The sequence below is a fragment of the Chinchilla lanigera genome, unplaced genomic scaffold, assembly GCF_000276665.1.
Source record: "Chinchilla lanigera isolate Chin_1 unplaced genomic scaffold, ChiLan1.0 scaffold00002, whole genome shotgun sequence".
NCBI classification, from domain to species: Eukaryota; Metazoa; Chordata; class Mammalia; order Rodentia; family Chinchillidae; genus Chinchilla; species Chinchilla lanigera.
The window spans coordinates 11,273,416-11,411,603 of NW_004955403.1; the positions used below are offsets into that span (position 1 = coordinate 11,273,416).

General features: G+C 36.2%; 1 long non-coding RNA gene and 1 pseudogene across 2 annotated transcripts; one reads left to right on the forward strand and one right to left on the reverse strand.

Moving 5' to 3' along the window:
- The first annotated feature begins 10,348 nt into the window (after nt 1-10,348).
- LOC102027375 lies at nt 10,349-45,285 on the forward strand (annotated as a pseudogene).
- Nucleotides 45,286-65,149: 19,864 nt separating this feature from the next.
- On the reverse strand, nt 65,150-70,932 carry LOC106148725. 2 transcript variants are annotated; one of them, XR_001234387.1, is made up of 3 exons: nt 70,848-70,932; nt 66,307-66,390; nt 65,150-66,130 (listed from the first exon to the last, which is right to left on the reverse strand). It is a non-coding gene; the product is annotated as an uncharacterized LOC106148725 (long non-coding RNA). The 2 variants fall into 2 exon arrangements; XR_001234388.1 differs by lacking the exon at nt 70,848-70,932 and adding an exon at nt 67,569-69,228.
- Between the last annotated feature and the right edge of the window lie 67,256 nt (nt 70,933-138,188).

Consider the following 138,188-nt stretch of genomic DNA (forward strand, 5'->3'; position numbering starts at 1 on the left):
ATTGTATATTGTTCTCTTCAAATTAGTTGTTCAGATTACCAGATATAGGGGCTGGGGATTTAGCTCAGTGGCACAGCACCTGCCTGGCAAGTGCAATGTCATGAGTTTGATTCCTGGTACTGGAAAAAAAAAAAAAAAAAGAACAGATTACCAGATATAAGTATGCAAAATTTGTAAAAAAAAAATTAAGCATTAACAGTTCTTTTCAATAAACAATAATCAGCAGTATAATTATCCTGGCTATCCTTGTATATACATGTATATTTTTTCCCATCTTTCTTTTGTCTTTTCTCCTTTCCCTCATGCCAGTTGTTCTTTCCCTTTGAGAAATTTCTTTCCCTTTCACAATATCTATTGTACCTTTCAAGTTTTATTTACTCTTTCAGGTTCTTACACTAGGGAGACAATATGATGTTTACACATGCAGGTCTGATTTATTTCACTTATGAGTATGGTCTCTACTTGCATCCATCTAGCTACAAAAGCCTTGAGTTTATCTTTTTTACAGGTGAGTAATACTCCATTGTATAAAAAATACCAAATCTTTCCTATCCATTCATAAGTAGATGGGCATTTGGGTTGTTTCAAAGATTAAGCTATGACAAATTGTGCTGCTATAAATATGGGTGCACACATATGGCTACTGTATGATGTTTTCAGTTTTGCCCAGAAAAATACCCAGAAGGGGAACAGCTGGGTTAAGTGAGACCTCTAATCCTAGTTTTGTGAGGAATTTCCACACTGATTTCCACAGTGGTTTCCCCACTATACACTCCAACCAGCAGTGGAGAATTGTTCCTTTTTCCCCACAGCCCCTCCAGCATTTGTTATTGTTTGATTCCTTGATGATAGACATTCTTTTGGGGGTGAAATGAAATCTCAGTGATGTTTTAATTTGCATTTCTTGAATGACCAATGATGTTGAACATTTTTTCATATATTTATTTGACATTTGTATTGTTTCATCTGAGAAGTGTGTGTTCATCTCAGATGCCCATTTTTGGATTGGCTCTTTGAATTTTAGGGGCCTGATTTTTAAAAATTCTTTATACATTCTAGAAAGAAAACTTTTGTCTGAGGGACAATTGGCTAAAATATTTTCCCAATTCATGGATTTTCTTTTTATCCTCTTGGTGATTTCTTTTCATGTGCAAAAACTTTTCAGTAAGACGAGATTCCTATTGTTGATTTTTTGAAGTATTTCCATGCAGTTTGGTTTTCATTCAAGAACTCTCTACCTACCCCTATGTCTTCAAGATTTCTACCTATTTTCTCTTCCATTAGAGTTAGTGTTTCTGTTTTAATATTCAGATCTTTGATCCATTTTGATTTTAGTGCATGGTGATAGACATGGGTTTAGTTTTAGTCTTCAGCAAAGTGGCTGAGCGTGTTTGCAGTTGTATCTCCATCTTTTAATCTGTTCCATTGATTCCCAGGTCTGTTTTTTTTTTGCCAGTACCACACTGATTTTTATCATAGTAGCTTTGTAGTATAATTTGAAGTTAGGAATTGTGATGCCTCTTGCCTAGCCTTTGTTGCCCAAGATTGCTTTCGCTATTCTAGGCATCTTCCGGTTCCAAATAAATTTTAGAAATATTTTTTCTAGATCTGTGAGGTATACTAATGGTATTTTAATTGAGATTGCATTGAATCTGTACAATAATTTGGGGAGTATGGCCATTTTCACAATGTTGGTTCTTCCTACCCGTTAGCAAGGAATATCTTTCCATTTTCTGAAATCCTCTTCGATCTCTTTTTTCAGAGTACTGTAACTTTCACTGTATAGATCTTTTACTTCCTTTGTTACATTAGTTTTTAAGTATTTCATTTTTTTAGATGCTATTATAAAAGGTGTAGTTTCCCTAATTTCTCTTTCAGTGTGTTTGTGAACAGGAATGCTATTGATTTTTGAGTCTTGACTATGCTACAGAATTTGGTTATTAAATCTAGAAGACTTTTGGTGGATTTTTTGGGGTTGCCTAGGGGTTTATCAATTTTAATTGCTCTTTCAAAAAATCAACTCTTTGATTCATTAATTTTTATATTGTTTTCTTAGTCTCCATTGTGTTACTTTCTGCTCTAATTTTTATAATTTCTTCCCATCTTTGGGCTTTTGGCTTGGCTTGCTCTTCTTTTTGTAGAAGCTGGAGATGCAACATAAGGGTATTTATTTGTGCTCATTCTGTTTTCCTGATGTGGGAATTCACTGCTCTAAATTTCCTGCTGAGAACTGTTTTCATTGCATCCCACAGGTTCCAGTACGTTGTATCTGCATTTTCATTTAATTGTAGATATTGTTTAATTTCTTCTTTAATTTCACCTGTGACCTATTGTTTGTTCAGGAGAGTGTCATTTAATTTCCATGTGTTTATGGAGTTTTTGTGATTTCTTTTGTCAATAATTTCCAATTTCATTGCACTATAATCCAATACAATGCATGGGATAATTTCAACTCCTTTGAATTTACTTAAGAATGTTCTATGGACTAGTATATGTTCTATTTTAGATAATGTCCCATGTGGCACTGAGAAGAATGTGTATTCTGATGTTATTGGGTGGAACACTCTATAAAGGTCTACTCAGTCCATTTATTCACAAATTTGGTTTATTTCTGTTATTTCTTTGCTGATTTTTGGTCTAGTTGATCTATCTCTTTGTGACAATGGGGTGTTAAAATATCCTTTATGATTATGTTACAAGTTATTTAATTTTTTGTACCTATTAAAATTTGTCTTATATAGTTGGGTGCTTCTCTATTTGGTGCACAGATGTTTATGATTGTTATTTCTTCCTCTTGCAGCTTTCCCCTAACAAGTACGTAGTGTCATTTCTTATCTCTTTTGATCATTCTTGGTTTGAAGTTCACATTGTCTCCAAACAGAATAGCTACTCCCACTTTTTTCTGGGTTCTTGTTACATGAAGTATTGTTTTCCATCCTTTGACGTTCATGCTATGAATTTCCTTTTGCATTAAATGTGTTTCTTGTATACAGGATATTGTTGGATTTTGTGTCTTGATCCACTCTTCCAGTCTGTTTCTTTTGATTGGTGAATTGAAGCCATTTACGTTAATGGTTATAACTGATATGTGTTGGTTTATCTTTGTGATGTTAGTTTCCTGCTGTTTATTCCTTACTTTTTACCTCTGTTTAATTGCTTGCTCTGCTTGGTGGTTCATTTGTATTGTTTTTCTTGAAATTGTGGTCATTTTTGTCTCTTTCTAGCATATCTTTCAGCATTATTTGTAGAGTTGGTTTGGTGCTCATTAATTTCTTCAGTTATTCTTTATTGTGGAAGTATTTTATTTCTCCATTAATTTTGAAAGATAGTTTTGCAGGGTACATCAATCTGAGCTGGGAGTTGTTTTCTTTCAGGACCTGAAGTACTTCACTCTAAGCTCTTCTCAACTTGATGGCTTGTGTTGAGAAGTCTGCCCTGATTCTGATGGGCTTTCCTTTAAAGGTGATCTGTTTCCTTTCTTTAGCAGCTTTTAATATTCTGCTCTTTTGCTGAATTTCTGGGATCTTGATCACTATATTCTGGATGTAGACTTATTTTGGTTATGGCTAATTGGAGTTCTATATGCCTCCCTTCTTTACATGTCAGATTCTTCTTCCACGCTTGGGAAATTTTCTGCAATTCTGCATATAGTCTTTTATGTCATTTGTGTTGACTCTTGCTACTTTGTTGACATTTGTCAGTCTTGTATTACTTTTCTTTGAATCATCTTGCAGCTGTTGAATTGTTATTTCCCAATTCCTGTTATGTTTGAGAGATCTTTACATTTGTTCTTTCAAAGTTTCATTACTTATGTTCTCTAAATCATTTTAAAATATCAATTTTAAAGTTAACATATAGTTATCTTTATAGTGTAATCTCATAGCCTATAAACAAGTTTATTATGCTCAATTTTTCCTTATAAAGCTATATGTGGGATTTCACTGTGATCCTTTCTGCTGCTCATCTTTTTGTTTTTTTCCAGTACCAGGAATCAAACTCACAACCTCACACTTGCCAGGCAGGCGCTGTGCCACTGAGCTAAATCCCCAGCCCTCTCTGCTGCTCATCTTAAATGAGTTTTTTCTTTTAATTAATAGTATTTATAGAGTATCCCCTTAAAGTCATATATGAATAAGAGAATTTTTATTCAAAAATCCTGTTTATTTCTTACTTTATATATTACATTTGCTAACATGGGTGTCTTTCACTTAACATAATGCTTTTTGTATCTGTCTATGTTGTAGCATGTATTTGTACATTATTCCTTTTCAGGATCCAATAACATTCTATTGTATAGATATACCATACTTGTTTATCTATTCATCTATTAAGATATATGTGCATACATGCACATCTATATGTTATAATTTCTAGCTATTATTTGTATTTTATATTTGGTATGGCATTGTTTCCAATTTTTCCCTCATTTCTTAAATTTCTTTAACACTTGAAAATATTTGAAATCCTTTATTTTAGAATAAATTTTATCTTAGTCATTTCCGCATCCCTGGGACAAAATGGCTGCCACCCACAACTTCAAGAAAGAGTGGTTTATCTTGGCTTATGGTTTCAAAGAACTCAGCCCATGATCAGTCAGCTTCAAGGCAGTAACATCATGGCAGAACACATGGCCGCAGGAAGTGCAGAATAGAAGGAGCTGGAGGAGAACACACTCTTCCAGGTCAAGCCCCTTGGCCTGTCCCTTCCAACCAGCCTGCACTGTGAACATGAGAGTCTCTGGAGGTTCACTCTAGATCTAAACTGTAGCAAAATCTAGAATACTTTCTGTAAAGTCAGTGTCCATTAACCAATTTTTTCCATGTATGTGGCATTTTTTTTTTTTTTTTTTTTTTTTTTTTTTTTTTTTGGTTTTTCTCTGGTACCGGGAACTGAACTCATGACCTTGCGCTTGCCAGGAAGGTGCTTTGCCACTGAGCTAAATCCCCAGCCCCTTTTCTTTCTTGACATATTTAAATTTTTTACATTAGCATTTCATTCAATATAGTGTAGGAATTCCTTTTGATATCAGAGTCCCATATCCCATGATTTGTCATTGTTGATTTTTCAGTGACTTTCTTGCATCAATTCTATAAAATCTATGTTCTTTTCTAAATTAGCCACTGACTTCAACTTTGAAGTCAACTAATTATTGGAGAGAGAATTCCTTCAGTGGTTTAAATCAGAAAATTTCCTTGGCTTCTGTATATGCTGTTCTGGGGTATGCTGAATGCACATAGACATCTAGATATCTTAGAATATCTAGAGCTTTGAAAACCCCCAATAAACATCAGATTCCCCACCATTTTCTTCTAAGATTTCTGGTCAGTTTGCCCAACTATTTCTACTTCATGTAGCCATGATGTAGAACCTCTGGATTGATTTTGACAAATGATGCCCCCCAAAAAGGCTAGTTGTCATGAACGTGTTCTGCAAAGTCTTGTGAGTAAAGGTTTGGAGGGAACCTCCAAATTGGTCAAATAATGACCCTTTCTTGAGAATGGTGCATTTGAAGATCTCCAAACCCATTCTACTGTAATGGTAGATAGGCTTCTACTCTTTTACCATGATTGCAAGGCCATAGGTTTTCAAGACTGCAGTGGAGCTTGGAAGAGATGGATGGAAATGCAGGAAAGTGAAATATTATAAAGCTTGTGGTTCTTACCAGGATTCAGCCATTGCTCTCAAATAGATTCTCTTGTGGTTGTTAGAAAACCTTAATTTGCAAAGTTCTGGAAAAGTTTAACTAGTTTTATAGTATTCTCATTTCTTCTATGGAGCACATTTTGGGAAGTTCTTACTTTGCCATTCCTATTGACCAAATTAATGCCTTTAGCTTAGTAAATTTCTTAGGAAATAAATGAGATTCTAAAATGTATTTCCCAATGTTAAAACTCTGAATATGGAATAAAATTTTAAAATAATACTTTTATTTCAATAGCCATTGGAAGTAATAATCACTTTTTGACAATACTCTTAATTTTAATAAGTTGACCAAGTTTATCCAACAACATTTGTGCAATTACTTATTCATGAATAGAAAAGTAAGGGTGAAGTTCACTGAGGACTGCCATTGTTTCATAACTACGTGCCCTTTACTATTTATTAAGTTTTGGCGGAGAATTACTTTTCAAATTAAGCAAGCACCCTGAGGATACAATTATACAGCTAAAAACAAAATTCAACCAATCAATTATATTTACAATTATTGAGTTTGTATTCTGCTTTTAACTTTTGGATTATCTTTCAAGTTCTGTTCAAAATCAGACCACATTAAGGTTACAAATATTTTATCAATATAAACAATATCATTAGTATTCCAGTTTTTTGCTTGACATCGTACCTTTTTGTGATTTCTTAAATGCTCAATTAATCTTCAGCTATAAAACATTCTCCTTCTGAAATGACACTTTCCTCCAATATTCCATCTTATTCCCATGGTATTTTTAACCATGTATAGAGATGTGTGAGTATATTAATTTTCTATTCTTTTATGAACTTCTACTTACTAAGAAGTGATTAAATCCCTTCATCCCTTAGCCATACTTATCAAAGTAGCATGTTAGTCATGTTCTTCTTATTTTGGGGTATTCATTTTTCATATTGAAAACCCATACATTTGTTCCTTTGGGCTCAACTGTTATTAAATTAAGTACCTATTAAACATTCAACTAAACATCACATGAAATGTTATTTCCTATAGCCTAATCACATAGTGTGAAAGGAGATATCTACTGTACAATATGCTAATTATAGTTAATAAAAGCATTACATTCTTCAAATATGCTAAAAGTGATTATAAGAGATTTCTAACCCTGAGAATGACAACTTTTTGAGGTACTTTATGTGTTAAGTATGTAAATTTGCCCGCTCCAACATGTATATACTTCAAAATATCATGCCACACTTGATAACTTCAAACAATTTTAACTATCAATTTAAAAAATGAGAAAAGTACACAAACAGGCAAATGAAAAGTGAAAATTAAGGTAAATCAAGTAGAAATGATAGAAAAGTAATTTAAAGATAGAAGCAGGGAAGATCAGATTTATACATTCATATTAAAGTATGAGGAAAGTACATCTAGAAGGATAATTGTTACAAACTGAGGAAATTAAGAAGAGGAGACTACCACAACACAGTAAAGAGCATGTTTCCCAGAGTCAGAGGAATTTGTGACTATACCCTGGCTCTGTCACTTCTGCTGAGTGAGCCTGGAAGAGATATTTTATTTCTCTTTGCTTCTGTTTAATGATCTATAAAATAAAGATAATGATAAAACATAGCAGAATTGTTGCAAGGATTAAGTTAGAGAATAAATTTCTGAGATACTTAGCAAACTACTTGCTAACACAATGAATGCATATTCTTAATAAGGGTTTTGTTAGTAAATGAGCTCATCACTATCTTCTTTCTTGACAAAATGACATTTTTTACTGAAAAAAGATCAAGACATATACGTGTGAATCGGAAGTGGCTGCCTTAAATTTTTTATAGCATTTTAAGTTCTTGGTGATATTTCCTATTCTAGTAAATCTAAGTTCATAGATTTATATATGTATGTATGTCTTTATCTATTTATTTGGGTATCAGGAATCGAACTCAGGACTAGGCACTGTGCCACTGAGCTATAGCCCTAGCTTCCTTAGATTTTTTTGCTGCATTATTTCTAAATTCCATAGTTCTGTGCCCTCCACCCAGCTTATTATTTATAATAGTAACTTCTTCCCAAAAAGATGCTAAATAAACATTTACTGATGACTAGTCAAATGTTTAAGTTGAGATTTTGAGGGAAGTGAAAAAATAGAAATGACTTTCCAAATTTGACTTCTCACCTATATCTACTATCTTGTTGGTGTCCTCTGATATTCAAAAAGTGCTAGATGCACAAGAAACATATGTTAAATGAGTTCTGTGAAAAATTTAGTTTGTAAAACAGTTTATTATGATGTGGAAGTTCTGGATATGTGTAAGCACACCTGAGAAAACTTACAACAACATAATGTGTAAGTATTTCTATTGAACCTAAACTTGCAAACATGACAGCACTCAATCATAGCGAATGTTCATTGGTGATTTTCTTCTTTTATTTTTTTTTCTTCCAAAGTAAAAACAGTGCATTTTTACTGAACTCTTGACTATTTTAAGAGAATCTTTTGACACTCACTTCCATATATGTTGGCTGGACTTGTGTTTCACTACTTCACAATGAACAGTAATTAACCAACCATTATCACTGAATTTTGCTCCATATGTTACAATGGTTAAAATATGCTACTGTGCAAAAGTTTTAAAGTTCTGATCCTTATGCATAAATTTGAACCTTGTCTAACCTTTCTGAAGTTTGCAGAGAGGGTTAGGTGCCTTCATTTTTTATAAATCTTTACTTACTTTTTAAAGAAAATGACAAATCTTTATATTTGACAGTATTAAATTTTAGATACTTAAATATCCCTAAGTAAGACATTCAGCTTTCTTCTCTATGCTTAAAGCATTAAAAATGGAAGTAGTACAAAATAAAATCTCTGAACTAAGTCTTGAAATGAAATAGATAAATATGGCATCATTTTCAAATAAGCTTATATAACGTGTGTGAATGTAAAAAAAGATTCAAAATGCTATATTTTATGAAATAGCAAACCTGCCTGCAAATATTTTTCAGTAATTTTCAAGGAATGAAACACTTTGTACACAGGATGAAGTTCATTTATATGTTTATGAGGTTAACATTTCCTAGATCAATTGATTTTGCTGATCAAGCTCATTTTATTGAAAAAAAAGATTAAATCTGCTACAGTGAGTGCTTTTGAATGACATGGATAATAAAATGGAAATCATGCTAACTCTTGCGACCAGGATTTTAACTAAATTTGGATTCTAAGTCTTGCCTTAAAGCATGATGAATTTACTGTTCAAAATAACCATGAGAAGTTAAATAAAATATGTAAAGTTCATAAAATTCAGTAAGAAAGACTATGTAGTATATACCTGGGTTTTCTGTGCAGAACAAAGTCAGATTAAGTCCAGCTTCACTGAGGTAAACCCCAGTGACTGTTCCTCAGGGATTCATTGCAATTATTATCTCAGCTGTACTAATATCTATTCAGAGGTGTCTAATCTTCTACGGATTCTAAGAGCTAAGAATTCCAAGAAGAAATGAGCATCTTTGGAGCTTATTAATTCTTTCATATAAACACCCAGCTATTGGTTTTTTTCTACAGTTGGCCAATAACTTTAAGAATTGAATCCTTGATAGACCCTGCACTGGAAGCTAAATATCTGCTCCAGTTCAGTTCTACAAACAAATAGCACTAACCCTGTTAGAGGCAAAGATGAGTAACTTGTCTAAGGTTACTTATCTTTCACCAGGAAGCTTCAGATTTATACTATTTTGCTCCCAAGTTTATGGTCTTTCCATGTGAACTTTATATGAACTTGCTAAGTGAGAATATTTTAACACCATTGGTCACATTTGTATCAGGGAAACTTATTGTTTTGTTTTCTTTTTTTTTGGTTTTTTTCCGGTACCGGGAATAGAACTCATGACCTTGTGCTCGCCAGGCAGGTGCTGTGCCACTGAGCTAAATCCCCAGCCCCAGGGAAATTTATTGTTGTATTGTTAATGTCTATGTAACTCCAAATGTTCACAATAACCAGAGCAATATTTATAGAAATATAAAGAGATTTACTATTAATGACACTTTTATTATTTATTTTAATTTTTACAAAAGAATGGTACTTTGTTTTTCAATAAAAATTTGGATAAATAAAAAGTTATAGAGATACAAATATATATTATTTATCCTGGAGACGTATAGTACTGTTACTAAATTTAACATAATGTACTATATAAGTATATAACATAGTTAATATAGATAAATATAAATATAGATATGATACAATATAATATAAATATAGATATAATATATATGTAGCCATATCCTTTATTAAGGATTATAAATTTTTAAGGGTTAAAGAGTATTATCAAAAATTCAGATACTACTAATTCCAATAAGAAAAGAGATGTTTGATAATCAACATTATGCATATTGACTTATTTTCAGCCTCTTTTCCAAGCCATTCAATTCTTAGATAATTATGAATGGGTTAAACACCCTTTCCTCTGTATTGTTATCACATCCTATCAGCAATCTTCATGAGAATTAATAATGATTTAACAAGTGATCTTTACAAATAGAGTGGAGTGTAAGGAAGAGAATATTGATCTACACCCTCTTCTAAGTTTTGGCTTCCTTTGTCTCTATTCTCTGTTTGAACCTACTGTAAATATAAAGCTTCTGTCCATTTCAAAGCATTGGATCTGTGTTGGAATTTTGCCTTCAGTCACATGATGGCCACCCAAGGTATTGGGCCCTCCTCCTTAGAGCCTGTCAATGTTACATTTGGAAAAAGTGCCTCTGCAGATGTGATTAAACGAGGATCTTAAGAAGGGAGATTATCCTGGATTATCCAGGTTGGCTCCAAATGCAACCACAGGTGTGGCCAAAGGCCAAGGAACACTGGCAGCCATCAGAGTTTAGAAGACACAAGAAATGAATTCTCTACTGGAGCCTCAGGAGAAAACATGGTCCTTGAGTCCAGACTTCCAGCTTCCAGAGCTGTGAGAAAATACATTTGTAGTTTTAAACCATGCAGCTTGCAGTGATTCATGACCCCAACCATAAGAAACTAACACATGTCCTCTTGAGCGTAGCAAGGCCATCATCTTCCTCTTGTAACTTACCTGTCTAGCACACTGCTGGTTTAGAACAGCAGTGCTAGGTCTTGATTGCAATTCAGAATGAAATTCACAACTTTTTTTCAAAAATTATTTGTGGCCAGATAAAATTCTCTCCACTACGAAATTGATTCAATGCTCTGAACACTGTTTTAACTCTTCAGATTGTTGACTGTCAAACTGAAGCTGGGAACGGCAGACATCAAGAATGATCGAGTGTAAAGAGTAGGTTAAGTGCGGCACTTAAGATCACGAACGCTAGGATCAGATTTCCAGGGATTCAGGAGTTCGGACTCAGCTCCAACATGTTCCAGCTGTGTGAATTAGGCCAAACTTCTTACCTCTCAATTTCTCCATTTGCTAAAATGGAAGAAGAGGGGCTGGGGATTTAGCTCAGTGGCAAAAGCGCCTGCCTGGCAAGCGCAAGGTCGTGAGTTCGGTTCCCGGTACCGGAGAAAAACCAAAAAAATAAAAAAATAAAAAAATAAAATAAAATAAAATGGAAGAAGACAGAATTATCATAGGATTATCATGAGGCTTAAATAAGACAAAGCAGGCTTTTCTTTTCATTATAAATTTTTCATAAATGTTAGATCTCAATGCTAGAAAAGATTTAATTTCAAATTCCCATAACCAGCTACTGTTTTGAATTGAGTGAATTGATGGGCCTAAGGGTTTTATTATAAAAAATATTTAGTACTTCCATAAAACAATTCTTACAGCATCAAGTTTTGGTTTGGTTATTTAAATTTACTGAACTTGTGAAGTCCTAAGATACAAGTTAATTCCCAGCCACCCCAAGATTTCCTGAGCATCTTTAAAATCGTGCAATTGTTTTTTTTTTCTCCTATTGATTTATGTAGCATATTCTCATTTTGTATAATTGCATTAAAACTCCATTGTTTAGGTTGCACTGCTTCAAATGGTCGAAATGGAGCAACACTTTGTATATCACAGAGTCATGCCAATCTTTTGAAAGACTTTTTTCCCCCTTTCCCAAGTCCGCATCTGTTTTGCTGATGTGCCAATATCTGGGGTCTGTTTTTCATAATGTCATTTTGTTTGTGAGGATGTCTGTCCCTGAGAGTTCACGAGCTGGCTGACGATGAAAAAGTGATCACAATAAAGCCAGGAAATATCCTGAAAAATAAAGCAAAAGCCAAGAAAGACACTGCGCCCTGCTGGCCAGCTGCTCGGACAGCCCCAGCAGAAGCCGGGGACAGCCGCTTTGGCCAGGGCTCTGGAACCTCCTTGGTGGCTCAAGAAGCTTCCAAAAAGTGACCGCTGAGCATTAGACCCACATCGCAGCTGCTCGCGTCCCCCGCCCCACCCAGAGTGCTCTAAACACAACAACGCTTTGTGGAAAAACCGCTTCATTTCACAAAGCAAGCCAAATGCAAGTGACAAAATCAAGAAAGGAGGGTGGAAAGATGGGTAAAAAACAGATTTCGAGTACTTCTATGAGGTCTTTGTTGGTTTTGTGTCCCTATTTGATTAAAAGAAGACAACCTAAGAGCTGACTAGAATATGTTTGTTCCTGCCTGATATTTTCACATAATGGGTCATTTAATCTAATTTATTCAACACTAGGGGATGAATATGTCAGAAAGGAAGATTTTTTTCTCTATCCTCAAAATGGGCATCAAAATTGAGAAAAAACTCACTAAGTACTTCAAGCTAAAGTTTTACACATAATTTCCACTGTTACACAAGGATCAGCTTCATTACTTCATGTTGTAAGGGCCAGGAACATAAACATACAACTTTAAAATTTTACTTACATCTGAAAATTGCTGATAAAAAATTATTTTTACAAGGGTAAGACTATTTATCCTTCAGGATCCCCAGTTGCTATGATAATAAATAGAAAATCTTTAATCCTATCATTTTCTGTTTTTATGCTGGAAGAAAGCATGGATGTTAAGCATTTACATTGGCATTAGATCAAGAGTTGTCCTTTATTTAAAGAGTTTTCATTCTGATAGAAAAGAGAAGTCCTTAGCCCTTCAGGAACATGATGGTGTGATTTCCTTATAGGAAACGGTGGACAGGCATTGAAAAGATTCCTACAAAGCAGATGATGAAGATTCCTGCGATAGCAGGTAATTGGACGAACTCATAGACTACAGTACTTTACTTTTAACTTGGATTTTATGAATAAAAACTGCAGAAAGACCAGGTGAGTTCACCAAGTGCCTAAGAAATGTGCGAACATGCTGTGTAACAATTCAGTTCAGATAGTGTACCGCACGCCGTGGAGCTGGACTTCCACCCAACAATAAGAAGCCAGGAGGAACAAAGGAGAATGCAATTCTCCTCAACCTCTGTCGATCATTTTCCCATACAGTAACTTAGATGCTACAACATGGAAGACAGGAGGGTAGGGTAAGAACGTTTCAAACAACATACAAAGCCTAACTTTTGAAATATTAAATTTCCAAAGTAATTCTACAGCGATGGGAAGTAAAGCATCCATTCAAGAATAAGCTGGAAGTGGCGAAAACGTTTGTAAAATTCCACTTGCAGTGAAGATGTCATGAGGTGCCGTAGCCCTGTCCCCTCCCTCTGGCCCCAGCTCGGGTGCCATACAGGAAAAGCAAGAGTGCCAGAACCCCGCCTCTTCCCAGCGAGGCCTCGCTTTTTCAGCTTGAGGGCTAACAATTGTAGGAAATGGTGAATGATGGAAACATTTTCCTAGAAGGGGAGTTTGAAACCTCGGACAGCCACTCCTCTCTGGGCTGCAGCTACTTACAGAGGCAGGAATCGGAGGAAGCTTGCCACGCTGAGAAGGCCTGAACAGACCGACCTGACAGAGGATTAGATTGTCCCTTCCTGAAAGTGATGGACTAACACATTCCCAGGATGCACCTTCCTCTGACATTTCCTGAGTTTTGCCTCATTATTTATCCACTCCCAGGATTCAGTGGAAGGCATCACAACCTACGTTTTTCAAAAGAATGCATGTAGAAAGCGGTCGCTAATTATAAATACTCTGAAGCAACAAACCGTGCTTGCACACGATTTCCCTTGGGTTAGCATTTCTTACAAAAGGCAAGTGGCAAAGGAAACATCTTAAAGATGGCCTTGAATTTTAAAATGTCAAAGGGAATTCTGTTGCAGAGAGGCTGAAAGAAAAATCTGATTTTCTGTCGTTTGAAAACAAATCATTCATTTTCCTCATACACAGAACGTCATCCAGTGTTCACATAAGAGACAACCATTCAGTATTGTCAAAATATTTTTTTTACTTAAAAAGTAAAGTGAATTGTCCTGGTTGCCCTCTTTGAACTCTTTTTCTCACAAGCTACAAGAATAACCATTATGAGAAGCAACTTATATTCAAGATAACTTAAAAATTTTTGAAGATAACAATACGCAATATAACAACCATTGTTAATTCCCTACCATCCTGTTTTGAAATTCTGTACCATTTTTAATGCTTTTTATTTTTATTCTCTTTGAAATAAAGAAATGAACGCTATGTACTAGGTAAGCATGTCATTTACAGAAGAGAGATAGACATGGTTCAAATTGTGTTTTGTTTTAAATACCAGTGTAACAAATGAAATGTCATATTTTACAACTAAGAAATAAGATAATATATATCTTTTGTAAGGTGTTTTAGCATGCAGCAATTTCTGCCAGGGACATGTATTTGGGAGTGGGGGAACATATGGATTCTAAATCACAAAGAAAGACCACTTTTACTGAGGTCTCAAGATTAATAATTAAGAATAGCTTAAGGAGGCAGTAAGTTGGATTCAACTAGGAACTCTCATTAAGCAATGATGATGGTGCGGATACAAAGCATTTCCTGAAGATCTACCTTGATTAGGTGAAGTCAAAAGCATTTGGCCTTTAATGTTAGCCAGTTCTCAATCACTAGGAAGTCTCCTCTGCCTTAACGGTGTTGCTATTTTAAGATCCATTAAAAGCTTTCCGAGAGAAAAAGATAGATGATCTGTCCTTTAAAAAAATGAGAGAGCTCACAGATATTCAGAAGTCATGAGCCATTTCCCAGCATCCTGTAGCATTATATGTAATTCGCCTGTGATATGGCTGCCTGCAGTCTTAGATTCATAGCATGATGGTGAAAGTAGGATTTTGTAGTCACAGGAAATAACTTTGAACACATTCATCCCAAAAGTACTATGAGAATTAATTTCCCTAAGTAATCATTCCTTCAATTATAGCATGGTGATAATGTCTCTCTAATTAATAATGATTAAATGAATTTTTAAAAATAATACTGTGCAAAATGCGTAGTAGCTAAGTAACTGCTTAGAGTACAGTTCAATTTCCTTGTAAATATTGCTAAGATTAGCAGAAAATGTTAAACTCTATGAAACAAAGTATATTAAAGTCTTTATCATTCCATAATTCCTCACTTCTATTTTTTCTGAAAAACTTTATGAAATGAGAGTCCATTTCCACCTTTAAACTTTCCCAAATTTTACGTTAAGAATTAATTGAAACATTTTATTAACAAAATTACATCCAGACAATTGCAGAATGTACATGAAAATAATATACAACTGCCTGTAAAAGCAATGGTGCTGTTTTCATCTCATGATGAAAGATCTCTATTTCAGGTCCAAAGTCAAAAAATCTCTGCCTGTGGAACTCCAGTTTTAACCAAGAATTTAAAATTTTGGGTTGAAATCTTATTATAGTATGCAGCCTGCCAAAGCAAAACAATAGTCTGGCAAAATAATATTTTCTCTCTTTTACTCAAAAACCTAGCTCACATTATTTCCAGAGCATTTCTTGTAGCTGTCACTCTGACACATGAAGTAGTGAACGTTAGAAAAATTAGTTACAGTTATGTCTAAGATTGTGTGGCATGAGAGCATTGCAGTGGGGAACTCCATGTCTACTTATAGGAATCAGATCAGTAGATTTAAATCAGAGAGATGGAAATATTGACAGAAGTAGCTCAGCAGGGAGAACAGGGAAGAGGGTGCTTAAGTGATTCTTATTTTTTCTATACTATACTGGTGGTGGCAAACCTATGGTACACATGCCACAGCAAGCACACAGCGCCTTCTCTCTTGGCATAAGCCAAGTCCAGCATCTCTCCAGCAGTGAGGCATTCAGGTTTAACTACAGTGTTGGCACTTTGCCACAAGTGAGTGGGTTTTGAGTTGCATTCTGGGGTCTCAGTCTCTAAAAGGTTCACCATCCCTGCTCTGCACCTGTAGCTGTGAACTTCTGTAGAAACCAAACTGCAGGGTTAGGGGAAGATACTATAAAGATGAAAAATAAATGGGACCTCTGAGCTTGAATGATTTTGGTCCTGGTAAAGAAGATAGATTAAACAAATAGCTGTACAATCTAGTACAAAAAGCATTTTAATAAAAGGAAGTAAAAAATGGGCATCTGTATTGAGGAGCAAAAAAATGACTTGTAGAGAACCAGAAAATGTACATAGTAGGAGTTATGTTTAACTTGGATCTTGAAAACTAAGCATATTCTGAAAAGCAGAAAGATTGAGAAAAAAAATTTCAAGAAAATGAGAAGACGTGCTTTCTCACAGAGTTGCAAAACAGCAAAATATGTAATAAAAATTACAAGAAACTTGAAAGAAATAGAATGTACCTAGACAGTGAGATATAGAGGATGAAGCTGATACCTAATGTAAGGTTCACAAGGGTCTTGCGAAGATTACACTTTTCCTGTATCCAGTGAGATGCTGCCGGAAAGTGCACAGAGAGAGACTAGAGAGAGAAATGCTTGTTAGGAAATTATTGCATTTGTCCAACCTGCTGCGATCTTTTTCAATAGAGTAAGAGAATAAATGGAGACCTGGGCCTCTGCCTGCCTTCTGATTCCTCCTCAAGCTCTCTCCGTCACAAGGAGTCTCAGGCAAAGAGCAGCCCACTACAGCCACCTCTCAGAAAACAAAGAACTTCCGGACAAGTCAGTCTTATAAATATCTACCCAAATCCCAGAAAGGAGGACTCAATAGGACCCTAAAGCAATAGTTAATTTTGATTGTCTGCTTGATTGAACTGAGATGCCTAGAAGATTAGTGAAGCACACTTCTGGGTATGTCTGAGTGAGTCATGGGTCATTATCTTGAGGACTATATCTGCACCCTCACCACTTCCCCTGCCCTCTGCTCCAAGGGTGTTATGAATTGAGCAGGTTTCCTCTGCCACACCTTTCTGCAGTGATATTGCTACATTGGAACAAGACAAACATGGACTGAAACCTCTGGAGCCCTGAGTCAAAATAAACTTTTTCTCCTTTAAGATGTATGTGCTCAGTATTTTGTCCCAGCAACATATACCTGCCTACTACAGAAAATTTGTACCATAGAAGTAGGGCTATTTCTATGACTATACCTGATTATGTGATTCTGAAGACTTTGGAAATGGTTTGTGGGAGAAGTTTGGAAAGGCTTAATGCTATAGGTTGGAGAAGCCCTAGACGATTGTAAGGATAGTTTGAAGGGGAATTCTGATGAAAGCTCAGAAGACCTGAATACTTTTAGAAATGTGAGCAGTAGACTGAACTCATGAAGTCTCAGTTGGTTTTGAGGACTGATATGGGTGATTCATTGTGACAGCTTGAGAAGTCTAGAAACTTAACTAAGTAACTCAGCAGTTCTACATCCTAGGATATAGACGACATCTCCTTACATCTCTAGGATGTCATTCATTGTGTCAGTTTGAGAAGTTTAGAAGATTAATTAAGAACTCATCAGGGGGCCAAGGTCTGCACTTTGTAAACATCCTGAGCCTGTGCAAGAGGAGGGCCTAGAGGTAGTGTGAGTCTTCCCAAAGGCGAGTAGCCTACTTACAATATAAGGGAGGGAAAGTGGCTTGCTCCTCCACTTTTGTTCTTGTTGCTTTTGCTGTCTGCCACCACCATGAACTGTTGCCCTCTGCCATGCTATCCTGCCTTGGAGCCAGGTGATTAGGGACTGAAACTTCCACAAACCATGAGCTAAATAAACCTTTCCTTCCTTAATTTTGGTCACTGGCTATTTTGTCTCAGCAATGAGAAAAGTAACCAAGACAAGGACTCTACTGGGAATTAGACTGAAAACAATAGGTACCTTCTGGCAAAGTGTTTACACTTTGTTCATGCTCTAAAACTTTGTGTAAGTCTATGCTTAAAGAGGACAGACTAATTGATGTGGTGGAGAAAATGTCAAAGCAGTCCAATGCTCATTCTGGGACACAGATACTATTCATTACTTTTAGATGGTTTTACAGTGAGAATTGGTAGCAAGAAGCAAAGCAGAAAGATTTGAAAAGATACTTGATAATTTAAGCCAGCAAAGAAGCCTTCAAAGCCAAGACCAAAGAAACTGTGGTTACTCAACAGAGTAATGACTGAAGAGACCAGAACATAACAATGATACCAAGTACACTGCAGTAGGACAAGAGGAAATGTGCCTTGAGTTCCTTTCAGAAATTAACAGCACCCCAACCACTGCAACATCAAGGGTACAAAAGTGTGAACTTTTCCTTAAAAAAAAAAAAAGAGCCCCTGGGCCCCCTGCTTGAGAAAAGCTACCTAGGGAACTGGTTCTCTAGAATTATTTCACTTGCTTAGCTCTCCAGGTACTCAGAGGCTGCTGCAGTCATGATCAAAGTGGGCCCCAGCTGCTGCTTGAGATGGTGGCAGACCTTAGCATCATCCATATTTTTCAGCCATGTAGAATGCAAGAGTTGAGGGGGCAAACTTCCATCCATCCAGACTTCCAAGGAGGGTCAGGGAGACCAGGCAATCTGTGAAGGTGTTAGAAATTCTGTCAGGAAGTGCTAGGAGGAGGATGTGTGACACTGTAGGAGTGAGACTGAAGATACAGTGTCGACCCTAGGAAGTTAGAAATGCCAGAAGCATGAAACATCTTCCCTGGAAAGGTGCAGGCAGTGAGCAGAGCCAGTCCAAGAGAGAACCCACGTGGGCTGTAACCAGCAAGGCTACAGGAGTGGGGCTGCCCAAACCCTTCAGAACTCACATCTCACCACCACATGTCCTGGATGCTGGATATGAGCTACAAATTTTAGTGTTTGCCATGCTGGGTTTTGGTCTTGCTTTCACCCTATTGCTTTCTATTTCCCTATTCCTCCTTAGTGGAAGGAGATCATTTACCCTGTGCAGGTGTATTTGGGGGTCTGTAACTTGTTCTTTATTTCTGCAGGGGCTCACAACTGAGTTGCCTTGAATCTCAGAGGAGACTTTGAGTTTGGACTTTTGAGCAATGCTGAGACTCGAGACTTTGGGGCAGTCATTAGTGTGATTTTCATTACTTGGGGAGTACCTGCAGCTTGTTAGGTGAAAGTATAGCCTTGTTATTTTCTGTATGTGGACATTAAACATGGTTTCATAACCTGCGTTTGAGTGTCAGGTTGAAAGAAGGTGGATGTGTGACAGTCTTGATTTTCTTGAGAGACACCAAGGAAATCAGTAAAGCACATTTCTCCATGTGTCTTGCTGGGTGATAGGGCATTATCTCAGGGACAATAACTGGTCCTTAGCCCCTGTTGCTCAGGGTTTGCCTCTGCTCTCTGCTTCCGGGATGGCATGAGTTGAGCAGCTTCCTTCCCGCTCAGCCTTCCTCTGTGATGTTTCTGCCGGCTATCTAGGGACTGAAACCTCTGAAACTGTGAGGCAAAATAAATCTTTCTTCCATTAGGTTGCTCTTCTAGAATGTTTTGTCATAGTAACAAAAACCTAACACTATGTGAAGTTCTCTCACATCCAAACTTCTTTGTGGTGATCAGTACATGGTTCCTATGTGAATGGCATACTTTATCTAGGAAATGAGTTATGTAAGGGGGGATATTGATTCATTCTATCAAACTGCACTATGGTATTCTCAAGCCCTCTCCCTCTGTTCTAATAGTATGGGTCAGATCAGCAATCTGGGGGGTGAACAGTTATTAAATCACAGAGACATCCATTGTTTTCTTGGGATTTTTCATTTGGGAGGGAAGAAGTGATTCCTATTTCCAAACATAAAGTTCTCTCAAAAGTCTACTCCCAGCCTCCTATTCTAAGATGGGAAATGCTGCTTAAGAATCATGGTGTCACCAAGAGGCGTGATAAGTCTTGTGCCTAGACATGGGTCTTCTCTGACATTAACCTTAGTGATATTAGCAACATTGTTCTCAATAGTCATCCTGGAGGCTGACACCTACCTTAAATTTTGGTGTGAGCACTTACTCAGACAAATTAATTACACAATCGCTCTGTGGATTGAACAGAGGAGAATTCTCATGGGTAAAAGAGAAATAATTAAAGTGCATACCATATAATGTGAGAAATAACCATATGAGCAAATATGCACGGTTCATGTCCTTTTTTTCACCCAAATCCACCTCTGCTTTTATCTGCCCCCCTCTGTGCCTTGGAAGGCTGATCGCTACAGACTGATGTATCAGCACCCATGGCTTCAGATGCTAATTTGGATTCAGCCAATGGGAGGCACCAACAGCAGACATTGGATATTGTTTCCTACATTGCTTCCTCTGGGCTTTGTTGCTATGGCCTAGCAGAGAAATGTTAGGTCGTTAAGAGAGATTAATGTCTTCCTCGCGGAGCTGTATTAGTTACTGACAGAACAGGCTGTTATAAAGCAAGGCCGCCCAGATGTGTTGTCACCCGGCACATGCCCAGTTTCCTTCTGCTTCCTATCAGGAGTGGGCAGAGCACAGGGCTCTTGCCGGTGCCCTGCTCTTGGACTTCCCAGACTCGAAAATTCTGAGCCAAATGGAACATCTTTATTTTATAAATTATGTAGTCTTTGGTTTTCTATTGTAGCAACAAAAAAAAAATGGTCTAAGAAACTATGGAAAGCCATTATAAAGTTCAAAGAAAGGATCCGATATGAATTCATTTAGTTAGCAGGAAGAATATGTCCTTAGCTGTGTGGAAAAGACCAGGCTCTGCTCAGTACTGAGGTCAAGTTGCAGTGCATGTGTAGGCATGGGGATGCAGATATGAATAGAATTCAAATGAAACTGTTCTGCCAACATTTCTACCTAATTGAAAACTATGTCAATAAAAACCTAATTGCATAACAAGGATACCCAATGAAAACACAGTTGTTAAATGTGTAGAGCAAAAATTAAATGGATTTTCACAACTGTAATATATGAAAGCATCATACCCCCAAGATACTTGCAGACAAAACACGGTTCTACTTGCAGATAAACTGAAGAGATTAAGGAGATGTTTGTAGCTCATATGCTTCCCTTTTGAAGCCCTTTTCAAATACTCGTATTCACTGTGAGCATTTTCAGCGAGCAGAGGCCGTGCTTCTACAAGCTCTGTGCTATTTTCAGAATATAAGGCTGGAGCGCGTACATCTGTTAAAGACTGAAATAGCCAAAAGGAATCCCCAAAGACATAGTCTGCTTTTTCAGGCAGCAACTTTTCCTTTTTGCCAAAGGTTTATAATCAGAGAAGTCGTACCCAGCCCAGGTGTGGCCTTGAATACCAAAATACAGCTGCGAAGAAGCTAATCTGACTTTTTTTACCCTTTTCCTTTCACTCCCTAATTGCCTTTTCCTCTCTTGAGGGGATTTCATGGACTGATGCTTTGAAAGACTTTCCTCTTTCTGTTGCCTAGCAAACATGGTGTTGTGGACAGAAGAAAAATAGATGCAAGGAAAACGAAGAACATTTCACATGCTCATGATGTGGTCAAACATCGGGGTAAAAAAAAAACAACACATCATACATAGTATGAACTTTTTTACTACTTATCATTCTATCATGTATTTTGTAAAAAGGTTTTGTTTATTATAGAATTATAGATTGTGCCTGAAAAAAAGGATGTTTTGTGCATTTTAAATGGGGAGAACTACACAGTTTGAAAAAAGGAATTTGGCCCTGTTCATGACCTCATGTAAGCTCACTTAATGGAATAATGATATTTTTATTATGTTCTGTTTTAACATCGTAAAACACTGGCTTGAGAAATAAAAGCACAAGCGTCGGGTGTTTCTATCAACATGTGGTGTGATTCCAGATTCTGTGTTATGTGCTTGAAATTCTGAGGCAAACACCCCCAATGAGTTCATAATCTACTAGAGTAGAAAAGATTGTAAATTAAAAACAGTCAGATATACACAAAATTCTTCAAAGACAGTAGCCATTTGATTGCAAGGATCTCCCACAGTGCATCTCCTATGGTGCTTAATAAAATGATCAACACTTGGTCTAGACTTCCAACCTACTGAACCATAATTTTGAAGATATACCTAGAAATGTGTATACATTTTGACACATTGAAGAGAAATTCATGCTTCCTGAAGACTTTACCCAAGAGTGCTGCATCTAGTTGAGTAGCAAGAATTCAAAGGCATGCACCAAAACACCACAAGTCTTCTTCAGAGTTCTATGAGTGCAGAACCAAATAGAACTTGTATTATTCCTTCAATATCTGGGTAGTAATCATTTCTTAAACATGTATTCTAATCTAAGTACTGCAATTATGTAGTAACAATGTAGTAGTTAGGAAGATAAGAGTAGGTGTCCTCACCAAATGGTAGAAAGAAGAAATCACGTCCTATCTTTCAACCAGCTCCTTTGAAGACAGTGACGGAGCAGAAGAACCATGCAGGTCTGATTCTTCTTCCCCAGTGTGCCTATCTGAGAAGTCTCTCCACTTCTCTGTAATGTTTAATTGTTTGATCATCTTGCATACCTATATCGGGTAATCTGAGCAACTACTTTGAAGATAACAATAAGTAGTACGACAACCATTGATTTCCTATCATGATGTTTTGAAATTTTGTATCATTTTTTTAGTTTCTATGTTGTTTTGTTTTTGTCTTTGTTTTTGTTATTTTGTTTTTGTTCTTTTCTCTTTAAAATAAAAAAAAGAAGATGCAAAATAAACAGAGCACATAAAAATAGAGATTTTTCCAGAAAGAATCGGCATATGTAGGAAGCATTTCCCTCGCCCATCAGTGTTACATTTAGCTGGGTCTCACAGGAAAGATAAAAGTTTTGCATGAGAAGTTGTAGCATGACCTGAGAGAACTGAAGTCTAGGATGAAAAGTGAATTCAAATTAACCTCAGACTTAGAATGTTTAGAATCTCCACAACAGACAACTTAGAGTCATCAGAGGACATTAAGTCAACGTATAGAAAGATCAGCTTTGTCTGTTTAGTATGACAACAACGGGATCAGTGTATGATGTGAAATAGAAAGGAATTATCATGGAAAGTAGCTGAGAGGATATCGCAGTGATTTAAAATGGAAATTGCAAAGACCCGCATGAACACCATAGCAAAAGAAAAAAGCAGAGAATATATTTGGTAGGTCTTTCAATACGAGAATGGATATGAATCAGTATGGAAGAGATATGGAAGAAAATAAGATCTAGAATGGGATTCTACTTTGACAAATTTAGTATAATGCCACATGATATCAAAATATATAATTTCCATGAGAGTAGATGGTGAGCTCTGTTTCAGATGTTTTTGGGCCATATAGTTAAGGCCTGTTCTGTCCTCCAGGTTGTTACACCAAAATACCATAAACTAAGCAGTTTATACACAATAGGAATTTACTCCTTATGGTTCTGGTCCATAATTCCAAGATCAAGTTGCCAGCAGATTCGGTCTCTGTTGAAAGCCCCATTCCTGGCTTGAAAACAGTGCCTTCCTACTGTTTCCTCATACAGTGGAAGGAACGAGGGTCTCCAAAACTTCTTTTATGAAGAACACCAATCTCATGAATGAGGGTACCATCCTCATGAACCGTCTCCCAAGGCCCCTACCTCCTAATTCCATCCCCTCGTGGGTTACTACTTTAATTTATCAATTCAAAGCCAATGCAGCATTTAGAACATACCAAGATCAAGACCTAAGAACCCCTCTTCAGTTCGGGCTCAGACTGGCTGGGTCCCTTCTTTTCAGAAACCAATAAGGACTCAGATTCTATTATTTTTCTTTTAGCCAGTTTCAGTCTTTCCTATCTTTTGGGAAGGGATCCAATACTGACTGAAAAGAAAGAACGGATTCTTGTCAATATTCCCTTTCTTCAGGAGTACAAGGCAAAGAACAATGAAAAAAGAAAAAGTAATAAAACCCTCATCATTTTCAGGACATTAAAATATATTGTGGAGAATCACATTGGACAATAGTGAGAAGTAACTAGCTCAGAAGAGGTTTGAGTCATGTCTTTATCCAAATGCCATCTTTTCAAAATGAACAAACTTGGCAATGTTATGCAGAGCAGTAATTCTGCCTGTCACTTTAGATAAACACTGTGGCTGTCTTTCCTTTTAATTTGCTTTGTTCTTTTCCTTTTATCACCACCAGTTTAATAGCATTTAGCACCTTTATTTTTCATGTTTTATAGTTACCTCCATAAGAATATAATCTCCCTTAGAGCAGGCAGTTCCATACTATAACCTTATACTGGAGACTAATCCTTGGCACATAGTCATTCAGTGGTTTATAAAAATATGTGAATGAATGCACATCAAAATCATTCTATAAATTCCTAATTTGCAAAGTTGCTATATTGAAAACTTTGAAGATGAAACAGGTGTGTTCCCTGCTCCTGAGCTTCAGAGCTCGGTTTGAAACACTTTTCTGAGTACACTGGAGTCTCCTCTCAATGTAATTTTATCTCATGATCTGACTTCAACATCCACCGCTGATGGGACCTGACGACATCTAGATTAAAGACAAGGATACATTCATAACATGTTCAGATGCCAAAAAGCAATGGGGCCTACCAAGTCTCTTCTGGAAATTTGAAACAAAAACCTACAGAGAATAAAGCACGAGCAGCTGGAGCTAAAGCTGGGGGAAGATGTGAAGTAGAATTAAGACCATAACCACTGAGGTATGCTACAAGCTGTAGAAATCATGAAAACCCCATGTTCTTAAAGACTAAAAGCCCTGAATGAGCAGAAGATACAAGTATAGAGAATTTAAATTGATTATCAGGAAAAAGTCAGGAATCAACCAGTCAACAGTAATTGATTATTGCCATGAGACGAAGCTACCACTGCTGACTTCCACATCTGACCCAGCTTGTGGACGTTGTGGAGGTCCAGTTGTGTGAGTTGTTTTCTAAAACAGCTTTATTAAACTAAAACTTTGCAAAACACAATTTACTAGCTCAAAATGTAAAATTCCATAGATGTTAGCACATTGACAGAGTGCTACAATTATAACCACAATCACACTTAGATCATTTTTTGTTAACCCAAATCAAAACTCTGCCTACTAGAGGACAGCTCTAGTTGTCCTCTCCCCACCCCTCCCCACTAAGTCGAGGTAACCACTCAGCTACTCTCTATCTTCATAGATTTTCCTATTCGGGGAATTTTTTTTCAATAGACCATGCTCATAACAATAAAGACCTTAGCATATCCAAAAAACTGTAAATCCTTCAAAGTACACCCTCCCAGCTCTCCCACCATATTAGACAGACACCAGAGACCAACAACAGAAACGTACTTAGAATATAATTGTTTTAATAAATCTTTATTTAATGTAGTTTGACTCTACAAAAAATATAGTTGCAGTCACATGGTTATAATATTCAAAATTAATTTACCCTAGCTATAAATAAATTTCAATGCTTATATACCTTTTAAAATACCATGAGACATTTAATTTTCTGCAGAATGTAACGCAACACACATAGGATTTTCTCAAATTGAGCTAGAATGAATACAAAGCATTCCATACACTGAGTGACAGAGAAGAAGTGTCCAACAAGCTGGGGCACACTCTTCTAGTGAGAGATTTCTGAGATTAATTTTTCTGTACTCCCTAGTCCTCACCCTACCATCACTCTTCCCCTCTCTTCACAAAATAATTCAAAAAATACTGCCTTTTCTTATTATTCAAAGCAGGGTTCAGAGAGAGAAAAAGACAAGAAAAACTAAAGAACTTAAATTCATACTCCTTCTGGTTTGTCTGAGAACAGCTCTTTTCTGAGAATCACCCCCTCAGACCTTCATTGCAAATGGAAACCAAAGCCAGTCAGTGCCCCGGATCAAAATTTAAGATTTAAGCTCAGAGCTTTGTGGAAAAGCTTCCCATTTTACAATTTCTCTAAGATCATCAAAATTTGATCAGTTACTACATAGGTGAGTTATTGCAATGATTTTTTTCCTTTAACTTCTTAGGAAACAAAATTTTATCTCTCCAATAAGTTCTGTAATCATTTGTTCCTAAAAACTTTAAAACTCTTTAACATCAGAATAACATGAGAGCAAACAAATGTGTTCTGGCCCATGATTTTTTTTTTTCCTGCACACTGAGCAACATTCCTGAACTGTATTACTATTATTATTATTTGAATTTTGGAATGGAGTTTCCTCTGCGTCTCTAAATTGCTTAGGCTGGGCTAGAATTTAAAATCCTCCTGCCTCAGTCTCCCAGAATTCTGTGATTATAGGTGTGCACCACCAGGCCCAGCTTTGATTTCAAGTTCACTGAGTCAAAATAAGAAATGAAACCATGCTTAGTATTGAATAGTAAGTCTCTTATTTACAGGACAAAATCCATCAGTTAAAAACAAAGTATAGCTAGAATGGATAAGCAAAAATAAAACATGATTTTTGTATTTATCTGTGGAAAGTGATGATTTCCAAGGTCTTAAAATCTCCTTGCTCTCTGTTCTTTTGCCCCTTTCCTCTCTTTTGATCATGTGAACCTGAAAGACTTCCATCCAGAAAGACAAATTCACAGTAAGAAAGCACTGAAAAGAACTGCAGAGAAAAATACAGGCTGTTTCCTGAAGCCGAAATTCCTCATATGAGTTTTTAATTAAAAATATCTGATGTCCAAGCATTAAAAATACAAACTCAGCAATCCGTCCCTCGAAAGAGAGAACCTTTTACAAATGAATATGGAGACCATGTATTTTTCAGCTAAAGGTGAAAATTAATAATAATAATCATAATAAAAAGAATCATTAACTTTCTTTCATGAAAAGAGTAACTGAAAGAACAATATCCCAAAGTAGATGTGTGTATGGTATACGTATGTCACATCATTATTATAAAATTAGAATGTAAAAGTCGGATGCTCTGATAAGAGTAAGGAGCTGGTCCATTATAAACTTGTGTCTGGATTTTCTGTCTCCTTCCTGGCTTAATCATGATCAAATTTCAGTTTCACTGAGGCCATTTAGGATTTGTTGTAGTAACACAGATCATGCTAACTGATGAGAGTTTGTGTTTAGCTAAAATGCCTACCCTGCTCCTGAGCCCTCCTGCCCCTAGGCCAATCCTTCCACCGGGAAGTGAACTGTAATAAACTCACTGATGTCAGAGCACAGCCTGGCTGATGTCACCGGGTGGGACCAAAGAAATCTTAGTTTGTAAATTTTAAATGCCATTCTTTTATGAATAATGCGTGGACACAAAGTCATTTTCATTGTGCTGTTTTCATTCTCTAGATGAAAGTTTTAGAGGAAAAGTACAAGATATACTCACAGAAGGTAGGCAAGATCAGATTAGCTAGAGCAGGGAGATAACTCCCAGTGAGCAAATGTACTTTGCTTCTATTCGTATGAATTTCTTCACTCAAAACATCACTCATCTTTTCTTTATGAAAAATATTTTGTGAGCAGAAGTTATGGACCTGGAGCATTAAGAATAAAGGGATAAGGACAAAAGTGTGCTGGGTCATTTAGTAGTAAAGAAAGGAAGTGAAACTCCTTTGCAACTGACCAGATTGTATTTGGGAAAACAGAGGTTACTAGTAGTTACTCAAAATTAAAATACAGAAAAAAGCTTAGGATGGTGCACTCAGGAAAAGTTAAAGGGACAGGAAGATGTAGGAGGATGGTGGAAATGGTGCCAAAGAGGTAGACAGAGCTGAGCCATTAAATTCCATCTTTACTAAGCTAAGGAAATTGTATTTAATTCTAAAATTGATGGACTTCACAAAACCTACAGTCCTGAAGCCTGCAGCCATTCATAGTATCTTCTGGCATAGAATGCACTTGACGTTGTTTAGAAATACCATTTTCCTTATTTGTAACAATGATAATATAAAAATTCCAAGCTCCACCATTGGCTGTATCATTCCTAGAGCATTTTACACTGCAGCTGCCATTTGTGTGTCCTCCTCCATAACGATGTCTCACTTTCTTTGAAGATTTAAATTTCGTTGGATAGTTAAAGAGCTCTAAGACGTCCTAGAGTGATCCTCATTGTAATCTTTTTTTCTTTCTTCTTTCTTAAAGAAGTTGGTGTTGGCTTTCAAAGGATCCAAGGAAAAAATATATTGATTTCAGAGGGTTGTGCGAAAAAAACTGAAAACAAATGGACGTACCTAGAGACCACAATATTACGTGAAATAAATCAGACAGAAGAGCTTCCATATCACATGGTTTCTTTCATATTGGAGACCGCAAAAGAGCAAAATAAAAGGTAGATAATAGGCAACACGGAGATCTTTTTCAGATATGAAAGTGAAGAAGAGATGGAGGGTACAGGAGGGAGAGGAAGAGAAGGAGAAGAAAAAAGAATTGAAGGAAAAATGGAATTAAGGGGTTTCACAAATGGGAAAGGAAGCGAGAGTTGAAAAAAATTGGGGTGGGGACAGGTGGGATATGAAAAGCAAGTTAAGATGCATCATGTGCGTGTACCAACACCCAGCAAGAAAAGTAATCATGTGCTGCAAATATGTACTAATAAAATTTTAATTTAAAAACAACTGAAAAGAGAAGCAATATCAACTGACAACCTTCCATCACCTCAATCTTGTTTTCTATATTTCGATATGTCTTACATGAGATGGGACTGACTCAATTTTAAGTCATTTTACAATCTTTTTGTTAGGAAAAAATGTTTATAAAAAGCTAAGTACCAGAGGGTAGAAAAAGAAAAATAAAAACACAACTGAGAAGTGTGGATCCACTTAAAAGAGCTTATTAATTCACTTAATGAGGAGAATCAGATTATGATTATTTTACCTTTCCATTTGTAGCCAATATGTACAGTGCTATTAGGTCAGAATAAAATGTAATATAATCTGATGGTGTATCAAAAATTTCACTCTAAATTTGAAACACATACAAAACATTTTATGTACATGGTAACCATATATGAGAAGTTATCAACCATAATATGTGATAAATATATCTCCAGTAGAATATGGTGTCTCTCAATACTAGTTATAAACCTAGCACTGAAATGAAAATAAAGATCTGTATTTTGACTAATTCTAGTATTTTCAAGTCAATATTAGCTTAAACTGAACATTAGAAATGTTTTTTATTTTCTTCATAGGCAAAATGTATCTACATTACTATAGTTTTATTGTAATATAATAACATATTAAAACTGTATTTTGTGTTCACATAAAGTTAGACATTATTTAAAAAATAAATTTAGTGACAAAATTTTCATTATAAAATATCAGTGACTCAGAACATGTATATTAAAAGGAAATTTTTCTTCTCAATATACTGCTTCAAATGACATCTCTGATGTAAATTTTTATCTCTAATTAGTGTAATCCAAAATTAAGTTCACATAAACATAAATAATCCCCCAAAAACATTTTTCCAAAACAAAATGCACTAAAAAGATTTAGACTCATTTTAAATTCTCTTAGTATCATTTTGTTTCTCATTTAAAAGCAAAAGAAATCTATACAGAGACTACATATGAAAAAAGTCAGAGAATTGAGGGTCATCAAACATATGTCATGGTAGTCTTATTTTACAGGATATTTGGGTAAGAGTTTTTGTATTAAAACCAGTTAATACAGCCAGATTTCGGAGGCAGCGTGGGTGAAGACTGCATAACGCTTCAAGGGCCCTTGGAGCAAGATCTACCAAGAAGAAACAGGGCACTGGGAAGGAAGATGAAAGGGAGATACAGCCTCCAATAGCTGCAGAACTGGTGATGACAGAGAGAACATAAAAGTGCAAGAAGCAAGAGAAGATAACGCCTAACAGCTGGACAATTCATGAACACGGTTAAGCAATTTGTTTTGATTTATATTTCCATTGTAAATCCAGTTCCTCTGTTTAATATATAATCAGTTTACTAAAGAGTTTGAAGTCATCGTGGAAACAAGCGCAAAACAAGTTGAATTCCCACAGTAACTACCTTTCAACTTTGCTATGTCGTTCTGCTTAATGGTGTTCCGGCTAAACGGCCAGGCTTTCTTGTGACATTTGGCAACTGCGACTGTCTTTTCCTCGTTTGAAGTCTCAGTTGTCCGCAGCTCGCCCCAGATTTGCTTCCATCCTTGTGTGCTTGTGCCCTCCCATCCTGTAGCTCCCATTTTGGAATGGGGAACTGAGTCCTGAGTCCTAAAGAACAACAAGGTGCAGGGTCGGTTTGAAGACACCTCTCTTTCCTAGTCGCCTGTTCCCTGCTGTGGTAAGCCAAAGAATAGAAAATGCAAAAATGCAAGGAATGGCGGCAAGCAATTTCTTTTCCCTGCCTTACATTGTAAACAGGCTACCCCCACCTAAGGGGCATGTAGCTCTCACATAATCTCCATGCCCTCCTCCTCCACAGACTCAGGATGTATACAAAGTAAGCACCCTGGCTTCCTGCTGAGTCACTTAGCCAAACCTCTAGACTCCCCAAGTTGACACAATGTATCAACCATAACACCAGGAGTATGCAGCCCTTTCCTTTTCAATTCCTTTCCACTATTGTGAGCAGAAAGGGGGTTATTTGACCTGTGTTCTCTGAAGTTGGTTGGAATGTATCTTGCATTTTGCCTTTTGTGGTTTTATTAGGTAAAAACACCTTACCCTTTCATAACAGGGAACAAATTCTTGGTAAAATACAGTTCAAACCACAATGCCAGTGACCTCTACCTTTCTCTCTTCTAATTGAGTGAGCAGTAACGCGGTGGGATCCTTTGGGAGTTTGGGCACTATTTTCTGAGTGTCATAGCTGGGAGCTTTCTCCAGCTGCAGAATGACTGATGTTTCTTTTAGAATGAGAAGCACCTTCTAATCTCAGGTTTGGCCCTTAGCCAATTCATAACTAATAGTATAAATTTTATTTGGTTCCACATGGTTGCCTTAACTGCTACAAACTCTTGTAATTAAACCATATTCTTAGCTTCTAAGCTTTCCAGCTCATCGAAATACAAGCTTTTTTTTTTAAAAAAAAAAAGAAAGCTAAGTTATCTTTGACACAAAACTCTTAATTCTCCCACAGTATATGTAGAGTAAAATTCAAATTCAAAAACAAGAATAAATCTTTGTCTTCCAGTAATTCTGCATCCATTTTTTCCAAAACCAAACTTTCTGAAAATTGCACTCTAGACCTGTCTAGTCCATTATCTGTTCCACCCAGCTCTGCAGTGATGGTAATGTAAGGTCACTGATGGGGATTTCTCATGATAGGAGGATGAATCACATCCTAAATCGCTCCAGGAAAAGAAGCACACCTGTGTTGTAACTGAAGGGGAAAAAAAAAAAAAAAAAAGCCACGCTCAAGGCCAGAAAAGCAAACCAAGAGGGAAACTGAGAGATGAGAGTGAATGGGAAGTGATTGGATAAAACAGAAAGGCAAAGATAAAGGAGCTCAGGTGAGGCTAAAGAAGAAAGGACAGAAGCAGTCAGGAAGCGACAGAAGGAAAAAGGTTGTGTTTCAAATGTGCAGTTGCTCATGCCTCCTACAAGTGTCATCCTGGTAACTTAGAGGGAAAAGTTGTGTAGGACTGGAAAACAAGGAACATAAAATATATTCCTAACATCTGTTTCATTTATCTCTTTCAGGAACTAAAATTCTTATAAGCTCCTCAACTAAAATAAAAATTATGTAACAACTCAAGCAAAAATGGTTAAAAAAAAAACTAGTGTTTATTTCATCATGGTCCCCAAATACGAAATTTTTATCACAAAGTTACATTCTATTGACACGCCAGGTCTTCAAAACAATAACTTTCACTCCTCCTCCTAGGAATGAGATGTTAAAATGGATCAAGCACAAGGACAGTTTGGGTGTCCTAGATCCAAGAGCTGGAGTTTTCATAGGTAATTTCACCCCATCTCCAAGTCCAAGTGTACAGCTTAGGCAGTCTCTTGGCCTTGAGAAGTGTTCCTTTGCCTTTCTTCCCTTGGATTAACAGTCCTTACCATCACAATAATACATTTTAATATAACAGTCATATGGTGGGGCTCTGGAAGGCAGAATGGCCCAAAAGAAGAAATGTCTTGGGAAAGGCAATTGCCATTCTAGGAAGGCGGTCTCTGAACAAAACCACAAAAAGAGCATTTGGGCCAGCACCATGCACACACCTGTCATTTCAGCTATTCCAGTAGCTGAAGCAGGAAGATGGCAAATTCATGTCTAGCCTGGGCAGCTCAGCAGGAATATGTATGAAGATGAGAAATAAAAAGGGCTGGAGACATTGTTCAGGGCAAAGTCTCTAGGTTTAATCTCTGGTACTTCACCACACGCACAAAATAGCAGTATAAAAACATTGGGAACCCCAACTACTTTCGAATTCATGTTCCAAGCCCTTTCTAAGTGAAATTATGGAATAAATTATGACTTCCACTAGTCACAACTCTGCCCAGTTTTTTTATCTTCTTAGGGACTCATTTAAATTTTTCTTGGATTTATTTAGTACCTCAGTGTCCTCTTAATAATTTCCTTTAAGTTTAGGATAAGGCACTTAAGTTTGGGGAAAGTGAAACACCTGTGTTATTTTCTATTGCTTGTAATCAAGTTTAGATAATCTATAAAAGTATTTTGCAAATGTGATTATTGTAAAGTCATTTACCTGTGAGTTAAAGCCTCTTTTTTATTAATTGTAATAACTATTCAATTTGAGCTCTTTTCTTGATTCTGAGCAAAAAAAAATGATACATTAATAAAATGAGTATGGCTTTAGCCATCTCAGTAATAGCCCAGATCAATGAATAAAGAACACTAAGTTTAGTACGGTAAGAAAGGTGCTCTGAAGAGCTTGTTAAAAGAAGCAGCAAATGAACAGGAGCTGGGAAGAAATGTACTCTCAATGCTCTGAATTTCCCTGAATTTCTTTGTTTAAAAATTCCTGCTAAATCAGCATATCCCTCAGAAAGAGAATATATAAATAAAAGAATTTGTAGAGAGCATGTTTCAAACAAAAGCATTTACTTGGAACTGTAAGGTCTCCTTTACATGCTATGTAAAAAAGGCATTGACTTGGAATTTAAGATCTTAAAGGTTTCTGCTTTTCTTCCCTTTGCTATCCGATACAGCAGCTGGTATGCAGCAGAACTACTGTATAAACTCCTCAAATAGGAGGGAACTGCTCATTTTTGAGTGTAGGTGGCAAAAGTTTGATTTGACAGCACCGAAAGAACATCCATTGATTTCATTGCATTTTTTGTTCTTCGAATACAGATTGATCTGCTTTTTCAGTCGTTTCTAAGATCCTTCCCACATGGCTGCTTAAATAGACACATGAGAAGAACTTTGTGTGGCAGTTCTGTTAAGCTCTCATTTAGACAACAGAATATCAACACAAATGCATTAATAGCTGCAATCTATTATACTCTGTGAATTTAACTTTCTACCGACCTATACCTGAAATACTTGCACTTCAAATGTGTAGACTTCCTAGAGTGCAGAGCATTAATTTTATTAATGTAAAAATATTACCATTGTCTTGAGAAATACCATGATTTTGTTATTTCCCACATTTCTTTGTATCGCTCTTGTTTTCATGTCTCTTGCTTTACTCTGCGCTTGGACTCCCTAGCACGTAGCAAATACTCAGTAAATACTTGCTGACTGATTAAAAACTATCATCTGAGAATTTATTTAGTCTGTCATACCTTACACAGAAAGACTGAAACGAAGTAAAACAAAATGCACACAAAAATGATTTGTAATTACTTTGGTTTTACACCCAGTTCAAGTTTTACTTCATGTTGTACTATCTTTAAATTCCCTCAACGAAACATACTATGTTAAGAGTAAAGCATCATTTTAGAGGTCTGGTCATTTGCCTAAGATCTTAAACATTATTTTATCTTACCAATAGTTAAATTCTAATGTTAAGGATGTTTCTAGAAAAGCAAAGTGATAAATCTAAATTGTAAAAATATTTTAACTGTTCTTTGATATTAAATCTTGCTCCTCTTGTGCTTTTGCACCTTTTTATTTATTTATTTCCTTATTTATTGGCTTGTGAGCTTCAATAAATAATCTTCATTGTTACCCAAGAGACACACTTTCATTGACCAGTGAAGTGCATTGTTTATTTTGAGTCCAAAAGAGGCATGTATTATTTCTTCTTTGTTCAGTTCATTATGAAATTCTGCTAAGGAATAAAATATAATCCTTAGTAGGCATGCTGAAATTAGATCAAAATTTGCTAATACAATTCATATTTTGACTGTTGAATAACATGCACCACAATTTTCCAACTGTCCAGGTCTACTAGGCATTGGAAGGAATAATTCTGAGGAAGGTAACAAGGGTAGAATTTTAGATTTGGCAATTAAAGTTGAGATAAAAAGTCATGAAACCAAATTCTAAAAAAGAAAAACAGCACTTACAAGTTAGTTAAAAGTTTCAAAATACATTTTTACAAAATTATGGCGGTACTTCTGTAATACAGGATGGCTAAAAGCATTTCAGAACAAAATGTCAAGAGGTCAGAAGGATATGAAAAGCTGCTATGCAAATAAACATTATATTCTTAAGCTGCAACTGCATTATTTTACAAATTATATTTGCATAGTTGGAGAAAGGTGGACAAAAAATGATAAATTCAAGTTAAAAGATACTTAAGAATTTGATCACTATTTGCTAGAAGTAATAGTTGACAGTATTCAGAATTTTAATATTAATGCTCACTTTTTTAACTTAAAATCCACTGTAACAAAAATTTTATGAGTATAGGAGACAAATATATAAAAAATAGTATTGTTATACACAAGGAATAATATTTAGATCATAGGTGTTCTATAAATTCTCATAAATATCTCTTTTATTGTCAATTGTTGCTTGTTTATACAGTTAATGTTGATTTTAAAGTTAATTAGTAGAAATCAGTCGATTTCAAAATCTTCCTATGTTCCAAGACTGCCACAGAGTAACACAGACCCTTTTGTTATAATAATTCATCTGGACTTCTTTATGCTCTCAGTTCCATAAAATGTAACAGTACCAACCATCTTTAATTGGAAAAAAATAATTAAACTTTGTTCTTCAAGTTTAAAACACAAGGAACTAAGAAAGCAAATGCATTTAGTTAGAAATAAACAATTGTGCATTATGTTTGGCTTCCATTCCCATGTTAGATTTATTGACTACTTGGAAAGAGAAATGAAAGTTTCTGTCTTAGTCCAATGCTGGGAAAATAGAAGTCCAGTTACATTCTGTGCTATTACTTTTAAAAAGTAATAAGTGAAATACCCCACACCAAAGTACTAGCTGTACCTCTGTCTGTTCTCGTTCTCTGGCATAGGAAGGAAATAAGAGAAAGTAATTATATTCTCTCCGGCATAGGAAAGATTATATCTCTTTATAAATTTGTTAGAACTTAATTGAATTTAGCTGATTCAAACTGTGCTTTGGAATCTACCACCATTACAATAACCTCTTGATAAAGATGTCAACAATCTTTTCAATGGAAAAGTCATTAGATTTATTTCAATCTTTATGGCCCTACTTCTGAATGGAGCATCTCATATTGACTAGCTCTCAGCCTTGGGTAACTCTGATGCATGGCTTCCATGACGTTACTTTTCTACTTTTTCCTATTATCTTCACGATTCCTTCTCAGTGACATTTTAATGTTACTCATGGTGCTAACCTGGCATGTTTTCTTTTCTAAATATGCATCTCAACTGTCCCTTATCCTTCAGTGATTTGCACAGTTCTATCTAAGAATCATATGCATAACTCTTCCAGACAAATCTGCCTGATTGTCTCACAAACGCCTCAAGTTCAATCTGTAAAAATTTGTTGGTTTTTTGTTTTTGTTCTTTTATTTTAAAGAGAGGGACAAAAACAATAAAAATGGTACAGAATTTCAAAACAAGATGATAGGAAAGTAACAATGGTTACATTGCAAATTGTTATCTTCAAAGTAGTTGCTCAGAGTACCACATATAGACACGCAAAATTGATCAAACAATGTGAACACTAACTTCTCCTGTCAATGAACCAACAGAAATTTTTTTTTTTTTTGGTTTTTTTCTCCGGTACCAGGAACCGAACTCACGACCTTGCGCTTGCCAGGCAGGCGCTTTTGCGCTGAGCTAAATCCCCAGCCCGAACCAACAGAAATTAATAGCACAATTATCTTGGCTGTCTTGCATGTGTGTGTGTGTGTGTGTGTGTGTGTGTGTGTGTGTGTATAGGTGTGTGTGTGTGTATATATATGTGTGTGTGTGTATATATATATATATATATATATATGTTCTTTTCTCCCTTCCCCATCCCAGTTGTTCTTTCCTTTTCTGCAGTTTCTTTCCCTTCAATCTCTTTCTCTTCCAAATCCTTTTCTCTTTTTGCTGCCTATTGAATTTTAGTAATTTAGCATGCCCATTTGCCCATACCACAAAAGTAACACTTGCTTTTCAAAAGTGCCCTTATTTCTTGTTTCTGAGTGTGTGCCATCCACATCCTAAGCACCTTTCACATCCAGCACTCTCCCAATCACGTTCTTATTTCCAGTACTACCGTACAGATGTTCATTAACTTGTCCTATGACTGCTCATCGGTCTTCCAACCTCAGTGTGATGCCACTTCAACTCAGGCACGTTGAAACCAGCGCAACCCTTCTAAAAGAGCAAATTCAGTCGTATATCTCATTGACAAAGTGTGGCGGTGTTCGTCCCCCAGCAGTTCTCAAGCTCCTAAGTAGCTCGGCTCAGGGCTTGAATGATTTTATTATTTCCATTCACCTTTACAGTTTCATTTCTCCCCGCTCCACACACACACAGTTGGACCAGACTTGGAACTACTTGGAGCTTTCAGAAAGACTCACATTCTTTTGAATTCCATCTTTTGTACACACTTGCACACATTTACACTTTCCTCCTACATTTTTCACCCACCAAACACATATGCATTTTAGAATGTTAAGTATATTACACTCCAGATAATTAAATGCACTCTGTTTTCTGGGCCCATTACAGACCTAGATGACAAAGCTTTCACTTTTATGTAATTATGTGTTTAACTCCTTTCTCCAAACTGTGTTACAGAGGAGGAGATATCCACATTGTCTTTTATCATGGTACTGAGAGCCTTTTTTAGCACTGTTATATCTTATTCAAAAGACTAATAACTAATTAAAGAATAGAAACTTTTAAGACTACAAAAGAATCTGATTTGCATAAATTTTACCTTTCTTTCAAAAATAACATCATTTAAGAATTTTTCATGTCAAGAAATATCTAAGCCCTGATTACCAGATGAAGGAATGCAATCTGAGCAACTTCATTATAACAACCACTGTTAATTCCTGTAACTTTGTTCTGAAACCCAGTATCATTTTTATTGTTTTTGCTTTATTTTGTTTTTGTCTATGTTGTTGGTACTTTGCTATTGTTCTCTTTTATTGTTCTCTTTAAAATAAAAAAGAGAGATCTAAGCATTTGTGATTAGACAAAACAGCAAGATTCACTAAATCTGGGAAAGTGAGAACAAATAAACAAAAAATTGTATTCTTCTTAAAACCTTTAAGAATCACCAATAGTCAAACACTCACAGCTTTTCATTATTTACATTTTTAAAATATTTACATTTTCATTATTTACATTTTTAAAATTTTTAAATAAATTTTCATTATTTTACATTTTTAAAATGTCCCTTCCTAAAGTTGTTTTTTTGTTTTCTTTGTTTTGTCTACACATTTAGGGAATTCTCAGGAATATAAGCACAAGTCACCCTAGGCTTTGCACAGGGATATGCCGAGAATAAAATCTGTGAGAAGAACCAGGCCATCAATTGACCACACCGGTGACAGTTACCGAATCTTTTGGCATGTCTTGCTTGCCTCTTCTGGATCTCCACAATCAGCAAGTTGTGAATACCAGGTTTCTACCACAGGTGTGAATACTGCCTCTCATCCTTGTCAAAGTCAAATAGGTGAATCTCAGCCTCATTCAAACAAGCAATTGCTTTTAAAAGATTAAAACTGTCCATGAGATATTTCTATATTTGCTAATAAAGATAGCTTCCATTGACTTACAGTCTTATTCTCCCCCAACTATAAAACTAAGTGGGCAATGACTTCAGTTGACAAAGCTACAGTGTATAAGAAGAGGTACTGAATGCATTTTTTATCATTTTAATGTACTTTAATGAGATTCCTCTCATTTCCACAAATAGCAGTAAGAATTATTCCTGGAGTTTTAGGGATAGGAAGAAATTATCCTTACTTCTTAATTATGTTTAATCTCATAAGATACAGCATGCTGATTTTATCTACAATTAGACCACTGTTTAGAGGAAACCATGTAAAAAGAAAATTTGACTTTTACATGAATACATGGTCATATATATTTTCTCACTTCAACAACACAAAAGCTAAAAAAAGAATATAATAAACATGCAAAAGAGTAAAAGGACACTTTTATAAAATATGTACGTTATTATGAAGTTGCTTCCATGTGGTTTATCAAATCAGAATCGATATACTAGTGGATATTTTTCAGAATATAACACTGGATCAGTACTAGAAACTGGTGTTCTCACTCTGAAGGAATGATAATCATGCACAGCATCAGCGTGTGGTACCCTGAGGGACAGATTTTTTGTGATCCCTGATTATCACAATAGTTTGGTGGTAATAAGGAGGATTTTATGAAAAGTCAATAATAAAGAAACCGTGTTCACAGGATGGTCTTTAATTACATGCACTTTCACTGCACGCACTTAAATATTTCTAGCACCCTCAAACCTCTCACATTCTAACATGGAATTTAGGCTGTTTGGTCAGGGGAGGGACACACACTCCTCTGACAGACACTTCAGTGCAGAGGTGCTCATGCAGCCAGTTTGGTTGCCATGAGCTCTTGTTTCAGGCATAGTTTCTCACGTACTTGTGCACCGGGGTGCTGTCAGGTCTCGCTGTTCCCTGCCTTGTACCTTTATTGGCCTCTTTTCCTTCTGTTTAAAAGGGCTTCCTCGAATTGTGCAAGGAAAATGGGAGTAGCTCTAGATTATGACATTCTAAGACTTAATATCCCAAGAAAGAAGGCATTCACTCTTTACTGTCTACACTCTACCTCCAAATGCCCTGTTTAAATGTGTTCACAATTTAAATAATCCTTTTGTGTCAGGTGAGGCTGGATTGCATGTTTGTCACTGTGGAAGGAAGAGCTGGAGAGCAGCTGCGCGTAGCACATACATAGCAGGAGAATTTCAGAGACAAATATGGGAGATGCAAGAAGAGCAGGGGAAGGAGAAGTAAAAGGAATTAATATGTGCTTGTTCATGCACCAGCTCCACATAATGAATGTAATTATCATGGACTGCAAACATGTGCTAAAAAAGCTTTTAAGAAAGAATAGATATGAGAAGACAAGGTAAGGAATACACGGACTTCTACTCCTTGAATGTCCAAATCTACAAATAATAATTTACATCATAATTTTTAAAATATCCCTGCCTTCTATAATGCCAGAATATAAAATATCTCAAAAAGCCAAGCAATTGAAAAGCTAGCTCTGTGTCTCTGAGTGTTATACATATTTCTTCATCATAGGCAAAACTGGCTATTCATGAACTGACCACATATGGATAAATGATCAATTTGATCATGTAGGTAGATAATTCAATCTAGTATTTATATATACCTAATACCAATTAAAAGAGATACAACCAGCCTATTGTGCTCTGCTGGGGATTTATCAGAGCTAACAGACTTGGGAAAAGAGAAATATCTAACTCCAACCCATTCTACTCAAAAAAATCCAACTCAACAAAAGATGTGCTGAAAAGCATTGTGAAATTGAAAGTCCAAAGATACAGGCCCCTAAAAGACTGAGACCTAATCATAGGCCTGACAACAGACTTCTTCCCCATCCCCTCTCAGCTTACCACCACAGCATTAAAAATCCACTTCCAGGAAAAGGTAAAGGCCTATTTTCAGAAACTTCTTTTGTCCAGAGCCCTATGTTCAGCCATCAATAAAAACTACAAAGCAAACTAAAAAGCAAAACCATAGTACAAAAGGACAGAAAAACATCAGAACCTGACAGAGATATGGCAAGAGTTTTGGAATTATCAGACTGGTAATTAGAAGCACCTATCATTTATATGTTAAGGAATGTAATGGATAATGTAGACAACATGCAAAAAAAATGCACATCTAAGTCAAGATATGGACCACTGAGATAAAAGAAATGTTAACAGATCAGGAGCACATGAGAGAAAAGGAGAATGGTGTTGATGAGACTGTTTGTAGACTGGATGTGACTGAGGACTGAATTTCTGGCTCTGAAAACACATCAACAGAAACCTACAAAACATCAAAAGAACAGAAACATAGAACAGAATATCTAAGGGCTATAAACAAAGCACAAAGTGTGTAATATAAATAAAGTGACATTACCAGAGAAGATGAAAAAGAGAAAACAACAGACCTATTTTAAACAATAATGACTAACATTTTCCCCAAATAAATGTCACATACCGAAATTACAGATCATGGACACTTACAGAGTAGAAAGACGATGGAGATGGACACACATAAAAAGTACACTCAATCATTTCGTAGTCAAGTCACAGAAAATAAAATACGAAGAAAAGAACCCGCAAAGAACCAGTCAGGAAGGGGGGAAACTCACTGTGTACAGAATCAAAGGTACAAATTGAATCTCATATCTCATCGAAATTATGCAATCAAAAAATAATAGATCGAATTATTTAGTTAAGGGAAAACAACAGCCAACCTAGAATTTTGAAAGCATTAAAATTATCCTCAAAAAGTAAAATAAGTGCTTTCTCAAGCAAACAAAACTTTAGGAAGTTTGTTGCTAGTGGGCCATTTGTAACCTACTTTGCCTTGTTACTAGTAACTAGTTTGTTACAAAGCTACCTTTGTTACTGAAAGGCAGCTTTCAAAGCGTGATAAAAGTCCCTAAGATCTTGTCTAGTGAAACTCTGTATTATCTCTACTGTTTTATCAAAGAATTATTTTCTTATTCCCTATAATGGTTTGAGCAATCTTTCATTCTTACATCTGGGAATCTGAAAAATGTAGTTGAGGATAGCGATATGTAATGTATCAACATTGAGACTCTGAATCACTTTGAATGTTCTTGCTTTGATGTGTTCATGTTTGTGATACTGGTATGCTGCTACTGTTCTATTTCTTTGTTTGTTCCTCATTTACTACTCTCTTTAAAATAAAAAAAGTCCCTAAGAAAGAAGGAAAATAATATGGATCAGAAACAGATCTACACTGAAAAGGAAGATCAACAGAAAAGAAATGCTAAAGTTAAAATACAACTATTAATATTATTTGATCTAACAGACCACATTATTCTTCCCATTTTCTAGTTGAGGGAATTACAACTCAACAAGGGTCAGATGACTTATTCAGAGCCAAGACGATATTTAAATAAGTCAAGACTAGAGTTGCAAATTGTTTGTCTAACTCCAACTCCTTCCATTACTATTTATTAAAAAATAACAAAAAAGTAGTAATAATGTACTAATAAAGTATGTTTATATACATGCCCACAAATAAATATCCATATATACACAATTACAGATAAAACAAAAGACAGCCAATGGCAAAATAAATACATGAGGAAATGTTCAACATTATTAGTTATTTGAGAAATGCAAATTAAAACAACATTGAGAATTCATCTCACCACAGTAAGAATGGCTAGCATTAAGAAATCAACCAATAACAAATGCTGGCAAGGCTGTGGAGAAATAGGAACTCTTTTCCACTGTGGGTAGGAATGCAGACTGCCGAAGCCACTGTGGAAATCAGTTTACAGATTCCTCAGCAAACGAGGTCTAGAGGTCCCACTCAATCCAGCTATTCCCCTTCTAGGTATTTTCCCAGAAGATCTGAAAACATCATATCACAGTGATATATGTGCACCCATGTTCATAGCAGTGCAATTTGTAAGTGCTAAATTGTGGAAGCAACCCAAATGTCCATCCACTGAGGTATGGATAAAAAAATTGTGGTACTTTTATATAATAGAATATTACTCAGCTGTAAAGAAAGATAAATTTGAGGCTTTTATAGGTAAATGGTCACAATTAGAGACTACACTCATAAGTGAAATAAATCAGACCTGCATGTGTAAGCATCATATTGCCTCACTAGTGTAAGACCTGAAAGAGTGAATAAAAACTAGGAGGTAAGATAGACATTGTGAAATGAAAGGAAAATGCTCAAAAGTAAAGGGCAACTATGGTGTGGGAAATGAGAAGGGAAAGAAGGGGAATTATGTAAGTATGTATATACAGGATTGCTAACATAGTTGTACTACTGTCTTCTATTACTCTACAGAAAGGAACAGTTATGATTACTTGTTTGATCAATCTGGCATGTCTCTATTTGTTTTCCTGAGAAGCCACTTTGAAAATATCAATGGGTAATACAATAACCATGGTTAATTTCTTACAACTTTGCCTGTAACTCTTGTTTGTATTGTTCTTATGCTATGTTATAAATGGATGTCTGTTTGTTAACATGTTTTCCTTCTTTTATTTTTTAAAATAAAAAAAGACAGCCATGACACAAGGGACAAAGGGAAGAATTGAGATTATTTTGTAACTATAAGAGGTATTCATATACCAATGAAGTTACTTGAAAGTGGACTTGGATTATTTGTTAATACATGTTGCAAACTCTATAGCAATTGCTAACAAAAGATAATATGCTAAGAAAGAAGATAAGACAGAGTCATATAAAATGCTAAATTAAATCTACAACATGTGTATTCGGTGCTTTAAATTTCCCTTCAAACATTTGCTGTATCTCACAAGTTCTGATAGGATGTTTACATTTTCATTTACTTCAAAATACTTCTTAAGGTCTCCAAATTTCTTCTTTGACCCATGTGTTACTCACATGTGGGTTGTTCAAATTCTTAGCATTTGGGAATTTTCTAACATATTTTCTGCTATTTATTTCTAGTTAAATGCGTTTTAAAGAAGACCCTGTATGCTATCTGTTCTTTCAGAATGGTATACTTTGTGGCCCAGAATGAAATCTTGGGGAATTTTCCATGTGATCTTGATGCGTATTCTGTTTTGGGGTGGATTAGTCTACAGGTGTCCAGTGTATACTGCTAAGTGACAGTGATGTTGAACTACACTTCATTCCTTCCTCATTTTGTTCTAGATTCATTCCTCATAGAAGGATACTGAAGTTTCCACTTATAAAAATGGACTCATCCCTTTCTTCTGACACTTCTATCAGCTTCTGCCCTACATATTTTAACACTCTATTATTTGCTACATATATGTTAGCTTGTTGTCTTGGAAATCTGGTCCCTTGGTCCTTATGTAATACCACAGTTTATCTCTCATAACTTCTCTCACTTAATCCGAAAAATAGCTGTTGTGGTTGTAAAAGCCAAGAAAGTGTCTGAGGAGGAGGATGAAGATGAGGAGGAGGATGAAGAGGATGAGGATGAGGACAGGGATGAGAAAAAAGGGAAGAGCCTGGCCAGGAAGCACCTGGAAAATGAAAGGAAATGACCAAACAGAGGGTAGTTCCCAAAGCCAAGAAACAGAAAGTGGAAGGCACGGAGCCAACAGCAGCTTTCAGTCTCTGGTGGGAATCTGAATTCTAACAAATCTCCTGACCTAAAAACTGGTATCAGTGAAGTTTTCACTAAAAATTATCTCCCTGCTAGGGATGTCAGAATTGGCACAAACTGGAAGTTTCGCTATGTGGACTGAAGACCTGGAAAAGCCTTTGGAACTCACTGGTTAAAAAGTCTTTGGCAGGCAAATTAAACCAGAGAAACCCAAAAGAAAACACAGCAAGGAAGAGTGAGATTCAAGTACACTTTGTGCCAAAAATCTCCCCTCCAAAATCACTCGGGGTGAGTTAAAAGAAGTGTCTGAAAATGCCACAGAGAGTGGACTAGTCAGCAAGAGTGGGAAGAGTATAGGGATTGCTTATATTGAGTTCAAGACAAAAGCCAATGCAGAGAAAACCTTTGAAGAAAAGCAGAGAGCAGAGACTGATGGGTGATCTGTTTCCTCTGCTACACTGGAGAGAAAGCTCAAAGTCAAGACTACAGAGGGAAAGGACAAGACCTGGAGTGGTGAATTTCAAACTCTGTATTTAAGCTACTGTTCCTACAGCACAATGGAGAAAATTCTGCAGGAAGTATCTGAGAAGGTAACTTTTATCAAAGTGCCTGAGAACCAAACTGGGAAATCTAAAGGGTATGCATTTTATAGTATTCACTTCATGTGAAGATACTAAAGATGCTCTTTACTTCTGCAATGAGAGGGAAACTGAAAGCAGAGAGATCAGACTGGAGCTGCAAGGACCCAGGGGTCACCTATGCCAGCCGCCCAAAGCCCTATTTGTCAGGGACCTGACTGAGGAAATCACTGAAGAGACCTTAAGTGGATGGCTGAGAGACCGTTGGATGGCTGTGCTGACCCAGAAACCAGGTCCTCCCTCGGGTTTGGTTTTGTAGACTTTACCAGTGAAGAAGATGCCAGTGCTCCTGAGGAGACCATGGAAGATGGTGACATCGATGGGAACAACATAACCTTGGACTAGGCAAAGCCTGAGGTGGAAGGCAGCTTTGGGAGCAGGGGTGGTAACAGAGGAGACTTCGAGGGCCAAGGTGGCGGCAGAGGTGGCAGAAGCAGATTTGGAGGCAGGAGCTGGGGATGGTTTCAAGGGCGAGGTGGCTTCCAAGGAGGAAGGGGAGGAGCAGGAGACCACAAACCACAAGGAAAGATGAAGGCTGAAGAGTCCCTCTGTCCCTGTCTGTACCTGTTCATTAGAAAGAAAAGACTCAGGATTTGCCCTGTTACCTATTGAAGACACGGCTTTCTGCGGACTTCCCAAGACAGTGTGCATCCTGTCCTCTACTTGGAAGACAGAGATGACATTTCAGGAGAGATAGACCTGAGATACCCTGTTGGTTTTGACAGGACATTCATAAACTTTTTAAAGGGATGGGTGATAGAGCTAACCCTGATCTGTAACTTTTGAATTTATATTGTTTCATCTCATGTATAAAACCATTTTTTTCCTCCAAATAATCTGTGTGTGTTAGGGGGAATTAAAGTAAAGCAGAATGTTTTATGATTTTTGCTTCGGTGATTTTAGGACAAGTTAAAAGCCCTAAAACCTGAACAAAAGAGTGAACCCTAATGTAAACTATGAGCTCTTAGTGGTAAATATGTATGAGTGTAGGCGCTCCAAGCATAACCCATGTGCCACTCTGGTAGGGACTGGTGGTAACGGAGAAGGGTATGTAGGAGGAAGCGCATGGGGGCCCCTGCATCTCCTGCTCAATTTTGCTATGAAAATGAAAGGATACCTTGCTCTCAAAGATAAAGTATCTTATGTGAAAAAAGAACAGCTACAGGCACCTTACATGCAAACACAAGTGGAACAAAAGCTTGCAGTTTGCAAGTCAGATTACTGAGAAACGTCCATTGATATCCTGGGGAATATATCACAGAAATATCATGTTTATAGGATTTTTATATGCTTGGGAGTATGTGCTTTCAGCAGTCTTTTAAAAGATTTTCTGAAATTGACTAGAAAGCTGAGGGCACAAGGCCAAGAATAAAGCAAGGAGAAGCAGTAATGTTAGAGAACCCTGCATAGCTCAGCACAACTCCCTACATCCCCCTTTCCTCTCGCTGACAATTAGCAAATATACTGTATTTATTGAGTGCTTGTGCGCAGTGAGCAATTAAGGACAGCCAAGGCTATGAGCAGGCATGCAAAGTTTAAGTTGGGACAAGGTGAGAAGCGTGAATGATCACTGCTGCTTTTCCACAGAGCATGAAGTTAGAATTTTGACAGACTGAGCAAAGGAAGAGCCAAGTCGGATCTAGAAATAAACTGAAAACAACATCTCTTATCAGAGCCAGGGACATCTACCACTCAAATGAAGAAACATGAGTTAAACTGACGCCATTGAGAAAACAGCTCACGATGATTCTACACTCTGCAACTGCCGGTGGTGTTGTAGTTCTCCTGATTAACCAGCTTGAATTCATGAGATAGTCCCTCTGAAGTTTAAAGTAAAGCTCTTAGATCTCCAGAGCAGAGAGAAAAAAAAAAAAACCCTTTCACATAAAAAGAAAAATTTTACCTTCTAAATGTTATGTTTAGCATAATGATACCACTATAAAGCTGTTCAGTATATAGAAGAATTTATAGAATTAGATGTATACAAGTGTGGAAAGAAATCAAGAATTGCAGAAAATCTCTCTCAGTGCAGATTCTTTCTACAATATTTTCCACCAAAATGCATACACCCTCTGCCTGATATATGTAGAGACAATAATCTCATTCTTTTTAGAAAGCTGAAAGTATTCATCTTTGACCATCTACAACAAAAAAAATGATCCTATAAATTTGCCATTTGCCAATACAGTGCTAGGTACCAGGGATGCAAGCATTTCTGTACATATATTGCTTAAATTGAACTCAGTTCCATCTCTTTTTAGCATCCATTTACTGGTCCTAAGTCCTTCTCATAGTACTAAACAGAAGTCTTAACCCTTGCTGGGCGTGGTGGCGCATGCCTGTAATCCCAGCACTCCTGAGCCTGAGGCAGGAGGATAGCCGAGAGTTCAAGGCTAACCTGGGCTACAAAGTGAGCTCAAGACCAGCCTGAACTTCATAGAGACACCCTGTCTCAAAAAGAACAAAAAAAAAAAAAAAAAAAGAGAGAGAGAACTCTTGCTAGCCTATTTCCGTTATTGTTTATAGCATGCTTTCCACAATGTTCATCATTGGAGTGGCTTCTATGTGTTCTATTTACAATGCAATATCTTGCAAATAACATCCCAGATATTGTACAAGCAACATAGAGCAAGCAAGAATCAATATTTTCTTCACAAGGAATGAAACTGTAACACATATATATCTTCTCTTTAATGGTTATAGAGTTTCATTAGAGTTCCACATAGCACATTGTGGAGCTAGAATGGCAAATTAGCAAGAGCTCCATATCACAAGACATTACCCAACATTAAAACATATCCAAGGTGAAAGGATTTCAAAAGTTAAAAATATCATGTAAGCATAAAGCAGTGGATATCATTATGAGGTTCCTTTACAATGGTTTAAACATCATGAGGACTAGACCAGAACTTCCTAACCACGGTTGGAGACGTAAAAGGAGGATTACGTTTAATTATACTATTTCAAAAAGAGCAAATGTTCAGAGAGAAGAATGAAGACAAATTGCACTTGTGAGATAAGTTTGCCCATGTGAATCAGTCATTACAATTTAAAATTTAATAGGTATAGAAAGAAATATCTGCGTATGATTTCCTTCAGTTTTCATGGGTTTTGTTGTTCTGAATAACAAAAACATGTGCCTTGGCATGTTATTTCTACATAAACACTTTGAAAGGTTCTGGACTTCAGGAAATCTCTGTAAGAGTTTAATTGCACAGGATTCTCCTGAGGACCTTGAAACATTACTGGATGGGGAAATTTTTATAAGTGAGAATTTTACTCCACAAGGGACAACTTAACATAATCCTCTACTTAGCCCAGTGAATGCTATATTTTGCCCATTTATAATTTCCCCTCAAAGAGTCTTGGCAATTACTAAAAGTGAGAATTAAGAAGCAGCAGTAAGGGCCAATTTGCCTGCTTAGAAAAAAAGTAGATCTTGCTAACTGCTGAGAAATAGAGTGGATTTTCCATGAGAGAAAAAGATGACATATGTTGAGAATTTTTTAATATTTCAAAGGTCACAGAGAAAGCATACATCAAATAGGTATCCAAATAAAAGCAAATACAAATACCAACGGATTTAAGCAAATATAGCTACCTTACAATTGGCCCACAGGGAGTATATTTAACAGGAAGCCTTCTTTTTTTCTCTAGGCATGCATCACAAAAAGTAATACATAAAATAATGAGAAGACATTCTAGTTAGTAAGCAGGTAGTCTCAGATGATCTAACAGAAATGGAAAGGATTAGTGTTAAATAATCAGCCAAATCAAAAATATTTAATACTTGACTTTTGGTGCACTTTTGGACTAGAAAGTTGTTTATGCCCAGCAATTCAAACTGTATCATGCTGACACACACAGTTAAGATCTACATGGCCTAAACAACATTCTCTTTTTATCTGCAGCATTTGATGTTACTGACCATCCTTAATCCTTCATACTTTCTAGGGTTACCTCCAGAGGGTGCGGATTTTTAGTGTTCTCTAGTATTATCCTAATTAAATATGGATAAGAATGATAAACACAGTACTTAAGGATAAAACAACAAATGTAAGAGTTATTCATTTTCTTGGCTACTGATCCTCACTTATTAAATGCTGGTTCCACCACGGCTCAGAGGTTGCTGTGTTTCCAAGCTTCAGCAATAAAGTTTCATTGCCGCTTACACTGGACTAATCACCTATTACTGTCACTTTGCCTTGGTTGTGTCTTGGAACCAGTGGAAAGGATACGAAACTGTTGTATCCAGAAGCTAAGAGGAGTTGGAGGAGGACATTTAAGTTCATGGCTACAAAATTAAACACTTAAGATAAACGCTCCCTTTCCACTTTATTAAACATTTAGCATACGTCTGCTAATTTTCTGCTTCTGTATCTTCTGGGCCAATTCTCTTTCTGCATGCAAATCCCCTCCCCAAAATAAAATTCATATTTCACACTCTCCAATTTTAAAAATAGCCTGGTAAATCCAAATGCTCTTAGAGGACTTCAAGATTTTTATCAAGTGAAACAATATATCTCATCATCTTATATCATGTTGAAATCCAAGTTCTTGCTCTTTGCCTCAATAAGTCAGATTTAGATAACTGAAAATTTATGTTTGTTGCATTGATAAATAATGGAGAATATTAAGAATACATTAAATACATACTAAAGCTATATGAAGTAACATATGTTAGCTTGATTTAGTCATTTTACAGTGTAAAATGTAAATATTTCAAATATCATATTGCATGTCACAAACATATACCTTTGCCAGTTAAAAATAAAATAATTAATTGGAAGAAAATACTGTGTTGTTACCAAAAATATTTAACATAAAGAGCAAAGCAACATACTACACAACTCAGAAAAAAAAAACAAAAGAAATATACAATGCAACACATATAAAATTGAAAGGGGCCCTACATGAAAAAAAATATTTAAATTATCAAAAGAGCAAGAACATTATTTTTGAAACCATTCATTCCAAAATATGTGTATCAGTTGCCTCCTCTGGGATGTGTACTGTCTAGATGTTTAAGATACAAAGACAAAGAAGCACTCTATATTTGAGAGGTATGTTTTCACTTACAATAATGTTTTCACACCCCTGCTGAAGCCAGAGTTTCATTTTAGGATAACACACACATGCACACACACACACATATAAAATAAATTTTCAAGATGTTGATTAACATTGAGGTATACACACAATTCTACATATTGCTAACCTAGATAAACTACTTAATATGGGATTCTATTTCCATTTCAGCCATTGTTTAAAGATAAAAATGATATAGTCAAAATATTTCCCCCATAATTTTAATGTTCAATTTCTGTTTTGAATGTATTTGCTTCATACACAAAATTATTACTGCGTGATCTTAGAATCTACATGCATCCCAAGAAAATGAAAGCACCAGCAAGCAAGACAGAATAAGTCCCAAGCGCATCTTATGTTTTCCCTGAGTTAGTGAACTAGCCATGGCAGACTTCCATTTGGTTGAGATAATTCCAGACTTCTTTTAAAAATTGGCTTTCCATGTTAGGTATCAGTAACATGTATCCAACAAGTGAAAAATTATCCAAGACAAATCACTGCAGTCATCTGGATTTTTTCCACTTTAATCCCAAAATAATACACTGTGAAACACAATAAAAGCATGACTGCTGTCCATCTCAGTATTATGTGATGTGTATCATCTGACCCACAGTTTATACCTCTTCAGAACTACTAGGAATAATGAGAATCATATCTAATAATAAAAACAAAAGGCAACACAGCAACTTTGAGAGTATTATCTTCCTCTCAAGATAAAATCTACATAACCTTGAAAATGGGTTAAGAGAAGCAAACCTTGAGCACAATTTTGATTCCTGATTTTACAAAAGTTGTGATTTTCTGTCTTCAACATATCAGCAAAATTCTACTAGTTTTGACTTCATCCAAGTGAAAGAGATAAACCAGTCTCCTTCTAGCTATGTTGAGTTTTTGTTTAGCAGAGTATAATCTTGACCTGCATTGGGTAAATACAGGGTCATAACAACAAACACTAGGAAGACTTAGAAAGGTCTCATGCTTGGAACCTTGAATCATCTCCCAGACATGGAAAGAGGTTGACATTTGGCATAATAATCATAATGTAATGGTTAAAATCAAAATCTCTGAAGACAACTGGGCACAAATCCCAATGCTTTTACTTATTAGCTAAGCAATCAGGGACAAATCATCTAAGTTGTTGCCCTTCAGGCTATTTTTCTTTTTCTCCTCAGCTTTACAGAGGTGATATTAACAAATAAACATTGTATATTCTCAAGGTGTATAACGGATGACTTGATACACACATACACTGCATAATAATTACTACAATCAAATGAACACATATTTCACTACACATAGTTACCTTTCCCCTGCTTGGTATAGGTAAGGAAGGGGTAAAGACATATTTTCTCTTTGCAAATTTCCAATAGGCAATAAACCATCTTTAATGATAATCATAATATTTTCTATTTGTTTTTAAAATGAAGGTGATGATCATATTGTGCTAAGAAGTGACGACTGCATTGTACTGGGAATTAGGTGACTTTTTTCATGTAGAGAACCAGAACAGTATTTGGGAAATGATAAGTATAATAAAAGTTACCAAAGAATGCAGCTGCTACAAGACCTGTTACAATAAAAATCTAAAGTCATTTCCTGACAATAAAGACTAAGTGGTTTCCTTTTCAGACATTACATAAATTACCATAGCATTCTCTTTCATCTTTGAAAATCACACCTGTCTTTTCTTCCCATTCTTTATAAACTACAAAGACTATGCTTTACTTTTGTATTAGGAAAAGACACGTTTGCTATTTCACTGTCTAAAATGTCTGAATAGATTCTAGTTTTGGAGATATATTTAGAATTGACAGATAGAAGGTAGCACATCCCACATTCTCTGAGCAGAGGGAGATACGGGTCCACCTCAAAGAAACTGTCATTTCATCATTCAAACAGTGATTAATAAAAGGATTCCAAGAGTACATTTGGAGATGAAATGCCACACAGAGTCAAACACCACAAACATAAAATCCAGTGAATGGCTGCAAGTATAAACCACACATCAAAAATCAAACCAATATTTAAAAGTTGAAAGTGCTAATTTTTTAATACAGCTTCATCTCCTGTGGGATATCCTCCAGGGTTAATACTAATGAGGATTTAATTACCTTTTTTTGGACAACTCCAAAGAGACTAAGGTTCTATTTAAAAATCTAATAAATGAAAAGACATTATTACCATATTAACTTCATTAATTTTATTATTATTTTGTTAAAGAACACATCCACTTTTAGATAATATATATTTTGGTATATATTTTTGATATATATTATGATATATATATATATATATTTGGTAGTCTTTAGTCTTTATTGTCAGGAAATGACTTTAGATTTTTATTGTAACAGGTCTTGTAGCAGCTGCATTCTTTGGTAACTTTTATTATACTTATCATTTCCCAAATACTGTTCTGGTTCTCTACATGAAAAAAGTCACCTAATTCCCAGTACAATGCAGTCGTCACTTCTTAGCACAATATGATCATCACCTTCATTTTAAAAACAAATAGAAAATATTATGATTATCATTAAAGATGGTTTATTGCCTATTGGAAATTTGCAAAGAGAAATATATATTTATCAAATATATATTTATTTATATATATATATAAATATATATCAAAGAGATGATATATATTTTGATATATATTTTTCATGAGACAGGGTCTCACTATATAGCCCTGTCATATATCAGGCTGGTTTTGAACTCACTATGTAGACCAGGCTGACCCCAAACTCATAGCAATCCACCTGCCTCAGCCTCCCAAATTCTACCTACAGGCATGCGCCAAGACACCCAGCTAGAGGATATGTAAATAAAATCTTTTTTAATTCCTCTGTAATAGAGGAGAAATAATTATTGATGCACAATAGTGATAGCATCCACAATCAAACCTGTCAAGATAGACACCATCAATACCCATCTAAATTATTATGGAAATTCACAGACATATGAAAAAGGCCTGTTACAGTTAATTAGCTTTGGAGCTACCAACAGTATGAGTAAAGCACACTTCTGGGTGTACCTTGATAGGTCACAAAGGTGTGACTTTGGGTACAATGTATGGTCCATAACCCCTTCCTGTCTGACACTATTCCCTTGCTGTTTCTCAGTTACCATGAACCAAGCAGCTGTAATCTGCCACATATGCCCACTGTGATGCTTCTATGTTGGAGCCAGCCAGCCATGGAATGAATCTCTTGAAATGTGGACCTAAATTAAGCTTCTCTCCTCCTTTAAGTTGTATGTGTTGGGTATTATTTCCCAATATAGAAAATTGGAACCAGGAGTGAGGTTATTTTATGACTTTACCTGACCATATTGTTTAGAGGACTTTGTCAATGGTTTATCTGAGCAATTTGGAAAGGTTTGGAGATGTGGTCTAGAGATAATTTAGAATTCTGTAAGTGGAGCCTGATGGGTGATTCTGGTCAGAATTTAGCAGACCAGGATGCTGATAGGAATGCAGAAAGTAAAGAACAGGCTCAGGAGATTTCAGTTGAAAGTAAAGTCTCCATTGGCATTTGAAGTTGAGTCCATTTGTGTTGCACTCTGGCAATGAAATAATCTACATATTGCTTATATCCTGCGAAATTTCAGGAGACTGAAATTAAGGGAAGTGGACTTACTGATTCAGAGTAAGAAATTTAAAGCCAGTCCAATGTGAAAACTGTGTCATGGGTACTCCTGGCTGCTTTAACCAGATTTATAGTGAAAGTAAGTGGGAAGAGATAGAGCAGATAATATGAAAACTTACATTTTTGCCCAAAAGAAACTACTTGTCAAGTTAGAGCTACAGGAGATATGTTTGTTGGAGACATTAACATCATTAAAAAGATACTAAGTTTTTTGTAGAGAGAAAAGAAGAAAGATACCTTCTCCGCATCTCAGAAGGTAGCATGACTCCACCCATTGCAGGCTCAAAGATGTAAAAGTCCTTTCATTTCAAAGGACAGTCCCTGGGACCCTCAGCTGATGAAAACCTAGTTCCAAAACAACTGTGGAAAAGGAAACACCTGGAAGACAACAGTCCAAACTAAAAACAAAATATATTCAAATGAGAACTTCGATGAAATGTTTTTAATTAGAACTCCAAAAATAATAAAATGGTCATAAAATAAAAATAATATTGATAAATCTAGAAAAAATAAAAGAAAAAGAACATTTTCAGAAATGCAGACTAAGTCACAAGGAAGTAAGGAATAAGAGATAGTAAAGCAATTAAGAAAGAAGACCAAAAGACTAAAGCTGAGGTAAAGAAAGCAAAAAAGCAGTCAAAAGGAAATGCCACAAGCAGAGGACAAAGATGAAATGTACGGGTACAGCTGAAATCTCTGAAAGAAACATATCCCACATGACATTTATATACAGAATTATATTCCAATTAAGACTCCTGAACTAAAAACTTTGAATCTACCTCCCAGGAATATGAGAAAGTTAACCTAGAGCAATCAAGCACAAGACAAGCCTTGAAAAACTATTAACTTATATGATAAAGACAAATATTCCTCACATCTTGCAAGCCAAAGATCAAATATATGGGCAAAAGATCAAATAAATGGGCAAAAGAAGTGGACCAGTACATGACTTCTCAAACAGAACAATGATAGCAATGACTGAATTTCTTTCCTTAAATATTTTGTGGGACAAAAAATGTCTGAAAAAAGTTCTTCATTTCATTCAGACTAATCATCAAATATGTAAGAAATCTTTTAGAATTCTGCATTTACAGTGCATTCTTAGGAATTTCCCTAGAAGTCGAGTCCCTTCCAAAATTTATAACTGGGCCAAACTTTAACAGAAAGAGTGAAGGGGGAAAAGGTGAATATATAAATAGTACATGTTGCATTAAAAATAAAAAGAATGAAACAGAAACAGGAGGACAAGTGAAGAACAGAAGAAGCTCACTGATTGCGTTTATAGTAGAAGCAATACGCGGCCAGGAGAAGACACCACTGAAAACAACAAAGCTAATAGATGTTGCATAAGAAAACATGGAATTGAAGGAATTTTTAAAACTGGTAGCACTAGATTAACACTAAAACAAAATGAAACATTAAAAATACTAGAAGTAACAGACTATGAAGGGCACAGACTATACATGCTAGAGGAGAAAAGAAACATATTATAAAATAATATGTAATTATACAACCACAGGTTTGAGCACACAGCAATCCTGTCACTGAAATGAATGGATTTGACAAAACTGTTCAAAGTAGTTTAAAATTTGTTAGCAAAAGTAGATTTAATACTTCTCTGCTGCAAGGAGACGTGAACAGAAATATGCTCATAAATTGGAACTTTATGCCAGAACACTCTCAGTCAAGAGCCAGGGGCCAAACATTGTTACAGATACTAAAACTCTAAAAACATATATATTAAGAGAGATTTTATTATGACTTCATTTCTCAAGTTTAACTTTCTTAAATAACTCTTGTGAAAGGGGAAATAGAAGCTAAAATTAAGGAATGTCTAAAACTAATGATAAAGCAGTATTTATAGAAACCTTTAAGCAGTGGTTGAAATAAATAAGTTTAAATAGAGAATTTAATAAAAAATAAAGCATGTATTAAATTTTTAATCTCAAAAACCAGAGAAAGTGCAAAATAAACCAAAGAACATCAAGAGAATATCATATAGAAATTAGTGAGACTCAGGATAGAGAAATAATATATTTAACTAATTAAAATTCTATTTAAAAATGACAACAGTGTAGGGTCTGTTATGGTTTAAAGTATAAAATGTTCCCTAAAAGTCTAGTGTCATTGGGGGGAGGGGGTGATTGGATCACGGGGGCAGGGCGCTATACTCACCTGTGGATTCCTCTATTGATGAATTCAGCGCAGAATGTGCTGTTGAAAAGTGAACCGTGATTGGTGGTTGGTAGCGGGCTACGACCTGGAAGTGTATTCTTGCGTCTGGTTCTCCCCTCTCTCTCTGCTTCTGGCTTCCACGCGTTTACAGATTTCTTCCGCCATACCCCTTCCACCATTTCTTTTCTTCCTTGGAGCCAGGTGATTTCAGGTTGAGTCCACAATCAAGTGTGAGCTAAATAGACTCCTGCAAACTGTGGGTGTTAAGTATTTTTGTCCCAGGGAGAGGAAGTGACTAAGACACATCCATTAGCAAATTTGATCAAGAAACAAAGATACGGACATACAAAATGCAGAACTGCAAAGGAAACAAAGACTACAAGAAGAGTTAGTAATGAGATGTTTTCAGATCTCTATGAAAATATATCTGAAAATCTACACAAAATGTGTAATTTTCAAGAAAATACAGATTGCTGAAAATGACTGTAGTAAAGCTAAAAAGTTTAAACCCAGCCAGTGACGAAGAAACCAGAATACCGCCCACACTTGCATGAGCCCACTTGCATCCCATGGTATTCAAAGCCTCATCCGGGGAGTATTTCTAAACTTTCAAAAAAAAAACAAATCATCTGTATGTTGTTTCAGAGCATCAAAAATGGAAGAAAACTCTTGTTTTATTTTGTTTTGTTTTGTTTATTGTATTCGCCAATGCTAGGGAGTACCCTACCACGGATCTGAACTCCCAGCTCCCCAATTATTTTTAAACAAGTAGTTATACTGTTATACAAATACAATGAACAGTGCAAAAAGTAAACAATAGAATAAAATCACATGCATATCAATGGAAAAGTACTAAATAAAATATGAGCAAATAATATTTAACACTACATCAAGGTAATAGAACCAAATGGCCATGTAGGATCTTTTCGAGACATGCAAACTTAGTTTAATATTAGGTAATCAATTAACATAACAAACCGAATAAATAAATCCAAAAGGAAAAATAATTTAATTTTTGCACAATTTCTAAAGAATCTTTGAGATAATTAAAAAGTTATCATTCCATCCTAGAATACACTCAAAAAATAAAATAAAAATTGATAGATGCTTTCTCTTTTTTTCCTAGTTTTCTTTTTTTTTTTTTTTTTTTTTGGTCTTTTGAGATATGGTTTCAAGCTGGCCTCCAACTCATTTTGTAGCCCAAATTGACCTTGAACGCATCACAATCCGCCTGCCTCAGCCTCCTGAGTGTTGGGATTACAGGCATGCGCCACCATGCCTGGTCTGATAGACACTTTCTTAACATGACAAAACATATATATACCTTAATCTTAAACCCAACATCTGTTAAAAAGAGTTCTAGCAAAGAAAAACTTTTTTCTTCAACACTACACATGAGATAATTAATGCATTTAGACAAGATAAACCAAAGGAATAAAATTTGTTTAATAAAATATTAGAGCATATTGTGAAAGCCCAAAGAATTAATGATTTAACTAGCTCAAACAAAAAGAATTCAGTAAGGTATTAGAAAAAATAACATATGGAAATAAATAATATTCATAAATGTAAAAAATTAAAATACAGAAGAGTAAATGAAAAGATAAAAGAGTAATGAAAAGATAAATTTATAAGAATAAACTCAAGAAATGTGTAAGAATAAATGAGAAAAATTTATGCAACTCCCAAAAGACAAGAAGTAAAGTGGAATAAATAGAAAGATTGGTTCTTTGCCCTCAAGTGGAATTATTTGACAACATAATTATTCACTCATTTCTAAGTTAATTTATAAAATTGATAAATTTAAGAATAGTAAGAAAACACTAAAAAGAAATACCTATAAGTGTGTTTATGCTCTTAAAAATACTACAAGGTTTATAGTTTAAATAAATGTGATACTAATATGAATAGCCCCACACGTCTATGCAAAGCCTAGAAAAATAGAATATAGAACCCAGGAAAAGACCAACATTGTATGTTACTGACAGCCATGCCTCATGGCTGGCTAACATTTCTGTGTATCCAATATCATCTGTAAATCAGACCATCTCGCAGGATGTTTAGATAGCCTTGGAAGACGGAGGTAGTGCCTACTTCCAGAACAGAAAGTACATTTGTTTCCTGACCATAAAATAAAGATAATGTCATATAGATTAATGAGTGTATTTGATAATAACAATGGAAATGTATGCTTCTGCCAATATTTAGGGATGCATTCCTGAAAGATAACAGAAAATTAAAACAAAATAAAACAATAATTATTTCAAAGAAAACAAGCTTATAATAAATATTCAATAAATACTCTTCTCTAAGTATTTACAAAAACTTAATTTATAAGTACTTAATTATAAAAATTAGTCTATTGTTTAGTGTAAGCAATATATAACTTTTGATAAAATTCAAATGAGCCTTTTGTTTTTGAGAACTCTAGTACATGAGTATTTTTGAACAAAATAAATCAAATATCTCCTTACACAAGAAATCTTTCTAAGTGTCTGACCACAAAGATAGCTTGTTATTACTAATAAGGTCTGCAGATTTTTTACATGGCTTCCATTTTATACATGAGTGCTAATGATATAAGTTATTATGATCTCTTACAAATACTCAATAGCATATAGTGAGCTTAAACTGCTACTTGATTTCCTAATTCATTACATTGTTATACATCAATTTTAAGAGCTTCACTTTAGTCAAAAATGCTTTATCATGGGTGCTAGCAAAATATCAGGAAAACAGGCTCAAGTACAGCAGTAAGATAATAGGTAACTATGGCTTTCCCAATGGAATTCTATGGAAGGCATTTAATGATTAACATGATGAGAAACTGCACAGAAGACATCTGTGACATGATTTATTTTAAAATTTATTATGATATTCTTTTACCTTGAGACTAAGAAAGATCAATAATTCAGAGAAAATAGTCTCTACCACCAACTTCCTGTATTTCCAATGTAACGTCTCTTCATATTGCTGTATTAAAAGTATAAATATATACTACTCATTATGAACAAGATCCTTTATTATACATAAGCTGTATTTCTCCTGTACTTCATTGCTTTGAATAATTTCCCTTAAACTTTATTCTCTACTTAAGAAAACTTTCAGATTTAAGCTTTTTAGATTACAAACTTTGTCCTCCTTATATGTCAGGAGGATATTTTACAAGTGTTTTTCAAATGGTATAGCAAATATTATTGTCAAAATAATGCACTGCCAGTCATAGCAATCAGGACTGTGTAGACCTGTGAAGGCTACCCACCATCCTATACTATATGTAGGGTAGCCATATGTCAGGACAGTTCTAGTTTATTCCTGTAATCCCTCTGAAACATCACTACCACAGATATACTTTCACTGGCAATTAGATGGCTTTCTGGTCCATGCCAGTGGACAGAAATTCTATTTTCATCAATATCAGTAATGCTGATATGTATTCTCGCCTTCACAAAAACTCATCCTACTCTGCACAAAAGTAGACTCTTGCAAATATCTTCACAGTATAGTGAGCCTAAAGTGTTTCATTTCATTTTCTCATTATGTCTTTATAAGTCATTATGAAGACTTCATCTCAGCAATGAATGCTTCATTATTTGTGCCAGAAAAAAATTAAAATCAGGAAAATAGTATCAAATAAGGCAATATGATAATAGCTGATTATGGCTTTCCTTCCCCCACCCCAAGCTACAGTGCTTTATTTTTAACAAAAATGTAAGGGAGGCCGAGTGTGGTGATGCACACCTGCAATCCCAGCACTCGGGAGGCTGAGGCAGGAGGATCGCTGTGAGTTCGAGACCAGCCTGGGCTACAAAGTGAGCTCAAGGCCAGTCTGAACTCCAAAATGAGACCCTGTCTCGAAAAGACAAAAAAAAAAAAATTGTAAGGGAGAATAAGGTAGGACGTAAAGTGTGATGTGTCCCTGGATACCATCCCTCTCTGCTGGCTCTGCACCCAAAAGTTATTACGTAATTCAAAGGACACCATTTACAGTATTAAAACACCATTAAAATAATTTTTATGAGGGTTAAAGAATACAGTGACTATGAAGGTACTATGACCACTTACGGAATTTTACAGGAAACATAACTACAGTCAACCATCCAACGACTGTGGGCATAGAGCCTTCAGTTAAGGCATTTGAGCATGATTACATTTCTGACAGGTTCATATCCCAAGGAAAAGGCAAAGCTGAACATTTTATTTCTACCTTCCAAACCCTGCAACCTCAGAGCTCAACTGAAAAGTCACAATGGGCAAAAGATGCATACAAAAAACATAACATGTTCCTTTCAAGTCAGAGGAGATGTGGGATTACATTCGTACTTTTACAAAATGTTATTCTTAAAAAGGACAGAGAATGCAGCCCCGGCTGTGCTACAGACCAGACAGTGAATATGTACGTTTTGAAGCATGGTGCTCAATCTTCAGGCTTCTTTCCCTGGCCCCATTGCCCCAGCTTCCTGTAGCCTAGAGCATGTAGGTCCTGAATAAACATATAAAAATGCATTTGCATCTGTTCTCTTGAACTCAGCAGACTTCAGAACCTGCGGCCCATATACTGCATTCTACCATCAAGGACCACAAGTTTTCATCTAGTTTTACAGACCTATTTCTCGATAGCAGTACATGGCGCAAATGTACCAGAAAATACTGGTTTCAGTCTATACAGTTTTTGAAATAATTATGGAGCAAAATAAGTTAACTTTTCTAGTGGGAATAGCTGACGGGCAGCATACATCTTTATTTTACATTGTGGCTTTCCTAATGAAATTCTATCCTAATGAAATTAGGAAACTTACATACAGGGTAGGCCTGGCCCTCATTCACAACAGTTTGGGAACTGTGTATGAGAAAAATGATACAGCTAAACCTTTTTCTGGAACACAAACATGAAGACATAACTTTTGCTCGGGGGAATCCATGGACAGACGTCAACGAGTCATCCATCCTTCATATAAGGAGGAATCTAAAATGACTCCAAGAAAACTGTTACCTAGGAAGGCAAGACCCTCCATGAGCCCTGTAGATTGTATGGTATGTAAAATGCACCCCCTGTCAGCTAGAAGTGGATGGGCCTAGAGAAGGCATTGCAGGAAAAGCCAAATTTGAGCTCAAGTTCCAAGTGTGGATGAGGTACACAGTTATTGCAAGGGAGTTTGCCAAGCAGAGGCTGGCCACCTTCCAGAGCCTCCTAGCTTCGTATACTTTACATCAGTGGGTTTACCATGGCCAGGGGCTTGGCCCGCAGTTTTACATGCTAAATAACCTGGTTTTGTCAGCTGCCCAAAAGCAAATCCACTTCTCAAGCACAAGCTTACCCTATCCAACCTCCTGAGGTAGATGAATAAAACCAAAATGTGACTTTATTTACAATGTGAAATAATGGTTATAGGGATGAAAATACTTGAAGACGACATGGGCAACACATTTTGTCCTCGTAAGCACACACACGGAAAGAAAACAGAATCAGAAGATTGTTTAATAAATATGGGATCAAAACAAAAAAGTTAGATGAGTCCAATTTTTAATGGCATTAAGCTCCGACAGCTGATGAGTTCATCTTCAAACAGGAGTCGGCTTGCCAGCAGAGTTAGCGTACTCAGCCTCTTGGCTGAACGTCCTTCCCTCCTGGGTAGTGCTTGGATGACAACTGCCAAATTTGCCCTCCTGACTTCTTTCTGAAAGGGTTTCCATGACTAACCAGCTTGTATCCAATTGAGACATTCTTTCCTTAGATATCTTAACGCTTTGTATCGAGTTGCAGTAGAGTTATAGAGTCAGGAGAGCCTTGTTTCTGGCCTGATTTTTAAATTGAAATGTTATTTAAAATTCTTAAAAAACATTTACACATGTTATAATTTATAAAGTGGAAAATCTCCTTTAACATTTTTTCAAAGTTCCAGTGCCCTTCTCAGAAATCGACACACACACATACACAAACATAGGCAGTTCAGTAAATAAAAAAGTTCTACACTGGTTCTTTGACTCAAAACATAAATCCTGCCTCGGATTGTCATCTGTCTCCGTTGCCAGGAAGCTAATCCTGATTACCAAAGCGCTTGCTCACCTGCCCATTGCTTTCCGCTGGATTCTTGACACTTTTGGTCTTTCATGTCATAATCCCTTTTTGTCCCAGTTCACCTCCAATGAGTGCTGCATCCTCAGGGATCTGAAAGAAACTAAACTACACATTCTCATTGACTTTACAAGTTCTTTTCTCCTAGGATTTTCAGTCCCTTCGTTCTATTTTTTTTCACTTCACAGTGTCCTCTTACCCTCCCCCGTGTCCTCCCTTGCCTAGCTTAGACTCCACATTTCAATATTTCCAACATTCTTTCTAGATAAAAATATGTGGTTTCTGGTTCTATGAAGCACCTTCATTTCATCTCACCTGGAGAAATTCCAACTGTGAAAACCCACCTATCCTTTCCACGTATTTGAAGAAAAGCACAGAAAATTACTGGCCCACTTAAATTTGTTGCCACAAATCTCAAGTGATTTGTAAGTCATGCCTGGTGATTTTACTACTGCTTTTAGACATCTTACATTGTACCTTTCCAAGAGAATGATTCTACCTTTTTCTCAAAGTCACTAAGCCCTGTGCTCATGATTAGCTGATTGCCTTGCTTTTAATTTTACTTGGAAAATATAAACAGTTCAAAGAGAAATTCCTTGCTTTCTACCACTAAACCTACTGATGTATATTACTTGTCATAGTCAGGGTTTACAAGGGAAATAATACAGGACACATAATTTACAAAATTATTTCATAATAATTACCCAAAGAGTCATATACAAAGAGAGTGCAGGAAATCTGTCCACACAATAAAGACCAAATGAATCCAGCTGAGGGCCTGAATCCTATAGTAATGTCCTACATGGGTTCAGCTAAAGACCTAGAGCCCATCACAATGCCCTCATGAGACCAACCAGAGGCCCAGAGCACAAGACAATGTCTCATGCAGGTCTGTGTTAGGGGTTAGCACTGGGAAGGCCCAAAGGGAAGAATGGAAGCTAGAAAGGCCGTGCCAGCGGGATGAAGGATCTGTGCCAGCAGCCTGAGGGATCTGCACTGGAGCCAGGATGCAACACTTACAGTAAGAAGCAGAGCTCCCCAGAAGGGGACCACAGCCATCCTCAGCAACATGGAGGTCCCGAGATCCTCCGACGATGAGAACAGCTGGGTCCGTATCAGGAAAGCCAGCATGACAAGTTTCTCCAGGAGACTGAGCGATGCACCATCTTCCTCTCAGGAGCCAGGAAGCGATGCTCAAAGTGAGAACCAGAGCTCCCCCAAAGTGAACCGCAGCCATTCTCAGTGACAACAAGGTCTCAAGCTTCTTCCACGATGCGAACAGCCAAGCTGATATCAGCAAACCCATCATGACAGGCTCCTCCAGCAGAACATATAGCCCCAGAAGCAAAACAGCTCCCAACAGCCTCTCTTCTTGTTCTCCAGTTTTGCCTCTTATGCAGCCTGCAACAGTCCCTAGGTGGGCCCCCCACACCCAGCACCACACTGGTTCAGTTCAGCTGGGGATTACAAGCTGGCCACTGGTTGTCAATCCACCACATTACTATAGACTCAAACTACACATTTTGTTTTATTTTTGTCCACTTATCACTACTGAAGATTCCGTGGTCCAGCTGGGTAGTTGTCCTCATTTCTTTTATAATCTCAAGCCCTGTGCCTCCCCCTCCCTTGCGTCAAAATTTTGTCTCTTTGTGGATTATTCTCATAAATGAAACACACACCCCATTTTTTGTTCTAATTGTCAGGGGAAAAATATTTTTGTATGTATTTTCGCAGCTTCCTCCCCTCCAACATAGCAACTCTGTCCACTAAAGTGTTACATGTGTGCAGCACCCGGACCTTGGTCTTCATCTACCTTGCTTCTCAGCAACTTTCTCACCAGTGACAACTCTTCTCCCATTGGGAGACTTCCAGTGCTTGCTTTCACGAAACCACTTCCCTGGTTAACAGTCACCCTTGTTACTTCCCATGTAGCAATCCACGCTACATTTTTTGCTAGATCCTTCTGCCTGAAGCCGACATATTGCAACACCCTAGAACGTATTCCCCAAGCTTCATGTTTTTCCTTTTCCAATCATCTTCTGCATGAAAGCTTAGGAATTTTTTTAAACATCAGTAATGTGACTATTACATTTGTATACTTAGCTGTTATCCTTTCTACTGAATTCCAGATTCTTATATCTAATTTCCTACTCACCATCTGCATTTGAAATCTCAAGTAAAATATTTAATACTGCATTTCTATTTTTCACATCCTTCTCTTCCACCCCCAAAGAACTCAATGGCAAAATCATTTATCCAAATTTAGGTCTAAAACTTATAACTATTAATTCTTCTTTTTCATACTGTATTAGTAAGCTTTCCTGTTGCTGAAATATAATACCCAATACCCACAATTTAAAGGAGGAGAGGTTTAACTTGGCTCACATTTTGAGGGGATGCAGTACATGGTGTTGGCACCAAGGCAAAAATATCATGATGGAAAGATGTGATGAAGTGAAGAGGTTTAGTGCATGGAAGTTGGGCGGGACAGCAAGAGAGGAGTGCCAGAAAGGAAGAGGTGAGAAACCAGATACGGATGTTAAAAGACACATCTCCATGACACACATAGACACACCCAGGTGGATGCTCCACCCATGCCCTGGGCAGATCCCAAAGCCAATCAAGTGGACACTCCTCCCTAACCATGACCCACCCCAAGCATATAATCCAAAAGCAAACCTTATCAGTTATATTTCAAAACATAACAAATTAAAGATCTCAGTGCCCTCAAAAGTGTCCCCTTAGATCAAGACGTGATTATTTCTTGCCTGAATCACAAGGAAATCTATGATTTCCTCCAACACACCAGGCTGGCCTGTCATTTAGGAAATTTTGCTATTGATATTCCCTTGGTGAAAATGTTCTTTCTTCTTATACTGGCATAAATTATTCCTGACTTCCTAATCCAGTGTTACCTCCTTAGACTTCCCCTCACACATGAACTGTACAACAATGTTCTGGCACTCTTCACAATTTTAGTGTGATGCACTGTTTTCAAAGGTAAATGCATTAATTCCTACTGTGCAGTATGTCCTTTCATGTCATAATTTTCAACTGTTACTACTAAGAGACAAAAGCTATGTCCTCTCCTTTCAAATCTGGTCGCTTTATGATCTCTTTTGACCAATAGTGTGACAGAAGTTATTCTATGTGATGTCTGGGCCTGAATCTTAGGAGCTTCTCTTTGGGCATTAGAATCCAGTTGTCCTACAAAGGAACTCAGAACAAAATATTAAATGATAAAAGCCCATGTGGAGAGACAGAGCTACATGGAAGAATACTTAGGTACCTAGTTTTCTTAGGTACTTTTCTCATTGCTGAGACCAAATTCCTAACAGTCAAAGTAGGAAAGATTTGTTATATCTGAGTTTGTGGAAATTTCAATTCATAGTTTGTTGGTGCCAAGCAAGGCTGGTATGGCATAGGGAATCATACAGGAAAAACAGTTCATGGTGGACAGAAGGCAGCAAAGCAGCAATGTAGCAAAGAAGCAGCAAGGGACAAACAGTGACAGCAGCAACACTCTTGTATTCAATCCAGGCTACCTGCCCTAGAGGAGCACTCATACCCAGGGTAGGGCACCCTTAATCTTAGCATCACATAATCCCAGCATCACACACTCCAGATCCAGCCATCTCCAAGAAGCTCCACCTATGATCTCATGAGGCTTTGAGGGGGACATTGAAATACAAGCCATAGCACTAGTCAAAAGTCAACACTAAGCCCCCAGATTTTAGTTCCAACAGTCTCCTTGCTGAGTACAGCCATGTACACAACACCAAGTGACATCTTGCTAAGTTTTTCCTGACTCTAGGTCACACTGAAACTGTAAACAATTAGATAATTATTTTAATTAGTAATTAAAATAATTTCAAAAAGACTCTGTTAGAGAGTTTAGATCTTTTTATTTGTAGGATTAAACCTAGTGTACTATACGACATAAAGAATAAGAAACTTCTTTCAGCTGACAAAACACAATGTAACCAAAACTGTCAATCATTTTATATCTAAAAACAGATTAAAAGACTTGATACCAACAGAAAACTAAGATCAAATAAACAAAAAAAATTATAAATAATAGATCTGTAAAGCTGTATTGTTGAGAAAGAGGTCTACATGTTAACAACAAAAGATCTTAACAAGTAATTAGTTTTCTAAAAACCTAAGCACCTATATGTTTGTAACATAAAATTGTCAGGATTTTAAAACACCTCTTCAGACATAAATTCATTGATCAACATTAATTGTCAATCCTGGAATTTAAAAACCCCTTTTGCTGGCATTTTTACTGAAAAACTTATCTGAAAATTGGTGAGATAGTCTGCCTATTTGTTCTGTAATATCACACTTCAACTATTCAAGCTGTCTAAGAGCTGTAATTGCAGGTTAACAGTATAATTTCATGAATCTGTTCATTTTATGACTGTATTCATAAGACTTTGCATGATTAAAATATTTCCCTGAACTTATAAAAAACCCATAATATTTTAGAATGAGACTCTGTCTCTTACTTTTTTTAAATGTGAGATTTTTGTCGTTATGTTGACTGGTCAGATTAGGTTTCCCAGGAAACAGATTCTGAGACAAAATTTAGCATGCAGAATTTTACTAACGTCTTAGTCCATTTTCTGTTCCTATAACAGAATGGCAGGCAGTAAGTAATTCATAAAGAAGTTTTATTTAGTTCTTCTTCTGGAGAGTGAGGTTCAAGGTCAGATTTCTAGCTCTTATGAGGGCTTTGTGCTATGCCATAATAGAGAAAAAGCAGCAAAAAAAAAAAAAATTCAAGTCCAGACTCAATTTATAAGAATCTACTCTTGCGAGAATGAACCCACTTCCCCGAGAACTGCATTACTCTCTCTTCATGACTTCATCTCTTAAAAGTCCAGCTTACCCACACTACCACAAGGATGGTCAAATTTCTACGCAAGTTTCAGAAGACACAAATATATTCCAATCATAACAATTAAGGAGAGTTTTCAAAACAAATGCTGGTCAGAGGTGGCAGGGACACAGCTGAATGGGGCAGAAAAGACACTTCAGCAGCAAAGTGGCTCCAAAGACAGCCTCCAGCTGACTCAGTGGGAGTTCTGAAAATATAAAAACCCTTCAAAATTATCTCATGCTTGACCAGGATAAAAAGTCTTTATAGCTATGTATCTATCTTTAGATGTGGACCACGATAGTTTTGGATCCTTCTTACACCTCTTTTGGAGAAAAACATCTTCTCAGTGGTTTCACTATGGATCAAACTCTTCATACTTACATAATAGTGCTGGCTGGGTCCCGAGGAGCAGGAAATGGGGTCGTTTGTTACAAAGCAATGGAGTATTCACAAATCATTCACAATCTAAGTAAAGAGATTATTTTTAAAATAATTTAAATAAAAGCAGAAAGTATTATTTATGTAGGAGATTAAACAAATAAATGACTTTAAATTACAGGCTGGAGGTTTTGTCAACCATTGAAGATTTTATTTTCCAGAAAATGGTATATTTCCCCACTACTGGCTTAAAATAGTCAGTCTGCCATCAGTACATGTAAAGGACAAAGGTGAGGACAGATATTGTGGTGTTGTGCTTTTATCAGTGTGGAAATGAGGGCCTGCACCATGCTTTAGCAGTGGAAATGGAAGAAGAAAGTAAAATAGATTATATAGAAGAGATAGTTTCAGTATTCGATTCATAGTATTACTGTGGAAAAGTACAGGGAATGCTTCACCTGATACTGCCTGGGTGACTGAGAATCTACTGGTCATCTCTAGCACAATGAAGAAATGCAGAAAGGGTTATTATATAGTTTTTCTTATATAAAAAATTCAAATAATAAATAAAGAGCAAAATAAGAGACAGACAATAGGAAGTAGGGAGATAGATCTTTCTCAAATAGGAAGGGGGTCAAGAGATAGAAGGGAAGGGAAGAGAAGGGAAGGGGTTGCAAAAAGGAATGAAGATGTGTTATGCACAAGCACCTCTCCACACAAGGAGGTAAACATTATTTACCACACAGATGCACAGATAAAAAAGACATAAAGTGAGAAAAAAATAAAGATAAGGAGGATGACTTTCAAAAACATGAATGTTTCCTTAAAGAAATAAAGTCCTCCCTATTGCTTGAGTTTCAAGAATTAATGAGATAGAGAAAGAAAAATGTATAACCAGAAGTTTATAAGTAAGGTAGTAGACCCTGAAAAAAAAGAAAGATTACAGGTCATGATTTGGTACAAATCAATAAAACAGAAATAGCTTGGTTGAGAATCTAGGGAAAGAGGAAATGGGTAAAGGACATAACTTTGAGAACTATGCTAGATAATTTTGGCTGTCACGTGGGCTGGCTAGAGGGATGCCTGGAAAACTGGTAGAGCATATTTCTGAGTGTGTCTGGGAATATGCTTCCAGAGAAGATTGGTGTGAGGGTCAGCAGACAGAGTGGGGGAGACCTTCCCTGAGGTGCGCAGCATTGGCCAACAGGTGGAGCCCAAATGACCCCCACCAGAGAAAAGAAAAAGAAAGGCACGCTTGTGCTCACCTGGGCTCAACCTGTTGATCAGGTGTGCTCTTCTGCAGCTGCCAACCATGAACATCAGAATGCAGGTTCTCCAACCTTTGAGTGTAGACTAGTACCTGGGTCTCACCAGTGGACTTGTACGTGTTTGGCCTCAAACTAGGCCTGCATTTGTTCTGAGGTATCTGCTTTCTTGGGCTGAGGAGTTACTGATTTTCCTGACTCTCTGGTCTACAAATGGCCACTGTGAGACTAACTGTGAGATTATTCAGCCTACAACCATGTGAGCCAGTCTAAAAGCTCCTTTCTTCTAATTATAGTACATTACATGGGTTCTAGTTCTCTGGAGAACACTTATTGATAAAGAATTCATCCTCTTGGAAAGACAAAAGATTTGATAATCAAAGAGAAGGGGAGATCGATTTGCATGAAATCTAAAGAGAAAGAAAGAGTTAAGAAATGGAGTTCAAACTGGGAGGAAAAAAGGTTAACTTACTCTGATATTTAAGACAGTACAAAAGTATTAACTACAAAAAAGGGAAGAGAGCAACTGGATTGCAAGAGGTTCAGGGCCCATGGGAGGTTACATGTGTGGGAGCAGATTTATTGTTTCTCTGCAAAGTGATTCGATGAGGTAACAGATCCGGAAAGAGTGTAGGACGGGGATAGGAGAGGCAAAGGGAGGAGCAGCTCTGAAGCCAGGAGACAGGAAGTTGCGTCATAGAGAGGAAATGGCTCCCACTTCAAAGCCAAAAATCTCAAGAGATTGGGAAGAACAAGGATGGTGTCTGAAAGGGTGAGAAACACGTACAATAGCCACTGTGATAAGTAAAAACCACTTAGAATACTTAGTGGTGAGAATCTAACTACGTTTAAGTAATATATCCAACTGGTTCTGTTATGGCTATAATACTATTAGATGACCACATGCTCAAATAGAAATCCAAAATGGTAAGGATTATTTATGTATTTCATCCTTGCTCATCCAAAATCATGTTGCAGTTTATATCTAGAGGTCGCCACAAAGCTTCATGTGCTCAGAGGCAGGGCCTTTGAAAGATGACTGGACCAGAGGGGGCGCTATTGATGACTTCTGTTAGAAGGCCGGGCCTGATCAGCAGGGTCTGGGCACAAGGGAGGAGCAAAACCAGAAAGAGCAGATGCCCGCCCCAGGTCCTCCCTCCTCTCTTTGCTTCCTATCTGCCCGGACATGCGCAGATTTTCCTCCACCCTGCCCCTCTGCAGAGCCATCCTTCCTGGAACCAGCTAGCTATGGGCTGTAACGGTGAGCTAAAATACCACTCCCCCTAATTGAGGGTGTCAGGCAGTGGGTTCCAGTGACAAGGAAAGTGATAGAGACAGTCCACGACCAAGACAGGAGACCTTGCTCGTTTCCCTTACTGCCACGGCTCAGTAACTTCCATTCCTGATTCAGAACATGCCTTTGCTTACTATACTAGTCCCTCTGCCCAAAGTGAGCGCACCCCTAATTTTAGGTCTTAGCACAAGTATAACTAAATTTTATGAAGTCTCTCTGCCACCTGTTTGTCAAATAGCGTGGCATTCACCATATTCTTCACTGTTCTTGAGGCTGTTCTTGCATAATAAATGTAAAACATGCTAAAAGAAATATTCTTTCAAATACAGTACATTGTAGAAAGGTCACACTAAGGACAGATGTGGGAAAACCAAGTGACAAACTGACAGAGAAAAAAAATGGAAATATTCTCAGATAAACAATATAAATACTTCTGACTCTTACTGTCAGCTTAGTGGTTCTAAATCCCAACACACATTACTTGCGTTTTGCGTAGCTAAAGAAATCAATTAAGGCTTTCAGCATTTCTTGTTTGCAATGGCAAAACACCATTATAACTGTTCCCCAGTCTCTTCAAAGTTCAAGGAATTTTACTCACATCACAACCCACCTATAAAACTACATAGATGCATGTCATTTCCCTATTAGAAATTCTGCCATCTAGCATAGAAGGTGACTGATTCAAAAAAAGTATGACTTTCAGCTTCCCCTCCTTCCTTCCTTACTTTAACCAATCTGAGCTCCTGCCATGTACCCAACACATTTTTATTTTAACCAAGACATTCCTTCCCATTCCCTCAATTACCTCCCAACATCTGCTAGGTTCTTAACCTAGGAAAGCATAAGTTCCTGTACCCACATCACCGTGTCACAGTAAATTCTTTCCTGAAGCAACTTTAAGTTGTTTTGTCTTTGTGTTCCTTACTGCATGTTGCTGAAGGTCTGAAAGAACAGGCGCATTGTAGGAAACTGTAGCTTTCCCCAATTATTTGGGGATAATATAAGTGATGAATTTCATTTAATAACTTTTGCTGTATTAATAAGGATCATAGAATGAAAGAGAATTTTGATGATGGTCATTTCACCAGTCTGCTCAACTGATATGTACATTGAACAACACCAACTTTGTCACCAACTGAACTGAAGTAAGAATACACTGTGGCAAAGCCAAAGTATATAAGCTTTACTTTACAGACTTCAGAATTTAGTAGGCTACCACCTGTATACCACAGTGAAAGGTAAATTTACCCTGGATCTGTGTAATGCTAAGCATGCTCCCCAATATCAAAGGTGGTAGCTGCTCAGAAAAATCTGAGAGTCTATCTCTTTTTATAAATCTCAAAAGGCTAAGAGATCGTGTGGCAACTGCTTTAAATACTGATCCTACATATTAAAGACACAGTGATCTATCAGTATGTACACTGGCATACTTTTCCATTGAATTGGTTAGTAAAGTGTCATAGAAACTACAAATGCCTTAAAGAAATAAAATAATTTTTTTAAGATATTTTAAAAGACTGCTTTAACGCCTTCTCAAATAGATCCAAGTTTTCTCTCTTTATGTCTGAGATTGCAGGTTAGACATATTCCCATTGTACTAATGTTTATTTTTAGTGTTGTATTCATTCTTAGTAACAGGCAGAAACTTAAAAAGAAAAAAAAATCAACCTATGCTGACACATTGATAGCATTTGTCACAAAAGTAAGACAATAACAAAGATGATAGGTATTTCAATGATAGAAATAGATGCATCTTATTGCTCTTAAAATCCTGACTAGAATTATACAAAGCACACATTTTCAAACATTTCCTAAAAGAGCTTTATATTTTAGGGACAGGTGAGACGTTCAAATAAAATAGAAAGGATTATTACCATTATTATTGAAAGACATAACACAAGGAAACTTCCTACCTCCCTCTTTGAGAAAGGGCAATACTTGATATAGAGAAAGCCTCAAAAAGAACTCAAAAAGATAGGACATACCAAAAGAACCAGGCACAGTTTGCATTTGAACAAATAATGTCAATGTCCTGAGTGTTAATTCCCACAGGAAGGCAAACACTCTCCCTCCGAGGATTGCTTGCCTTTCTCATTAACCTGTGCCCATGAGACCTTAATCTCTTATATTTGCAGTTACACCTAAAAGCTTCCTGGTTATGCCTAAAAGGTTCCTGCAACTTGAAACTGACAGCCACCTCAGCTTAGCAGAGGAGTTCAAGGCAGCAAACCCTCTATCTGTTCACACAATGATCAGATCCCCAGTCAAATAGCATTCTTTTTCTAACCTATGTATAGAATATCACATCCCTAATTCCTAATCTATAGCTTAAATAATATGACTTTGCTATTAATTCTAATTAAATTTTATATTATTCTACTTGCTATTAACTTTAATGTTAATTATTAATTTAAAATCAAGGTTTAAAATTACATCACAGTGGAGGGAGAAAACTGACAGATTTAAGCCAGCTGTCAATTTGAAATTCAGTACTTTGGGTCCAGTAGGAGAGCCAAATAAATCATACACAAATTACTTTTGGTCTATACATAATATTTGTAAGTGACTGTCTTGGTTATTTTTCTCTCATTGCCTAAACAAAATACCTGACACCCAAAATTAAGGAAGGGAACATTTATCTGGCTCACAGTTTGTGGCGATTTCAGTCCATAATCAGCTGGCTTCAAGACAATGTGGCATGGCAGAGGGGAAAATGTTCATGGTGACAGAAGACAGCAAAGCAGCAAGAGCAAAGAGGGGGAGCAAACCTCTTTTCCTCCCCTATATTGTACACAGGCTACCTGGCCTAGGGCAAGTGTAGCGCTGGCACCATCTCCACGCCCTCTTGCACTGACTCAGAATGTTTACAAAGTGAGGACCCTGCTCCGTGCTCTGTCACTTAGTTAAACTTCTAAACTTCTCAAGTTGACAAAATGAGTCAACCATCACAACATCCTAGGCCTTAAACAGCCGCCCTAGAGCATGTCCTCTACACCCTAGTACATACAACTCCTGGGTCACCTAGTTAAGCTTCTAAACTTCTCAAGTTGACACAATGTATCAACCATTATAATGACTATGATTGCACTGAACAATGAAGCCTTCTCTTGTTTCCTTTTTGGCATTACTGGAGATCAGAATGAAAATTATGAAGATGTTTTGTTTGTCCATGGTACTTCAGTTCCTAGAGACTCACTACAAAGATCCACTCTCAAAGTCTGTGAAATGCAGCTCATCTAATGACAGCAATCATAAAATGCACACCCTGTGCACCTGTGCCTCCATGACATCTTTGTACTCAGAACATTACAGGTATCATTTCAAATTCAGCTCAGGAATGGTGTCACAGCACAGCCTTGGAGGAAATCTATTACTACGCACATATTCATCTTATAGTAAAGACCACGACTAATGTTTTTCAGATTGCAGCTTTCTGCCTGGACTGATACAGAAACAAAGCAAACACTAAAACAGAATACAACACAAATTCAACAAAGGTAAACTAAGAAAACATTTTCTTCTTTTTAATGTCTGAGATTTTAGAGAAATAGACTCTGCTACTTTTTCTGATTCTGTTAGTCCAAAAATAAGTTTTTAAACATTTCATCTTTTTACAAATGGGAGCACTGGCAACTTGTATCCCTGATAGCCAGCCATTCTGCCTTTCTTTTGTATCCAGATTCTTATGCAAATCTCATATAAACTTTAATATGTGTCAGACCTCATCTCAGTTTAAAGAGTCTGTCTGCTCTTGCTCCTTTGGAGCTAGAGATGTCTTTATATGGGACAGGATCAAATGGGAAAGAGTCTAAGAGGACAGGGACAGAACAGCAGCAAAGTCGTTCACTCCTCCTTAATCTCCAAGAAACCTCACTCTAGACCAAGATCCAGTGAGGACATAGCTCATCTTCATTCTCCCAGCAAAAACCCAGGAGCTCAACTCCCATGTTCTGATGAATTTATAACTAAATGTGCTGGTGGGAAGTGAAGCCTGGTTGGAGAAGGTGGATGACTGGGTGCATAGCCTAGAAGCATCTATTTCTCTCCCTCTTCCCTTCCTTCTCTCTCTCCTTCCAATTTCCATGCCATCAGTTGCTTCCCTTCTGCTGTGCCACCCTGCCCTGGAGCCAGCTGACTGGGCTGAAACCTCTACACACTGTGAGCCAAAATAAACCTTTCCTTTTTTAAGTTCTTGGTGTCAAATGAGAAAGTAATTTAGCAATTATCAAATAAGGCCTCAGCACATTTGAAATGTACCCTCTGACTCTTTTATTAATCAATGTAAATACCATTTGTCTATGTAAAGTCTTTTTTTCCTCTTTTAACCTCTCATACAAGTTTCATTATATTTGTTCATACCCACTGGATAAAGTGAAAACAACCTGTATTTATTCTAACACTAATCCCTTCAAATGAAATCAATATGCTTCAACAGAGAAATCAAATTTGTTTTCCTCTGAGTTTTGTAGGAAAGCTGTCTTTGGCAGTAGGATTGAAGCCAATGGATTTGGTACAAACAAGTGCCTGTATTGCATTATCAGTGAAAATTAAAAAGCAGGCTGGAAAGAGACTAGGTTCCCTAGAAAATTAGAGTGAAAAACAAAGGCAAATAATTCAATCTGCCTGGGGTAAACGGTATCATGAAAGTTTCCCAAGGCTGAATGTTAGGGTTTGTTTGTTGTCTTTTCATTTCTGTGTGCTCCTTTATCTCAAGATTCCTTAGAAGCAGGGCCTGAGAGAGGGATTCAGGTCCATCTGATTCGTGGTGAAAGGTTTCTGCCATGAAATCCTGCATGAGTGGAAAGGAAGGGGAAAAGGTAGCAATCACCTGGCCTCAGGGAATCAGGTCTGGAGCGTAAATCATCCCATCTGGAAGCAAGAGGACTGAGCATTTGTACCTTGTTTTGGTCAGTAACTGATTACTCCACAGTGGGGACAGCATGGAACCTCATAAGTATTAGCCTATGAGAATCAGGGCAGCCAACAAAAATCAAGTGCTAACACTTTCACAGCTGAGGAATGGCTTCCTGGTGAAGAAAAAAGGAAGCCACAACATCTATATCCTCCCCCACCCCCTTCCTTGCTTTCTTCTTTCTTTTCTTCCTCTTTCTTCCTTAGGTCTTATTTTTGTCCACATCACTAGATTTTCAAATATCCAGATTATAGCCACTCAATCTTAAACCATGGAAAATTTAATGTTTTTCTGCTTAAACTGGCTAACAGGATTCCAGACACCTACAACTTAGTTGAATCTTAGTTGATACCATACCTACAAGATGCTCTGTTTTAGATTGCATACTAGAATCAAGTCTTGATTGCATAAGCATAGCTCCTCATAGTGTAGTCTATCACATGATGAGTCCTATCTAATCTAATCGGTCTGCTAGATATCAACTGCCCAGAAAATCTCACAATTTGGAATGTCTCTCACTTAAATCATTGTACCAGGTGGAGCAACCACAGATGATATAATTGCCTTCAAGTTGTAGTAGTAAAATTGTTTAAATATTTCTGTTAAAAGGCATATATATTGAAGAAGATGATAGTAAATCATGAGCACTTTCTCTGTTTTTCTCAGAAAATGAAACCAATCACTATTAAATCTTGGTGGACAATGAATCCAGAACACAATTTACTTATATTTTACAACAGAAAAAAACTGAAAATCAAGAACATCTGGGAGGACTTAACAAGGCTCTAAAACCTATTTCATTTTAATTTTTTCATTTTGAAAAGTTTAACCCATGACCTAAAGAATGAATTTGAGAATTAAAATTCTATGACTCTGCCTCTTTCTTTTTTCTTTTTTCCTTTTTTTTTTTTTTTTTTTTTTTTTTTTTTTTTTTGGTACCAGGAATCAAACTCAGGACCTTGCACTTGCCAGGCAGGTGCTTGTGCCACTGAGCTATATCCCCAGCCCTACTATACCTATTTCTAATTTGGAAGAGTGTGCAGAGTAGCAGAATCAGTTTATTGTTCTTTGATTGTATGATACTTCAATTGTTCTTACTCTAAAGTCAAAGCACTATGCAAAACAAATGGGCCATTCCCTTTTATTTTTTTCCCAGTACCGGGAATCGAACACACGACCTCGCGCTTGCCAGGCAGGCGCTGTGCCACTGAGCTAAATCCCCAGCCCCTGCCATTCCCTTCTAATTGAGTCTGAGAAATCTTTTAAAAGTCTATCCTGTAATCTCTACATCAAATTATAATATATGACATATTGGAAAAAGTTTAGAGATTATCATAGCTGGCCACCTAGTTTATCTTACTGATTTAATAATTCACAGTAATTATAATTCTATGTAGCTCACATTTCTTTACCAACTTTGCAAACAATTTCTTCTCATAGCAGTTCTTGGAATTTTAATATACATTTTGCATGCAAATTAGAAATAAATGACTTTATCCATATAATATGTCAGCAGTGAGTCAAGATTGGTCTTATACTATAGTACACATCCTCTTCCATCTCTGAACTTCATAGTCTGAACTCATATAATAAGTAGAATCCATTGTGTCACACTATTGTAACTCATATAATAAATAGAATCCATTGTATCACATTATATCACACTAGTAGATGAAGTATTATTAAGGAAATACTATTACATTGATAGAAAAATTTTTAATTTTATAAATACTCTTTTCATCTACACATAGATTATATTATTCACAAATTTACTGTGTATGCATGGCAAACACTGTGATCCAAAGAGCTGGATAGGAAATCTTCTCAAGTAATAAGCACTCCTACTCCTGGCATCCTTTGCGTACACCAACTCCATCTCACCTTCCAGAATCTCTTACTGAGTTTTGAAGGAAGGCTGTTAGATACTCTTCAATTTTGTTCTTCTTCATCACCCATTGGATTAAAAGTGAAAAAGAAAAAACTGCCAACACTATATTCATCCCCAGTTCTTCCTGTGAATAAAAATCCTGAGCCCAAATAACCTTACTAAGTGATAATAAGCTACATCAAATTAAACCATTAACATTCTACATTTATTTTTTCACTTTCCTTCTTGCTTCACATGCCAAAATAAAATGTGAGGTCATGGTAAAAAGATTTTTCCTTAATCATCTAATAAGTGCAAATATTAATGCTACACCACGTACATAGTGGGTGCATGCTAAATTGTGGTGGTAATCAGGAGTAAGAGAAAGTGAATCTATCTAACAATTTCCATCTACAATACATCATTATCCTGAAAAATCACCTCTTCACCATATGCTACTATTCAAACTTCCTAGAAAATGCCATGAAGTTTAGTATCTATGCTCTTCTTTTTGTAAAGCATATCAGGTAGAAACAAATCTCATTGCCTCTTAGTGATATTGATTGAGTCGCAAACCGTACCTGTCAGAATTATTCCATCCTGTAAGTTTGTCTTTTTATTACTTAGTAAATTATTTAATTGTACAGTGCATGTATTGTATTTGTTTAATGTCTGCCACCATTTCTGATCTGGTTTCCATGTAGATAACTCCTGAAGTACACTGTCATTTTCCAAATATGTTCCTCCAATAGCACATTGTACATCTCAGCAGACACTTACTGAAATCAAATCTCATATAAAATAGCAGGAAACACATTCTTATGCAAGAAGACAGCTTTTAAACTAATCACTATCCTATGGTGATGTATTGACTATATCATACCTCAAAATATGAAAAGACACTTCAACTGTTAAAAAAAATTAATATTTTCCATGGTCACTGAAAAAGAATCACCGGGTTTTATATTGTCACAAGAGATGAGAGAACAATTTAGGCAAATGTACCAGGGCATTGTTGCCCAACCCCAGTGCACACGATGGATGTGTTTAAATTCTTGTCCTCAGCATGCACACACTATATAATGTGTATGATCATGCTAGATCATAGAGAAAAATGAGCTGCTTGAATATCTGATAAACATGATGTTAACTTCATTGCGAGTGATTCTATATGTTGTACAGATCTGCCTGAGAGACCAATGTTTTCAAAGCTTGTATGGATTCATGAATATAGAGGGCTAAATGTTAATTACATTTAGTAGTGCTTCTGAACTGGGCAAGTCGACCTGGTTGGGAGATGGCGTCAAGGGATCGCTACTGGCGTCTGATAGATTGGGGCCAGGGATACTACTAGGCCTGCTACATGCAGTGCACAAAGCAGCCCCACACCATGAGGACATAGCCAACCCCAAATAGGAAGGTACCGAGGCTTCCCAACCCAAGAGCCTCTGCTTTGGAGATGCAGTCTTTGTCTCCCACAGATCACTCATACTAAGAAACTCTTCCAACCAAATAAAATAATGAGTCTCAAGATGAGCAATACCTTCATGGATGGGGCCTGGAAGATTCTCTACCCTGGCCATTTAATCTACTCCTCAAATGTTGTAATTCTAACAGCACTAACTCAATTGTATTTAGAGAAGGATATTTAATGTACACTTACAGTGTTGCAAATCTGACTGCACTAATTAAACTTTCCATGAAAAAGAATCTACATGATGGAATATTATACAGTTGTAACACATCATATTTTAGGATGATTTCAAATGGTATGTGAAAATACCCATGATCTGATAACTAAGAAGAATCAATTTGTTTTGGATTATGTCACAACTCTGTTATATATGTTTGGTGTTTACAGACATACATATGGATAATATATGTATATACATACACATACAAATCAAATTTTTTGTATTGTTTTGAGATGGGGCCTTGCTATCTTGCTATGTTGGTCTTAAAATGAGCTCAAGAGATCCCCTGCCTCAGCCTCTAAATAGCTGGAACTACAGATGTGCACCACTATGCCTGCTCAAATATATATTTAAAGTCTATTAGTGATATAAATTATAGATTGTAATTAGTTAGGATTCTCCAGAGGAACAAAGACAATGGAAAATATATGTATGCTCAAGGGGATTTATTTGGTAAGCTTATGCAATCAAAGCCAGGAGAGAGTCCGCAGTAGCATTTGAACAGTGGAGAGTCCACAGGGCACAGCAGCTAAGGCTGGATCCGCTCAGGAAGACAGGAGCTCTTCAGACTGGTCCCTTCTTTCCCTTTTTCTTTTGGTTCAGGTTACAGCCTATTGGTTGCTGCCATCCACATCTGGGGTGGGTCTTTCCCTCTCAATTTGCTGTCCAATATGTCAATCATCCACAGGCACAGACATTCTAGGCACTTCCTCCTCCATCAAAGTTTCTACACCTGAATTAATAGTCATTCAGGTGATTATAATTCACTGATTTATATATTTTTCAGATTTTTAAAAACTTTTTGCTTATTCGTTTGTCTCTACGCAAGCTAAGCTGTTGGTATCACAATAAAAGTAAACATTGGCGCCTTAGAGAATCTATCCTTGGGAAGGGACCAACAACAGCAACAAAAAACCTACTTTTTCCTTCACAGCTTCTCATGATTGATTTCTTGTAGATTGGGCTTCAGTTTGAAAATCAGCTCCACAACTACGAATGAATTATTCAGTCTACAGTAGTCCACTACGCTCTTGATTGCATAATACAATTCATATGGTCATGTTTTATTTCTTTTTCAATACTGTAAATAATACATCTATGTTTGAAGATATTCTAGCATTGTAAAACAAATTAGGGAAAGTTACAGCTTCTTTATGAAGTTGTAAATCGTTTAAATAATATGGAAATTCTCCATTCTTTAAAAATTACAAGTTAGCCGTGAGCCATCTGGTCCTCATTTCATTTCCAAGTGGAGATAGATTACAAAACAATTGTCCAATTGTCAACAATAATTGGCTTATTCAAGTCTTTTTCTTCTTATTCCTTTGTTAGGTTTCTATCCTGCTAGTAAACATTGCCTTTCATAACTTTCAGTTCTGTAAGAGATTTATATGTTGCACTGTCCTACTATCCCTTTAATAGTTTCAAATTTTATAGCTTTGTATCATTTCTTTTATTCTGACTGATTTTTCTTACAAGTTACTGAGACATTTAGTTACTTTATTGGCTTCTTCTGAGTATTAGCTGTTAGATTTATCTATTTTTAATTCTTTATTTTCATTGTTTTTACTTCATTAATTTCTACTTTGATCTTTATTATTTATGTCATCCTAATAGTTTTAACTACTTGTTTCTACTTTATTCCTAGATGTATGCATGCTTCTAACCTGTAACTGGGAATTGATTTTGTTTTCTAGGCTTTGATATAAAGCATTTTACTCTTTCTTGTTTGATAGATCATTTATAATTTCTCCATTAATTTCTTTTTTACCTATAATTTAATTGGTAAAATTATTATTAATTTTCACTCAGTTAACATATCAATAATTTTATCATACTGACTTTCATATGAATATGATCAGAGAGATTACCCTATAAAATATCTATGCTGCTTGAATGTATTTTATAGTCAGTATAAGATCGATTTTTAACCAATACCTGGAGAAATGTAAAAAAATCATACTATCCAGGAAATTAAGGATCTTACATATTTTTAGGCATTTTAAGATGTGTCTCTGAATAAGGGTAAAATTATCAGTAATGTCCTTGTTTTCCCTCCTATAGAGATATAGGTATTAACTTGTATTAAGTTAGCATGCGCTTGGAAATTATTCTTCTGTCACACTTGATAAAGTTTTTGCTTCTTAGGCTTGAGGCATATCCAGTGTAGACCTACAAGAGGTTATACCTTCTGATTCAATTTTTCCCATATTCTGGGTTGCCCATCCTGTTCTCCTGCACTAACAGTCTTCATGCCTGGGAGATCTCTAGCCCCTCTTGGTAGAGTTACCCAGTCATGTAGAACTACCCCATTCATGCTGACATGGCGAACTTATCGCCATCGCAGAGTTTGGTGTGTTGCCATACTGCCAGTGGACATTGTAAGGGCTTTTCTGCCAGGGCCATGTTACTGCTTTTAGGTGGCTTGTTTTCCCTTTGAACAAGATGCCTCTACTTCTGCTTTTTCACAAGTACATCTTTTCTCACTAAAAGCAAACTCCACCTGGCTAATTATTCTTAGCCCCACTGCTAATTCTTTGCAACTCTTGAGTGGACTCTGCTATTGCCATGCAGTAGTACTGCTTAGAACAATGGAAAACAGGTTAGACTAAAGCCAGTTTGTTGTAGACGAATTCTCTTAATTTTATTTCCTCTGAAAATGTTTTTATTTCATCTTAGAAGTTGATTTTCACTGAATTCTGGGGTGAAAAATATTGCTGTTTTCTTTTGATTTTCAGCATTTGAACTATATCATGCCTCTTCTGTCTGGCTTTCATTGTTTCTGATTGGAAATTTGACATGATTCAAATCACTCTTCCTTTGTGTGTGATCTAATTATTTTTCCTGCATACTTTCAAGATTCTTTTGTCTTTAGTTCTCAGAAGTGTGTTTGTCTGTTGTTTTTTTTTGTGTGTGAGAATAAATTTTGTTTGATTTACCTTGTTTAAAGTTCACAAAATTTTACTAAATCTGAATGGTTTTTTAGATATTATTTCTTCAAATATTTTTAGCACCACATTCTGTTGCTTCTCCTTTTGAGACACTAATGAAGTAAATGCTTGACTGTTAGTTATTATCTCTCAAATTCATGAAGATCTATTTTTTATATTTCTCTCTGCATTCTGTTGATAATTTCTATTGATCTACCTTCAAATCGACAGATTCTCTTCTCATCTCTGTTACTGAGCCTATCCACTAAACTTTTTGTCCATTTACTGTGCATTTTCCATCCTAAAATTTCCATTTAGTTCCCCTTTAAATCTTAAATTTTAACTGACCTATTTTTCTATCAGTTTTAAATTTCAAGAGTTCTTGTGATTGCTTAATAAAGCATTTTTAAAAGAGCTTTAAAATATCTAAAGTGTTTAAGTCTTTAAAATGCTGCTTTAAAATCTTTCTCATACAGTTCCAACACATCCACCATCTGTTTTTACCAGAGCCCCTTGGATGTCTTTCTGCATATAAGTTGACGATACACTGGTTTTTTATAGATTAAGTAATTTTGGATCATACCCTGGACAGTTTAAATAGTGTGTTATGAGACTTACTTTAGATCTTATTTAAATACTGTGTAGATTGTTTTTAGCAGAAAAATAGCTCACTTAAGCTCAGAGCACAAGTTTCAACCTACCTCCTGTCTCCTGCAGCTCCAATCGCATCTCACATCTCACAACCTTCCTACTGCTGAGGGGACCCTGCCCACCTGGGCCTGAATAAGTGAGCGGCAGGAAACCCATTCAGTGAGCTGTTTGTTCAGGTCCCAGAATGCTCAAGATCAGCTTTCTGCAGGCACAGCCTATGTGAGCTCAGGAGTTTGTGTGCAGCTTTATGAGGTCACTTTCCCAAGACCCTTCCTCTTTGTGGTCTCCCAAGTGCTTTCTAGCTCTTTGGGGCTCCCACCTATTGTTCCTCAGTCGTAAAGCCAGGATTTTGCTACCTGTCAAAACTGCACATTGCAGTGATTATGTCCAGGTCAAGTGGCATGAGAAGCAAAGGAAAATAAAATTTAAAAAGAGTAAACTCACTGCCAAGTTCCAATGTGCTTTCCTAATCTGTTGGTTATTGTTTACTTTTCAGAGTACACAAATCACTGCTTTATGTGTTCTAATAGGCTTTACAGCAGCAGTCAGTGGGAGAGAAAGGGTGGAGTGTGTTTACTCTCTCATACCTACAATTGAAAACACAAGTAAGTTTCCAGAAGGGGTAGAACATTCCAGAAAGCATTGAAATTCACCCCATTCCATTCTCCTTGTTCCCACAGAGGCAAATACTACCTGAGCTTGCTATGTACCCTTTTTTATCATACTTTTATTTTTTATTATATGTGTTCCACAAAAACATATGTAGTTCTAGTTTCATAACTTTACATAACTAATATCATACTACATAGATCTTTGTTATGAGCTTCATTTCAATATTATGATTTTGAGATTAGTTTAGACTGACACATGCATATCTGGTTTATTATCTTAACTATCATTTTATGCAAATATAATATTTATCCATTCTCAAATTCATGGGAGTTTAGATTGTTCCAATAGTTTCTATAAAAAAGTATCCCAAGATAGCTGCCATTTTCCTTGTTCTAAAAATATGTTAAGCAGTATAATAAGGATTTAATTTCACTGATTAAAAAAGACTACATTAATTTGTTTAATTTCAGTGGATTCTTTTAATGTTGCAACAAGTTAATAGAGTAATAATTCCTGTTATAAATTATATTTTGAGAAATCATATTTTCTATAAGTTGTATGCCATAATAGTATAATTTACATGACCATAAGATTAAAGGCTGGCCACACAAAATTTATGGCACTAAGTCTAAGCAGTATAGTAAAGGAGAAAAAAACTAAAAATGCTAGCTCAATTTAAAAAGCATATCAAATCCTTAGAAGTAAGGAACTACTGTAGCAAATGCAGGACTTCATAAAAAGAAAAAACCTTGGTGGGAGAAGGTACGAGAGACAACTAAGGCTGCTGAGTTGTGAGCAGGAGAGTAAATACACCAGGACTAGAGCACTGCAATTTCCAAGATAAAGCTTGTCACAAAGAGGAAAATGTGGAATATACATGTCTGTTTCTTATTACTGTAATGAAATGGCTAAGGCAGATCAATTTTATCAAGAAAAGAGATCTGTTTAGTTTGGAGTTTTGGGAGGTGAGCATCCACATATTGGTTCTAGTAAAGGCTCCATTTCAAATGGCGGGAGCAGGGATGGGGAGGAGAGATCGCATCTCCAAAGCGACTGGGTTGGGCCAGGATCTGGCTTTTGGAAGAACACCCTCACAAGAACTAACAAGCACTCCACAGAAAATAATTTAAACACTTTCACCAGCCCATCTCCAACTGACCTAAGGGTCTCTAGTTAGACCCCATCTTTTAAAGGTGCAGACCATTTCTCAATGCTGCCAACCAGGGAACTAAACTATCAACACTTCAGTGCTAGAAATGAACCGCATTCAAACCCATAGAAGTGTGTATAAAACATGATCTTATATATCTACAATATCTTTATTATATATATATACATATATATAAAATATCCTTATACCCATATATAAATATGTATATCCATATATATATGTATATATATATATCCTTATATAGCTACAATATCTTTACTTCTTCAATAAGCAAAGTAGAATCCTGTTATATTCATTACATGAACATACCTGATATTCAGCCACTATTACCTGATAGCAAATATTGATATGTTGGGAAAAACTACTTGAAACATTGGAATTTCTTATACTGCACTATTCTTCCATTTAAAATGACGTATCAGCTAATTTACACTGCAAACCTGCATTGTATCAGAATAGATTGGATGACAGCTTTACTTAATTCACATTTAATAAAAGGAATATTTAGAGAGATTATATAAATGAGGCCAGAGCCCTACATTAAATGACATAGAGTCAGGATTCACATTCAAGTCTCCCTGGGTCTATAGAATATGTTCTTTAATACTGTCTCTAATAATTAAAAATAAATCATTGTCTCAGGAAAAATTGTAACAATGTAATGTTCAAATTGCTATGGCCTATGGTAGTTGGCAGATGTATCACTATGAAATCATGGAATTAAATCATGATAACTTCTTAGAATGACAGTAGAGCAGAAGGTATGACTTTCATTTATTTTAGCAAGTATCCTTATAAAGGTAACAGCAGTTGAATCTCAAAATAATAACCATATCTTACTGGCATATGGATATCAACCCAAATAAATTTGATGTCAAAATCACAAATGTCTAATTAAATATCAACAGCTAAGTCACGTCAGCAGGTCTTTTACAAAGCTAACATCAAAATTCAATGCAGGGGTCAGCTATCATCTAGTTTTGAGGACCAGATGATGTCCGTTGCATACACAGTGCCTACTGTATCTGTGGATTCTATGGATGAGTTCTATCTATAAATTCCAACAGCTGTGAATGTAAACTCTTTTTTAAATAAATATGTCTGTGTTAAGCATGTACAAACTTAATTTTTGTCAAGTTCTTACAAATAATTTAATATAATATCTACTATATGGTTTGTGTGTTGTATTCTGACTTATAAGTAATTTGAGATGATAAAGAACATATGGAACATGCCGTAGTTATAAGCAAGTACAATGCCACTTTATCTAAGGTAATTAAGCATCCATGGATTTGGGTACTCAAGGAGATAATCCTAGAACACACGCAATGTCAAGTGAGAAGGTAATCAAATCCGTCACTGTAGTGCAACAGCAGCAATAGACAAAATGGGCATGGCTATATTCCAGTAAAGCTTTACTTACAAAATCAGGCAAAAATCCAAATTTAGCCAATGTGCTAGTTCTTTACTCAATGAAAGAGTCATAAATGATTTTTTTGGTTTTCCAGATTCAGAAAGAGCACCATAATGATAAAACTCTTTACTATTTGACTCAGTGCCCACATATTTAAGCAACATCACACGCTGGTAACTAAGAAAGGACAATTAGTGTTGTCATGGTAATAGGAGCCACAATGCACTGCATTGAAACTATTTAAAATATACTCACTATCATGCGATAACATCGTCAGTAATATCCCCCTCAATAATAGTAAAAAGTAGATATTCTAAATTCTTGCACTTATTAATGACTTTGGGATAAATTAACCCATAATTCTAACACATAGAAACATAGGTTGTAATTATAAAATGAATTTTAAAAGGTCTATTAAATCTTTCTTTTTCATTCCATCTTCATATGTATGTGTGTGAATAATTACATCTAGATAAAGAATAGTTCTTGAAAATCAGTCACATTTATTACCATTTATTAATAAATAATTGAATTATAATAAATTAATTTGATTAGCAATGACACACAAAAAACAAATCTCTATTTAGAACAAGTTCTAATAAATATACCTTTCTGCTAGTAGGAATCTGGAAATACCAAAATGATAACAGGATCTAATTCTAAACTATTAAAATCCATGTTCTAAATGCATTCAACAACTTGGGAAAAGACTTACAATATGAAAATACACAAGAAGTCATTACAGGTATAAAATTTTAAAATCACATTATCAACTCAGGAATAATAAGAGCTGAGGAAATTATCATTCACACCAAAAAAAAAAAAAAAAAAAAAAACCAGGGAACTGACCCATGTGTTGGCAGAGGTTTCTCTGCTTGATATCAAATTTCCACTTTATACTTCACTACCTGCTGGTTCACCAACCTCACCTATATGAAAAAAATACATGTACATCTACAGACCACATAAGGAAATAAGTAGTTCAAAGTGACAGACTTTGAAAAATCAAAACAAGTGCTAGAATAAAAGGTCTCTATTCTCCTAAGACTGGCTGTTCTTTGACCATAAAAACAAGTAACCATTGATCTAAACGATCAGTTACAGCCTCACACCAGTCCACAAGCCTCTGTGCTTTGTTCAGGGATCCCAGGCGCTACAAGGACAGCACTGCCATAATTAGTGAGCAGGAAAATTAACTTTCTGTTCAAGATGCTGAGTGGTGGCCTCCTCCTTTAACAGGTGGCTTCTATTAAAAGAAAGAAGACATGAAAGAGAGAAGGAAGGAGGGAGGGAGAGGGGATGGCCAGCAAAAAAGACTTCAAAAGGGATTTGAGGTCTTAAGTAACATATCTTGCAGAATGAAAGGGACGTTCTAGAACCAAAATAATGATTTTTAATTTTTAAAACTCAACAGATGAGTAGGAAAGACCGTGAATACAGTGTGAAGCTGAATTCAGGGACTGGGCAAAATAAACAAGGAGGCAGCTTACAAAACTAATTAATTATGCAAGAAAATAAAGTAAGAGTCCAGGTAGCCACACTTTCTTTGCATTGCACAGTTCTCCTTTTCTTAAGTAAAGGTTAAATTTAAGGAGGTGAAAGAGCTATATACTGAAAATTATAAGATACTGATTTTAAAAACTAAAGGCATGAAAAAGTAGACATAGAATTTATGTTCATGAATTGAAACAATCAATATTGCTTTGAAAACCATACCTCCCAAAGTAATCTTCAGATTCAGTGTGTTAAAAGATAAAATGACAACAAATCTAATGTAGCAGATCTTAACTGGTTTTATTTATCATCCTAGAATCGGGGAGCATATTAGACCAAAAAAGAGTCCTGAATGCCCTGTGCCAACACATGGCCAGGTTGTATTTATAACCAAAGAGAAAGAAGTGATATATATAATCAGAAGTGAAATGCAGACATCCTGATTATTTACAGCTCTCATCTGTCTCATTTGAACATGGTTTGAATAGTTGATTCCTTGAGATTAGCTGAGACTTCCCTACATGCTACAAGAGGAGGTTAAAGTCTGTTTAAACATCACAAGAGGTTAGAGTTCATTATGAACTGAGAAACATTGAAGCCAATTTAAAAATCTATGGAGGCAGTTTAATGCCAAACTTAACAAATGTAGTCTATATCGAAGTTCCAGTGGCATGTGTCACAAAAATAGAAAAACTAATCCTAAAATTCATGTGCAACCACAAAGGCCCTAAGTAGTCAATCCTGAGAAAGAATAAACATGGTGGCATCATATTTCCTGATTTCAAACTATGTTAGAAAACTGAAGCGATGAAAACAATATGGTACCGGCATAGTACAGAGATCAATGAAACAGAATAGAAAGCTTCAAAATAAGCCATGCGGACATATTCGGGTCGTCTTTGGCAAGGACGCCAAGATGAGTAAAATGAGAACTTCTTCCGTCAATGATGTGGGGGAAAGTAGACATTCGTGTACAAAAGAATGAAATTGGACCTGTCCTTTGTACTAGATACAAAACTCAACTCTAAATAAATAAATAAAACTAAATTTAAAAAAGCAAGCAACAAAATAAACAATGAATTAAAGAATTAAACATACGATCTGACACCGTGAAACTCCTAGAAGAAAACATGGGGGAAACGTTCCTTTATATGGATCTTAATAATGATTTTTCAGGTAGAACACAAAACCATTGGCAACAGAAGCAAAAATAAACAAGTAGGACCACACTACACTAAAATGTTTCTGTACCACAAGGAAATACTCAATAATGTGAAAAGATAACTTATAGAATGAAGGAAAGAATTTGCAACCCATATGTCTGGTGTGTTAGTCATCTTTCTATCTCTGTGACATAATACCTGAGACATACAATATAAAGGAAGCACAATGTATATTTGGCTTACAATTTTGGACGTTTCAGTCCATGGTTGTTTGTCCCTTCCCTGTAAGCCTGAGGCAATGCTGAACATCACAGCAAGGTGGAGAGAGCGTGACAGAACAAAACTCTTCACCTGCCAGTGGCCAGGAAGCAGCGAGTGTGTGATAGACGGTTTCCTCCTTCCTCTGTTTCTGTTTTGCCAGTTCCTGACCATGTTGCGCGGTACTGTCCACATTCAGGGCAGTATTTCTCTGTCATGGCTGTCCTATATGCCTACCATCTTGGAAATCCATGGTGGACACACCCAGAAATGTGCCTTACTTATATCCTAGGCACTTCTCAGTCCAATCAAGAATCAAGATTCAACAGCACATCTGATAAAACAGCACATCTGGTTTAATCAAGATTAAACAGCACATGTAAAATATAAAGATTACCCACACAACTCAGCAAAAAAAGGAAACTCTACTATGAATGAGCAAAGACCTTAATAGACATTTTTCCAAAGAAATCATACAAATTATCAATGTCACTAATCATCAGAGAAAGGCGAATCAAAACCACAGAGAGGTATCACCTCACTACCTTCCGTAAGTATGGCCACGTTCAAACAAACAAAAGATAATAAGCATTGGGAATAGATTGTGGAAAAGGAAACTCTTGTACCGTGTCAGTGGAAATGTGCCATTGTGGAAACAGGGTGGAAATTGTTCAAAATTTTAAAACTAGAACTACCATATGGTCCAGCAATTCTACTACTGGGCCAATCATTTCCAAAGTACGAGTAATTTCCAGAGGTTCCAACATTCCATGAAAAGACATCCAATAACCTCTCCTGCTAATTCCAAGTCTCACATCTCTTCTTATGACAGGTAACTTTTTAGAAGTCACATAAATGTAGGGCTAATCTAGGACTTACATCCTTGCCTGAAAGATCTATGCTGTTACCTCTCTGTATTTAATCTTTGTAATCTTATTAAAATGTTTTAAATTATGTTCTCTGCATAATCATCTCTCACTCAAACCAAAACCCAACCTCATTACAGCCTTCACCATCTCCTTGAAAATGCTTTTATTTAGGTCTGTACCCCAGATCCAGTAAGCCCTCACTCAGTCCTTATCTAACACCAAAAGCATTAGGTAATATTGTCCACACCCTCTTTTTGAAACATTGCCTGAATTTTCTTTTCATGGTAGCATCTTCTGCTAGTTTTTCATCACCTTAGGCTCCAGCTTTTCTGAATTCATTGCCTTTTTTGTGATTCCACCCATTGGCTAAATAGATGGACGCGTTCAAGAAGCTTCCCTGCCTCTTCTTCCTCTAGATGCTGCATTTTCTGTATCAACTATCACTTTCCGATAACCATTTTCCATGATATACCCAGATCTGGCATTCCAACTTCATCATGTCCAAGTGTTAAATTGATAAATACACTGGATATTCATTCAGACAAGCGCCATTTGAATATTTGCTTTATGCACTGTCTTTTAATACCTGCTAGGAGTCATCTGGCCATAGAACTTCTCAGTGACTTAACACTTGGAACTGAAATCACCTCGAGTCTATGTTTCTCCCAGTTTCTTGTCTCTACCACTAAGTTTCTAAAGACAGAAAGTGGAAAGTTCTTTTTGACCCTTCCCTCTCCTTGTACATCCACATCATACCACGCGTCATCACATTCCGTTAACTCTACTCCATAGTTACGTCCCAAATTCAGTACCTCTGTGCCTCAAAAGTGGTGCTAGCCCATTTCTTACCACTTCTCTGCCTTTTACAATCAGTGACTTAATGGTCTGATTGTCTTTTGCACACACACTCACACCTGAAGAAGGTAACTTTCATGGGACTGGAATCTGAAACAAGAAGCCTAAATATAAAATAATAACAGTAGCTGATACCTCCAGAACAAGTAACATAGCAAAAATTTGTTAATATGTTTTTGTTCTTCTATGTTTAAAATAAAATAAACTAAAGTGATTATATTGCTGAACACACACCAATTTCAAATGATTTGAAAATAACTGTGACACAAATTTCCTGGGAGTACATCTAGCACATAGTTTTATGTGCGCAGTTAAAAATCGCAATGCCCGCTCTAAGTATTCAACGGTTGCTTTTTATGGGTACCTGGTTACTCCTGTCTTAAACTTTCTTAGGCTCAAAGCTGAAGTTCTATCACCCATAATTCTAGGGCATAAAACTTTGAGTCATTATCATTTGCCCATTAACTGGAAACATACCAACTTCTGAAAGAAGAGCAGGTTGTCAGTTCGTCAGCTTTCATAAAATTATTATTTGTTGTACATTTTTCTAGGTGCCACTGTCCCTTTGAACTTGTCATAGTATGCGTCATACAGCATCACAATTATCTGCCTATGATTCCTGTTAATAAATGCTCTGTGGAGACATAGTCAATTTTCCATCTATTTTTGGTATCAGAAATCAAACCCACAACCTCATGCTTGCCAGGCAGGCACTGTGCTGCTGAGTTGGACCTCTGGTTCAATATTCCATCTTTTCTGAAATTGCATTTCAATTGTCTAGAATAATAAAGTAGCATAGTGCAAGTGCTCAGTAGAATTAGTTGAACAGATTTAATGAATAACACAATATATAAAAATGTGTAAAATGTAAAGTGACACAATTTCCTATTCCAGTGGTCAATTTAAATATATTCATACAATAATTTACATACTTTATGCAAATAAAATATTAAAATGATAGCAGAAAGAAGGTATTTTCAATTATTTTATGAGCATCTTGTATTTAAAAATCAATACATTACATAAATTTTATTTGACAGATTGTTGGATTTTATACTCACAATTGAGTATACTGATGACAGATTTTAAATGTTAAGTGAAAACTTGAAGCATTCTAGTTTTATTCCTTTTGCTTTAATAAAAGAAGTCATCTGTTTTCTCCAGATGTTGGACTATTATCATATTGTGCTGAGCATTTAAAGTTGATGAAATGGAGTAAATTATATCCTATAGATTACAATAATGTTTATGATGAAAGCTGTCGAAATTTCAAAGACCAATAATATTTTTATAAAGATGGGCATTCTGAAGCTAGCTTCTCCTGGGATTTGAGCCAACTAAATGAATTACTACATGGCTAAATTGTACAGTTTTTTTTTAAAAAATCCTTCATGGTAGGAAAGTTTTTTGAAATGTGGTCAAACAAGCTAGTGACTATAGCTGGTCAAAATCTGAAATCCTAGTTCTTAGTCTTATTCATCCTTTCAGGCAAAAATATTTCCTTACCAATGGTTAGATTTTCAGCTAAACCAGAATAAGTTAAGAGTCAAGGATCTAGTAGCAATTCTGATACACACTGCACTGAATACCCTTGAGAACATTTATGCAAAGTGAAGCCAGACACAAAAAAAGAACAAATCTTGTACAATTCCACTTATATGAGGCATCCAGAATAGTAAAATTCCTCGAGGCAAAATAGAATAAACATTATCAGGAGCCAGGGAGAGAAAAAAATCCATGGCTATCATATAACGGATACAAAATTTCAGTGGGGAATAAAGAAAAATTTCTGGAGATGGGTGTTGGTGACGGTTTCCCAACTATGTGCGTATATTTAATACCACTGAGTTGTGCATTTAAAAACAACTAAACTAGTAAATTTTATGTTATATGTTTTATCACAGTGAAAATAAACAATAAATATTTAAAAGGTCTATTAGCACATAGTAAGAAATGTAAACCACTCGTTTTACAAGTAGTGTGTTCATAGCCAATATCAACTCCAGAATTTTCTGTTGAGATGATTGGGATGGATAAGTGGGACCAAAGTAGTGATGAAACCATTCTAGCTTATTCATGGGCTTCACTGATCAAGTCTGTTGATAAGTTATTTGGTCTGCTCAACTGGGTTTTTGAACATCTGAGCCATCTGCCAGGTCTTCTTTTTTTAATGATCCATGTAGTCTTTCCCTGGCTGAATACACTGAGAATATTTGAAGATAGCTTCTAGACAGAACTAATACGAGTGCAGCACGGAAGAAAAGACCAACTAAATCAACAAATCAAGGACCATACTTGGCTGCTTTATTCACTGCTGGGACAAAATACACAATACTCACAACTCAAGGGAGGGGAAATTTATTCTAGTTCACACTGTGTAGATAGAGCTTTCAGTCTGAAGTCCACCGGCCCCAAGGCAGGGTGGCGGGCAGTGGGGCAGGGCAGAGCAGAGGAGAAAGAGATCATGCCGCGGCACTCAGAAAGCAACTGAGTAAGGAGGGAGCGAGATAAAAGCATTCCAGGGAACAGCGGCAGTGACCTACATCCTCAACCAGGCTTCTCTTCCCAACATCACATTTGGCTATGAGCCAGTATCTCACACACACACACACACACACACACACACACACACACACGATCTAGTTACCTCCACAACCCTCCATGAGCGCACGAAGTTTGGGAGGGCACCTAGACATAAATCATAGCAGTCTGCTCCAAGGTGTGTGGTATCCAACCACACAAATCAGAAGCGGAAGACAAGGAGTTTTTGAGCTGGTTGGACTGGCGTTAACAGGATTCACCGCCTAATGGGGATGATCGGTAATTTTCAGCCTATAAAGTACGAATTAGAAATCAGTTCCTGTAGGTGTAGTATGAAGCCTCGTTTACCCTGCTGTCTGCATTCTTTTCTTTTCGTGTCTGTGGTTTCATTCGGTTGATCTTCGCGATTACATTCAGTGTGGTCCAGGGCACCCTGCACTCAGTAACTCTCCGTCTCCCTGCACTCCGACCCTCCGTCTCCTCACTTGTCACATCCTCTGCTTGAATCAGACCGCTGTCTTGAGAATACATATTCTTAAATCCTGACTATACAGCTGATGTGTAGCTGAGCCATTTTTTCCATTTCTAAAACAAATAAAAAGACAGTAGTCTTGAAAGTGGTAAACTTTTTATAAATAGTACTTAAATGAGTGACACCTACCTTTAACTTGAAGATTCGTCACAGCATGACTGTAGCTAAATCTCATCTTTTTTCTATAGATAAATTCTCTCTAACATTTTTAAACCTCAGTTTCATCTGTAAATGGTTTATGAGAATTAAATGAAGTTTTGTAAACAAAACACTTAGCACAGTACCACATCCATAGGAGCACTCAATCAATATTAGCAATACTTAATACAATTATATTATTTTCCTTCCCTTCCATACATACCACATTAGTTATCATAGTCAGTGTGGTCAAATTAGTATGAACATGTCATCCGAGTCACAGTTTGCAGAAAGTTGGGCATGGTGGTGCACACCTGTAATCCCAGCTCTTGAGAGGCTGAGGCAGGAAGATCACCAGGAGTCCAAGGCCAGCCTGGGCTACATAAGCGAGTTCAAGACCAGCATGCACTACATAGCAAGACCCTGTCTCAAAAAAAAAAAAAAAAAAAAGAAAAAAGAAGTAAAGTCTACAGGTAAGATAAGCCAAGGGACAAGTCACTAATGTGACTCTACCTTTCCTCATGAAGACTCCCAACCCCAGCTTCCTGGGGTCTAAATCAGGAAACATCTTGCATCTTTTTACTAATATCCCCTGATTCCTGTCCTCCAAGTGAAACATACAATTATTTTTCTCTTTCTTCAGGGAAACTTACCTCAAAAGTCAAGATAGATGCATTATTCAAGAAAATAATTTGATAAGACTGAAGGAAATAGGTTTGGGGCTTCTGTGCTGTATTTGGTAATGTTTAGATGTGTCCTTTTAGGGAAAAAAATGAAATATCATTTTAAAAATAGATTAGCCATAGTTCTAAATGGAACTTGATAATAATGACTGTACTAAACATATAAATTAGTTTTACATTTATTTATAGCAAACTTTAGCTTTGTCCAGTGGCAGTATTGTAGGCAGTGAGGTTTATTCAAAGCGTGATTATTACTAATTGAAACCTTATTTCAGTAAGAATTTCAAGATGCAATATAAGCCCAGATATTTGTATTTTATCAGTTTTAACAAATTTTTGCTACATGGAAGGCTCTCTCTCAAGTAAATATGAATTTACATTTTTAAAAACTATTTTGAAAACCTATTTATTTGTTCACTTACTTTTTTTTTTTTTTTTTTTTTTTTGGAGACAGGGTTTGACTACGCAGTTCAAGCTTACCTTGAACTCACAGCAATAATCCTGTCTCAGCCTCCCTATTGCTGAGACTACAGGCATGTGCCACCATGCCCAGCTAAAAATATTTTTTGTTACAGAAAATTTCAAAGCATATGAAAGCAGAAAGTATAATAATAAACATTACATTACCCATCCTGAATAAACACTAAATCATGTTGTCATATCACAAAAAATTAATAGGCATTCTTACTATTAGCAAATACATAAACAATGTTTATACTTTTCTAAATGTCATGTATTTACAGTTTGTTTGAATTAGAGTCTAATGAGTTTGTACATGTTAGTTCTTATATCTTATCTATTCTTTGACAGCCTTCTCTCTGTCTCTCCCTCTGTGTCTCTCTGTCTGTCTCTTGTCTCTGTCTGTCTCTGTCTCTGTCTCTGTCTCTCTCTCTCTCTCTATTTTCTTCTCTTTTATTTATTGAAAGTTATTTGTTGAATAACTAGGCATTTCGGCACTTCTTATTAAAGAGGTTACCACTTTGGCTTTTAAATGTCACTTATTATCACTTTACTTTTATTTGAAACGGTAGAATCACTTTCATCGCACTCTTCCCAAAAGCCAACACTAAATGCAGAAATTTTTCTATTTAAGTCAGGTATATGACTATGCACTGAAGTTTCTCTGCATTTCTTAATGTGTATGTAGACTAGGGCTCCTCAGGCTCACAAGCCAAAGAATAAAAATTCCGCTCATGCACAGACTACAATAATTTGGAGTCCCTATAACCTAAATGCAAGACTTTACTCATTTCACAATGTCTCCCAGATGTTTGAGAGTCCTTGAAAACCCTCTCTCCTTGTACATAAAAAGTGGTCACTCAGGGTTGTGTGTTTCTGCTTCCCCTTAAAGACGTGACCACAGGCACTGTCTCTTGTTTCCAACATCTGTGGCACTGGTGACCTCCTTAAAATTGCTGCAGCTCCCGCCATGCTGCTCTCCAAATGTTTGCAAGTGTTGACTGATGGGGAGGAGCCAACTTTCTCTTCCCCCTAGTTCAGTCTCCCAGCATGCAACAGTATTTCACAGACCAAACGCAATTTGAACAAGATTTTACTGAACATGCTCCCATGAAGGAAACCAGAAAAACATAAAGAATAACTGAAATTGTAACCACATGTAAGTTTTTCTCAAAACATACAAATTGAATTATGTCCTTAGATTTCTTGAAAGGTATTTCCTCTTCACCTTTCAGTCTACTTTTAACAGGTTTTGCCCCTACCTCACACCATGCACAAAACTTAATTTAACATGTGTCATAGAGCTAAAGTTAACAGCTAAAAATATGAAGATTTTAAAAGAAAACATTGAATATCCTTGCAAGTATAGAATAAGCAAAGATTTCTTGAAGAGGATATTAAAAAATGTTGAAAGAAAGCTGTTATACTTTATCAAAATTAAAAATTTCTACTCAATTGAAAATATTACTGAGAAAATAAAAATGTCTGCCACAAACTGGGATAAACATGTGCCAGATATCTGACAAAGAAATCCAGGTAAAATATATAATTCCTAAATCTCAACAACAGAAAGTTAAACAACTCAATTTTTAAAATAAGCAAAGCTTTAACAGACCTTTTACAAAGATATATGAATGACCAAAAACTATGCAAAAAACTGCTTGATAACATAAGCCACTAGGGGAGATTAAATTAAAACTACAGCAAAATAATTCTCATCTTCCATAAAGCTCAAAAATTGGAATATTTAAGATGCAGCTTTTTATGAGGATGAATAATACCCTCATACTTTGCTGAGTGATAATGTAAAATTGTAAAAAACTTTGCAAAAATGTGCAACTGTAATAATATTAAACCTGTAACTAACTACCCAAACTCTTTAGCAATTACTTTGTAGGCATATGTCAAACAGGGACATGAACATATCTTTACAATAATACTTACAGGAGGATTTCATAGCAGCCTTACCTCCTGTAGATTTAAACTATACTATAGAAACATTCTAAAAGTTTATCAACAGGTAAATTAATTTTAAAATCGTGGTATGGTCATACATTGCAATATCATTTAGCAATAAAAAAGGAACACACACTGTTGATATAACAATAAGGTAGATGAACTGCAAAATCATTATGCTGAACTTCAGAAGATAATCTCAGGAATTTACACTGTATTGTTGCTGTGACATGTGACACAAAGGTTCCCAAGGTAAAAGAAATCAGAAGAATGGCTGCTTGAGGTTAACAGAAAACATTTGACTGGAAAGAGGTGGAAAGATATTTGCTAAAGTAATAAAATGGTCTATATCAAACTTGATCTTTAACATCGGTACATTTTTTGTTATATAAACTGAAACTAAATAAATAGACATTTTTAGAGGAAAGTGCATATCATGTACCAGATAACACTGAAGTCATTATAATGAGCAGACGGTACGCAAAAGAGATACGGTCCCTATTTTCATTTATGAAGCTCATGTGTACAACTAGGAGAGTAAATATAACATAAATATGTCTATAGCACAAGTTCTAGCCACAGCGGCTTACTAGTTAGAGAGAAAAAATAATGCTGTGGTCTAAATTCTCCCTTTTCAGTCTTATTTTCCCAATTCAGAGTGAGCCACTCTGCAGGATGTTTAACACTGGCAGGTTTGCCCAGGAGCCATTGGCTGTGCCTTTGCTCTCTTGCTCAATGGGGAATTTACACCTGAACATAATAATCCATCGCTACAGAATAGGTAATTTGGTTTTAAATAATACTATGAGTAAGAGCAGCAGGAGTCTTATACACAATGAGAATTGCCAAGTCCAGTCCAAATCCATTTTTACACCCTCACTGAGAAAACGGCAAGGCTTTTTGACCTTCCCTGAGGTTTGTGTCTCATTTCCCCATTCACTTGTGAGCCGTACTTTGCCTTGGTTAATAAACTATTTCAAGTAAAAAGAGTATATGCCATTCTAGATATACTTAGAAATGCAGTGTTTTATTAAAAGATATGCAATCAGCCAGAGGTGTATCATCAGAGCCCATACTTAAGGAATTAGCCCAATACAAACATTTCCCCTCGTCCTAGCACAAGGATACCTCTAATAGACACCACAAGTCTAAATGATCCATCTACTGTGTGAGAGCCTCCTGGGAAGGCTGTGACATAAAGTCTCAGCTGTGCATGGAGGGACAGCTTGCCACCAGCTGTCCTGAGAATTTCCATAGTCCTTGCTCTTCTGTTGTGGATTTCATAACCTAATTTCCATTTGCCTCACTTAATGTGCTGGCCACTAGAGTGGTTATCCATTTCCAGTAGACTAACCACAATATGGCTTTAAGAGTGCAATTCAAATGCTTCATCTAAGCAATTAATATAAGCAGATTAGTGAGAAAGTATACTTGTTTCCTTGTATTACATAATAGTTGTTTTGTAAAAGTTCTGTAAAGAACCTCAGTTGTTCTAAGATCAGTTCTAAACTATCCCTGAAAAGGAACAAAACTCCATCTCCACACATACAAAAAATTAAAGCCAAAGCCATATAACGCACAGAAATATTTTCCCAAAGCAACAAGTTGAAAGACGTGATATAGACTAAAATATTTGGTCATCAGTTTACAGTATATTAGCATCAGAATTCTCCACTTAGGCTACAATACCTATGTTTTTGAAGGACTTCAAGCTTTTCCTACAAATGGTACATACTTTCTACACACTCATTTCAATCTGGGATGTACAGTCCAGAAATACATTTCATCTGAATGGAGAGTTCAAGTTTTCATGTCTTCCTTTACTGTGTCTTAAAAAAAAAAAAAACCTGATTTTGGTGTTTTTATTTTTTTCATTTGTTTTTGGTTTTGTTTATTTTTGGTTTTGGTTTTTGTTTTATTCTTTTAACTTCACCTCATCAATATTTGGCAGAAAGAAAAATAGGGGAAATTGATACCACATTTTTCAGTGCATATACCCAGTTCCTGAAAAATAGATAAATTTTCTCCTGAAGAACACTTGGTTCTCTGTTGAGGGGTTTTCTACTTAGTGGAAAACTTTGCTTTTTGTTTGAACACTAAAACTTTACATCAGCTGACAAAACACAGAGAGAAAAGGAAAGAAATCTTTGTTGTGTTTGTTTTGGCTTTTTTATCTTTTTCAACAAATGGTTATTTTCAGTATATCAGGAGGATAAGGAACATTATTTTCTTACTTTAAATACTGCCTCTGAGACAAAGCATGGTGTATTTGGAAGAAAGAGACTTTGAAATGACGAGGGAATTCAAAATGACTCAGTATTTTCCTTGCTCAACTATGAGATTTCATAATAGTCTATGACTTCCCTAGACTTCGGGCATCTATTTGTTAGAGATCATTACACCTGATAAGGATGTTCTCATAAGGAAACTCCAGGGAATAATAATTCTACTTCAGCAGCTGCTGCTGATGATTAAATTTTTATTTGTGGTCTTCCTATGACTTTGTTTCTTAACTATAAATTTTTAGAAGGTTTTACACCTTCACTTCTAACAACTGCAAATTGTTACAAAGATAGTCAATCAATATTTTCATTGTTATCTTTAGGATTCCTCAGGTTTACCTGGATGGATATCTGGCTAACCCAGAATCAATCATCCTAACCCTGAATCAAAAAAATATTTTACTTAAAATTTCAAACACCTTGGGGTAGAAATTTAAGCTATAAAATTCATAAATTAAGAGCCCTATTGTTATGGTTTGTGTCTGGATGTGCCCCCAAAGCCTCATGCAGTCATGCGGCGTTTATGATTGATTCATGGTCCAACGCTGGCATTGTGGGTGTGAGTGCTACATGAACCCTGGGGCAGATAGTTTGCATACAGTGTAAGAAGGGAAAGAGGCAGCTTGCCGCAACTCCTCCCTTTGACTTTTGTTGCTTTTGCTGTCTTCCACCGCTATGAGCTATTGCCCTCTGCCATGTGCCATTCTACCTTGGAGCCAGCTGAATATGGACTGAAACCTCCACAAACAGTGAGTTAAATAAACCTTTCCTTCCTTAATTTTGGGTGTTGAGTATCTTGTCTCAGCAATGAGAGAAAAGTAACCAAGACACCTATAACAAAATCAAAAACTCTTCTTGATTGATGGGTTAAGATCAGGAATAACCTAGAAAGACTTGGTTTATTTTTCAAATGACTTTTGCTTGGAGCTGGGGATTTAACTCAGTGGCACAGTGCCTGCCTGGCAAGTGCAAGGTTGTGAGTTCAATTCCTGGTACCAGAAAAAAACAAAAAGCAAAAAACAAAAAAGACTTTTTCTTTACTGTGCAACAAATATTTTAAATAAGCTTTGGAAACCTGCAAATGCTCAACTTCTCTGAATGACTTATTCAGGCTAGATTACAAGAATATAATTTGCTGAGCAAGTAATAACTAAATTTAAAGCATATTTTGTATAGTAACTTTTATTAAGCAAACTCGATGCAGTAGGTAAGGAAATACACTCCAAAAACACTAGACTATAGAAAATCTAGGGGCTGGGGATTTAGCTCAGCGGCAAAGCGCCTGCCTGGCAAGCACAAGGTCGTGAGTTCGGTTCCCGGTACCGGAGAAAAACCAAAAAAAAAAAAAAAAAAAAAAAAAAGAAAATCTAACAACTTTCTTCCTTGCTGCTGTGCTATGTATTTCCATGTAGTAATGACTACGGGGTCCACTGTGAACACATATGGACAGCATACGTCTGCCTTGGAACACTGGAGCCTTGTTTCTGTCCCTTCCTTCTGGTTCCCGTTGCCCCCTCAGGCTCTAGCTCGCAGAGTTCTCCCTGTTTCCATAACTACTATGACATTGACTCTGACATACACAAACTTTTATGATTCCTCAGATCAGTGATTTAAGCTAACACATTTTCCCTTTGGACCCTATCCTTATTTTCTTAAAATAAGCATAGAGACTCCACATTCCACTCACATAAGATGAACTTTTCAAAAATAAATAAAAATAAACCATTACTACTATAACAACCTAGCCAACAATTTCAACAAATTCAGTGATTTTCAACCCAAGAGAAGGAATAAAGAGAAAGCTCCAGTGGCTTTATATATCTTAATCTGAAAATATTATTACCATTGTGGTTAAAATTTTCAATACCAAAATAGTAATTGTGCTGGACTGTTTTACTCCACTAAGTATTTATTTCTTTTTTTCACTGATTTTTAGTGTTTGAACTTACCCGACCTACAAGAATGCCTTACTAAGTTTGTAGCTATAACAACATACCTGACACTAAGTATTTTATATGTATGTATAAGAGAAATATATTTCCCACAGTTCTGGGAGCCAGGAAGTTCAAGCTCAAGGCACCACCAGCAGGTTAAGTCTCTGGTGAGAGTCTGGTCTCTGTTTCCAAGATGAAGCTTAGAAAGCTGTGTCTTCACATAGCGGAAGAGATAGAAGGGCAGCAAAGGAAGATAGCTAGCTCTCACCAACCCCTTTATAGATACACTAATCCGTTACTGACAACAGGTGTCTCTTAACCAAATCCCCTCTAAACAGCCACACCTGTTCCTACAGTGGCACTGAGGCTTAACTTTCAACAGGAATTTGGGGGAGGACACAAACATTCACTCCACAGCAGGCCTCATATATGTTACCTCAGACACGTGCCAATATCCTGACCCTTCTCTTAACTTTTTTTAATGGTTTGAATTGATGAGGTTATGGACCCCTAAATCAGGGTTGTAAATTAACGCTTTACTACTTTTTTTTTTTTTTTTTTGCGGTACCGGGGATTGAACTCACGACCTTGCGCTTGTCAAGCAGGCACTTATGCCACTGAGCTATATCCCTAGCCCCCACTTTACTACTTTTTGAGTTGTGAACCTATATTTTTTCCTTTAGCCACTCTTCTGTAGCTTTTATTCTACAACGTCAGTGACAAGGGAGTCTTATCCAATAAACCCTGTGGTCTGCAGAGTCAGCTGGTGGTCAGGCGGGTCCAGAAGAGCACCCAGGAGGACGCCTGGACAGTGTCTCTCCCAGCCTTAGCCAGCCTAATGCCACCCATTGACTAAATCCTAAACCATAAGTGAGTCTGACCCCAGCTTGTGTCTGGAAAAGATCACAGGAGTGACAAAGACTCGGCTTCTTCCTTCCCCAAAACTGTTGTCTTCTCAGATGAAGTTCACTTACAATTTTCAGTCAAAAAATACTAAAAGCAGAACATAATATTTGCAAGAGAAGCTCAGTGACCGACAAGGAGACAATGGGTTTCTGTTAGTGATAAAGACTGGAGGGGCCACTGATTTAGGGGCGAGAAGACATATGTGAGGACCTGGAATAAGGGAGGAGCCTCCGGGCGTTCAACACAGATGTGGAGTGGGCTCAGCCAATGCTCTAAATATCCTGGGTCTGCTCTACTGCTCTGGATTACTTTAGCCAGATGGTCAGCAAAGGGTGCATACCTCAGATGAGTTGGTGTTACTGCAAAGGGAGTCTCTGAGTCCAGCTCAGAACTAACCCTTTCCCAGGCTGAGGGGCAAATCAGACCTGAAGCTGAGCAGGGCCTTTAGGACCCAAGAAGGATCTGTGGTGCTCATACCGCCATGTCTTTGATGTGGCCTCAACACACCCGGTGATGATTCTACACTCCCCTCTCATCCTAAAACTTGGGTCTGTCTGTAAGGCTAACCTGTTTAGATCTGTATGTTAGAGAAATCTCTGTAAATTAGAGTGTGGGAAGTGAGATGAAGTAAAACTGAAATGACTAGGGCTTAGAAGAAGATGACAGCACAGAACAGGGAGCACAGATCAGCTTCTCCGGGAGACACAGCTGATCAGCTGAAGAATAACTGCACACAGGAGAAAGACATCAGGTTTTACTGATACCCACATGGATAAATACATTCAATACCAGAAGACTCCATCTCCTGGGCTCCTTCCACACAAACACACACTTCAGTGATACACAATAACACAAGAAATGCACTGTACAAAACAGTGCATGCCATTACTATGGGTAATGATCTCTAATTTTTTTACATTCTATTGCTCATAATTTTGTATCGGCAGCATTTGAAAAATATTGATTTAAGGTAATTCCCAGTTTTTCTAGCCTGGAAACATATGAGAAATTTGATGACTCGATTTCTGAGATGGAGAATACAGAAAAAGAAAGTGAATGCAGTGGTATTTCAGTTTACAAACTTAATTTATTTTATGATTTGGGAGAAGATGACTTTGTTTGTGTGGGGAAGATAGACACAGTTGTGCTTGTTACCCAGTGCAGAATTTTCAAATGGAAGCAAAATTTCGCTGAATGTTTTTGTTCATGAACTGAGTTGTTTTCAAACAGAAGTGTTCATGAATCGAGGTATCAATGTATTTGGAAGGGATAAAAGCAGCCCTGGTTAGGGACTTTCACATATAATGCTTCACTTACTCTTTATAATCATTGAAAGTTGTTATTCTAACTTTACAGATGGAGAATGTAAGGCTTACAAAATCTATGGTACTGTGCTAGTGAGCTCTTGTCTTCCCTGATAAAACACCTGGCATAAACAATTTTGTTGAGCTCTAGCTCCCCAAGATGACACCCATAATCGAATCCTATCAACCAGGCTCCACCTTCTGTTTCCATCCCTTCAAATAATGCCATTAAGTTATAATCTCATCATGGGATCGATCTGTTGATGAAGTGATAATGCCCAGGCTCCAACCCCCTCCCAAAAGCCCACCAGCACCCAAATCTCCACATACTCTGCCTTTTGAGGAGCTCATCGTCTCTGATCATAACAGATGCTTCAAAAGTTATACACACATAAATAGTGGGAGATTGAGAAGCTCAGTTCTTTAGCCCTTTATTGAAATTAAATACTCTGCAAAGTTCCCTTTTAGGTTAACTAAAATGAAATGTGCTTCATATCTGAAAAGCTAAAGATACAAATAAATAGTACTACTGAAATTTTAGTTTACTGCATAGTCTATTAGGAGTAGTGCTTTGTTAATTTAGTTTTATAAAATAGATTTTTATGGTCTTTATTTATGCGACAACTATTCTTCATTTGGAAATAATATGCAGCTTATAATTCTGCTTGTTCTGTAAATGAGTAGTGAATAAGAAACCTGAACAGTGTTTTCTCTGCACTACCCATTTTCCTAGCACTTCTAAGCTGCAGGAGACTGGAGATCACGTAGTGAAGACATCCAATTCCTTTACCTCACAGAGGAGGAAACTGATCTCATCTCTTTACTGGCACAACTAGATGTGTAGGAAACACTAGTAAATTATGTATTCTGTCACTTAACGTTTCAATTATTACTCAACTCTCCTCCTAGTTCCCCTCTGCAAACGTTCTACGTGCTCTTTCCAGAAAAAAGAATCACCCTCCAACGCCCAGATCACAAAATAAAACACAAAGAAAGATTCAGTCACAAGGAGGAGGAAAGGGTGGGGTTGTTCACATCCTCCTTCTTACTCCAGTGAGCTCAGAGCTTTTTCTCCACTCATGCTTTAGTGCACGCAGGCTGAACTGACATGTACGGAGGCTGCGCTATGTTTTCTCTACAAAAATTAGATAATTATCTCGCTCTTTTCATGTTGATAACTAAGAGCCATCACCCTGAAGAACTGCTTTCTGCCTCATGTTTCTTGGTGTCCTTTCCTTTCCTCTGCGAAAGACCACCGTACAAAGGATGATCAAAACCTGCCATGAATACTTAAATTAAAAAGAATTATTGCAGCAAAAGACACACTGCCAAGAGCCACGGCATAAGTGTGTTCAAAGCTAGGAGGAGGAGTATGTTGAGTATTCTGAGGGGGATTCATAGCAATTGTCTTTTATTGCACTAATTTTTTTTATTTAAATGTTCACCCTACATTGATAAAATGTTTACAGTAATTTCTATCATATAAAAGCATTATTATTTGTCCTCCTCCAGGTTATTCACCAGGTCTGGAACCAAGTGTCTTTTGATTTCCTAAAAATAGAAAAAGCCATGAAAGGAAAACGTTTCGAACTGATTCAGAGCAGCAAGGCAGCACAACACCACAACTGGAAAAAACACAAGGGAAAGAAGACTTCCAGAACTGCTTCAGAAAGTGGCAAGAGCAATTCCGTGAGTGTGTTTAAAGCAAGGGGCAGTATTTTAAGGAGGAATAATGGCAATATACATTTTTCTGTAAATTTTTTAGCTTAAACTTTGACTGTCTGTTTAGTCAGACTGCATATATGCTGCTACACCTTGGGGTCGGTTACCGCGGTTTTCGTCAGTGCACCCCTTCATGCACGGGGCCTCCCATCTACGTCGTGCAAGGGCGGAAGGCCACAGGGACAGTCACAAAGAGGGCTTCCGCTGAGGCCCTGGGCATTGTGTGTGTGCTTCAAATCCCAAACATGCCCACACTTTTCCAGTCAGTACAGCGAATGGAATTAAATTATTTGGGGCATAAAACTTGTCCTGATCACCCAATAGGTCCTGTATTCTTACAAAAGCTTGTGGGCCCAGAATGTGTTAAAAAGAGTTGGAAAAATTTCAATACAGATAATCACTTATTTCACCATTTTTCATCTCTAAATACTATAAATTAAGTTGATTATACAAAATATTTATTTTACACAGACATGTTTAATGTATCTAGATAGATATCTAGATAGATAACTGTTTGGATACTTTGATCTCTGCATAGAGCAAAAGAAACAGATAATTGATAGTAAGGAATTGACTCACACAACTGCAGGAGCAGACAAGTCCAAAACCGAGAGCCCAGGTCAGCAGGTTGAACTCAAGCGTGAGGTGAAGTTATGATCTTGAGTCCAGATTCCATGGAGCCACAGGCTAGAAATTCAGATCATGTTTCTGTGTTGCAATCTGTAAGAAAATTTATTTCTTTGGGGCTGAACTCAATCTGTACTCTTAGGGCTTCAATTCATTGGGTGAGTTTAGCCCATATCTGGAAAGGAAATCCACTGTACCCAACATAAAGACTCGGCTACTACTTTTTTGGCTATTAATCATATCTTAATATACATACTCATGGCAACATCTACACTGGTGTCTGATTACCCACAGGCACCATGGCCTGGCCCTTGTAACACAAAATCAACCACTTCACCGGCTACTTCTAACTTTGCTTTTCCACCCAGAGTCATTATTCAGTACTGCAATATAATGGAATTATGTTAAGTTTTAAAGAGCATCACTGCAAGGTGACATACAGAATTATTCTGTTCATTTGCTATGAATGGCTAATTCTGGTAATCTGTACCTGATTATTATGAATAATCTCTGAAAGAAACATGAAGGGAAATTTTGTTTTGGAAATTGGTATGGAAGAAGAAAAACAAAAAGTCAAAATTTTATCTGAGGCAAGAGGATCACTGTGAATTTGAGGCCAGCCTGGGCTACACAGTGAACTCAAGGCCAGTCGGGACTACACAGTGAGACCCTGTCTCAAAAAAAATAAAAAAAATTCTATGCTAGTAGGCAACTCAACCAGCATTCCACTTTCAAAACTCTCTAAGTCAAATGTATATAGAGAAACCAGAAATTTAAAAGATTTGAATCTAGCATTAATACATTCCCTGGGTTACTTGCTTTAGATCACACCAAATAAACTAATGATGGAAGAGAAAATAAAACTGCTCCATATGGCTCTGTGTTAGCTCATGGTTTTCAAGGAAACAAACAACACCTAAGTATGTAGCTTCCAAAAGTTCTCCTCCATTTGTCCAAGGGAAGAAAAGTAAATATAAAAATACTGGTTGAATATATCTAATTTCTATACAAGGCTCATAATTACATGAGTTTGAGTTTGTGTAAGAAATCCAATAAGTTCACTCTCTCTTTCCATCAGTCTGCCTCTGCTTCTGCCTCTGCCTCAGTCAGTGTGTGTGTGTGTGTGTGTGTATGTGTGTGTGTCTCCCTTTCTCTCTCTTGCTTATAATTAGGAAAAGCAATATCCCCTCCTCTGGCTTTGACATGAATCTAGTGCACACATTGTGAGTCTCAACTCAAGTTCACATCTAAAGTCAGCTGTGGCTAAAGGGGAGATGATACTCTTTCAAGATTCTTTGTGTATGTCTGGAGTTAGGAATTTGAATCTTTCCTCATTTTCCTTTACTAATTTGTCTTCACACTTAGAAAACTTTAGGTTTTTTTAATGCATATCTGGAGCTTATGATTTCCCTTTACTACTTTTGTCCAGAGATGCTAAAAGCTACCAGCCAGCATTACTAAAGACATTAACATAATATATTAACATATCATTATATTATATTTCCCATACTGCAAAAGATATTCAAAGTACTGTATTCAAAGCCATTAAATTTTTGCATCTAGAAGTGATGAATTAGAATAATGAAATGGACAACATGGCATATTACTATGACAGTCCACATCATAGACTATGATTATTATCAGGATAATATTCAGTACTCTGAATATTATCAGGAGAGACAATGGTAACTTCAGGTCTCATCAAATTCAAGAGCCAACTTCAGGAACCACTAAACCCATTAAAGAAATTCATCCTTACAATTCTGTTTCTCTAGATCCATCCCACTTCTTGTACCAAAATCTGTACAATATTGTAAGCAACAGATTTTATATAATATATAAAATATATATGATATATAAAGGGTTTAGAATATAGGCTTACAATAGCTGCCTTCAGAGGGGTGGAAGAAAGCAAAAGGGCCATCTATGCGCTGGAAAATCCAAAGATCCAGTCAGAAGTTAAAGGTTTGGAGCTCAATGAAGAGTTGAGTGCCAGTCTGTATCACAAAGCCAAATGCTGAAAAGCTCAAGAAACTGGAGAGGAATGTGCAAAGTGAAGGGAAAAGATTGGAGCTTCTCTAAATCAGTTTAAAGGAGGAGACTTCCTTTTTCTTTCCCTTTTTATTCCAACCAGGCTACAGCCCTATTGGTTGGTCTCATCCACTCCCAGGCTGGGAATTCCCTGCTCAGTAAGTCCATCCTCCAGACACATCCAGAACTGCGCTGTACTAATCCACGGGGTATTGCTTATTCAAGGTAACACCACAAGTAACTGTCATAGCTAATAAATTTACGTCTTTTCTCCTTATATAGATATTGAAGGTTCCATTTTCTATGTAAGTATAATTTTTACTGTGGTGTATCATTGTATCGTATCAATTTATAATATTGATATTAATTCTTTTTAAAGTTACAGAATATTTGGGAGCATGTATTTTTGTATTATTCTATCAGTTCATCATATTGGTCTCAGAGATCATGATTTTATGCCTTTACTTTCTTTGTGGCCAAGGATATATTTCTTCATAGACTCTTATAGGTGGCTACGTCAAATATGCCTCATGGGTTACAATTAAAATTTCTGAACAAAATATTGAAACACTTATATGAAGACTCTGAAATGTAAATAATAGAAAAGAGATTGAGAAGTTAAACTGATGAAAAAGAAAATTAAAAAATTAAAGTAAATGATGAGTTTGCCGGTAATGAATATTCTGGGATTCTTTGTTTTGAAGATCTTAACACTCTGACATCAGAATAGGCCACATTTGAGGACTATACAACAAGTACAGACAGCAAACCTTTAGGAAAAGCCTGTTTTCTTTCTAAAGGACTGGAGAACTTCTTCAGACTTGCAAGTGGGGGGCCGGTGGTGAAATCGTAATATATTTAGTCTCTGTTTCTTGACTGCCCATGGAGGCAGCAGCAGGAGAGTAGGCTTCTCAAACCCTAAGGTAAACCATCGGCATGGGTAGGAGACCAAGGAAAATGAGGGTAAGAGGAATCCTTTTCATTTTGTCTTTTCCTTCACCACTTCTCCTCCTAACCAGTTTTCTCCACAAAAGTGCAAGAAGCAGTAACTTAAAAGTAGCATTCCTTTTGGCCAGAGGAACTGGGAAAATGGAAGACAGAAAGCAGAGGAAAAATCTCAAGAAGAGAAAATTGAAGTAGGCACTTCCCAGGCTCACCCCCAAACTCTGCCTGATGGAACACACATACACACAGCAAAGATTTGGGGAATGGTCCTGTGAACCAGCTCCCAAATCCCACACAAACTCTGACTACCTCACATAACACTAGAGAGGTTTCAGAACCTGAACTGATGCAGAACCACCATGCACAGAAAGCAAGAGAGAACTTGTGTTCTACCTTTCTCTGGGATGGCTGTCAAAAATACAAAGATTAACTTTCTTCAGAAGACATTAACAAGATATAGTCTGATATGTCAGACTTAGAATTGTGAAGACATAATTCAAAATTGTTGAACATATAAATAACAAGGAACATTGCACTAGCTTTCCAGGGCAACCGTCAACAAATGTCAAAATGGAGATGACCAACATAGTGCAATACAGATGTTGATGTAGCTATTATAACCATCCTCCACCAGGTAAATGGGAACAGTCTTGAAATGTATGAAAGTAAAGAAGTTCTTAACAGAGAAACAGAAATGATTATTAAAAAGCAAAGGAAAAAATAGACACATTAAAATGAAAAATATAATACCTAATTTTTAAAAATTCTCTAGTTTCAATAAAAGACAGCACATGTCAGAGGAAAAAGTCAGCGAAAGTTAAACTAGATCAATAAAAAATACCAGTTAAATAACAGAGAGAAAAATACTTAGAACAAAAACAACCTCTAGGGCCTATGGAAAATAAGATGGCAATATCAACAAATCTAGCATTGGTATTAGTGGAGTCTATAAAAGAAAGGAGAAAGTGATTGGTGTAGAAAAATATTTGAAGACATAGTAGATGAAAATTTCCCCCAATTCCTTGAAAAACACAAGTTTACATAAAAAATTCAAACAGCTCAAAAAACCCAAAGAAAGGACCTAAGGGAAATTATGCTGAAGGAAAACTTGTAAATTTAAGAATGAGGGGGGCTGGGGATTTAGCTCAGCGGCATAGCGCCTGCCTGGCAAGCGCAAGGTCATGAGTTCAATTCCCAGTACCGGAAAAATAAATAAATAAATAAATAAATAAATTTAAGAATGAGGCAAAAGCATAACAAATGGTAAGTATCTGAGTAAATATAATTTACTATTTTTCCTCTTAATTCATTAAAAAGTATATGAACTTTTTTAATTGTAACACTTCATGTAAAATTTTTCATGTATATAAATGTAATACATATGATAAAGTATCAGCAAGAACATAGAATACCTGAACCGCTAAATCAATCAATGTAACTGACATTTGTAGGACATTTCACCCAAAAACGCATATTTTCTCAAGTATGCATGAAACATTCAACAAAACAGAATATAAAACAATATTTAACAATTTTAAAATAATTCAAGCCTTATAAATTGTGTTCTGTAATTATCAATAACAGGAAAATATCCATAAAGTACCTATATATCTGAAAATTAAACAACCCAGAAGTCAAACTAGAAGTCACATGGGAATTAAGAAAGTATCTTGAATTAAATGCAAACACAAATTAATAACGTAGGGAATGAAAGATAAGATATTCATATAGGCTCTGCACATATTAAAAGGATAAATGAGTAATATAAAATGCTCTCCACTCATGATTTCAATAGCTTAAATGAAATAGACTACTCCCTTGAAAGATACTAATTACCAAAACTCACTCAAGAGCAGTCATACCTGCAACTATTAAAATACTGGATTTATAATTTTCCAAAAATAATGAATTTAGGCCCAGATGGTTCCATTGGTAAATACTACCATATATATAAAAATGAAATAGGAACAGTTACACATAAACATGGTAGAAAGAAAAGCAAGGGGTAGAGATTTACATTTCCCAACTCACTCTTGATACCAAAACCAACCAAAGATTTTATATGAGAAGAACACTGTAAGACATTATCCCTTATGAACATAAACTTGAAAGATTCTCCACAAATTGAATCTAGCAAACCATAGAAAAGACAATGTGAAAATTAAAATCAGATGACAAACCAGTTTATATCTGCTGGAATATCTGCAAAAGAAAAGCAAACTTTAAATCCTTTTTGGTTTAAAGTCTATTTGTTCCTTACATTAACATTGTAAAAACAAATTTTTGTTGGGCTGCATCTTTGCCTACATGTTTTTCCAATTCAATATCTTCAACTGCTCAGTATAATCATATTTAGGTGTATTTCTCATAAATAGCATATAACTAGATTTTTAAAATCTGATTTGAAATGACCTATCTTTTAAGAAGTAAATTTAAATCACTACTATTTGTCTTACTGTTCTATTTAGACTTGTTTTCAATATCTTTTCATTTTATAACCTCTGTTTTTGAATTTGTTTATATTCTTCCTCTTCATCAAAGCAACAAACTCTTTTGCTTGCGTTTGTATTACATTCTATTGCTTTCCTTATAATGTTTATCTTTTAATATTTGGTATACAATCTTTTTTTTTTTGTCTTTTTGAGACAGAGTCTCGCTGTGCAATTTAGGCTGGCCTTGAGCTCACTATGTAGCTAGCCCATGGCTAGCCTCGAACTTGCAGCGATCCTCCTGCCTCAGCCTCCGAGTGCTGGGATTACAGGTGTGTGCCACCACGCCAGGCTTGGCATATAATCTTAACCCAGCAGACTAAAAGTTGAATCAGTATCATTATCTCCCCTCAGAAAACAAAGATCTGAAAAACCTATAATTCTACCCATTTGCCTTTCATTTTTCTATGCAAGTTGAGCCCTTTTTTGAGGCATTATAATTAGTCATCACTATTATTTTCATTATTGTCTTTAGTTTTAATTGTTTATATCGATTACAGTCTAATCAAGTTCAATACAAGTAAATTAATCCACAGCTTAATTTCTTTCATTCTTGCATTTTATTCCATATTCTCTAGCCTTCTTTCTTTAAGATGCTGTGAGTATAACACTAGTTACTATTATCAATATATTATATATATATTCACACATATAATTGGATCCTAAGCCTCATCATTGAGACAAGAGCATAAAGCCCGGATTTTCCAGCTATTCATGTCATCCACCCAAAAGCACTGCTGAAAGACAATGCTGCAAAACCAATGCTACCACCTCTTTCCTAATGCAATGTAAAAGCAGAGCTAGGAAGACGGAAGGCAGATTTTTGTGGGATCCACAGTTCATAAAGAATGGTTTGATTTCTCTTCACACATCCCCCCACATAGAAGAAACTTGATATTCTCCTTGCCTGAAACCAGGAAGGGAAAAACAATTAGTGAAACAAATCGCTTTTCTCCAACAACTATTTCTCTCTGAGTCAGGTATGATTATCTCTCTGTGAAATTCAGCCAGCGTCTTAATGTCAAAATAGAGTGGAGGAACATGCTGAAAGAAGGAATGCCTGGGAAATAGCTAATGCTTCCACCACTTGATCTCACAGACAGTAAGATTTTCTGAAATTTCTAACACCCACAACTGCCCTATCAGTATATCACATACAGCTGTGGAACACTAACTATGGGGAGAGCTAAAGAGAAAAGGGTGGAAGCCAAAGCCAGATTTCCAATCAGAGACAATACAAGGGAAGGCATTCATTGGACTCTCTGAAGAATTAATGTGTTCAGAGAAGTGGTACTATTTTGTAAGTTTGCAAAAAAAGTAACGTGAGTCCCAGCCAGAGAGGAACAGATGTGGGGATCTCCATAGTTCTACCAGGGGAATTTACTGAAAATAAAATTTTAATAATCCCTTGAGTTATTTATTCTTGATTAATCAGTAGAACTGAAATACCATTACAGAAGGTGTACAATTAAGATTTTCAATTTCGTTTCTATTGCCAGTACCCTAGCTAATTTCTTCATTCAGGGTTTTATATCATGGATGGAGCCAGAGTCAAAGACTAACATTGGATTGAGTCTTCAATTTCATTGCTCTAACTTTGGAGTACCAGGGTTCCTCAATACTTCCTTAGGTTGGTGCAGTTTAGCAAGTCCCAATTTTACAGATAAGAGTAGACCTCAAAAGTTTGTCTTTGTTGAAGCCCTACCTTCCTTTAGATAATGGAATCTCAGCCCTCACTCCTTAAAGCCTAAACACTATTTTCATCTCCCTACTCATCATAGTCCCAGGACCACAGTTTCTTGCTCACTGGCTTGAAAATTTCCCCTAATTTCTACCACTTAAGTAGTTGCTTCCTTTGATCTAAGTATACTGAAAAAAGTTTCTGTTTTTTCATATTTCTATGTAGTGTTGAATCAAACTGACAAGTATTGAAGTTTGACTTTTATAAGCCATTTCCAAGTATCTTCCTTTATATATGGTAAAGCATGTACAGAGAAGTAAACTTATATATACATACTTATTTTGTATTATTGTCTCACGGAAATGTTTTCAAATTCTAAGCTTTGTAGCCATCTTCATGAAGCAAATTCTAGAATGGAAATTGACATTTTGGAATTTTAAAATTTGTTCGTAACTTGTTTCAATTTCCTTAAAGCTTCCAATCGTAGGGGAGACAAGGTAGAAAAGTAAAGAAAGGGTAGTATCTTTAAATAGATTTCCAAATTGTGAAAATAGTTTTTTTATAACACAAATTTGGAAATAATTTCAGGAGATAGATTATATATTCCATATAAACTTTACTGCTAAGACATTTTTAAATAAAATAGTTAAATCCTATTTCTAAAATACAAAGTAATATTTTTTACTATCAAAATTTTTTTCTTGATATTTAACTTCTGAGTTTATAAGACTAGAAACCAAAACCTTCTAAAATAAAAATGTTAAAAACGCAAACTGATTTTTCCCTCCATCTTTAAATAAAACCTCATGTTCTTTACTTCTAGGTAACTGTGTTATTTTTAAAAAAAAAAAACTATTGCTTTAACTATATCTATATCAAACAAAAATATAGTGAAAGTATTCAATTAGTCATATATAATTTGTCTATTAATATCAAATATTCCTAAAAATATGAATAATTGATACTACCAACATAGCTACCCCATACTTGAATAGGAGCTCTTTGCTTTACATGGGTTATTTGGGGACATAAAAGACAGCCAAGAAAGGAATCTAGAATGTTCTTCTCTATGTATGCTGCAGAAATCCACTGGGGTAAGAAGGAACAAGCTTTGTTACTGAATTTGCTGTCACTAAAAAATTAGCAGAAAAACCATTTTTTAAATTCTCATCTTTCCATAAACTCTACTCTTCACATTTCTTTCCCTCATTTTGAAGTCCGCTGTCTCCTGATTATGTACCTCCTTTCCTTCTTTATGCCTGTCTACCTTTTCCTATGCAGTTAGTTATTCTGAAGATTAGCTGAAAGATCAGAATAGCCCTAGTGTTTTACTGACCAGCAGATTCCTTTTCTTCTAAATAACATTTCTTTCCCCAGATGACTGATAACAGACATGCAAGGGCCAGTTCAGCTATGCCTGAGTAAAGTTGATTAATTTATCCTCCCCTTACGATATATGGGTATAATTTTTTAAATGAACTGTGTCTTAGGTATAATAATAAAGTCTTTTAAGAGTAACTAAAATTTTTAGCAATTACAAATTGTGCTGCTATGAACATAGGTGCACATATATCACTGTGATATGACAGTTTTAGATCTTCTGGGAAAATACCCAGCAGGGGGATAGCTGGGTTGAATGGGACCTCTAGACCTAGTTTTCTGAGGAATCTCCAAACTGATTTCCACAGTGGTTTCACCAGTCTGCATTCCCACCAGCAGTGGAGAAGGGTTCCTATTTCTCCACAGCCTTGCCAGCATTTGTTATTGGCTGATTTCTTAATGCTAGCCATTCTTACTGGGGTAAGATGGAATCTCAGTGTTGTTTTAATTTGCATTTCTCGAATGACTAATGATGTTGAACATTTTCTCATATATTTATTTGCCATTTGTATCTCCTTGTCTGAGATGTGTGTATTCATCTCAGCTGCCCATTTTTGGATTGGGTCTTTGAATTTGGAGGGGCTGATATTTTTTAATTCTTTATATGTTCTAGATAGAAGCCCTCTGTCTTATGTGTTCCCACCTTAGCAATAAATTTTTTGTTCTACTTCCTAAAGAGCCATTTAGATGGTTTTTATTAATGAATGAAAAGGTAATAACTCAGTGTGGGGAGAAGAAAACGACTAAGAATAGCCATGTATTTCTAGAGAAGAGTCATTCATGGCAGCAGAGCCGTTCACTGGCAACTCACTACCTGCAATTCAGGCTACCAGGTAAGCATATCCCACGCGGCACGGCGTCTCACCCTCTGGACAAGCTTGCAACTGAATATTCTCTTCAAATTTAGTAGGTGAGGAAGCAGAACACAGCTGTTCCCCTATCACCATAGAGCAGTGCAGGAAGTTCAAGAACAAGTGTCTGTCTCCAAAATCAAAACTCATGACTGCTGAATAAGCCACCTACCAGCTGGGAAATGAAGAACTAAATCCATCATACACAAAAAGAAAAGAGAAAAGAAGCTATATGACTTTCCATTACCCTGAAGAGGGAAAACATTAAAAATTTTAAAAATTAAAACCTCGGAGGATGCTGTAGAAATAAGGTACCATTGAACTTTTAGTCAACGGTAAACATAATCATATGCAAAACTAAAACATAAATAACAATTGGACTACTTCATGAAAATGTAAAGCTTTTATTTAAGTGTTTCCTGTACAATAAAATGATAAAATTTATCATTTTCTAATTATTAGGAAAGATTTTTCCTTCTATTTAAACCAGATTTTTCTTTATTGCTTAAACATAATTTCAAAAGTAGTTATATTAGTTTTCTAACTAATAGCTAAGTTTATCTAATCATAAAGTACATAAAAATGCTAACCAAATATTATAATTAATGTTGCATTTCCTCTATTTTGCAGTGCTTTTTAAGAAAAGAGAGATACCAATAGCTTTATTAGGGCATAATTTCAAAGATGTCCATGGGTGTTACTAACATATCAAAACAAGACTGATTGATTATCATGTAAAATACACAAACTAGCAAGAAGGAACATTTCCTATATATATTTATTTAACCATAATCTAAAAGAGTTCTTATTTGTACCATTTTGAAATTGAAACCATCCAGGGAAGCTCAGAGTAACAATAGAAAGAATGGGACTCTTCCTTTAAAGATAATTTGCTCCCACCAGGAAATTAAATGTTTCTGCTGGCAGCAAGTAAAGAACATGGATGAATGTAGGCTCACACGTATACCTCTTCAAAGCTAATCACAGCCAGGGTTACCCAGGGTTCAGACCACAGGGAGGGGCAGTCTCACTGCTATTTATTTTTTGAGCACATAAACCACTTGAGAAGTATCAGCTAAAGATGCTTGATCTTTTAGGAAGGTTTTATGAAAGTATTAAAAGAAATTACTTTATCTACAATGAACTAGATCTATTACATTTATAGTACTAAAGAAGAGAGAAAAGAAGCATCTGTTTTAAGGCTGGTCCCACCACGTTACGGGAAGGGATATACTGGACCCACAGTACATCAAATATATACACCAAGGAGGCACCTAAGACAACTCATATAGGCAGAAGCAAAGGACAATGGATTTAGAATCACAAAATTGGTGAATGAAAGTAGGGATCAATCACTAGTTGCTGTCAACTTACAAAAGTTCTGTAATACTTCTGGGCTTCAACTTCTCCCACTGCAAAAACTGAAATAACAATACTCTAGTGCCTGGATTACGAGACTGTTGGAAGGACAAAATGAAATAACATGTGTGAAATGGCTCTATAAATTCTCTACTACTGTACAGATAAAAATAGGATTATCAGTCATATCTAGAGGTATAAGAGGTCCATAACTAAAATTTAGCTAAATAAATATATGGAATCTGAGAGCAAACACATTATAGAAAAAGCCCTCTTTTCATCAGCGCTAACCCTGGCAAATAAATCTCCCCTGCTGTGGAATCCAGTACAAGTGAAATAGCCCATGTAGGAAGGGAGGGAAATGAGCCTAGCACCAGAGAGACATCTAGTGTTGGAAAATAACAGGGAGCTGGGGATTGTGTGTATGAAAGAATGAACTATTCCTTGTTCAGAGAAAGCAAAACAAAAATTAAACCAACCTTATTACAATGCTCCTACAGCACTGCAAATGTTCCAGAAATTTTTAAAAATATTTCACTTTTTAAATCATAAATAGACATTTTTAAGGAGAAGCAAGGATGTAATTCTTGGGAGTTCTCTTTTAAAGGATTGACTACCTAGTGTGATAGTATTTGGGACAAAGATAAGAGCAAAAGGGTCTGGGTGGAAGATACAAGAACAGAAGGGCACTATTTTAGATGGAACTTGGTGAAAAAAAAAAAATTAGACTGTGGGGACAGTGAGGAGAGGGAGTAAGAAAAAACCAGACGAGAAGGCTTCAGGTTAGGGTTAGTGATGGGCCTCCAAAACAAAACAAAAACAAACGGCTGAAGGCTATTTAGTTAGCTTCTCATAGGTAGTTACACAGCAAGAGGAATTCGGCCCATAGACTGTAGTAAGTGGACATCAATAAAGGCTCCATTCAGCTCAGAAAGTGCACAGATGTTTATTAAGTATTTAGGATAAATCAGCAGTGTTGTAAACACTGGAATTCACCAGTTACCAAAACAGAGAACAGAAAATGATCCCTGGCCTTGGAACTTATGCCTGAGAAAAAAGGAAAAAGGCAGTAAGTAATAAACAAAATAAGTAAGACTTAGCGTATGAAAAGGAAATGATAGAGGAAGTAGAACAGGATAACAAGATACAGAATAGGATATAAGGAGCAGGACAAAGGAACTAGGGAGTACTGGGCAGACAGAAAGAATTGATTTTGCTAAAGTAAATACGTCCTAATCTCTCCAGCCAAGAAATGGAAGATGAGAATGCAATTGAAAGTTGTCTTTAGAATAGATGCTAGTTGTTCTTCTCTTACTGTCAGTAACATTTAGTAGATACCTTTCTACACTCGACGCTCAAGCTTTTATGAGTGAAATAGTTGGAGCAACTATGTTTGCATATAAATACAGCAATTTTCCATATCTCAGAGTCTCCACCTGGTATTTTCCTAATCATTTTTGCTAAAGTCTCACACCTGTTAAAGTTCCCCACCACCTCAAACATTGCATAATTAATTTTAAGTGATAAAGTATTATTGTTACTTTATTGTTTATTACTTCATCTTTATCTAGAACCTCTTTGTATGTCATGGTTCTCTAGAGGAACATAACTCATAGAATGCACACATAAGTATAAATATTACATTGCTTTACATCATCAGAGGCTGGAGGGCCACACAAAGACCGTCTGAAAGCTGGTATAGCTACCTGCTCCGCCCAAGCAGCTAGAAGCCTCCGAACATGAGGGACCAGTGATGCAAAACCAAAGGCCTGGAAGTTCTCAGAGTTGTTGGTGCAAGATCACGTTCAAAGGCCAAAAAAGGCCAATGTCTACTGCATTGCCAAATGCTGCTGCAGCAGCAGCGCAGAAATGCACCCATCCCAGAAGAACTGACCTTGCATGCAGCCGCCTTCCAGCCTTCTGCTCCCTGAGAACCTGGTCTATTGCACTACGATGCCCATATGCAGAGTGGACTGTTGACCCACGTGCCACAAGTCTGCAAACACATCCCACAGACACACTAGAAATATGCTGCACCAGTTTTCTCTGATCTATCGAGTCAAGTTGACAACCAAAACTAACCATCACACCCTTCTCCCTTTTATTTGAATACCTGTGGATATTTTTCTCAATATATAAACAAAAGAGTGTATTGATCAAGTTGTTCCTTAAATTCTAACGATCACTACATTGTAGTAATGTCAGACAAAAGGGAAAAAACACTCTTGTTTCCAAAACTGAGAAGGAAATACATAGTAAAAATAGCAATGTATCGCTTCTCCACATTTTGGCTAAGATCAAGTGTAGTAAAATTAGCAATGCAGGTCAATTCTGATACACGTTGCTTGCAGTCTTACGTTATCAGCTGCCCACTGTCCCCGGCCATGTGATGGTCATATTGAAAACTCACAGTAAGAAACATTTAATTGTGTGATAATTAAACTTTTAATTCACTTTTCATTGTTGTATGGAGACAATACAAGAAATCTTTTAAAGTCTTTGGCCGTACCTCCCTGAATGCACCCTACCTTGTGAGAAACCTTGCAGAACCATTTATTGAAAATGTATGTTATTGTCTTTATCATACAGTTGCTGGAGGGGTAAGACAAGATAATTCTGATGCACATGCTAATTACTATTGTACATATCAGAAGAGGCAAATCATTTTCAGTTCTTACATCAGTAACCTCTCTCTGAAACAATTTGAAATGGTAATATGATTGTTATTTTTGTTTAGTTTCTCTCCATTACAAAAGAGATTTTTATTCTTCATTTTGGTATTTATTCTACATCTAGCTTTTTGTAAATGTATGTCGTATGTTACTTTTTATGGCTCTCTTAACTCTCCAAACCTAACAATACGTATAATTATGTGCTTCTACAAAACATAGTGTGAAATGACATGAATTGGCTCCTTTTTAAGAAATGTGTGTTATCCTGATTATGTGATAAATACCCAAATAAAGTCCAATCTCTGTGCCCAACATTCTTGGTACAAAATCTACTCAAAATGTTCTGACTTTTTCTTTTATTATGATAAAATCTAATAATATAACTTTATTTAAAAAAGAGCATTTTCTTCACAAAATATTAATATAGCTATTTCCTACACAGCAAAAAAAAAAAAAAAAAAAAAAAAAAACACCTTGGGATTCAGAGGAGTTCAAATAGAGCCACATTCCTTTTCCATCATGCACAGGAACCATACTTATTTACTAAAAAATCATTGACTGTACACTTTGCTTGCAGTCTTCTATTATCAGCTGCCCAATGCCCCTGGCCATGTAATGGTTATATTCAGAAGGCACAGTCAGAAACAATTGTGTGATAATTAAACTTTTTGTTCACAGAGAAACCCGATTCCAGTTTTAATCTTTTGCAGAAACCTGCACACACACACACACACACACACACACACAGAAACATGCATAGACACACATAAAGGGACACAAATTAGCATGGGAAATTATATGAAAGTCTTTTTTAATTTAAATACTCCTGCTACTTATTTGAAAAAGCTAATCTTTAATGTCAGTTTATCTTTCATTCCTATTGAGTAATATGAAGTTTAAATTTATCGCTAAGACACTGATGTTTCCAAGCATCATGGTACTGTGAGATTCCTTGTTATGATTTAGTCACTTTTCTACGTAGTAAGACTGAACTAATACAGAAAATGACTGGATTCCTATATGTTATCCACATAAGCATGCACACATGGAAATATGCCATATTCAGTTAAAGAAAAATAATAGTTATGAAATACAGAACCACAGGACTCATTCCACCAGGTTATCAGAAATGTGCTACGTGGACGTTCCTGTCTTCATAACAGAGTCTAGCTAAATCCCAGGATGAACTCTCTAGCTGGACTTAAGCTGTGTGAATCCCATTGAATCATATAAAAATTCTGCTAAGGCAAACTAATGAACAAGAAAGAAGCATCCTACCACAGGGTGAAAGTATAAAAAACCCATCCTCCACTTTGTTCTATAAATTAACACTACATCCATGAGAGGAGCCCGGTACATAATTATAAATCTGCAGATTACCTAGAGGTGCACTTTCAGCTCCAGATCAGATAATTTTCACATTAACATTCCATCAGTAGGTGCCATGCATCCATAATTCACTTTAAATTTGGATAATTACAGTTTTGGACAAATTGGAAAATTTTTAAAAACTGAAAACACCTTACTGATAAGACTTTCTGATTTCATGGTGTGATAAAATTGCTTAATGGATATACTGGGGACATATACAACTCTCTATTCACCTATAGTTATAACTAATAATTATAAAAGTAATGGTCACTGCTGTCAGGGAGAAGCATGAACCAGGCAGGGTGTAAAACCTTCATGGGATTGTCTCTCCGCCAACCTCCACAACAAGCCGCTCAGGTAAATACTGTCTGCCCGGCTCATGCTTCTCCCTGATAGTGGTGACATGACTCTTATGCTCATTAATTATAGTCATATTGCAGGTAGTTTGCAACTATGAGAATTTAAGCAAGCTTGTCAACTAAGTCATGTTGGACAAAATTCACTCAGAGTCTGCTGTCCCCATGGACTACATCATCAAACACCACAAATGGAAGGTATCTCATAATGAAACTATTATTACTTGAAACACAACAACTAAGAACTCATACAGACAATCTAACCTCAATTCTGTGTTGATGAGAGGTACCCAAAGTGAAAAAACAAGTCACGTTGCAAACCGGAAATGTTTGTTATGAGGTTAAGAAGATCTCATCTTCAGGGACACAAATTTCCAGCAAACAATCAACAACTGAAATAGTGAATAAAATTTTGCATCAGAAAGCAAATGATATTTGGGATGAGCTGGAAGAGTATTATTATTATTATTTCTAAATATGACTTTTCAAATAAATGATGAAAAGTTTATTCTAAAACTTAAACACTGAATCTTGTAAAACATGCAATGCTGGGGGGAGGCATGCATATTTTTAATTCTTACATGCCAATCTGAACTCAGATTGGTTTAGTGCATATTTATTTGACACATGTCAGTTTAGTAATGTATGACAGCATCCTTCACAGGCTACCTACACAGCATCAGCAAGCTACAAGGGCAAACATAGTTCAGGGAACACAACTGTACATATTTTAATCTATATAGAGAGCCAGATTTTGGTAAAATCTTCAAAAATATTATTCATTTGAATGACTGTATATTTCTGATCAGTTTACCTCAAACATGTATTGCCTTTAGAAAAGTATTCATGAAAACTCTTGACCTGCTGAAAAAAACATTCTCTGAACTACAAAATGCTTATCCATTCTTTCAATCTATAATCCTCCATAAGCTAAAAGTATCTTCCAAAACCTTTAGCCCATCCACCACAAATTTTGTAGGAATAAAATGTAAACCTAAGGCAAGAGGTTATATGTGTTTCTGATTCTTGAACCAGGCCCGTTGTCATCAGACAGATGCTCTCACATGTAGATACTTCCTTCTCTCTTCTATGGAAATAATTATAGACTCATGAAAACTTGAAAAAATGTAATACACAGAAAACCTCATCCCTTTCACTCAACTGTTCTAATGATATATTTTATGTATGAGTAGAACAGTGCCAAAATCAGGACACCGACATTGGTACAACACTGAGATCTGCAATATACACATTATTCGGTTCATCATTTTTTACACATACTTGTCGCCCCTCTCCCTCATTGGTACACACTGCAGAGGGTCCAGTTTTGTTCGATCTTATCCCATGGATAGAAGAAGCTTTGGTGAGAGCAGCCCAGAACAGAAAGCTCTGGTAGTTGAATGATTCACAGTACTGAAACAACTGGACAGCTTCTTTTCATATTTTTTAAGTTTGCGTATTTTATAAATCAAGCTCTTCAGGATTTGACATAATGTCTTTTCATCTCTGATTGGATAAGCATGAGCAAATGGATAAGATTCTGAGTGGCAATTTTCCATTTTGTGAATAAGGAAGTTAAAGCAGATAGGTGGAGGTTAATGGTTGAAGATTTGTCACATTATTTGAGGTTACAATCTTTATTACATGAAAGAAAGCAATGACACCTTCACATTTGCTTATAACTCCAGGAAGAGGCCTTCAGGCTTTTGTAGAAAGCACATTTCTTGGGCTGATGTGTCCTGAGATCCACTTCTGCCTAATCCAGCACAAGGGGACACGTGGGTTGTAGGTGGCCTTGTGTGCTATACTTGATACATTGGACAGCTTCACTTGTCAGGGGAAACAGATATGTTGTAAGGAGATTGTCAATCTACATTTGGCTTTTTCTGTAAATACCCAAGTTGATTTTATGAAGGCACATATTGGTAGTAAAACATTCCCTGCCTTCCACAAGCAGAAAAGTATTAAAGATTATTTTGAGAAATATAATTTCATAGGTTTGATCAAAGGTTTAAATGCCAAATGTTTTATTATTCGAAATTATTTACAGAAATGTTTTAGATTTGCCTATTTTAGGGACGTCTACATTTCAGATGAATAGCATAATATTTGTTGCTTGATTAGTACAATAAATTAACAACCAAATGGAAGATGGAAATGTACATTCATAAATAACATGCATATATAGCTAATGCCTTCAACTGTTGTTCTTTCAAAACATTACAATCTGAGAATGCAGAGGATATGAACACTTAATGGACACAGAAATACCTGGAGCCATACTTGAGGTAGTGATATCAAAGTGATATCGAAGACATGAACAACGTGTGAGATGCACATTTTAATAGTCCCCAAGGTTTGTAAAAGCACCCCTGGATTATAAAAGTGTTTGTCTTAGATGACAGCCTCCATTATTAGCACCTCTGACTGCATACTAGATAGGGACAGGACAGCAAAAGGAAAAGCCAAACATTAAACATAGAAAAAAATTCCTGTTTCATCACCTATTCTGAAAATACTGATCCAAGGTTGAATCTCTAATCCAACTGGACGGAGCATCCTCGCATTCAGAAATGACTCTAATGGTAAAGATGGGTAGACACAGTCCTTCCAATGAACAGTGTTAACCGTTGAAATTTTTGCTTTCGGGGGCTGGGGATTTAGCTCAGCAGCAAAGCGCCTGCCTGCCAAGCGCAAGGTCGTGAGTTCAGTTCCCGGTACCGGACAAAAGCCAAAAAAAAAAAAAAAAAAAGAAATTTTTGCTCTCAAGCTAAAACTAAAACGTTTTAGAAGTTGGGTGTATCACAAACTTCATCACTCAAGTGATTGATGGTCCCTCAAATTCTGTAGTTTTGTTTCTCCTGATCTTAGAAAACCTAAATTTACTTTTTTACTTGCTTCTTAACGCTACTTTTACTCTCCCTGACAATGGCAACCTAATTGTCTTCTTCTCTCTTTCTTGCTTTTCACTCTTAACCATTCAAGTGTGTTTTCCTGATGTTGTGATTGACTCCCACAGCTTTTTACTTCTACTCATTTTATCTTTCACAACAGCTTCCATTTTTAGTGCTGCATACACTTTCTTTTTAAAAAAACTGTATATTCTATTTTATGCCTGGAAGTTATCTGTTGCCTCCTTATACTTTTTATTAATTGCCAACCAATGAATAATTATTGCTCTATGAAGCAAGAAAATATAACCATGTCTTATCTCCTGAGAATCCACACAACATAACACAAAATACACAACTCCATTCCTTGGTAGTTGCTGAGAGATTATTACAGATAGGTGAAAATCATTTTGAAAAACATACTTTCTAATATAATTTTAGATAGCATCCCAGTTTATTGTAGAACATTACACTGAACACATACCACAGAAAAGGGAGTAGGTGATAAATATAAAAGTCATTTGTCTTGAGGTCAGTTTAAAGAAAGGAAAAATAGTATCTGAAGGAGAACAAAAAGTTGTTTAGGCCACAGAATCTTAGGCTGAGAAAACTATGGTATTTCATCAGCTCATTTTCTTTTCTATGATACAGAGAAATTCCCCAGAATAGAGTTTGGCAAGGTATAGGCACTCAGTAAATATTTGCTGGGTGAACAAATAAGTCATTAAAATTCTACGTTTACATGCTAATTGTACACTCATTAAAGTTGAGTACTTGGATCTTTGCTTCCCTTCTCTGAGGATCCTGTTTATAACCATGTCTCATCCTCACTAAAAACATAATCTTGTAGGTCTAACAGTGATAGGGTTACTTTTGTTTAAGATTGCTAGAATGTAGATTTGGTTTAATGACTTATAATATTAACATTATTCTGTTTTGAAGAACTCTCATTAATTGTGACTAATACTGGCCTTTAAACCTGGCACTTGGTAAATAAGACATTTTTAGTAGTTTTATTATCCTGCTAGAATGGATTATGTGCTTTATTATTTTTTAAATTGGCCAGGAAAAGAAACATGAGCATTAATATGTGCAATCCTTTAATTTGTTCTTCTGTAAGATTATAAAACCTAAAATTATTGTGAACTTTCCAAACCACAAGAAAAGACAAGTGTTTAACCACACCACACTTTTTTATTCACACATTTGGCATTAAAGACAGAGATCTGGGTTCTAAATTAAGGTCCCCTGAGTTATCTGAACAAGTGCATATTGTAAAATAATTGATGAAATTCTACATTTGCGATAATGCGACGTGTTATCTTCTTCATGAATTCAGTGTTTTCCTGAATATTTCTTTGCTCCTACCTACTTTTAACTCTCAGTTCTGGACACCACTCTTCCATGCTTTTTACTCTGTCCCTCACCAACACTGACCTCTCTGTTCACATCTCACCAGTGTCCAAAATGGCGGCTAAGGATGGAACTTAGTAAAGGAAAACCACTCTAGATCTTTTCCACTCGCTTAAATACACCATTTAGTTAAAGAATTTTTACCAACTAGATAAGCTGGTAAATTTCTCATCTTCTTCAAGTGGGAAGATACATCATAACTGAAACTTTCTAACTGCAGCTGCCCGCAGAGAGTCTTCCAAAACAGTGCACGAAGCAATTGATCTTACAGAAGCTGAGAGTAGAAAAGCCAGAGAGAGCAGAAGGAGGCGGAGGGCAGTGAAGGTTACCAGTGAGTGCTCAGTTCCAGTCAGATAGGAGTGAGGAGCTCTGCTGTGCTGCAGAGGGCGAGTGTCGGTAACAACCGTGTACTCTACTTCAAAAAACTAAAAGGAAGTATTTTGAACATTTTTATCATAAAGAAATGATAAATATTTGAGGAGGCAGATATGTTTAATCTGATTTAAACATCACACCATGTATACATGTATCAAAACATCACATAATACCCTATCAACATGTACAATTTTAATGTTTCATTTATCACTTAAAAATCCTTGCTTAGTTAAGTAAAAGAACATGATTCCCATTTATGCATGACTTTTTGTAATATTTGCTAAATTGTTAAGAAGTTAGAAGAAGCTATGTAAAATACTCTTTGTCATGCAAAGAAAATAAGAGTTCAGTGAAACAAAGGAAGGTTTTCCCGGGCATGATATCCAGACAGAAACCATAAAAGTAAAAATGACAGATGAAATTTCACAGACACTAAAATTTCAAGGCAGAAGAAAATAATTAGGTCAAAAGTAAAAAATGTACTGTTATGTCATAATATTGACAGACACATTATTTCAATTTTCTGATTATAATTGTGTATTTATAAAGTGGATTATGTGTGCAAGTTCTTATCCTAACATTTTATCTTTAAAAGTTAATTACAATATATCTTCACCTTGGGATTGCAACCCCTAAATTTCATGCTTTATTAAAGGTTAAATATGTGCATGTATTTTAAGAGCTTTTGACACTGGGATTTAATAGTGAGCCAAGTTCTTCAAATCATAGTCCGTGAAATGTACTTTTCCCTTTGATTTATCCCTTTTTTTCTTAATTATCCTACAATTGTCTATCTTGTGATTATCTCATGATTTCATTAAGTCCTTAATGAATTTCTCAGTGTATTGGATATGAAAGTCACTGAAATTGTGGTGTTTATGTTAACAAACCAAAGCCAATAATACATTTTAAAAAGTGTGTGGAGCCACTTACTAGTAGCTCCTCCTGAAGAGGAGCCAGGCATGAACTATTACATTTTTTTTATATACTTTACTTTCTCTAGAAAACTAGTTGATTAGGGTGTTACCCAGAGGGATTAGCAAAGATGCACAGAAAGGCTTTACATGCCTAAAACATTCCACAGACACAGTCTACAGAGTTTTATTTGGATTGAAAGTTCGTCTAAAATGAGTCTCCTGAAGTAATAATTCTACCAGAAATTCCCATCTAATTTTGAGAGCCTTGATACATGACTTTAATAAGCAACACCTGGGAAACAGTACATGAATTAGGAAAAAGAGAGGTTTTAATTGAGAATGGGTGATGAGAAGAGGACTATTAAAGGTTTGGTAGTAAATTAAAGAGCTAAAAGAATTGGATATGACAGAGACAGTTAGGAGGAGGACCTAGGAAGTGAAGATAAGATCTGCAAAAGGTCTGTAAGAAACAGGATTGTACCAAAGTCAAATTTTTCCAACATTCATTCTGCCTGGGGCTTTTGATCTCTCTAACCTAGTTGTTTCTCCTCCAAGAATTTTTGCAACTAATTAATCTCTTTCTTTTCCTCCACCAAGTAGTTAATATTATACAAAGATTAACTTTAATTATCTGCAATGCTACCATCATATATCTTTGAGTCATTTCCTTGCACACAGTGTGAGCTGGAGCAGCCAAATGGTCCAAACAAGATAAAAAGGGGGGCTGGGGATTTAGCTCAGCGGCAAAAGCGCCTGCCTGGCAAGCGCAAGGTCGTGAGTTCGGTTCCCGGTACCGGAGAAAAACCGAAAAACCAAGATAAAAAGGATTCTCGTAAAGGTCAAGTAGTCCCACTCCCTCTGTGAAGAGTGGTAGTACCCAAAGCAGGGGGGAAGTGACTAAAAGGAAAGTCTCCCCCAAAAGAAGCTGATCAAAGGCCAAGAAAACTATCCAAAAAAGTCAATAATTAATCTTCATGAGCAGGACATGAAAGAAAACTTCCTAAATCAATGATAAAGAAGTAAATGAGGACATCCTTGGAAACCAAAAAGCTCACAGTAGAAAATATTCCTGGGACTTACCTTTGAAATAGATGCTGAAATATACAGCATGTGATCAAAATATACTGCAAAAGTATAATTTAAAAAATATTATAAGGAAAGATACAAAATCCCCCTTAAAGTATTTCCCCATCTTCAAATACACTTGTCCCATCTTTCTTGCCACTTCCTGCAACAGTTCTGGAATTCCTCTTTCACGACTATCTTTACAAAGTATAATCAAACTTAGAGTGAATGCTGCTGCCCAAGGCCATTCAAAGGAAAAAGGCAGGCTCTAAAAATATAAAAGTACCCACATCATATTTTTGTACTAGATATAGCATCACATAGCTTCTGGCTCATCCTCAAGGTCAAAATGACCTTGAAAGGTAAATGTGAATTGATTCAGGACATTGAGGCAGCCTTCACATGACAGAGCAACTAAACGCACTCATGGAAAATAACCTCCAGGACGACTTCAGGAAGTGTCAAGAAGGATAGGGAAATTGCAGTGGACATGAGAGGGAGGATTTTGAGGGGAATTCGTGACAATGTGTCTTTCACTGTGATACATTTTGAAAATACAGACATTTGCCTGATTTGTTGATCATAGCCTGTAGTATTGAAAACAAAAAGGGATCATCTTAGTCTGTTCACTTAATTACAGTTGCATCAGTTGCAGTTTCATTCTTCCTTCAGTCAACTGGAGAATGAAGCATACATTGTGCTTATGGTGCATGTATCATCTAGTGAAGCGCTCTACATGAGTCTGTATCCAATTATATTTGATTATTTTTTAAAATGACTAATACACAAGTGTGATCAAAATTTAAATTTAGGCTGGAGGTGGTGAGCATGCCTGTCATCCCAGCACTCAGGAGGCTGAGGTAAGAGGATTATTGTGAGTTCGAGACCAGCCTGGGCTACAAAGTGAGCTCAAAGCCAGCCTGAACTGCATAGCAAGACCCTGTCTCAAAAAGACAAAAAAAGTTTTTTTTAATTAAATTAAAACGTAATTATAAAGGATATTATAAAGGTCTATAAATCTTAAATATTTTCAGCGTAGGTCTAGATACTTATTACTCTATCATATCTGTAAAGCAAGAATTTAAATTGAACATACATCTCCCTCAAAAAAGCATAGAAATCTTTTTTTGACAGTAAAATCTCAGACTCTACACAGGATATCTTAGTCCAACAAAAAAATTAAATACACTCTAAAATGTGTGTGGGGGGGAGCATTTCCATGTGAAAATGAGCTCTTAGAAAAGTAGGTTGTTTCTGATGGATAAAAAATGACAACACAAAAAAAATCACAAATCTAGATTGGGCATGGGGGCACACATGTAATCCCAGCACTCAGGAGGCTGAGGCAGGAGGATTGCCATTAGTTTGAGTCCAGCCTGGGCTACATAGTTAGGTCAAGGCCAAACTAAACTACATAGCAAGACCTGTTCAAAAACTAAAACCAAGGGGAAAGGAAAGAAGGGAAAAGTTTTAAAAAATAATAAAAGAAGGAAAAATCAAAAACAAAAGTCACAAATCTTAAATTTGAGCTACTTAGCCAGAACTCGCCCTGTTAGTAGCTCGACTTACAGCCTGAATTTTCACAGGCCATGCAGGAGGCCAGAGATAAAGTCTGGGCCTAGAAAATGAGAAATAAGTCTGGAAACCTCTTGTTAAAGTAAGCACTTCAAAGAAGCAATAAAGAGGAAAATTGCAAGTTCAAGACCAGCCTGGGCTACAAAGTGAGCTCAAGGCAAGCCTTAACTGCATAGTGAGATCCTGTCTCAAAAAGCCCAAAAAAAAAAAAAAAAATCGTTGGTGTAATTTGCTGCTTATCTAACTTTTTTTTGATTCATCTATCACTTGTTAAGTGAAACATGACTATTTGAAGCATGATTTGAGACAGGAAACCATGAGAAACATGTCTAATAAATTTCAAATCAAATTGATAGAAACTAGAAGAGTCTTTTAGTGTAACTTTATTCATAATAACAATGAAATGTTTACATATGTGTAATACTCATTATTCAAATAAGTCATGAAAATTATTTATAAAGTTGTACATAAGCCTTCTGGCCATATAAGAAAAGGTTGTTACAGTGTTTAAAAGGACGAGTTCTGTTATCAGGATACCTGTTTCAAATCCTACCACTGTCACTGAGGTGTCAAGATAAAAACCTTTGTGTCTCCTTTATCACAGTTACAAAATGATGGCTGACTATAATTACAGCACCTACATAAATCCATACTGACTTCAGACAGTACTGGGAACAGACTGAAGGCCCTACGTCTCTCTTTCTCACTGATACACATTTGTGGTGGCCAGTGTTACACTCCTTGAGGGAGACTAGTACAGAAATGTAACACAACTCAATTCCTTTTTCATCCCCTTCCCTCCCCTCCACCTCTTGATTCCCTCCCTTTTCTTTTCTTTTCTTTTTTTTTTTTATATATGGCTGCAGTACATAATGATTACTTCTCATTTCTCTCACAGAATGCAGATGAAGCTAAGCACTATGGAGACACAACGAAACCAGGCCAGGCCCCGCCTTCCCCTGTCACCTCTCTCCTGTTGCCAGCAGAAGTACTGAGTGTTCTCCCAGTGCCTGCCAGGCCGTGCCATGGCTGGGGTTTCAGTAAGTATCACATGGATGACAGCAACCTGGTGCTTGCTCAGTGTCCGTGGGTAGCCATAGCTTTGTCCAGATGCCATCAGACATTCTTCCTTTGGAAGCTGGGCTACCACCAGGGATACCACCTGTCCCACAGAAATCGGCGGTGGAACTGTGATCTGAGAATATTTGGGAATAACGAACGGCATGCTGGTGCCATGTCCAGAGACCTAGGGGCCAGGGCTGGTGAGAATTAACAGGAAGTGCCTGGGTGGCACAGGGCCACACTGCCACATTGCCAGCAACATCAGTGGCAGAGCATGAAAAAAGGGAGTTAGAGGAACTGACTTTCATGCACAACAACAAATTACTGGACCCTGACCCACCACAGAAGTAGACTACGAGCAAGGCATTTCTGAAAGATCTGATTCAGGAAGAAGTAAAATGGGCCGAAGAAGGAAGATTGCAAAACAAAAAGGAAGGAAGAAACAAAACAGAAAACACTTGGATAAATCTAAACAAACATTGATTAGATAGGATAATAACTGCAACATCCAATTTGTGGGCTGAGAAAGCAATAGAAAAAATAAGATATTGCGTAGCTATTATGTACCATTGGGAAGAAAAATGAATCGGGCTAAAGCATTTTAAGATGCTTGCATTTGGAAGGAATATAGAAATATTTCCTAAATTTATACTTTATTAAGTATAATCTGCATTTTAAAATTTCTCAAGGACTGTCTGGGAAAGTAGATAGGGAATGTATGACAGAACTGGTAAAAAGAAGAAAGCAGAATGATGAGAAATCTGAGCCATTTCATCAAAATCAATAAAAGAAAAAGACAAGACTAAAAGGAAGAGAAAAATAAAGAACAAAAGGAAAGAAAGAATGAAAAAATAAGATCAAGAGAAAATGAGAAAAACAGAACAGTAGAAATAAATTCAAACACATTCTCATTTGCAATTACAATAAAATTGAATATTCAAACAGTTCAGTTAAAACGCTACAGGCATCTAGTTGCATTTTTTTTAAAAATCCAGCTATAACAGCCACTCCTTGGCATAAGCCCAAAATGACTAATGTAGATACCCACATACCCAGGTTCACTTTTGCCCAGTTCACAATAGATAAGCTATGGAGGTGCCGATCAACTGATAAATGAAAGAGGAATTGTGATATATGTACACAGTGGAGTATTACTCAGTTAGAAAAGGACAAAATCATGACATTTGGAGGAAAATGAACAAAATTGGAGTTATCATGTTTACCAAAATAAGCCAGACCCAGAAAAAAAAATATTGCCTAATTTCACTCATATATGAAATCTAAAAAGAAAAAAAAAGAGACGACATGAAAGTAGAAGGGAGACTTAGAAAGGAGAGAAAATAGGTGGAAGGGAAGAGGCAGCAAGTGGCGGAAAGAAACAAGGTAGGTTCTATTCATATGCAAATATACCAAACCGGTCTATTATTCTGCACTATTAAAAAAGAAAAAAATTTAACTCTAAAGGAAAAGTTTCCCCAAAGATCTAGCTATACTGTATGTAAAAATGACAAATATAAAAAGAAAGTTTAAAGATAGAAGAATTAAAAAAGGTACTATGTAAATGTCAGCCAAAAGAAAGCTGGTGAGGGTAAATTCATACTACAGAAAACAAATTTAAGGCAAAGAGTCTAAGAATAAAAGTCAGAAAATGTTAATGATACTTTAAAATGACCAGAAAAATTTAACAATTCTAAACTTTTGTTGCATGAAAGTTATAAAGCTATGCAAGAAAAATTTACATCTCTATCTGGATAAATTGATAACTCCACTGCCAGAAGTGGATATTTAACCCATCTCTCTCAGTGATACATAGATCATGCAAACCAAGAGAACAAAATGAAAACTCTTGACTTAAATGGACACGTAGAGACCACTGCACCCAACTTGGGAGACTATGTCACCTTTACAATCAATCACATGTGGAATATTTACAAAAATTGATCAAGTGAACCACTGGGTAGGTACTGACAAAGTTCAAAGGATCTATATTGTATAGACCATGTCTGGACCATAGTACAATTGTCTTCAAAATCTGTAACTAAATTTTTTTTTCTTTGTGACCGTTGGGTCAAGGGGAATTCATACTGGAAATCAGAACATTGCACTTCAGTGTCACTGAAAAACAGGACCAACAGCAATGAGGCAAAAGCTCACAACAGGAAGACCCTGCTCACACAGGTGATAAACAGAAAAGAAATGGATCACATGTAATATAATCTGCACCAAGCTTCCTGCAGTTATAAATGTCTGTTTCTATCATCTTTTCTTTTTTTTAGTCTTTTTGAGACAGGGTCTTGGTATGCAGTTCAGGCTGGCCTTGAGCTCACTTTGTAGCCCAGGCTGGTGTCGAACTTGCAATGATCCTCCTGCCTTGGCCTCCCGAGTGCAGGGATTACAGGCGTGTGCCCCCATGGCTGGTTTTATCATCTTTTCAACCAGAGTCCTCAAATTGCTTTTTAATAACCAACAAACTACAAAAATTCACTGCCATATCCTTTTCTCCTCTCAGCCGTCCTTCTGCCCAGCAGGAGTTTCCACTACTCAATTGGACAAAAGTTTAAGAGGAGGAGAGCTTGAAAATATGAAAAATCAAACATTTTAAAACTTAAAACAGAAGTAATAGGAGAGAAACCTTGGTGTCAATGTAATCTCCTTATTTTGTTTTACAAATGAAGAATTTAATGGCAATTAAGGTGATGTGATTAAACTAGACTCAAAAATCTCTTCGATCCTGCATAAAACTGGTATTAGAAAGTTGTTTTACAAACTTACTTTTCAAAAGTATTTTCATTTAAGATAAAATTATGTAAATACATAAAGGAAATAGTTTGGCAACGGTCTGTATTATTGTTTGTGCTATAAGAGAAGACCAGACACAGCCTTAGTTTGCTCCTCTGAATCCAACTTCTGCAGAAAGACTACGTCAAAGTAAATGGTAGAAATTGCTTAAAATGAAATACTTTGGGCCACGAGACAGTATACAAATGCAGAATCAAAATGTGCCATGAGAGATGCACCCGAGACAATTCTTACCATTCAAAAATATATAGGCTGAAATACAACCTGCAGCAAGGAAAATGAGAAGAGAAAAAGGAAAAGGTCATGTGACAAGGTGATCTTTCTTGGATTTTTGTTGTTGTTGCTGCTGTTTTTGTTGTTTTTGCTTTGCTTTGGCTTTTGTATTTCTTTTGCTGGTTAATTTTATCATTACAGGCTCTCAAGGTGCTAGAGTTGGGAGACGTGTTTTAGCCCTGTAGGGCTGAAAAGTCTTCATTTGCATGTCATGATGTGTAATTCTTTTCTTGAAATGAGGTGTCACTAAATTGCCGGGGATGGGCTGGAACTTAGGATCTCTCAACCCCAGGTGCGCGTCACTGCACCAGGCTGTGACTGCACCGTTATTCTATCTGAGTTCATCAAACCCTTCTGCAAAAGGCCTGCCTAGTATTTGTACTGCCTGAGGCCAGAATCAATGCTCTACCCTGCTCAGGATTATTGTTCGTGGTATTTACCAAAATTTGTGAGAACCTTTAATCTCAGAATATACGGGGATTCGCTGCATCAATTCTGAAGGAAACAGGGTGAGATTTTTACCCTCAGCTGACTGTGAAAGACACTGAAAGAGATTCTAACACGTCTCCAGGGCGCCCTAGCTAAGCGGGGAGGACCCAGGCTGGAACAGAAAGCTCAGCATCTTGATTTAGTGCTCTCTCCTGTCCTGAGAGCAGTCAGACGTGCTGCACTGACGCAGACTCATAAGCAGAGGCTCTTCATGGAAACACAATAGCACAGGACACCAAAGGAAAGCAAAAGGAAAGGGAAATCATTTGTAAGGAAAGTCAGTTGTATTTTTTCATCTTTTTTCTTGAGTGGTTTCTACAATTGAATCACTCAGCCAGATAGGCTACATTCTAACTCACAAGGGATTGCCCAAAATTAAGCAATCCTACTGAAATTTTAAAAGAAAAAAAGCAGACCCATGAAGTACGTCAGGGCGAGCTGTTTTCCGCAGTTTCTCACCCTCAGTTCAGGAGCACAGAGAAGGACTCATATGAAACGCCAACAAGTCTTGTGAATTTGGACAGTATTTTGACAAATCACCTCTCTCTCTCTCTCTCCCACGCGTGGCTGCCTCCGCACACAAATGCCACCTTTATCTTAAGGGTCCAGGACATCGGAGGAAGACCAAAGGTCTGCTCAGCATTTCTCTCCCTGTAGGAAACTGTAAAATTCCTCAGACACAATGCAGCTCCTATTTGGAAAAGGAAGACCAACCAAAAGCATGAGACAATATATTATTTGTCGTTAGGGTTTCCTACACTCCAATTATTTGACTTCAGGCCGCAAGAAGCAGAGAAAGATAACCCCCTATGAAACGCCTCCGAAGCTTCAAAACCCTGTCAAGGCTTTAAAGACAGATGTAGGATGTCTGCTGGGTTTGATAAGAAGCTGCAAAAGGAAGAACAGAGCCGTAGGAAGTAGAAAGGTACACAAAAATGACTCATTACTCCAACAAGCAAAATTATGATTCTAAAAGGGTTGCACTGTTTGTATATGGAGAAAGTCAAACTTCTTACATGTATATAGATATATATCATAGCAGCAATCTAAATATAATAATAGGGCAAGTACATGTGCTGCTTTTTAAGCTTTTTATCAAATTTAAAGTTATAAGCCTTCCTTCCTTTTATTAAATTTACTACTTAATAATCTCAGAAATAATATATCGTGTTTGGAAAAAGTTACAAAAATTTTCAGTAGAGGCCTTCTTCTATTAAGAAGAACTATTTCAAAACATTTTTTTGATGATACTAACTGTCTAAGGATTATGCCAAGTATGGGCTTCAAAGCTTGCTTCTTTGATGGGGGCAAGAGGCAACTCAAAATTTAATTGTCAAGGGTTCTTGGCATTCCTTCCCAACTTGGTCAATAATCCACTGAAAATATTTATTAAATGGCTACTATGAGTCAAGCCTGTGGTTGCGAGATACGAGCGGAAACATGACCCTCTCAGGGTCCTCGTCCCTCCTTCAACACTGTGTAGTGTTGAACTCCAGCCCGACAGTCTTCCTTGACAGTACATAGGGGTGAAAGCAGAGCATGTATTTATCCAGAGCCTGAGCGCATTATTTAAAGCTATGGCATCTTTCTTTCTTTTTCTTTCTTTTCTTTCTTTTCTTTCTTTCTTACTTTCTTTCTTTCAAACCTCTCTCTGAAGGCACTAACCAGTGGAAAAGTCAAGGTTTTATTGTTACCTATAAGTTCAACTCACATAGACAATAAATATCTCAAACTTCTAAAATCAAACTATAATGTTTCGGATTTTCTGCATTATGTGATGTATTGAAATTGTAAAAGATTTTCTTTTAATGGCAGAGTAATTTATTTGTTTATGTTGCTTTCTTTGTGATTAAGATATGTCATATTTAGATTACTTCGTTGAACTTTGTTAATATTAAAACTTATATGAACATGCAAATTGTATATTATTGCCTTAAACAGGAAAATATGTCATTGAATATAGATATATCTAAATTTTAAATGTTTAAATTATAATTGTCTTTTATTTTAAAGATAAAAATAACAAAACAACAACAATGAAGACAAAATCAAAACAACATAAGTACAACAAAAATAATACATGACCTCACAACAAAATAATAGAAATTAACAGTGGTTGCTACATCACATACTGTTATCTTCAATGAAGTTGCTTAGTCCACCAGATGTATGAAATGTATGACTGATCAAACAGTCAAAGACAGAAACAAGCAATAAAAAAAAATTGGAAATGATGCAGAGGTTCACCATAAAAGATAAAATTTTAAGCATTAACTGTTCCTTTCAATAAACCAAGACATCAACAATATACCTATCCCAGTTATCCTTGTATATATATAAAATTTTATTTTTCATTTTAAAGAGAAAAGGAAAAAAAACAAAATAACAAAAACAAATACACAAACAATACAGCATAGAGAACAATAAAAATGATACAGAATTTCAAAACAAGGTGATAGGATATTAACAATGGTTGTTATGTTATATAATGTTATCTTCAAAATGGTTGCACAGATAACCAGATATACACATGTATATGAGTTTAATATCTAACTTTAACATCTAAGCTAAATTATAATTTTAAATTATACTAAGCTTATAAGAGTAAACTACATGAATTAATCTTAATTTTTAAAATTTTAAATATTTAATTTACACTATTAAAATTTAAAGAATAATTATCAAATTAGTTTTGATAATGAAATGGCATAAGATTTACAAAATTATATTCTAAATTGAAAGTTTTAAAATATTAACCCAGCTATCAGATTATTAGTTCATTAACGGGGAAATACATTTTAATATTAATATGTTCTAGTCACGTGTATTTAATTTTAAAGTTTTAACCAAAAATGGGATCCTAGAAAATTAGAGTAGGTATGAGTATTACAACTTACTTTTAAATCCTTTTTTTAAAGCACATAAGGGAAATATTCAAACAATAGACTTTGCAGTATAAAAACTTATAGACTAGTATGGTGGTTTTATCAATTTTATTCAAAGTTTTCTGATGCACTCATTTTTCAGACTACCAGAACTTTAGCCTATGTGACTTAGGAGAATAGAGTCCTGGAGTCATCCCTGTAGGCTTTGGGAAGGGAGAGAACAAGCCACACAATGAAATCAAGTCCCAAGCTGGCAAGAAATATCTTTTCATTGAGGTTACTGTTTCAGGAAGAACTTTTTGAAAGTGGATGTGTGGAAGAGAAATTCCACAGTTTAAATCTATTTTTTTTTCCCAAGGAAGCAGAATCCAAACACCCAGACTTATGCCAAACAGGACCTCCTGGTTTCTGGGCCTGTCCTGTGGGAAAATGCTAAATTCTAACAATTTAAGCATCTCACTACTCTTGCATAGTGGGAATGCTTTAGCGATGGCATCTGAATTAGGGATCTTGTAATCTTTAGTCTCTATTGGTTGGAAAGCAAACTAACAAAATATTTCCTGAAGAGATTATCTAAGATCATTCACGTAAGCATAGTCCTCTTGGAAAGTCTAAATTGTTCCTTTTCCCCCTCTGATCCACCTAGGATAGATACAGGAGCCTGGGGCCAAAGGATCTAACATAAATAAAATCAGGCTGATTATCTGAAAAGCATGTCAAATGCCATGAACTTTAACTTTCTCACTGGGCAGCTGATGAAATTAGCTAGGGAACACATTACCTCATTTCAGTAGAAAACATAATTCTGAAATATGAGCTCTGCACGTGTGTGCCACGTCCTCCCCTTCAATGAGGAATTAGTTTGGAACAGTAAAAGGGTAGGAGAATGGTAAAGTTTTTCAGTTTTGTAGCAAAAGGCCCTGTCCTTCAATAGCATCCTCCATCTAAAACTGAAATATACGAGGGAAGTAAGTATCAATAAACAAAAATTTGCATAAAATTTTGTTGATGTGTTTTGTTGTTCAATTATTACAGCTAACAGTTTCTGAAACATCTCTGTGTTTGTCCTGAGATAAAGAAAAATGTACCCAGCTATTACACTGCAAAAAGAAAGAAAACTAATGATGAAATAATTTTATTCTAAACGATGCCAACTGCTGAGTTATTCAGAAATTTTGGAAAGAATGTATTCCAACTTTCATGACCTTAACAACATCATGACTCAGGGCTAGCAATGAGTAAGTTATTTTCAGATTGGTACATTTCACATACACTTATATTCATTCAGACCAGTATAAGATGGTAAATCTCCTTCTAAAGCCTATTGTCAACAGCATGTTGGATAGCCAGTTAAATAGCTCATCTCAGTAGGATTACACTTGTCTCAGATTTTTAATATGAAACCCAACAAATTCTCTGACCCTCTGTATTAGGTAAATCAGTTGGGAATTTTTCCAAAAATGAATATCTAAAACTTTGTACTTTAAAACAGGCAGGGACTTCACATGTTTCAGCAGTTTAGGCATATCCTAAGATATGAAGTTTTCTTATCACAAGAGCTTTTAAAGTATTTTGTGACTTCAAAGATTAAATACTTGAAGCAAAAACTCACATTTAAAACACTAATCTATACCATTGAATTGTATATTTTAAAAGTATGTTAAGTATGTAAATGAATGACTGTAAAAAAGTTATTTGAATACTATTTTATATACAAATAATTCTAAAATTTATTATTTTGAGGTGATTCCTTTATATGACTCCTTTTCAGCTGGCTATTTTTCTCTTAAACAATATAATGTATAGTATCTTAAGAATACCACTCTTTTCACCTGAGAAACCTCTTAAACACCAGGATTATATATGATTGATCTTTCAATCAATAGAATAGTAACGCTTAATATCATTCCTAGTTTATTAGGTATGTTTAATAATTATTCTTGACTAAACAAATCTTCAAATTGAAAAATAATGTTATGGTTTGTGTCTAGATGTTCCTCCAAAGCTACAAGTGATCAGAGAGCTTTTTCTTTGGAGGTGAGTGAATCTGGAATGTGAATGATTCATGGTTCAATGTTGGGATTAAGAGGGCTGGGATTAAGGGTGGGTGATTGCTGGATCAGTCCACTGATTGGATTTGCACCAACCTAATCCTGGTAGGCTGGGTCCAATACAGGTGACAAAAAGAGACTTCTGTCTCCCTTTCTTGTTGTTTCTGCTGTCTCCCACAACCATGAACAGCTGCCCTCTGCCATGTGTCACGCCACCTCAGAGCCAGCCAAGTATGGACTGAAACCTCTACACACTGAGCTAAATGAACATTTCTTCCTCTAACTTTGAGTGTCGGGTGTTTTGTCTCATCAATAACAGAAAAGCAACTAAGACAATAAAGGATCCAGATTGCTTCGAATTTAAAAGAAGTGTTTAATTAAAGGATAATACACCAAAGTTTTCATAAATCTTTTTTTACATTCTACCTCAAATTTGAAGTTTTGTTTCCGTAAATACCTTTTGATTTCATGTTTTACCATCTACTTCCTAGAGTGTAACTGTTTTCTTTCTTTATTTTCCTTTCAGTACTGCAGAAGTGTGGTAATATAATCTCTCACATTATTTTCAGCTTTCTCTTTCTCTGTTTAAGAATCTTCAGCAGCAAAATTTTGCTTTTAATATGCAATGCCAATTCCAGACCCTAGCATTCAAAGACCTCCATGAAGAACCTTTTACTCCAATCGTTCCAATTTTAATCCATTTCAAAATGTAGCCTTTCCACATCATTCACATTTACTTTCATATATATATTTCACATTTATCTATATATATATTTCATATATATATATATATTTGATATTGCTCAGTTGAGATCCTCAACTCTTTACCAAGACACATATATGCAAGAAATATCTTGTTACTTTGTGCTTTTGCAATACTTGGATAACAGGTAAAAAGTCTACTAAAATAAAAACTTCTTGGTGGTGGCATTTCTTGTTTTGTATCAATCCAGTTCAAAGTTTTAGCCCCTAGTATTCAAAGCATATTGTTGCACTGGGTTACATAGAACATACAGAAATAAGTAAAAGATAAGCATAGCACATAGAGCCTACTTATAATATAATGAACACCCTTCTACGTATTGATTAATGGAAAGTGGAATTGTAGTACAGCGCTAGATTAAAAAGTCATATTGTATAGTAACCAGTAGTATAACATGAAGAATGAGAGCAGTTAATAATTTTCAAAATGTTCTTAGTAAGCCATCAAATATACAAAATACTTGGTGCAATTATTTAAAACGCAGATTCTGGGGCTGGGGATTTAGCTCAGCGGCACAGCTCTTGCCTGGCAAGCACAAGGTCGTGAGTTCAATTCCCGGTACCGGAAAAAAAAAATAAAAATAAAAATAAGTAAAATGCAGATTCTGAGGCCCCAGTAGGACCAACGGGGAATGGGAATCCCATGAAATTTATATATAT